Source organism: Diadema antillarum, unplaced genomic scaffold (assembly GCF_040938485.1).
Source record: "Diadema antillarum isolate AM-2024a unplaced genomic scaffold, OU_Dant_1.0 seq00000432_RagTag, whole genome shotgun sequence".
Lineage (NCBI taxonomy): Eukaryota > Metazoa > Echinodermata > Echinoidea > Diadematoida > Diadematidae > Diadema > Diadema antillarum.
In genome coordinates, this window is record NW_027271412.1 from 81,229 (window position 1) to 206,410 (window position 125,182).

General features: G+C 38.8%; 4 protein-coding genes and 1 pseudogene across 4 annotated transcripts; 2 read left to right on the top strand and 3 right to left on the bottom strand.

Moving 5' to 3' along the window:
- Positions 1 to 12,250: 12,250 nt before the first annotated feature.
- LOC139732548 (haloacid dehalogenase-like hydrolase domain-containing 5) lies at positions 12,251 to 31,307 on the bottom strand. The gene is made up of 8 exons (XM_071643403.1): positions 31,195 to 31,307; positions 29,801 to 30,086; positions 24,430 to 24,542; positions 19,699 to 19,795; positions 18,619 to 18,827; positions 15,808 to 15,853; positions 14,120 to 14,262; positions 12,251 to 12,686 (listed from the first exon to the last, which is right to left on the bottom strand). The coding sequence occupies exons 1-8, from the start codon at positions 31,305 to 31,307 to the stop codon at positions 12,251 to 12,253; spliced, it is 1,443 nt and encodes a 480-aa protein (XP_071499504.1).
- Positions 31,308 to 40,625: 9,318 nt separating this feature from the next.
- Positions 40,626 to 59,320, bottom strand: LOC139732543 (pre-mRNA-splicing factor ISY1 homolog). Its single transcript, XM_071643397.1, has 9 exons — positions 59,229 to 59,320; positions 53,607 to 53,629; positions 52,698 to 52,858; positions 51,808 to 51,920; positions 49,751 to 49,868; positions 48,736 to 48,858; positions 46,634 to 46,752; positions 45,404 to 45,496; positions 40,626 to 41,030 (listed from the first exon to the last, which is right to left on the bottom strand). The coding sequence occupies exons 1-9, from the start codon at positions 59,229 to 59,231 to the stop codon at positions 40,923 to 40,925; spliced, it is 861 nt and encodes a 286-aa protein (XP_071499498.1). The 5' UTR covers positions 59,232 to 59,320; the 3' UTR covers positions 40,626 to 40,922.
- Positions 59,321 to 59,525: 205 nt separating this feature from the next.
- LOC139732549 (U3 small nucleolar ribonucleoprotein protein IMP4-like) lies at positions 59,526 to 70,303 on the top strand (annotated as a pseudogene).
- Positions 70,304 to 76,065: 5,762 nt separating this feature from the next.
- On the bottom strand, positions 76,066 to 85,186 carry LOC139732544 (uncharacterized). The gene is made up of 3 exons (XM_071643398.1): positions 84,753 to 85,186; positions 77,324 to 78,446; positions 76,066 to 76,726 (listed from the first exon to the last, which is right to left on the bottom strand). The coding sequence occupies exons 2-3, from the start codon at positions 78,431 to 78,433 to the stop codon at positions 76,397 to 76,399; spliced, it is 1,440 nt and encodes a 479-aa protein (XP_071499499.1). The 5' UTR covers positions 78,434 to 78,446; positions 84,753 to 85,186; the 3' UTR covers positions 76,066 to 76,396.
- A 7,155-nt stretch (positions 85,187 to 92,341) lies between these two features.
- LOC139732558 (uncharacterized) lies at positions 92,342 to 111,588 on the top strand. Its single transcript, XM_071643412.1, has 6 exons — positions 92,342 to 92,458; positions 96,175 to 96,318; positions 102,661 to 102,726; positions 104,393 to 104,461; positions 107,796 to 108,018; positions 109,921 to 111,588. The coding sequence occupies exons 2-6, from the start codon at positions 96,204 to 96,206 to the stop codon at positions 110,060 to 110,062; spliced, it is 615 nt and encodes a 204-aa protein (XP_071499513.1). The 5' UTR covers positions 92,342 to 92,458; positions 96,175 to 96,203; the 3' UTR covers positions 110,063 to 111,588.
- The last annotated feature ends 13,594 nt before the right edge of the window (positions 111,589 to 125,182 follow it).

Here is a 125,182-nt window from a genome sequence, read left to right on the forward strand (position 1 = left end):
GTGGAGCAACACTTGAAATGCGTACCTTGAACTGATACTGTACATTCTCAGCCTGTTGCCTTCTCATTCTTATCATATTTTGTTTCTAACCATTGAATGTGCTCAGGTTACATTGCAACATCATTTCATGTAATTCCATGTTATTTGACAGTAAAAATATTAGTAAAAGATAGCAAAGTTATTTTTCCTAAGAAAAAAAAAAGAATCAGTAGCCTTGGAAATAGGACTTACAGGGGTGTTGGTGCTGTGTAGTTATTGAAGTTATGGAGCATTGTTGTTATTGATTATGTCAATACACTATGAGCTTACGTCATTCCAGCGCCACCCTGGTAGACAAATGTATATCTTGTATATCTCCTTGTGTGCACTTGGTGCGATCGCACGATGATAACTGGCTTTGAGAAGTGAAAACAATATCAGCACCATCTGGCAGTACAATGAAACTTGACACAGAAAAGACAAGCAAAACCAAGCAGTACCAACCAACTTGTGCCGTTTAGAGACACCATATCATTTCCTTTAGCTTGTATTTGATGCCCTAGCGAAGTCATGTGACATATAGTGAAAGTAGAGAGGGATTGTGAGTGATAGGTGGAAATGAGGAGAGGTAACTTTCAGTGCCACATCCCCACATGCCACACACACAGGCTCATTTCCTGCCATGACGGCATTCCCACAATGAAGTCATTTCTTGGTACAGATGATGTAACTGCTCGGGACTTCCCCCCGCATGCCCACGAAGGAGAGACAATTCATTTCCAGGCTGAGGGAATGTAACATTGTGAAACTTTCTCACAGGCGAATTGAAGGAATTGCCTACTCCAAGGAGAGCACACCATGATGTAAACTCTGAATTTCCATTAATTGTCATTTTAATTTCTTGATTTTAATACTCTCCCTAATCACTTATAAGATTTGTAAGTTAAGGGACACTTTGTGAAATCTGCCAACATCAACAAAAAGAATATGAAAAATGAATGAATGTGCACATGTTTAATGTTGATTCTTTTAACTTTTCACAAAAAAAAGGAAGACTTGGCAATGATCAGTCATCCTAGTGCCACAGCTAAGGTAATTGCAAATTCTGCACATATTTTCATTTCTAGTGCCTCGGGAAATAGATCATGGGATCACCGATAAAGAGAATCACCTTTAGTCATCGGATGTTCCGATGTCTGATGAGAAGTAGAAGGCTGAAAACGCCGAATATTTCGTGAGGTTTTTATTTTCGCAAATCTTGTGAGTCGGGTGCTATTCGCAAATTTTAAGACATACAAAAATATTAACTCTGGTCCCATTGTGAATGTGCCATGCATGTATACATTTCTTCATACAGTATAGTACTCCATTATCGCAAATTTAACCACTTGTGAAATCGTTAGGAAGTCCCGATTCACGAAATATCAGACTCGCTAAATATATGGTGTATACTGTCTGAATGATTACTTGAGGGTTCCAAACAACTTAACTTGCAGCTTTACCCAGTGGTTTGCCTAGTATAGTTTGCAAATTGTGATGCAAGTGATTGTAATACAATGTTGTTCTTTCATGAACTTTTCAGTGCAGAGTATGGAAACAGTGGTGCGTGGGAAGCATTTCTCGAATTAGAGTTGCAGTTAGCTGGGGCTTAGATATGGCCTGATAGCACTCAAACTCACCATTTTGTATCCCTGCCTGAACGGGGAGGTGAAAGACAGATTGTAGCCTCCCTGTCGCCACCAGCTGTCTGCACTATGCCAAATATGAATGGTAACAACTTTCATCCAATTCAAGAGAAACATCTATGTAACAGAAGAGACCTAGCCAGTATAATTTATTCGAACGACAAGTTAATCCATTGGGTGGTGCAATTTCTTGTCACATACTGAGGCTATACACAACATCATGTGTAATGTGGAGTACATGAAACAAATGATGCACAGGTCTGAGTGCAGTAGTAGAAATTGTTTGCAGATTGTAACTATGGAATGCTGAACCCACTCATCTTCCCATCTTGGGTTTAGGCTTTATTCCATACTTACCTCATGCACACTTTTCCTACTGATTCATGAAAAGACATATGCGTCATTTGTTTTATAGAGTGGGGGACATTTTTTATTTATTTATTTCTCTTCTTTTTTTTTGCCAGAAATCCATTTTATGATCATGAAACCTGGTTTGCTAGACAATAGGCGTCTCTTAACCCGTTGAGGACGAGTCCCGAGTATACTCGGCAGGTGTCTATGAGAAACGTGTGTTGTAGCAAAATCGGTCTGTCCCCAATGGGTTAATGAGTGCGCAAACGCTTGCTGAGTGCACAAACTCTTTGCTACAAGTGCACAAACTCTTGCTACAAGTGCGCAAACTCTTGCGACAAATGCTCGATAACACGTTGAATGTGCAACCATAAAAAAATCAACACCCAGCTCCTGACCAGTGAGATTACAGGATTTTTGCTACACATTCTGTAAGATGTGTTTGACCATATGGCCAAACCTTTGCTCTGCATTCTGTTAGCCCAGCAGCTGCCACACACCGACTAGATGTGTGTGGTACTTTGTACTTGCATACTGGCTAACCAGTAACTTCCCTATTGTACACTCTGCCAATTTTTTCCGCCGCACCACACACTTACAGTCTTCCTACCAGGAAGTTTTACAACCTGCACACAAGATTCCATGTGACGGAAGGCGAGTTCTTTGGGCAGTGCAGTGTAGTACACTGCAGGTGGCGAGAGAATCACAATTTTCTGGTTTTTTTTTTTCCTTTTTTCTTTTTTTTAAGGGGGGGGGGGGCAGACAGATGAAAAAAATTCCCATGGATCTGTGGTCTGTGCTATTTGATCCAACAAATTCTGAGTCATTTTTGTTATGTAGTAAATTGTTTATGTTGCACCAGGGATGCCAAGTTCAAAAATTTTTGATGAGTGAAATTTTCATGATTCGGCATCTGGGCGAGCGATATGCGCACGAGCGAGGGTGTGGGAGGGGTTTTCCCCCTGTGGCCTCCCACAGTAGGGAGCTTTTTCAATTTTTAGCTCTTATTATGGTGTGATCAGGTGCATACTTACGTGACTGTTTTTTACTTATTTTGAAAGACAAAAGGAAATATACCTTCAATTGCAACTATCACTTTAATCTTTTGAGCTATGCTCCTTATTGTATGCCCAAGTTGCAGACTTTGCCCGATGCGTGAGAAAAATGGGTGTCATGCGTGAGATCGTGAGACAGACCATAAATGCTTGAGTCTCACTCAGAATGCGTGAGACTTGGTAGCTCTGGTTGCACACCTATAGATCACATAATTGTTAATGAATATAAATTATGAACCCTTCTTGCTGAAAATTTTACACATCCTTGTCAGTTTTTATTGGTGATGGAGGCTGGTTTTGCTCCGAGATAATGCTGATAAACAGTGGACTAACCATTGACAATTATTGCTTTCCTGCTATCAAGAAGACGATGCAGTAGGTAATGATGACCTTGTTCTGCTTTGACAGTAGGCAGTCAGTGTGATTCAGAGTTGCACAGAAGACATTGCCCAGATCAGATTTTTTTTTCCCAACCTATGCTTAGTCACATACCTTTCACTTCAGTGAGCCAAGAATAATGTCTCAAAAGCCAATCTGAGTTGTACATAGGTGTCTCTCATGTGTGAAGGATTGAGGCTGTCTTAAAGGGGAATGTGCTCACTATAACTTAGCATGTCTATTTATTCATCCATTCTTTAAGGGTTTAGTGCATAATTCAGACTAAACCTGTTGTTTTGCTCGCGACTGTAAATTTAGGAAATTTGAAGAATTGCTTAGCGACTTGTCTTCCAGTTTTGTATAGGCTCTGTAACAGTTATATAATGACTTGTGCTCATTTACTCATTTTGAAGAAAAATGTATCTAAATTACTATCCTTATCTAGCTTGAACTAATCTAATCCTTTTGAATGCACATTGAAACATGATTTCCATTCGGTGCAATACTTAAACACCAAATTCTCGTTCATGTAAACTCTGTAATATTCAAGTGTTGCATCAAATGTTTTTGACACTTCATGTGACTGAATGGTAGTCATTGTCTTCAGTTCAATCAATTAGAAGGTGAATTTGCATTACTCACAGTCGTACCTGAAGTGTGACATAATAGCTTAACACAACAGTTGTGCATGTTGATATTAAGCATGAGCAGAATACATACAATAACCTCTCCGTCACTGTAGCGCTCATTTCTTAACAAGTCAAGGATACATGTGGCTGACCTAGCAATTACCTAGTTGTAGGGTTTTTCCATGAGCTATTGTGTTTTATTTTGTGATCAGAATTGCAAGATGTGGTGGAAAACGAAGTGTTTACGCATCACACGGATAAAAGAGGAATATTGGAAGGGATGTACTTTGTTTGATCTGGTCAGCTTTGTCTAAACACAGGTTTAGCTTGGACAGTACACCAACGTACCGGTACCTAAAAAACATACATGATCTCAATAAAGGAAGATGGTCAGGTTGGATGATCCACACACTTCCATGCCATTTTTCATTGGTTGTGATAACGAGACCAGAGAACAGTACTCTTGATATTGCGTAGAATTACCGAAATGTCATTCAAATGCATTCTTCTCTGTTACCGAATGTACGTTTGCGTTGTGAAATCTCAAATAAATTGCTCATCAATGGCACTCCGACTCGCTTTGTACTGTACTGCGGAGGATGTTGATTCTGGAATTGTGGATTTTGTATGCAAATGTATATGTATGTATGTACATGTATGTATGTATATATGTGTGTGTGTGTATACATTTGTGTGTGTCGAACGAATCGAACCCGGGTCATTGGCATGGAACGCCAACGCCTTAAACCGCTCGGCCACGGAGATGTCATGGCGGTGCAGGCAGACCCAAGCTTGAATACCCGATGGACCCATATATTATATGTATGTATATATATAGTGTGTGTGTGTGCGTGTGTGCGTGTGTGTGTGTGTACATTCACATACAGTTGAACCTCTCGTATCCGGACAAGTCGGGACCAGGGCTCATCCGGATAAGGGATTTCGCCGGATACGGGAGACTCAATGCTTTATACATGGCGATATACATACACAAGTACTGATGTAGCCCATTGTAGTACCACATGTAGTAATGTGTATACTGCAACCTTTTCATTGTTACATTTGGGGATGTTTGGGGATGTTAAAATGTCTGAAGAGTGAAGGTAAGCAACTTGGAAGGAAATTTGATGTAATGTATGTTAATCATGTTGGAAGTAATATGTAATTCATGTGTGTTTGTGTAGGAGTTCTCAAGGAGTTGGGAATCCCCCTTTCCTCCCGTAATTATAAAAAAAAAAAAAAAAAAAAAATCACGGCGAGATTGCGTCTGTATAATAGAGAGATCCGGATAAAGGGAGGCCGGATAAGAGAGGTTCAACTGTACAAATTTTCTCTCTCACAATGACTTGATGATGGATGGGCAGAGGTTAATGTACTTTTTTCACTCGTACCACAAAGATGGTATGTATACAATATGTACATAGAGAACAGAACAACACCTCAGACACTTTTTGTACTTGTTGTAACAAGAGACTTACAAAGCATTTATTGGCAGAAGCAACTCCAATATTAGGACTAGATCACACTGGCTATCCTTGCACAAAAGTATAATTTCAGCCACTCCTAGCTTTTTTCCCCCCAAGCAAACCCTCTTGTACGCATACACACACACACAAACTCTCTCTCTCTTTTTATCTGTGTGAGCTATGACCTGAGGCACATTGTTGGTGTAGGAGTCAAGCATAGAGTATCATTGCTTACAGAGATAATGCACAAGTGTTGGTGTATCCCGGGTGATGCAATGCACGCGTGAAGGTTATTCTACATTGTGAGATTACAAAGTGTATATGGTAGGCAGCCGAATAGCACGTATGCTACATGGCTTCTCTACCATGAAGTGTGCATTATTTGATTTATAAGATGGGTCTACTATTTTAACAGCTTTAACTCTGCTTGACAATACCTGTATATCTAGCGTCAGCAAACATAGTGGTACATTGCTACTGAGCTCAAAATAAAATTCTTTCTTAGAGGGTCTTACCAAGGAGGTACTAGGCGAGCTCGCCTAGTACCTCCTTGGTCTTACGTAATCGGCACAATGCAGCATTGCTCACAAGAAGTAAATGCAACACACTGCTGCTGATTTTGCAATGGAAAAGTTCCCACAGACCTGCAACGTGCAGTCCAGTATGCCTTATACAACGTGACACATGAATTTGTATCTACAGCCACTGCGCAGAGTGCACGTTATGCTAAATCAATGCGCACACACACGTGACCCAAAAATGTGTTTTTGCCATTAGTTTCATTCCTGAGCCTGTTTAATGTGACAACTGACCTCTAAAACACTACATGGCTGAAGATTTGCAAACCCCTCAACGCTGGAAGATAGCGAGGGACAGACATGTAAAAAACAAAACAAGCAAAATGTAGGCCAAAATGCCTCTGACATCACAGAACACTGTACTGTAATGGTTTCTTCTCATTACATGAGAAGACATCCACAATATCGACATTTCATACACACTAACAGTCAGTGTACAAGTTAACACACAGATACACAAACATGCACACAAAATTGAACACCATCTGCAAGTCATGTAAAACATGATTAAAAATCCTTCCATTTTGCGTGCAATTACGCATGGACTAAACCTCAAGATATTCTCTGTCTTAAAAAGAGAGTAAGATTAACCCTGCATCCTTGCCAAGGCATGATAACTTCATGTAAGATACTCTTATCCAAGAATCTAATTTGCTCTAGGATCCACAAATTTCCAGATTAATGTATTGGGGTACTAGTATTCTTCTTCTTTTCTTTTTTTTGAACCAGATGAGAAGATGATCTTGTGAATGACAAATGCACAGATGTACACACAAATGCCAAGTTTCATTCTTTTATAAAATACATTCCTTGGCATACTATAAGTGCCAAACTGACAGACTTTAATTACAGTCCGCATGAAAAACTCTTGGAATATGTTGCCGATCAGGGTGTCGACATGTCACTCACTTAGTCTGTTAATCCCTTTCTTCTGACTCTAGTTACTAGCTGAAAACAACTATGTAATCTAACAGTATATTCACCATTTAAAAAAAGAAATCACAACTTGGACAACATTATAAATGACATGCTTATACACGTACTTGAATTGCAAGCCATATTCCTGTCACATGTGAAAGGTAACACATGTGCAGTTACTTTGTACTTGTTATTTGGCTGTCTTCCTTGATTTGTTACAAGCATTGTAGTTACTGCTACAATAATTCTTAGACTAGCTCTGAATATTTTCTGTGGGGGCAAAAAAATCATAATTCTTCAAATCTAATTTGAGATTGCTTGATTTGGTTAGGATTTCCATCTGAATTCTGACAAATCAACTGCAAGACATTCTGTGTTCATGCCTTTCATTTTCCTTTTTTTTGGGGGGGGGGGGGTTGAATACAGGAAAACAAGATTGAAAATATGGTACAGATCTTTGCATATTTAAAATTACATCAACTAATTTTAAATGGTGTAGACTTGAGAATCAACCAAGGAGTTCAAACTTTCAAAAGCACACAGGATAAATTCACACAAGTGAATGGATTGTTCAGATACTTGTAATCAAAAGAGGACCCTGCAAGTGTCTACAAAAGTTGTTCTACATAAAAAAGTATATATAATTATATATATAATTATATATATCATGTCTGAAAATCAAATTGGTATTTGATGTGCTATAACATTTCAAAAAAAAAGACATGAACAATAGGGGTATATATGGTTTTAAAATATATTTTTAATACTAGTGTGTGCTAATGATCTCATAGCAATACCACATGAGGCACATATCCAATGTCAAGCCAACAGAAAGCAACTTAAATAAGTGTGCAATTTATGCACAGTTCCTATGAAAGCCAGGAGACAAAAAACACAGGTAAATAAATCGATTTTACTGCAATCTATACCCTGCATGATTATGGCTGGCATTGGGTGAAGGACTGGGTAGACTGTTGAAACACCATAGAAACAAAAACTTTGAATTTGGAGAGCTTTTTATTGTCATTCTCTCCTTCATCACAATCAAAGAATTTTGTTGTAGAATAACAACAATTGTCTCAATATACCATCATCCATGCGACGGTATTTCTTCTGTGAAATTTCACAGATCCACATAAGCTTTCATACCCTCTCTCGTACAACAGAAATTACGCAATTCGTGTTTTTTTTTTTCTCTCTCTGTCAGTGTTGAATAGGATTCACAAACAGATGCATGATCTATTTTATCTCCAGTCACTGCTGAATGGATAAATACATTAAATACGTTCCGATGGACCTAATCATAAAACTTCATGATTCAAACAAATAGATAAGAACGCTAGTGATATCTGTACAAGCATGATAACAAATATAAATTGTTATGTCTTATATACAGTTTTTACAGCTACAATAAATAGGCTTGTGTTCCCCAATGCACATTCATTCTTTTTTTTTAAAGCAAATAGAGAGCATGGCAGCATTTCCATGTGCTGCAAGTTTGCATGCATAATTTACATCCCTTAAAAATCCTTGCTACATGCAGGCTCACGATAACCACTGCTTTCCCATTGTCCATCATGCAAGACCCACCCACATATTCAAAGCCCAAACTAAAAGGACAGTATTAGAAGCTTGCACTCCAACAAAGAGAAGAACATCGAACACATGATACACAAACCCATATTAAAGCATTGATAAACTACATGTCATCTGAGCATGATGGGGGAAAAACTGGCTCTGGCATCTCTCCCCATACATTGTACCTTCCTTTGCTCTACAAACACAACAGACTTTGCGCTATTGCATTATTTAATAAGCCTGAGAGATTCCCCCCTCGGTGGGAGACCCTGTTTGCTGAAACACTGGCAACGGTTTCAAGAATGGTTGCAATGATGGCTTCAGTTATTGTACGTTAGTAATAGTTGAACTGGTGTTGTGCTTTGTGAAATGTCCCTTGCAATGCCCATAATTACGGGAAACAAACGTATGTCTACTCCATACGGGGCTACATCCGACATTTACCTGAAAAGTGAATACCCTGCCAAGAGCAAAATTTTCTTCCCAAATTTCTGATGGTAGTTGTCATGGTGGCTAGAATTGTGGCAAGTTGCTGCTCACAACAAATGAACTCCTTTATCTGTATGGGTAACTGCTTTTACGTCAGCAGTGACGCAGTCTTAACAGGTAAAAGATGTTCACTGGTAAGCAACAGAAAGCTTGTGTCTGATGCAGAAATGAGACTGCATGACGAGATTGAATGCCAAAAAAAAAAAGCCTCGTGAAGTACCAGGTATGCCACCCCCTGTAGCTCTAAATAGAATCATGACTTCACCAGGCTGTCTAGAGTGCTTGAAAGGTCAGGCAAACCACTTTTCCAAAGAAAAAATAAAAGGGGGGGACGGGGGGTAAGAAGCAAAACAACGAAAGAGAAGCCTCTGTTTTTACATAAATATAACAATGACTCACCAAGGGATGTCTTCACCATTTAATACTTGAGGCTTACTTTTATGAGAGTTTGCATTCTTAAAGAAAGCTCCACCCACGACAAAAGCTTGAGCGGCACATGATCAATTCAAAGCACGGCTTCTACCTGATGGTTACTACAAAAAGAAAATCACATGCCACATCATTTGTCTCTACTCAATTACCATGAAAACAAAGGGTGGTAAGATGCTGTATCAGCAATTCTATGGTGTAATCTCAGGCTTGCTGCTTTCCTTTTCAATAATGTTGCAATAGAAATGATGGCAAAACTACGCACCCTGCATCTTTGACAACCCATCTAGCTCCTGTAATGAGATTGCTACGTCAGGCAGATAGCTTTAATATATCGTACTATTAGTGAATGCTTACACTTTCATCGCCAACATCATAGTTTCAATGACGCATTCACACTGGGCATAATGTTCTCAGTATAAGAGAAAATATCCTCTCCAGTGTGAACAGAGATGCATCTCTGATTTTCGTTTACAGCCAATCTCTACAAAATATCTTTGGCTGAGTGAATTTAAAACTCCCAATATGCAGTCTAGAACAGGTGGGATCTTGTGGGCACAGTCTGTCTTTAAAGGGATGGTATAGTAAGTGGTGGAGATGAGGATTGGGATTTTAACATTTTTTTTTTTTTTTGGTGAGATATCAAGAAACCACTTATGAAATAGTACAGGGCATACCATTATAAAGAAGAATTGAAAGTTAATTTGATGAAAATCGGTTTTGGAATGGCTGAGACATCCAAAAACAAAGTGAAACAAAGCGATTGCTCTATCTTTGGATATCTCAGCCAGTTTAAAACCAATTTTCATCAAATAAATGCTTGATTCCTCTTGGAATTACTTGCTCTTTCATATTTCATAAGAGGTTTCTTATCATTTCACCAAAAATTGTTAGAAACCTGAAGTTAGGTCTCAACCAAAACTATACGATCCCTTTAACACAAATGTCTACTGCACTCCGAACAGAGCAGGGGCAATGAGTCATCTACTACCCAAAGTACAGTGCACTCCCATTTTAACGAACACGGTTATACAAAATTCCGATTACAACAAAATAAAAATCCAGGCCGCTAAATTATCGGCTTTATGTTTTTTATTGTTTATTTGTTCAGTTATAACAAAATTTCGATATTACGAAAGAAAACTGCCAGTCCCGAGGACTTCGATATAATGGGAGTCCACTGTAGCAATGGAACCCACTGTCTTAGCAGCGAACAAGAATGGCAATGCCACTAATGAGAGAAATATGTGTGAAGGCGATGTAAACCACAAAGCATGGCCTACTTTTATGTTTACGAATACTGAATTTCTGTGATGGTTTGTGCTGTGGTATAAAAAACTGGCCACACATGGTATGGCAAGAAATTCCACTTTCTCCCTAAATTCCTTCTTTGATATTCCAGGCACTACCAGTTCAACAACACTGTATCAGAAAAAAAAAAAAAAAAAAAAAAAAAACAGGACTTTTTAAATGAATACATTTCCTAATTTGAAAAAAAAAAAAATCATGGACATGATAACTGGGAAAATAAACAAATTCCCATTTACTTTTACAAGGGGGTGTAGAAAACAGTAATAAGTAGTTCAAATTGGGTGCATCTAAGATTGATGTCTAACCAATGATAATGGATCTAGTCTCTCATCAACAGACATCAAAAACTTATGTACTCACATCAAATAATATCCAACCTGTCTAAATCTAATTACAGACTTGAATACTTGTCTAGACCATCAACAACATGAAATATGCATGTTACGCTGAAGAGGATGGGTAATGCAGACACCCTAGTAAGTCCAGTTATGGTAATGATATCTGGAAAGGCTTATCTGCAATACATTGTAAGTCCATATTTTCTTGCATGCACATTTTGTTTGGTTGTTGTTTTTTATTTTTCCCCAAAAGAGTAACATGCTCTCCGCATGCTTCATGCACACTCTATTCGCTACATGGGGATACGAGGAGCACCCATGGAATTAACGTCACCGTCATCAGTGACTGTTGTTACAAGCTATGGATGCGAGGCTGAACAACTGGCAAGTGTGCACCCCCACCCGGTCATCACACACTGCAAGGCATTGCACAGGGAGAGGAATCATGAATAATTCATGAACACCTACCTTCCTTCAGCAGCTTACGTAAACGTGTGGCCAGCAGGCAGTGTACTCTACATTGTGTGTTTGGACAATTGCACGAACGAGCACAATAAGATCTCTACTTCGGCATATAAGGGAGAAAATAGATAGACTGAAAAGAAGAGAAGAAAAGAAGATGTGACTGTAAAAGATGATTAACATCCACAGACACACAAACAAACAAACAAACAAACAGAAACCCAATTGAGTGGCAAGAGAGAGAGAGGGAGGGAGGTAGGAGAAAGAGTGAAACAAAAGGGCGTTGAGAGTAAATATACAGAAAGAGGCACACACATGAGAAGGGGTGTCAGAAATGAGCAACTAAGTAGTAAAAGAAAAACAACAAAAAGTAATAAAAGAATGAAAATGGAAAAAAAAACAATCTGCCATTTACAGCTCTCCAATCTCAAAAACACACCACAATTGAAAGCCCACAAGTGCTTAAGCAAAAACCATACATTTGGACAAGCATTGGTGTACATGACATCTATAGGGACCATCCCCAACCCCAACCCCTCCCCTCCAAAAAGATAAGAGAGAAAAAATAAGGAAAATAAATTACGGAAACTAAGAAGGGGTGGTGTCACGAGAATTTCTCGAGCTCAAAGATGCGCTTGATCGCCTCGAGGACGTCGTTGACCTCGATGGTGGGGCGGCACAAGTCCTCGTTGAACTTAAAGTCCCTGTGACCGTGATCGAGTGCCACCTCCGACTCCCGCTCGATCTGCTCCACGTTCACGGCCTTGGAGTGGACACCGGTGCAGACCAGCACCGACTCGATACTCTCGGCCCCCTCTTCGGCGATGATGTCATTCCAGTCGGAGTTGAGGTCCACCGCGGCCGCTGCCTCCTCGTCCCCCTGGTGCTGGACTGTGCCGCAGAGGGACGGCCGGTACTTGTCTCCGGGGTCCGTGGTGGAGCTGCCCAGGCTTACACTCTTCTTGACCCTGCTCATATTCATGTAGGTGAGGTAGTGGTTGTACAGGTTAGCACCGTAGATGTCCGTCATGGGGTTATCCCTGCAAGGAAAAACACAGAAGGTAGTCCAGATTATGGTAAAACGCCACGTCGCTACAGGTGTCTGTTTGTTTGTTTGCTTTGTGTTTTATTCATTTCAAAAAGCATCAAACATTTCTGCATGACTAAAACTCCACTCCACATTTAATGTGATTGACTTACACAAACCGAACAGCAACATGTTCAATAAAACTGGACAGAAATTAATACATAGAATGTGTAAGTTATTTTCGCCATGTCAGGAATAATTGGTGACAAATACATCTATAAGTAAATCTGTTGAGATGAGGATGTCATGCCCTAAGAAGCCTCCCACTGGCTTGCATACAACTCTTTACTTCAAATTTGTCCTTCTGAAATAATTTCAGGAAAAAAAAAGAAACTACATCCTCTGAAGTAAATCATCTTAAAGTCACATTGATTTGGAAGTAATACTTCTTTTCACAGAAGGAATAACATTTTCTTATTCATGGACTGACCAACGTTTTCACGCACACAACATTGGAAGAGTCATGAGGCAATGACATACCACACTAAGCTCACCTTAGTCGCATATGTATGACTGTGCCCAAGCTCACTGTTTTGTGAAATGTTGTGAAACTTTTAAAATTTCACAACTTGTCTGATATTAATTAAATTTTCACAGTAACATTTTTTTTACTTCTCTGGTTTTAATTAAATTTCTCAGTTTTTTGTTGTTTTTTTTTCAAAGTCAATTTTGAAACTGGAGAGGAGTGTCCCTTTCACTTGGCAACTCAATATAGCAGTCAGAACATTCCTGAAAGCCGTTCAAAATTCATCCAGGTACGTTGTAGATTGATCCTATCAATTCCCCTGCGGACGAAACAATAATGCACCACCACAGCTGTTCCTCACGGCCCAACAAATATTATTCTTGCACATTTGCCAAGTACCTATCTGGAAAACAAGGTCAGTTTGAATAGTGTGGGTAGGACACTTCCAGGTATCATTGACAAAAGCGTTCTTTCATTAAATTTTCTCATATAACATGACAGGACTGTTGCAAGGCAATTGCCTCTCCATTGCCTCTTTTCATTTGGCAAATATGTGATTGAAACTTATGGCACTGCTTGAACATTTCTCTTTTTTAGTCTAATTTAACCAAGAGTTCTTCCTGTTTTATTTACTTGACTTCACTCTTCTTATCATGTCAATTTAAAAACATAAGAGAAGAGTTCCCTTTTAAAAATTCCTGAGCACTCGCTCTTCAATCTTAGGGACCAGTGCTATGAGGAGGGAATTGAATGGTCACTCATTCATTTCTTTCACCCTTTACATGTCCAAGCACTTAGTCTAACTGGCTAATTTTTTCCAATTTGGTGGAGAAAGCGCTCTAGTATGTGTCAATTGGCAAACAAAACATACTAAGGGTCGAACAACCATGATTTCATGACTGCTGTACTGCTGCCCTCACCCGATGGCGTAGAGCGTCCTAACCGGCCGCTGGATACCCATGGTCCGGGCCTGCTGCTTGAGGACGTGCTCGGCGTAGTGGTAGGTGATCTGACTTGGCTTGCCTGTTAGTACTGTGTAGCGCAGGTCCTGGCCTGTGATTTTCTGCATTTGTGGGAAAGGCAGATGGTAAGAAGCTATGGTAAGTTAAGGATCATCTTCCTGCAGGAGATCTTCCCGCAGGTGATCTCCCACTGAAAGCACAAGAGTTGGAGTGCCTGCCCTATACACATAGAAATTATGGTATGTTGGAATAGTTGAAAGATGAGGCAACCAATTTCTCATCCTTGATATGGTACTTTTAATCACTTACATCCTCTGGTCACTTTACCACCAAACAAGAGCTATCAAAGAATATAAACAAAGAAACAAAAAGATCACACATACATATAAAAACACAAACACACACACAATCTACTTCTGCGACAAAGATATCATGGTGAACTAGAGAAGCACTCGGAGAGTGCAGACCTCCACCAAGAAGTTCATTTCAACCATACACATATGCTGGAAATTGGCTAATATCTTGATACAGAAGCCTTTTATCTACGTAATCAGCTTCCTGCTATGCGGCGCTTTGCCACAGCGCGCATGCAAACCTCAAATACACGCAGCTTGAACTCCCAAGTTCATTGACCCTGGTCTGAAAAAAGATCAAAAGTTCTTCAACAATTTATAGAAATTCCCGGATCACTACCTAAATTTAATCATCTGTTGCTTGTGTCATTATCAATTTTTTCCTGTATGTTTCATTAAAATCCATTCACAACTTTTTGAGTTATTCTGCACACAGACAAACCAACGCTGATGAAAACATAACCTCCTTCCTTGGCAGAGGTAATGAATGGGGATAGCATAATCATTAATGTATAATCCAGTGAGGACCTAAACTCCTCTGACAGCTGCACATTGGGGTAGAGGTGAATAGGACATAGCTACTACACTGACATTACGGATCTTATATCACACTCAAAGTCACATCAAATGACCTTTACTGGATAAAGGAGGTCAATCGTCTTGTTTAAAAAGAGGGGGTGTTACAGGGGAGGCAACCTCACATGTTTACTTAGGAGCAAAGTCTACAGGGCTACACTGATGTATCAACAGTACCTTCAAAGAACAAACAAACACACACACACACACACACACACACACACACACACACACAAACACACACACACACATACCAATATTATGTACACAGTTCAACACTAAATTTTTGTCTATGATGGCCCACTTGGGCCACTGAAATCTTTGAATTTGAAATTTCAGTGGCCCAATTAATTGGAAATACAAAAATGAACTTTGAATTACATCTGCCTGAACGGGCCACCAAAAAATAACAGTTTTGAAAATTTGGTGGCCCGACATCAATTTTTAGTGGCCCCGGGCAATAATGTTGTACATTGTTCTTGTCTGGAGTAGGCGTGACCTACAATGTACAGGGTATGATGTGCCTAGTTGGTACTGTTGAAGGTAGGCTATGACAGGTCATTAACCCGTTGAAGCCTAGTCCCAAGTATACTTGGGCAGGTTGTCTATGGGATATTCGTGTTGTAGCAAAATCAGCTTGTCCTCAGTGGGTTAATGGACAACTTGCAGATACAGAATAATACAGAATAACATTTACAAGTGTAGATGTGCACATACCTTGTAAAGTGCTTCCAGACACAACAAGAAGGATCCATGGCCCAACCTGAAAGCAGAGATTGAGACAGTCATCAATATTTGTTCATGGTTGCATAATGAACCTCAATGTCCTTCACTACTCATTCCATGACTAAAAAAAGAAAAACACTGACAAAATTTAACCCAGGCATGGGCTGTAAATGTGAAAAAGTTTATTTTTCACACTGCAGCAATTTCAATGAACTTATCATTGATTTCAGGGTTGAGAATACTTTTGCATGTATACCTGAATGTCTCAAAAAAAAAAAAAAAAAACCAAGCATAGGCTCAAAATTGCTAAAATATTTCCCATTTACAGCATTCCAACAAAAAAGGACAGAAACAAAATAAAACCAATATCTTTGGCTGCTTGCTGACTATTAACTGAAGATGACTTTAAAAAAAAGAAAGGAAAAAAACCTGTGCGGAAGCTATGCAATGGTAGAAATTCATACAAAGAGTGAAGAATCAGGATAAACGCAATTACAAGGAGCACAGTGCATTAACCCGTTGTCCCCCCCCCCCCTCGACAAGTGTATATCACATGAAATTGACAGAAGCAACAAGGTGGTACTTGTAGAGGGAATATATATAAAAAAGAGCAGAAGTACAGTTGTGTGTACATCAATACTAAACTGACTGGTCCTTTAATAGCCGTATTTTAAGCTCCACAATATCTTCTGCATTTCGATAAATGAATAAGTAAAGGAACAAATGTATAAATAGATATATACTTAAAATAAATATGCATGTATTCATGCACACGAAATGCATTCATAAATGCATGTATATACAGAGCATACACTAACAACTATCAAATAAATGAAAAATACTTAAATAGACAAACATCTCCCACCAAACTTGAAATGTATATGGGTAATTCCATGAAGTTGGGGCAGTGTCCATGTAGCATCGTGATATTTGAAAAATACATTTCAGCATAACTCAATATTAATGATGCTATACATTTATTGTTTGTAGGCTTTACATTTGCATTGAGGCCACACATTTTCCTGGAAATTTTGTGCCATTCAGACTCAATTATGATGAAGTTATTAAACAATATGTAACGGTGTCCTGTAGCATCGGGACGTGTCCATGTAGCATCGTGATATTTTAAAATTTGGTCCTAAGAGACAAATTATGGCAATTAGCTTGACCAAAATTTGATGCAATATGCATATTTACTAGATTAGTCAGATAGCAAAATATCTCAAATTTCCTGTACACAGTTTAATTTTAAAAGAAAATTACAAAATGTATCACGATGCTACGCGGTGTCCTTTTTTGTTACATTTGGTGGACACCGCGTAGCATAGTGACAAATTGTGTAATTTTCTTGTAAAAGTAAAACTGTGGATATGAAAGTTAAGATATTTAGCTATCTGACTAATCTAGTAATTATGCATATTATATCAAATTTTGGTCAAGCTAATTGCATTAATTTGTCTTTTAGGACCAGAGTTGAACTATCACGATGCTACATGGACACGTCACGATGCTACAGGACACCGCTACATTTTTTAAAGATAACTTCATCAAAATTGAGTCTGAATGGCACAAAATTTCCAGGAAAATGTACGGTCTCAATACAAATGTAAAGCCTATAAACAATAAATGTATAGCATAATTAGTATTGAGTTATGCTAAAATGTAACACTTTGTGCCCCAACTTCACGGAATTACCCATATATATGCTTTCATTGAGGCGTGTCCGACATGGGTGAAATGTTCTTGACACCGACAATATTTACACTAGCTGCATATAAAAAACATCTCCAATTTTGACATATTTGATAGGATGGTTACAATGCTACCAGCTTCATGGAATCCATTTGTCGGCAGGATAGCAAACAAAAAAGATTAAATACTGTTGGGACTCCTTTGTCATAATAGGGTGTGTCTGCTCTGCCATGACAGAAACGGCATGGTTGACTGACCACTGTCTCTTCCTATCTCTTTAGAATCTATGGTTCTATTTAACAAAACAATTTAGATGTATTCTATTGGTGCTGTCAAAAGGCTGGATTCCCGCCTCCACCCATTGATTCAATGCTCTATGAAGGCAGAATTCCTTACAAGCAAACGAGTGTGACCATTCTACAGAGTGACAGAAAAAATTGTCACCATGCAATCCAAAGTATTTTAGCCCTGATCTCTGTCAAGGTCAGATCCATCTAGAGTAGGTCCAATACATTTTATCTCAAGATGGCCATTGGCACCGGAAAAGAAATTGCATCCCCATCGCCCCCCCCCCCCCCCCCCCCCCCCGATCATTAATTGCGAAAGCTATGACTGTATGAATCTAGGCTAATTTGTGTAACCTGTCTCAGGGGCATACAAAAACAGTTTGCTCTGGACACCTTCATGATGGTTTAAATGGAATTCATTATTTCTTTTGTAGATCCTATACAATTTTGCTTCTCTTTTGTTCGTTTGTTTGTTGGCTTTTTTTTTAATCAAGACATGGAAGAATCAACTATGTCCAAAACTAAACTAACATCACGAAAAAGTTCCTTCCAGAAAAGCTTAAATACCTGGAATTTAGTACAGGAAGAAACAGACAAATAAGCAAACATAAGGCTATCAAAGATGTACTAGTCATATGTATGTGTTGCAGAGTCATGATTCAATGGTCAACCTGGCTATTCCAAGTTGTCCATACACTGCAATGTTAACTGGTATCTCTGTAGCATTCCAATGGGCACAACTGCCATCATTTTGGAAATGATACTGCATGAATATGTAAATGAGTGAAAAATCAAATGTACAAAACAAGGAAGAGGTCGTAACCTTGGCAAGTGAGCCTCAGCCATCCAAAGCAGGTCCATGTTACAGCCGAGGATTGGAATGTGGGGGCGAGGTACGGCCATAGGCTTTTTCTCCAGCTGACCATCGGTCATCAGGACGTCCAGAATGAGCTGCAGGTTGGTCTCCCACCTGACTGGCTCGCCAAACAGCACCACTGCCTCGATCCGTGGTAGCAGCTTCTCTGCCGACAGCTGGAAGGGTTGGTAAAAGTGTCAACAATTTATAACACTGGTGAAAGGAAACAGTAATTAGCACTACTGAAAATGGATAGGGTATAGGCCAGTTTGTAATTCTGCTTTGCATACATGTGTATGAGCAGAAATAGGTCAATTTGTACCAACTGCCATGTGGATTGTAACTTCACTTCTATAAGTATCTGTGGTATAATGATTGTATATATAATCCTTATAAATCATACTTGCCAGACGATCCATCCAACAGTTGGTATTTGACAATATATCAGTACAAAAAGTTTATTTATACATTCAATGCAAAACAATGAATTATATGCTTCCCCACATGTTAACTGGCAGACCAATCTTGTCACCTGCTCTGCGCAAGTTAATTCTTTGACTGAACTCAAAGCCCATAAATTCTTATATTGCACGTCAAGCAAGCTTATAAATGCACACTGTCGCTTTGAAAGTGAGTAAAGTGCCTAACCAACTGAGAAAAAAGAAAGACTGTCATTTGTACCTATGTGCACATGAGCTAATTACGAACTCGCTTATTCAAGTCAACTGCCTGCACAATGGCTCTTATATACGTACATGTACTATGTACATTATCTGATATTTAATACATGAGAAGACACTTTTAGATGATAGTCAATAACAACCATAGGTGTGATCTACCACTTGGAAAGAACACTCCTCGACGAAATCCATTTCTTGTGTTAGAAAGTTTAATACCATGGAGGAGAAAAAGATATTCAAGAAGATTACGAAGACAGAGGGAAAGGAGAAGAGGAAGAACAAGTAGGAGGAGGAGGAGGAGGAGGAGGAGGGGAAGAAGGAAGGAGGAAACATTTTACAAATTTACATAACTGAGGAGGCAACTTACACTAGATGATGGTCTCCTGCGCTTGTGGCTGACGCAGTCAAGGTGGGGGTAAAGGTCCCGCACCTCCTCTATTGTTGTCACCTTTGTAAAGCCAAGCCTGTTAATGGGGTGGGGGAAATCCCTTAGGTTAAGGAAGCAGACCCAAATGGCCAATATTCCGCATGCACTTTGTGTAGTTTCATCATATATCAATATTCATAGATGGGTGCATTCTCTTGTTACACAGCAGCATGATAACATCACGTCAGAAGAAAAATGGGAAAAGAAATTGCCAGGGAAGGCTAGAGGTGGAGGGAAGACATATTGCATTTTAGTGCCTCACAATTTTAGGAGGAAGGATCACACACATGAAGAGAAACCCATGAAAACTTAACAAGGGCAACATCATATCTTTCACTAGCTAGCCCTGATTTTTGTCATTTTTGCCCATTTGTTTTCTCTATTCTTCATAGAAATTTCGCAGGGAAAACAATAAGAGAAGTCTTGAACAAGAGCAAATCATGAGCTTGTTGAGTATCATGAACTGACACAGGTAAATTGTACATGGTCTGTGACATAGCTGCCTCAACCTACTAAGAGAATTGAAGTTGAATGTTCAGCTGGGAGCACAATCCTGGGGTCATTGCATCATGACATATATACTTTGCAAACTTGGACTTGTAAGACAGATTTTGCAACCACGAACCAACCATAGTGAAGGAATGAGAAATAGTTATCACCCCCTTTCAGAGGAAGATCTTGGGGATTTCCCACCCTAGAGCCAACATCCAGTGTGTTTGTGTTACTGGAGGCACTACTTTTGCAAAGTTGTTAATTTTACAAACATCAATTGACTTGCAAAATTCATGAAAATAAATTCAGCATCACACATAATGTACATATATACGATTTATGCCACGTATGCAGCATTTTACATGTTAATGATATAGATGTGGCAATTATGGCATCATTGGCAAATTTCATGAGTGGTTTCTGAGACAGTAACCCTCATTATTACTTAAGCACACAGTTCTCCCCCCCCCCCCCCCCCCCCCACAAAAAAAAAAAAAGTTCTTGACAAGAGTTTTTGATATCGCTACACAAATGATGTCATTACAATATTGTCATAATTACTGCTTATATACATGTATTTCTTATATAATTGGCAGCATTTGTTTCTCTTTCTCTATATAAACAGCATATATGACATGAACTCCCCGATTAAGCCAAGTGAAGTAGAAGTGACAAATTATGCCTTTAATGACAACCTTTGATTGGCCAGCCAGACTGCAAAAGTGGGGATTATATGTGAGGGGCTGCGCCAGCAAGGCATGTCAGTTATAACAGGTGATATCCTGTGCCCCTGAATCAATGAGGGCACCAGCACAACTTACAATAAAGAAATAAAATCTTTCTTATCATTCTCTCCTTCTTTCTCTACCTACTTTTTTGTTCTTTGTAGATCCCCTCCCCCCCCCCCCCCCCTCACCTAATTCCCCAACCCCAAGGATTTGACAGGGTGGGTTATTATGGCAAGGAAAAAAGCAACTTTTAACCTTTAGTCAGAAACTGATGTTCATGAGAAAAGAGGTGTGATGTCAGAAGCAAAATGTTGTAGGAACACGTTTTCAAAGAATTCTACAACATGCCATTCCTTGAGAAAAGTACCAATATCCTCTACTCACTCACTGGTAAAAATAATGATTACAGTTTAAGGGAAAATATCATTTCTCTAGAATTCTGAAGGAGATAAGTCAATGCACTGCTCTTTCATTATGCCCGAAAAAATGGAATATTCTCTCTACATTCTCTTTTTGTCCTACTACTAGGGCATCTCAAAATCTCAAAGTCTTTTTGTCCAGGAGTGATGACAAATGGATTTAACAAAGACTTCAGGAACTTTCAATACAATTGAACGTGCTGTTTGATTTTTTCCCCTAAAATGCACTAATGCCTTCTACTAATATTTCTGCATTCATTGAATCTATATGAAATTAATTTTTCTTTTTAAAAATGGAATTGGGACAAAGCAGGATTTGAAGAAACATTGTTCTTGTACTTTCTATATTCTCTTCATATTGTCTTTGGGGCATCTCAAAATGTCAGTCTTTTTATCAAGTGATGACGCTACATGGATTTAACAAAAACTTCATGAATGTTCAATGTAATTGAACATGTTGTTTGATTTTTCCCTAAAATGCACTGATGCCTTCTACTAATATTTCCGCATTCCTTGAATCTATACCCTGGAATGAATTTTTCTTTAAATTGGATTGGGGCAAAGTAGAATTTGAAGAAACATTGTTCTTGTACTTTCTATATTCTCTTCATATTGTCTTACTATTGGGGCATCTCAAAATGTGAGTCTTTTTTATCCAGCGATGACGATACATGGATTTAACAAAAACTTTGATTACAATTGAACATACGGTACTGTTTGATTTTTAATGACAGTGTATCAACACTGCTTCCAACTGAAACATCTCACAAAGCATTTGACAGAACTGGTAATGGTTGACATACTACATGTATAAACAGAACCATTGTGTTTGCTTTTTTATGTCAGGGTATCCACTGGGAGTATGGAAAAAAAGCGAGTGAATACTTTCCATCCTTAATGTTCATATTCTTATTTCACTTTCTAATCTAGTCTTTGTTTTGTTTGAATCACAGATTGTAGTAGAAGAGGTCATTCAAATTGAATGTTGCACAAATGAAGTACACAATACATCATACACTTGTACTGTAAAAACTTAAAGGCCATGGCCGTTTAAACAAATACACACACACATACACACCTCAATAATCTAATAATACTAACTTAATAATAATAGCACCACAACAGCACCTCTTATGCACTGGAACACTGAGTATGTTCACCAGAGCTTGCATATGAAATGATTTCATTCTCCAATAACATGTACTAAAATCGATTAGCGGCAATATAAAGAAAAAATTTTCCAAGTATACAGTGCGCCATCTTTTCTAATGAGTTTGCTTGAATCTTATGACTTTGTTATAAAATTACACTAATCCCATTTACATCTAATGGACTGTGAGAGAGGGGAGCCACTTGCTTGGTCTAGCCAAGTGACACCATCACAATTTTTGCTATCTAATACCACCAAAACTACCCACTTAGCAGTCAAAGTGCTGGCAGATTTGCATAAATTTCATCTCTTTTTGTGAAAGGAACAAGAATACGTTTGTGATGTATCCACATTCTAACAATCAATGATTTCTACAAAATGTAGCCAATACATTTTCCAACTGCATCATTTACATACAGAGTACTTGCTGACTGTATTCTAGTTCCTAATCAACAAAGTGTATAGAATGAGGAAATATGCATAAGGTCCACCACTTAAAAAAAAAAAAAAATGAAAATAATAAAACTCTCATGGGGTCCTGCTAGCCACAAGATGCAAAACTTTTGACCTTTTTAAACATCAGTCCTGACAACGTGGATCAGTTTGCAGCCTTTCTACATGACATGGCCTTCAACCATGTTCTCGTCATTCTGGCACTTTGGATTTGGGTTATAAAGCTACATGTATGTATTTGCCTGTCTGCTGCTTTGTTCAGACAGGAAGTCTGAAGTTTGGTGTTGCATTGTGGGAGAGCCCAGCTGACAGTGATGCTGTGGAGTCATGACAGTTCAGTAATGATTTTTTGATACATGAGAGTCAAGTGACATGGCCATCACATATAACCACCACATCCTGTGTTGCACACCCATGAAAATGTCTATAATGTGTCAGCATCTCCAAATGTAGTTCTGAAGGTGAGAATCATAATTATGAAAGTGCTTCGGCATATATGCCTTTAATAAGTAGCTGTTATAGTGTATGTGTCATTAATTATGCAAGATTGAAAGCTTACGCGTTGAGATTGATTTATTTTCTTGAAATCATATCACACACACCTGAAAAGACGTCCATATTTTACACTGTACAAACTTGTATGTCTTATACGTTGCATCAATGATGAATGCGCAAGGTCTCCTTGCATTCATGTTTAATTGTAAAAGTGTTACTGTAAAACGAGAAATGTTCGCGTGCATTCGCGAAAATTTCATGCCACGACAAAGGCTGTCGGCTCCAATTTGCGAAAATTTCATGCCGCGAATATATCATGTTCTACAGTATACAGGTAAAGTATATGCACTGATTGTGATTGGTTAGGCTACATCACATGATCCCGTGAAAATTTCGGCATAGGGCATGGTTGTGCCCTTTACTGGTGATTTTGGCATGAGGGAATCCCCTGTTAATAAATAGTACATGAGTCATTTGTTTATAATTGCTATTGTTTGGGAATCATCAAGAAAACTTCTTTAATGCTATCAATTACAGAGAGAACAAAGTTGTATGGTTTTATCAACAGGAAGAAGCTTTTGCATCTTAGATCTAAATGAAATCAGTAGAAGATCTGGTGTGGCCTAGACCTACGGTAAATGCATCTAGTAGATCAAGGGGTCTATCATAAATTTGCTGCATTTTGCTGTTCTATTTCTGCACCAGTACAAGTACTGGACTATAGAACTCGGAATACTAAATTGTCCCTCATGCACTTCTATTTTACCTCAGTGTGTGGCCTCATTGAAACACAGTAGCACTCGTATAGTTGTCGCTTTATAATCACATACAGTGCATAACAGAGCATGCACGGATTGCATAATATTGCACAGATTTGCCATTTCACTCTAATATCACAAGAATGTTTCAAAGTGACAGGAAACAGCAAGGATACATGTTTGCAATTTCCACCACAGGTCCCTGGCCAGAAACCAAAACATGCTTCTCGTGGAACTGCGGTAAAATTCTCAGGGGACTGTGTGACATCACCACCTGGTCTGGCACAATCTGAAAGTGAAAGGAAGATAAGAGAGCAAGCGGTCAACAGATATGATGTCATCAATGGTTATAACTGGTCAACTTACGATATAGGCAATTTTGTCTCAAGTGACGAGATCAAAATCACAGTTTAGATCTTAGGGAGTGGGGAATGACAACATGGTAGTGAATTCACAGTCTGATACTGCAAATGCACACATTTTCGCAGTGCATTACCGGTAATCTTTGCATATTTCGCACTTCTTCTGGCTACAATTGCACAAATCCTAAAACCTGCAATAATATCTTCACAAGTTTCACTGCACATTTTTAATGGGTTGACAATTGTGCATAGTAAATTCAAGAACCCACGAATGTTTTTCAGCAGCTCAGCGTGAAAAAATAAATAATGCAAAAATATTGATGTTTACGGGAGGCATACATCGTAATATGGACAGAGTTACAGCGTATTTACATACATTTTCCTCAGACACTTGGAAGGGTTCCTTGACTCTTGAGTATGCTATTGCTAACCGACAATTTTTTTTTTCAAATACAGAAAGTGTTACAGTTGTATGCTGTACTCTGTGTAAGGGCCATCTATACGTACATCAAATGATTTTGTGTGAAGGAATGTTACATGTCTAATTAATAAATTGTAACATGAGCACACAGAATTACAGTGTTTAACCTATAGCAATGATATTACAATACATTATCAGGTTGTCACTATCATTAAAAAAAAAATCAATTCATAGACAAATCAGCTTTCCATATATTGATACAACTCAGACTACACATTAAAATTTCTCTTGTGATTGTGTTTTCATACACATACATTTTCATACACGAGCCCTGCCATAAGTATCTAGGGTAACATTACTACAAGGTAACACTAACTGGGCTACACGTGTACTTCTTCATAAGACGCCCAATAAAACTGAATATGTATAATATTGTACTGCACAGGTGTACTATTCATAAGCCCTATCAGAGAGAGATCTTTCAGGCCCTGCCCTCCCCCACCCCCTCCATTTCAGACAAGGGAATATAAAGAAGTTGATTCCCCCTCATCTTTGTAGCAGACTCAATTAAACCAGACAGACAAGTGACACAAAACTGCTCACCTCACACACTGAACAAATACTCAATTCAATCATGCCTCATATTGTGAACACCTAGCGAACTCCAGTCTTGCTGGCCTGCAGAACTTTTTATAGCAACTGAGGACATCCACTGATGTGTGTACATGTAAATTCTTTGAAATGGCCTTTTAATTAGGGGAGTTCACAAGGACAAGACAGGGAGGTACAATGTACCTCTGTACAAAGGCACACACATACATACACTGTCACACATACAAATTTATAAACACCATACATCACCCACACAATCATCATTTAGTATTCTAAAATTTGATACAATCTACAAATTTTTCTTTTGCTATGTACAACATGTACATCTAGTAAAACTAAACACACTATACAGTTTGTATAGACACCCTAATCACATAGGCAACCACTTTATAATTCCTTGGGAAAGCACTAAGTTTATGTGTGAAGGAGCTTGGTTATGACAACATACAGTATATCCTACAATAATTCTTCCTGTTTGTGAAAAAAGCAGTTCGTTTATGAAAACATCATCCCCCCCCCCCCCCCCCCCCCGATCTGACAATCAAATGCTGTTTGACACAGGTTGTGAAAGAAATGGTTAAAGTGAAAATAAATCACAGACAATGTTAGCAATGCGGGGACATGTTACAATGGTTTCTCTCTCATCAGAAAAGACAAAGATCCATGACTGTAACATCGGTTTGCTGAAATTTTGACAAGAACATGAGAGTTGGTATGTACAGTCGTGTACAAAATATCTATCATTTACCACAAACTATTGACTTGCAAATTACAATGAAAGAACTTCAATAATGCTATGTAACCCACAAAAAAGGACAAAAATGTATTTCTATAATGCATGTCTTACATTATTCCATCACTGGTACCACAAAGTACATGTATACGCAATACATATGGTGAGTCTAATTTTCTGTGAATCAGGACTCCTCAACAATTTTGCTACTGGTTAAATTCATGATTGTGGAGTACAGTTACTGAACAGAGAAATGCGTTTGTGCACGTCACATTCATGTTGGAATCAGAGTTAATATTTTTGTGTCTTTTCAAATTAACAAATAGCACAGATTCTTGCTCTTTGTAAATTTTGCAAAAATAAAAACCTCACAAAATAATTGGTGTACACAGTACATGTATGGTTTTGTTAATTGCATGGGGTATGTTTGTATCTGAGCCACTGTTGCACACTAACCCATTTTTTCTACCAGTCCGACCTGTCTGTCAGATCAGTTACAGTAGCTACTAGTACCCATTTTTTTTTTTATCAATTATTTTTTACTGGTCTATTGCTGAAAAAGTTACTGGTCCCACAGTGATTTTTACTGGTCCTGGACCGTCGGACCAGTGTGCAGTGTGCAGCGTTGCCTTAAGAGCAATTTTTGTCAACATTGACACTCGAAGCTGAGTTGATCTCTTGAGGTGAACAATCATATGTGAGGGTAAGACAACTCGCACAATATGAAATTCTTCTCTTTCTCTCTCATAAAAGAATATTCTCTTTCTCTCCTTCTCGCTCATGAAAGAACATTGTTGTTTGTGGACTGTGGTATACAGTACATAAATGCATTATCAGTGCTTTAGAATCCAATATCAATTATCATATGAAAGCTTGTTTATCAAAAATGTATCCTGGAGCTCTAAAATCAACCTCTCCTTCACAGAATTTCCCGAACTGCATCTTCCTCTCTCATATTCGTCATCATTTTTATAGGCAGACTACATCGGTACAAATAGTGCCGTATGTAAATCATATATTATGCCTAATCACTTCATATGGTGAATATAAAAAAAAAGAAATATCACAGGAATTACTCGGCCATTACAATTCTGCTTCAAGCGAGCAATATTTCAAAAGTGATGAATTTGACATTCATGGGTATTGAGATATGAAAATGGAAAGAAAAGAAAAATCCCTGTGCTTTCTATGTAGGCCCTACATGTACCTTAAAACTGGGAAAATCATATCTATTGATAAACCTGAGAACAATTTTAATAGCTCTACGGGGTGTAAATGCTTTGCTATAGACTGGAAGCCACAACAGCTGTGAACTGGCCCGCATCTTTTCTTCAAAAACCATACAGAATATGAAAGGAAACAATAAATGGGGCATTTGTCATTCCCCACCCCCCATCCCCCAACCCCCTCCCCCCTGTTAACTCTAACACCCCGCTGCCTGTCATTTGACTCACATGGCAGCAGGCACATGTCTGCCCACATGCACAGTATGATGGGGGGGGGGGGGGGGGGGGGTAGAGATTCCGTGTAGACGTTCAGTGTCTGCCTTCCTACAGATGAGGACATGCGGGTTACAGTGACCTCACACATTGTATCCATACTGCTCCATATTCTCTCTTGTCTGTCACTCTATCTGTCTGTCTGTCTATATACTGCAAAAACTGTTATTACCTCCGCCAAGGACAGGAAGTTATGATTTCATCGATCAGCATTGGTTTATTTGCTTGTCTGGGACATGCAAAATACAACTCAAAAAGTTGTGACACAATTGAATGAAACTTACAAGAAAATTTGATAATGACACAAAGAACAGCCGAGAATTTTTACGGATTTTTGGAGGATTTGGATTTTGTTCTTGTTTGCAGACAGGGTCAATGAACTTGGGAGTTCAAGCTGCGCGTATATGAAGTATACGTACAATGTACACTGAAGTGCATATTTGAAGTACACTGTATAAACGTGCATACGCACACTAAAGTATGTGATCTATTCGGGAGAGGTGCCGCTCAGCTACAAGCTGATGATGTATCAACAGGCTTTGGGAAACTGGACATGTATGGGTGGAAATGAGCTGCTTGGCAGAGATCTGAGCTCTCTACGTGCTTTTCTAGTTTTCCCGATGGTTCAATTTTTGTGAATTTCGGGAATCGCAAATTTGACATCACATGAAAATATCGCAGAGGCATTAATACACTTAGCCTCAAAGTAAAAATCAGGAAAACATCTCTTATCCTACGTGTATATATGGGGGAAGGGGGAGTTGTCCTGATACGCGAGGGTGAAGCGCTGTTCGCACATCAGATATCTATAGTACTGATGGCAATATCCCAATTGTGTGCCTTGGGAAGTTGATGTGAAGTGGTCACACTGACACAATGTACCAGCAGTAGGCCACAGTTTGTCATTAGTGTTAACTGTTATCATTCCAAACATACTGTTACTACTTGTGGTCTAGCATGTCAACTGCTTGTGGCACTTGTATTTGCATCATATAAACTACATGAATGCACATGTCGCGTGAATATTGGTTACAAATTTACATATTCCAATGCAATCTAAATTTGACCATCACCTGCACAGTATATTTTGTATATGTACAATTGTACAATGCATGTTGAAAGACTGTTCACGAAAAAAATGCATGTACCATATGTACTGATATTTTTCTTTTTTTTTTTTTTTTTACAAATAGCTGTACCATCAAAACCACTTAATTCCATCTGTAGCCAAAAAATTTGATAAGACCCAGGGAATAATTTTCCTGGTATCGCATCGCAATGAGCTATGCATTTTTATACCACTGCTACACAAACTAACTTTTGTGTAGCAGTTTCTTACAAAGGAGTGTACAGGATATCATAGAAGATATTTTTCATCAGCTGAAATTGTTAATCAAATTTGAGTTTTGATATCACACAAATTTTTTTTTTCAATAATCTTTTTTTGATTTCTATAATTTCGCATAACGAACTATACACACACACACTCACAAGATGGTGCACACTTTGATTTAATACTGCTAGATATTCACACGTATACCCCCCCCCCCCAATACTTAAATACGTTACTTTGCCTACAAATTCCATATCTGGCATAACCTCATTGAGGGCAATACTGTAAAAGTGGAAATTTTCGCGGTGTTGAAATTTTCGCGCATTTTGAGCAACGAGAAGCAAGCGCGAAAATAAAAGCACGCGAATATTTTTGCATGCCACATGTTCCAGTACTTAATGTCTTGATTCCGCAGAATTAAAAACACGCGAAAGTCTTCTGACAAGGCCAACCGTGAAGTTAGTCGCGCGAAAATATCCACTTTTACAGTATGTTTGGGTTACTTTGATACAAACTTACTACATTATACTGACCTCTTGGGCAATGGAATGTTTAGTACATGTATGCTCCCTACAGTCAATACCTACCTTCACATTGAGTATGTCCGTCAACTGCTTCGCTTTCTGCTCCCGCAACGAGTTCCCAGCATTGGTGACGAAGACCGTTGGCACTCTGACCGCTCCTTTGCTATCGCAGAGGAGCTGGAAAGCCTCAAGGGCCTCTGGGAGAACATTCTTGCCCCTCACCAGGACTCCGTCGATGTCAAACAGGAGGCCAAAGTTTGGCAAAGGTTGCTGACAAAAGGAATAAATATAATGTAAAAAATGAATACAAATTGTCACCAAAAAATAAAATAAAATAAAATAACACACGCTTTTAACAGGGAAAGATTAGAATAGCAGCAAGTCAGACATGTGTCTGAAAGATTCATGCTATTGTTCAAAATCAAAGAATACACAGAACCAACATACCATTCATAACATCTACAAATATTAGCATAAATGAATACCAGTAATACAAGTACACAACTTGTCTTGCCACTTTCAAGAGATTACCAGAATGAGATCCTGAATTATCATATGTACACATTTATTAAAAGTATGTGTACCTAGGAGAAGAATTAGCCAAGGATTAATGAAACTGGACGAATGTTACATATATCTTGTAGTTACATGATCCCATCATAAACTGGATGCACCATATTGCAAACATTGGAAACCATGTTGTTTCGCTGTGATGCTGTCTCTTCATGATCTACAAAATCTCTCATCTTATGCACATCCTTAAATTCCAGAAACTTTTGCATAATTTTTCAAGGAGTGCATATTATCTTGAGAATCATTTTTTATCAATCAATTTGATGTTTTGCTTGTTTTTTTTTTGTTGGCAAAAGTGATCATTTCTAAATTCTTTTTGATCGTTGTCAGCATTGGATAATAGGACTACTTGTAATCATGTCAAGTACTAGTAGATAGAGGGCATTTAGTTGTACAATATGTACTTATAAATGCGTCATTGGCAGTGCAGTGTTCAAAATCTTGACTACCGGTATTACATAAACTTGTATAAGCTGAGCTGAACTGAGCCTTTAGTAGATGGCACCATACTTTCAGAATGTACCGTACAAGTGTATTTCCAAACATGTATCAGATCATTTCAGAACATTTGAGCCAAACTGGATATTGGAAAAGCTCCACATCGGCTTTGACTGCTGATATCATCATTCAAAACAGCACAGTTCATCATGAAGGTGAAATTATATCATCTGAGTTGTATAGTCAACATAGTCATACAACAGTGTACATTGTAGCTCAGTAAGAGTAAGAGCTAGGATAAACCCAGACTCATCACATTAAAGACCGAGTTTACAGTGGGCAGTTTGTGCTTGTGTCTTGGAGCATTTCTACTGGTTTGAAAAGCAAGCTAACTTTTCTTGTCAAAAGATAAAGTATTTTCTATTTGAAGTATTTAGATAACTGGCTCGCCTCTTGAATCTGGGCCAAGGTTGCCAGCTTCCACCAGCCGCAGCTGGGATTCATGCTGGTAAGATCTTGGCTGGCCATCAACTGTAGCACCTCTGACACTGTCATTCATGCTCCTGTCACTTTCTCTAACATATTCTATGATTGCTCCATCTTCATTGCTGTTCACACTATTAGAATAATATAAATCCCCAATCTCAATGTTCATGTTGAAAGTTACATCAACCTTGTGAAATTCACCTGACATTTTCTATTCTCAGCCTATAGGTTTAGTAGTTGTAAGTTAAAAACAATACAACAATCTGCACTGAAATGCCATGCTTGCATGCATAATAATTACAGTAAGTAAGGAGGTGCTTGCTTTGCCTAGTACCTCCTTGCAGTAAGTAAACAGGCAGTGGAGGTTTTTATCTGTACCTTCAAATGAGTCTTACTGCTTACATTAGAAGTGTCCTGGATACATGCAAAATAGCATTGTCAAGTGGGCCAGTTTGATATAGCGAACTGCTCTTTTTCAAACTATTAAAATCATTGCATTTGTGAGAGCTTCTTCTCTGTGTAAAGACCAAATTTAGTGAAATCTGAAGCATTTCAAAACCTCATAGAGCCTACAACTGTACAATAGGTACTTTTTAAACAACACATGGATCAGTGGAAATGAGAAAATGAGGAAATTAGAAAAGATAGCTGCTTTCTATAACGGTTATCAAAATGGATGGTATGTTGCACATGTATTGTGACTGATTATTTTTCATTAGAGAGTTTGCATGTCAGTAGAGGGTAGGAAAAAAACAAGTCTCTGCAGTTTCATTATTTATAACCCTACCTGAACAAAGTCACCCCAAATATATCATAAACTGTAGATTTGCACTGTAATGTACAGTAGTTTGTAGGTAGCAGATGTTTGTCTGGACGCTAGCATGACATTTGACACAATACAGGAATAGCTATTGCTGCTAATAAAGTGCTATGAGTGTGCCATATGGATGATCTTACAACCTTGCCACAAGATGCCCCTGTGCCAAATTAGACTGCAGCTTGATTTGTACTTGATTTTACACGTATACACCATTACATGGTGACTTGTAGAGATCTGTTTTTGCTGTGATGTCTGCTGAGCAGCCCTCTGATAAACTACTGAATGAGATCCTGTGTACTGTTTTTTCTTTTTTTTTTGGCAAATATTTACTGCTTTTTCCTTAAATGTACCCACAGCAAAAGACCATAGCCAGTAATATGATCAATATGCAATGTTTGTACTATATAAAAAGTGTTGGAAAATGTAAAAGAAAAGCAACATTTACATCTAGACTCATTGCACATGGTCGGATTTTGGTCTGAAATATGAACTACTTTTTTTCCCCCAATCTTGAAACTTTATTTATGGACTGTTACGAGGTAGAGGTCTATACAGCTTCTACATTGTAGGTACACAATATTTTTCAAAAATAAAAGAAATACATTTGTACAAGCAATACTGAGAAAAGTCTGATTAGAGAATATAAAGGAAAAATTTACCTTCATACATGCGGACTGAGTGAATGTAGCTGCAATAATATCAGCAGGACACATCAGTGAACGTTTGAGGAAAAAAGGAAAATCTGTTCAAAAGGTAGGTGTAGAAGTCCCAATGGAATACATGCACTAACACTCGATCGAACCAAGTTTACTCCAACATACTTAAAGCGTGCGAACCAATGTGTGCTTTATCAAGCTCTTGACTATCTTTGCATGTGATTTTATAATTCTATAGAGTCTATCATTTTTTGTATCTTTGGACTTTATATTCAGGCAAGTCGTGTTCGGACAAGTGTTCTGCGAAAATTTGAAAATCTGCTTGCCCGACTGGGCAAGTGGTGAAAAAAAAATGTTAAAAAAAAAAAAAAAAAAAAAAATTTAGTAGCACATACAATGACCCAATGTAGGGCATACTGAAAGATAGAGTAACAGATTGTCCAATTTTCCTCACACTTTTATTGATGTGTTCTTACTATTGCTGCATTCTCTCAATCCTTAAAGTCAGTTTTTGTTTTACTTCTAGAGCATAGAGGGCCAAATCGTGATACCGGTCCCCTCTTGTTCTTCATGTGCGTCTTCACTATGTGCAAAGTCTATGGGGGTTGAGAGCAGTCACCGGCTTTGACCGAAAGATCGGTCTGTATCTGTCCGTCGGGGAATGTTCCGCAGAGACTGCGTCCGGCTTCACGGATCCCCTCCGTATACGGAGGACAGCGTTAATGGCAAAATATAAAAGAGTCCTCCGGACAGACAGATCTTTCTGTCTATCACCGGCTATGACGAAATGAATGGTGGTGAATGGAGTGGTGCCCTGGTGGACTATTTCATGATAATGCTGCATAGAGTACCGGTACACTTTTTTCTGTAGATGATCCTAGATGATAGATCTACCTCTACGTACTGACCGCAGTGCTCTACAGCACAGGTACAATATTTGTATCTACGTTTAACCACGTTACAGTAGCGTTAGGCCTACACTGACTAGCTTGTGGTAGAATCATTATGTTGCGAGTCCAGTACTGTACTGGCAGTAGAATGTCTCAGTGAGTCAGACTCAGAGTACAGACGTCTATGGATGGAAAAATTATTCGGAGTACGGCACGCGGTAAAGTTTATCAGTGTTTACATGGACTTATGGTAAATCTCAACGATCTGATGATGGTAAATTCTCAATACTCATGTCAAGACGTCAAATATGCATGACTAAAAATTGTAAAATGGAGTCTTACAATCGTGACATATTATTAATAATATGACTAGCCAAAGATTGTTAGACACAAATATCACTCACTTCATCAACTTGTGATTGATGATGAGAAATTGCCCTCCTTGCAATCCTGTGACGGCTCTTGATTTCTTTCAAAGTTCCACGTATTTGGGCCGAAAACAGTGTCCGTGTAGTCAAACGGCCCAATGAACCCATCCTCAAAAAATCAGTTCGAGGACAAAGTTAGCAATTCCTCGATATTTCGAATGTAATCAACGACAACGTGAGATTAAGTGGAAGTGAAGGTGTCGTCAGATGTTCATAATGCGAAGAAACTGGAGGAACGAAAAGAAACCGGCGATTGTCTGCTCATCATCAGTTGGGGAACCGGACAATCGATGTGTTTCCAATGGCGAGTGAACATTCATGGGGCGCGAGGAATCTGTCGTGTAGACTGTGTTGTGTGTGTGGAAGACAAGCACGCACACTGCATGGGCATAAGCGTTGAGCAAAGGAACCGGCGGAGCGTTTCTGTGTATTGTACCGCGTACCGGGTATTGCTATTGCATCACGACACTGATGTTGTTAGTCTACACATTCATCCTTTGGAGCGTTCGTAAGAAGAGCTTCGACAGCTCCAGCGCACCGGCGCGCCGCGGCGGATGTACGACCAGTTCGACTATCAGACTCTATGAGGGCTCATCACAAGACTAGCCAATCGTTTCGTAGCATGTGGCGACTCGTGACCTCGCAAGCGAGAGTCAGGCCATAATTATCATAAAAGATGTGGGTGTGACCAATCAGGCAACGTCTTTTCAATCACATGATAGTCGAGCCTCCGTATTATTTGCATGTCATGGTGACGTCACGTGGCGTTTATTTTTATTGCCCTTCATAAAGTGTACCCGACGTTTTCTCGATTGTTTTTTTTTCCTTCCAAAAAAACGGAAAATGACGTGATTTCATGACTGTCAATGTACACTTTTTTTTCTTGCGCTAAACTACTTCTTTTTCTTGAACAACAAGAGCAGGTATCACTGGAAAGAGGTACTCGATTGTTTGTATTGTTACACAGGAAGGATGCTATTAATAGCATAATCAACCTTAGATTTAATGCATCCTACTGTGATACCAAATACCACTTTCTACAGTTATTTGAGGAGACTTACACATGCAACGTCAATAAAGGTCAACTTCCTTCTTTTGGCAGGTGACTGGCATCACAGACCTGCCCCCCCCCCCCCCCCAAATTGGCCCACAGCCCCCCCCCCCCCCCCCCAAAAAAAAAAATATATATATATAAAAATTAAAAACTAAAGAAACTCCACGACCCCTGCAATAAATGAAATTGAAACCCAGACATAAATGTGGATTGAGTGAAAGCAGCAATATTAGTAGAATATAAATGTGACTGTTTGCGGAAAATGGGACTAGCAATTCAAAGCTATGAATTTCTAAATTTTCAGTACTATCATTATTGGATAAGGAGACTGATATACAGTTCATGATGTCATTATGGACAACAATTAAAAAGAAATAGAAATAGAATTAAACATATTTTCACTCTTCTAGTAATATGAACTTTACTTACTCTTTGAGAAAACAGGAGGAAAGACATTACTGTTAAATTGGCATGTATGTCAGAAACAATAAAGCCGATGGAACATTTACTTTCCATGGAAAATAACATTCATGGAATACTCCTTACATTTTCTGTTAATTGTTGTCCATAATGAAGTCATGTACTGCGCTGGTCTCATTATCCAGCAGTGGTACTGAAACTTTAAAAATTTTTAACTTTTGATTGATCATCCTATTTTCCTTAAACTTTCACAGAATTGTTCTACTAATATTGCTGCTCTCACTCAATCCACTTTTATTATTTAGTTTTTGGTTTCTTTAAATTGTAGGAACCTCAAGTCATATTACAGCTATGTGTTAACACTGCAGGGCTACCAGCCTGAGTGAAAGTTTGGAGAGAGACACTGTGACGAAAAGCAAAAATAATGGATGTTTTAAGACATCTTTGTTTCAAATATATAACCTTTTGCTTCAACTCAGGATGGCTATTTGCCCTCTAGTTTATAGTTTCAAACCCATACTGCAAAGGGTGTAACACAAAACTTCTTCTTACAAAGAATCCATTTCCCCTGTGGTGATTAAATTCATCTGAGAACTGAGGGATGGTAAATGTATATATATATTTCCTCTTCTCTTTCACTCACACACTCTCTCTCTCTTTGTTCTTCTTCTTTTTTTGCTTTTTCTTTTCATTCTTCTGCTTTACATTGTTTTTAAATACTCATTTTGGCACTCTCCTGGGCTAAAGCTATTTACTGCATCTCTTTCTGTAATTCAGCAGAAATCTGATGATTGCATGCACACATTTCCACTATCACATTGTTTGCATAATCTGTAAAGACTAATAGCAATCAAAGTTTGTTATATCATACAGAGGCTTTCCAACAAAGGAAACACCAGTGCATATCTATGTGCTGGTCTGCATATACAATTTGAAAGGGATACTCATGCAGACACACACACACACACACACACACACACACACACACACACACACACACATACACACACACACACGCACACACACACTTGTGCACACATACACACACAAAACCAAGTTACAGTAAGCGTGAAAGAGACTCAAATACTGACATCCATTTTTGTACAGAAATATCTATTTACAATCACTGCTGTCAAAGAAAACATAAATCATTCATATTTTTTATTACAAACATCATCATTGTAATTCCCTGGTGATATTCCATCCTGTTTAATCAAACAGGCTTCTCGTAACCACTGCACAATACAAGTAGTAACTCTCCACACTTGACAAGCAATCCTGAGCACTATGCTGAAGAACCATTACTGTATACTGTAAAACGAGGAATGTTCGCCTGCACTTTAATTTTGTGCGAGTTCAGATTCGCGAAATTAAAATGCACATGAAAGTTCTTGTCTGAACTATATGTTGAATGCCAGTGGCAATTCATGAAAATTTCATGCTGAAAAGAGGCTGTCAGCTCCAATTCGTGAAAATTTCATGCCATAAATATATCATGTTTTCAGTTTGCACTCCACCATGTGCACTTTTGAAAAGAGCCTCTTTTTCATAAAGATGACAGGTTTCAAAAGAAGAACAAGTCCATAAAATGCTGGATTCTGATCACATGACAGTTAAACTGTTGTAATTTGATAATACCAAAACAAACAAACAAACAAACAAACAAATAAACAAACAAACAAACAAACCTCCTCACAGAACTAAAAGACGTAGGTTTGGTACAAATACTCTGAGAAGGAACTCATTACAACAAAGTCATGCGCAGAACAAAGCAATTTCCAAAAGTCTGTTACTGTCCCTGTCGATCAAATTTGGGAACTAATTGTCAGAAAAAAAAAATGAAATGTGATCTTGTTCTATAGTATTATGATGTCATAATTAACTTCACTGGATAAACTGAGAGTTTCACATGTCTATGTCGATATTTCATATAGTAAACACAAACAGATGGGTAGACATGTGAAGTGGGAAGTAGATAATGCAAAGCACATATTATTACAACTTGATAATATTGAGGGCAAGGTCATTGACTTTGCTAATGCAGATATGGAAACGTGTAACTGATAACTGCACAAATAAAGCCATCTGAATGGAACAGAGGGACAGTGAAACCAATCCTAGGGTGTCAAATGGGAGCAGTGTAGTTGCATACATGCCAGCATGCGTGCCCCATTAGTGGGAGTTGTGTCAACCTGAACTTTGCCCGCAACTGTTGGCATATCTCTGCTAGACAGATCTACCTTCACATCTCTAATTCCCCCCCCCCCCAGTCTGCAGCGCAACGACCTGCCACGAATGCACGTCCTCACGGTACATACCTTCAAGTATGTGATGTGTACCTTTGCTTCATTTCTATCTCATCAAGGAGTGTGCATGTTATCTAAATTACATCACACACCTTTGATGTACCCCCACTGAACAAACATTCGGCAGTTTCATTATTGCCAAACAGGAACTATTGTCATCCCATTAATGTGTTTTCAGACACTTGGAAACCAAACGATGTAAAACACACCTGTACTTTGTTCCCAGGAGCAGTGTCCTGTAGGATAGAGAACCTTACTTCTCAGTCTAATTACAGTGTGCAGTGAAAACGGATTCTAAGGGATTACAAAATTGTGGCTTGGGTATTTCTGTCGTTTGCTTTTTGACCCACCTCAACATCCACTAGCATACATATCCTTGAAGGAAAAAAAAATGAATGTTTGATACCGATATATGATCGCTTATCAAGACAAAGTCATAAATAACAGCGTTCATCCTCTTTTAAGGCTCAAGTTGATTAGAAAAAAAAATGCCCTTTAAAACACTGGAGGGGTAAATTGTTACAAATCTTGGGTATCCTAGCACTTGTCAGCAAAAATCATACCTAATAGGGCCTCAGCATACCATATTTTGTTCAATTCAAACACTTGTAAGTTTACACCACTCAATGCCTCCAGCATCCTAAGTGTTGATGTTTTGAGTTGGAGAAAAAAAAGTGACAGATTAACAAAGATATATATATCTCACCTTCCATCAACAATAAAATGCACAAGCTTTCAAACCAATCTGCATTTATTTTGATGACCATGAATGTAATGGCAGGAAGTCAACTGATTACAAACATGTGCCAATGCTGTAACATCTCCTAAGCCGAATGCCCACTGTGCGATCTGAGCCTGCGAGCTGGTGCCAGCTGATGCGAGCTGTATGGGGCACCGAGTGTCAATGAAATGTAACGAAATGACAAAATTTTGTTACAAAATGACTGATTTCGTAACGAAATAGGCCATGCCACAATTGGCACCCCATACAGCTCGCACCAGCTTGCAGGCTCAGGTCGCACAGTGGGCATTCAGCTTTAGATCATTTCATATTTTTTTTCAAGAAAACAGATATTTCAGCTGGAGCCTTTGTTGCAAAGAGATACAACCAAGTGTCACTGTTATCAATCAAAACATGTTTAATTACGTATTGAACAACCTGGCATCACACTATCAAAGTATAAAAGAACAACGTGCTACCTAGTAATACTGTGACAATCTGGATTTTTTCATGGTCATAGTCAATGTGCACTACTCATCATCCAAGTGCACGGCTTCACTGTCAAGTTGATGATTCCCTTTAAGAGTGGCTCAATTCAGTGATCCCAGGGTTTAAAAAATTGATATTAAACCTTTCCAGAGAGTCAGATACAACATTGTCTATATGCCATATATTCAGCACATCTAATTTTTCACAATAGGGACTTCCCAACAATTTCACGCATGTTTAAATTTGTGAGCATAGAGTACAGTTACAGTATGAAGAGACACATTTATGTGTGCACTTTGCCTTCATGTCAAGGTCAGAGTGAATAATTTTTTGTGTTGCTAAATTTGTTGCTAGCACCCGACTCGCAAAATTTGCGAAAAGAAACATCTCACTAGAAAAGCTGCTAAGTGACTGGTATGCCTCTGGTATGCCGCCATATTGCATGGTTCTCCCACTAGGTCTAGAGTATGTCTTGACAATGTGAGACGACAGTTTCACATAACTGGCAAAAAATGAAATGACATGATTGTCACAAATGTGTTGAGTGTTTACTTTCCTTGAACTAGTTTTCATTTCGATGGATAGCTAAATTGTTGAAAGAAAGCGAGTATCTGGGAATTTAAACATTTTCACTCCACCTTTGACCCTTGCCCTTTCACGCCATGGCCCACAATTCTTCAAATCAACACTAACTGGGAACGTCCATTTCATTGACAATACTTTATTTTCAAAACATTGTGACATTTTAAAATTTTCACTTGACCTTTGACTCCACCGCTAAAATCTTTCCCTACAGGATCATGGTGCAGTACTGCATGTGATACCTTGTTTGATTAAGTTTATGCATTGAGTAATCTCTAAGGTATAAAGAAAAGGTGTAATTTCAGCATTAAACAGTAGAATTTTAGCATTTTCATCCTCACCTTTGACCCTGAAACTTTGACCTCATGAGCCCAAATTCCCAAGAGAAAAATTATCAAACAACTTTTCTCAGAGAACCTTTATCTGGTAATACATGTATGCACTAAGTTTCGAGAAAATACCTTTAGGCATTGCATAGATATGGGAGAAATAGTGACATTTTAAGAATTTGAACGTGACCACTGCCCTCTGACCTGAGCATGTGCATCCAGAGGTTGATGGGCACAACTTCGTCCACTCTTACATACATACATACATACATATGAAATGCAAAGTTTCAATAGGATACCTCAAATTATGCTGTCCACAAAATTGATTACGGACAGAAGGACAGATAACCCGAAAACATAATGCTCTGATGACACTTCGTGGCCGAGACATAAAAATCTAAATATACAGCATACAGTACCTCAGATGAAACCTAAAAAAACCAACACAAAAAACGTCATATGGTGAAACCAATGAGCTATTCTGTGTAAACTTTCAGACATGAGGTGGCTGCATGCAGTATGGGAGCCAAAAGGTTGTAGGTAGGCAAGGCACTTATGACTTTTCATCAGTACGTAGATCTTATTTGGTATTGGTTAGTGTGAGCTTCTGTTTGTTTGTTTGTTTTTGGCAGGAAGATGACGGGTTTCTCTGCTCTTCAACGTCATAGTCCAGTAAAGGCAATGAAAGATCCATCTGTGCAGCAATCATCCGCTTCCTTCTCACGGAGATGCAGAGAAACATGGAATGTCACTCCTCGTCCAGATTCAAGGTCATGCCGAATCCGGTCTGCTTGTGAGCAGCGGAAACTTTGGCATAAGTCTCACACCTATCAAGCATGCTGATGCAGCGAAGAGGATGCAAAATTTCACACCGATCACATGCCGAGGTTGGCACGAAACCTTATCATACCACCGCCGTTCATCTTTGTTTCAATAAAGTTCATGGGCCTGTGGGTGCCCAGTCTGCGGATCCATGGGCCCCATCCACACGTCTCAGAGTCCCATTAGTGTCTTTGCCTCGTTACCCTGCTGCTGCAATGTCTCACTGGCATACTTCTCCAGAAGCTCCATCTTTTTCCGCCTCAAGAGGGCCTCCTCCACCTAGAAGTAATGTAAAAGAAAGAAGAGGAGAAAGGAAATTAATGATAAGTCAGTTTATGGTTCTACTTCCTGCATGAGCAGAAAAAGGTCACTTGCCATAGCAGGCTCGCTGGATTTTAAATTCACCGAGATAAGCATTTGTGATGTAATGATCATTCAGGTAATCTTTGTAAATGATGCTTGCCAGCATACCCACCTGACAGCAACATATTAACTTGGTAATGATAATAGAAAAACAGGGTTAATGTATTCAATGCATATCATTAAATGAAATGGATGTTTCCCTCCCCAGGTGTTGACTGATGGGCCGTTTTGGTCACGTGGTTCATTCTTTGTTTGAACATGAATCCCATGCATTGTTACATCGCACAAGCTTACACAGTATGTTGCTCTGAAAATGAATGAAGTGCCTAACCAACTAAGGGAAAAAAAACAAGGTTATTTTCAGAAATGTGCACATGAGCTATGCCATGTTCAGACGTATTTCTAGTCGGAGTAAAATTTTCTATGGCGCAGCTATTAAAATTCAAATTTATGCTTATCTTACCACGACCCTGTGTCCACACAACGGTCGTGGGAAGAAACTCCGATCAATTTACCACAGCCTTCGCAGGGATCACCGTGGAGGGTCGGTGTAACTTCCGGAAATGGTAGCGCCGCGCACGTCGACCATACGATTGTTTTTTACCAGCGGCATTTGTCTTCTCCATTCTTGTTGATGGAAATTTCTGAGCGCTTCGTCGCGATCGACTAGGTTAGAATTGCACTACATGCGCACGTGTACTCGCAAAATGTCAACATTGCGATTTGACCCCGGAAGTTTTACCTAGGTCGTAAGGCATGTAAGTTCAGAGATACTCTGAGGGCTTGTCCACACGGGCAATTTACTCTGACCGCTAGTTGTGGTAGCGAGATACTCCTGAGTTTTCTCAGGAGTATCTTGGTCAGAGGAAGAGGTCATGGTAAGTTCCTCCGACCGGAGGAAGTTACCATGACATTGTTCAGACGGGCACTACTTCGACCTTTCTCCACAGTTACTGCGACCAAGCTTCCTCCGACCCTTCCTCCGAAGTTACTCCGACCAAAACTGCCCTCGTCTGAACATAGCTGTTATGACGAACTGGTTTATAGCTGCCTTTCAAAGACTACTCATGTTTAAAACATCACATGCCTTCATGAAAGGGCTGATTGATATAAAATTTTAACTATCCATTAATGTGTCCTCAATTCAGAGATGATTTTAAGGTGTACAGCACCTTTCAACCAGAAAAGAAACAAAAAGACACACATCTTAATACAGAAGTAAAAGCCTCTCTGAAAGAGCCATTCCATTTTTCCTAGAAATGCCACTAGAGATTGTTCATGTATTAGCTGTCAGAAAAGCAATATGTGAAACAGTTTGGTCGAAACTGACTTTTGGTTTGGTCAAAGTAAAAAGGAACTTCAGACTTTGGGATGGCAGGTTCAACAATTGGACAAAACAGTTGGGAAGATCTCTGTGTGAAAGACTTTTGATGTTATGGCTAAGGTTAAGGGGCAATCTTCAGGTAACCCAGTGGTGTCTGAAGCCACATATCTTTGCAGAGGCTGTGTTTTGGCAATGCTCTGTTTATTCCAGAACATCATAAGCCTTTGTAACCTCTGAATTAGCGAATCAACAGTCCTTCCATTACTTGACATTATATACCAGAAGCATACCTAAGCTGAAGTAATTTTATAATGATAGTGAAAAATCATCCCATCTAATATAACTCAATATCTGGAAAGAAGAAACACACACAAAAGAAAATCATAATCACATGGTTTGTCACTTTTGTCAAGATTGGAGTAAAAAAGGGCCTGAGCTTTCAATCCTAGCGGAATATTCGTCAGAGGCAAAACGACAAATAGGCAGGGAAAGCAATCACATATAAGGACTACACACAACAAGAACAGTCAGAGGGGGGCTCGGGACACAGAACAAAGAAAACAAAAGGGGAGGGTTGGAGGTCATGAGCAAGGAGCCCAACAGGTAAAGGGAAGGGGATTAAAGGAGGTTTTTGTTAAGATTAAGACACATTTTACCACAGTCCCCTGGCTTAGCAAAGGAGAATTAGCAGTTCTGGATAAGCTAGGAGAATGAGGACCTTGCCTTGCATGAAACCAAACAATACTCGATCTCGTTGATTAACAGAGTGTGTTTCTGCCAAAAATAGCTACCAATATGTTAATGAGACCAATCTTGTGTGCAAGGATTGTCATGGCAGCTTATTGCTCTGTCCTTTGGGCTACACCATTCTATTGTGATTTTTGTCTTCCATTGTTGTGAAAGCAATATAGTTGTTTAAAAAAACTAGAAATGTCGCTACAGCGACTGGTTATACCCCCGCCAAACAACATTTCATAAGCTTTGGTCAAAACAACATTTCATAAGCTTTGGTCAAAAAACTGAGGAAGTAGTTAAATCCGCAAGATCTTTCCTTGATCTTCTGCCATTAATATGCCATTACCATGGCAACGTACTTTCGGGTACTGTCGAAAAATGCGTCTTGCACATCTACAACCAAAGGCACACATCTGTACCAAGTTTCATGGAAATTGGGCAAAAACTGAGGAAGTAGTTTGCAACACAAAATTTTCCATCATTTTGGCTCATAATATGTGAGCTGTTACCATGGCAACATACTTTTTGTCACTGTCAAGAAATGTGTCATGCTGACCTATATCCTAAGACAAACATTCAATATGAATTCCATGAGAATTGGAAGAACACTGATGAAGCAGTTTTGCCATGAAGCATTTTGCCCTATATTTTACCAATAACATGCCGTTACCATGGCAACGCACTTTTTGCCACTGCGTAAATTTGTGTCTTGCACATTAACATATTCAGATGAACATCTGTACCTAATTTCATAAAAATTAATCAAAAACTGTGGGAGGAGTTCGCGACGCAAGATTTGTACCCATTTTTGCCCATAATATGCCGTTACCATGGCAACGTACTTTTGGGTACTGTCAAAAAATACGTCTTGCACATCTACAACCCAAGGCACACATCTGTGCCAAGTTTTATGGGAATCGGTTGAAAACTGAGGAAGTAGTTCGCGACGCAAGATTTGCAACGGACCGACCGCCCGCCCGACCGCCCGCCCGACCAACCGCCCGCCCGACCGCCCGCCCTACCGACTGCCCGACCGTCCGCTGATTCCTATATACCCCCTTCAAACTTCGTTTGGTGGGGGTATAAAAACCAATATTCTCTAAATGGCCTTCTTACGCTACAAAAGAAGAATAATTTCACCTTTAAGCCCCTGCTTAATCTAAAAATAGCAAAATGCAAAAAACAGGAAGAAAGAATAGTATATAGAAAGTATAGTACATTTGTATTTACATGGTAAGCATTTTCGAAATTTCTTTGTAAAAGAATAATGCCTTCTTCGACAGCATGTGAAGCATGATCTAATTGATACCAGGTGGTATCCTTTTCTCCACAGTCTTATACCTTCCATGAAATATGGTATCCTATTATGAATATAGAGACATTACACAGACATCTGAGTCAAAGGGTGCATTTATCGAAAAATTTTCTGAGGCAGAATCAAGATCCTAAACGTGTTTGAGACATTTAACCATGTTTTCAAACGCACTTAGAAAAGTTGATTTGAAATGGCATTCAAAAGGCAATTTGAAATGCATTTGAGACCACGATTGCCTTTCTACCAGTAGACAAATGAATTGCTGTTTTGAAATGCATTTCTCTAAGCTGCTAAGGTCAACTTCCAGTACACTGTATATGCTGTCAGTGCAAAAAAGCGTGCCTCAGTTTGACCTCTACTTCCCTGGTTGAACGGCGCAAAGCAGCTCCCAAATGACAACACTTGAATCACCACAAACTATGTGATGTTACATAAATGCTTGACCTCTACTTCCCTGGTTGAACGGCGCAAAGCAGCTCCCAAGCGACAACGCTCGCATCACCACTATATGATGTTAGATAAATGCAGCACACCAAGAATCCCATTTCAAACCACGCTTGTAAATGCCACTCAAAACGCGTTCTGAAATGTGATTCTCTCTCTCTCTTGAGTAAAATAAATGCAGCTGAAATTTAAATTTCAACATGCCAAGTGGTCTGGCATAAGGGAATGTAAATGTTGCGGAGGAAAAGAGCTGATGACAACTACTGTATAAGCTGTCATTTTCGCGTACAGATATTTTCGCGAATAAGGAGGTCTCGGACATTTTCGCGAGATGTTGTTTTCGCGAGTGAAAACCTTGGCTATCGTAAGTGTACTACACGTGTATTAACCTGGCGCATATAGCAGCATTTTCGCGTGTTGTTAAATTCGCAGTCCAAGAGTGATTTCTTTCCATTCTCAAACCCTTCTCACCTCTTTCTGTGAAGGCACTGGGACGTGTGCAACGTATCTTGGCTGGCCGTCTATTGTCTCCATTGCCATCTCTTCATCTTCCTCGTCTTCTGACTATTTATAAAACACAAAAGCAAAACAAAAAACAAAGCATACGAAAGAGTTCAGGTCAGTGCAGATATCTGCCATACTGTAAAACTAGGGATGTTTGCATGCATTCTTTCTTTCAAAAATTGTGTGAGAGCCAAGATTGGCAAAATTAAAATGCACGCGAAAGTTCTTGTCTACGCTATATGCATTGAATGCCAGTGCCAATTTGCGAAAATTTTATGCAGCGAAAACAGTCGTCAGCTGCAATTTGCAAAAATTCCACGGCGCGAAAATATCTTGCTTAACAGTCATCAATTCCTCTTGGACCTAACCTCTGCCAACGGCCCTCTCACTGTAGTAACTGGAAGAGATGCAAGCTGACGGTTGTCATGGGAGACAGAATCAAGCCACTAGCAAGAGGCAAGCCCTAATGAGAGGGCCTGTGGAGATTAAGTCTGAATATCTCTAAAATAACTCATCTTGCTACCCGAGTTTGGTAGAGTCAGTAAAAACCAATCATTGATTCCTGCACAGGGAAGCAGTATCACGAAAACACTTTACACTTACTGTGACAAATGGTTCATTCTTTGTTACGCACCACTTTTAATCCCAATGCATGATTAGGCCTCCAGTAATTCCTTTTCAATTCGACCTTAAGCTTCTATGCTTAAAGGCAAAACAGAGTTTCCAAAAAACTGCAGAAAATGTTGATTTTTGGAGACACAACTAAAAGAAATGAGTGACATAACTTTGTGATTACGAAAGTCAGGTACATCAACTTTTATCATTTCACACTCTTTACCTCTTAATACTCTTAAAAAAAAAAAAAAAAAACTCATTATCCTGGCAAATTGCATCAGAGAGACAAGTTTCTAAGTAGAACATTTTGACATATTGTACAAAAGTAAATTCCAAATGGTGGAAGCAGGTATGAATTTTGAGCTCTCCATAGAACTATATTTCAGCTTTACATGAATCTGCATTGGGACAAACTGTGCATATGTCATGCACACAATGTGGTATGTTGCATTCAGTACCAAGCACCGTTTATGAAACAGTATCTACTGCATGAGAAAAGACGATATACATCCCGAAGAATGGCACATCCTTTAGAATGTAAATGTTTCACCCCAGCTGGCTGGAAGTGAGGACACAGCTTACCCCTGAGTCTGCCTTCACAGCATATATGTTCTCCTCCTCCTTCTCATTCTCCTCAGACACACCCTCCAGTAGACCTGCCTCCTTCTTGCTAGTCCACTCACTCACGGCTGCTGCAATCACTATGAAAGAACAAGAGTCCAGGTAAAAGCTTTTGTCCCTATTACACATATAGTTAAAGGGGATGGCTAGTAACTGATCAGTGGGAATCAGTGGGAATGCTGGAGGATGATGGTTCCAATCCTTGTGGGATTCATTTAAGAGTACATTATATATCTATTGTTGTGTGAAAATTATTTGCTTCAGAATGGTCTCATATTCAAGTAATGTGCAGTTTAATGCTTCCAGGTAAGCGTCCCTGGTCAGTGACGGGGCATTAATCTGCACATTACTTGAATATGAGACCGTTCTGAAGCAAAAAATTTTCACACAACAGTAGATATATAATGTACTCTTAAATGAATCCCACAAGGATTGGAACAATCATCCCTCAGCATTCCCACTGATTCCCACTGATCGGTTACTAGCCATCCCCTTTAACCCAGATCTCCATATCATTTTATATTATTATTATTGCTATTATTATTATTATTATTATTATTATTATTATTATTATTATTATTATCATCATTATTATTATTATTATTATTATTATTATTATTATTATTATTATCATTATTATTATTATTACTATTATTTTCATTCTCATCATCATCACCATCATCATTATCATTATCATTATTATTATTACTATTATTAATTTTTGCCACTGCTATCATAACCTTTATTATCCCCCTTTTTTTACTATTCATCATTAGTATTCCATAAGGTAGACTAAGACATTATCTTTCATTTTAGCTTTTTATTGCTTAAATATTTCGTTTTGTTTCTGTTTTATTAGTAGAAGAATTGAAAAAAAAAAGCCTCTTAAATGCTAAATAATTATGAAACTCATTTCCAATGTGGCAATGCACGTCAGATAATTAAACTACATATTTCTCTCTCAAATAGGCAAATTTTGTGCAGATGTAATGAATGTTACAATTTTTATTTAATCTCTCTCCAATCTAACAGGGGCAGGAAGATGAAGAGGTGCCAATTTTGGTGATGATATATCCGTAATTTATGCAGCAAAGTTCCCCCCTGGATTTAATGTTTAAAAGTAATAAACCAGAATAATTTGAAATCTGGATCTGAAGTTCCTGTAAATGAATATGTTATCAGTCAGTAGCGTGGAGGCCATCCATATTAATCCTTTCATATCATTACTTTGAGACTATGCACTCACAACAAATATCTATTGGTATATCGCAACAAGGCAAATGAAAAGCAGAAGCTTAAAATGAACTATATCATTGTCTTTTTCAAAGCTGGCTAAATGTTTCTCTGAACAAAACCACATTATTTTTCCTTACTGGCACACCTGATAAGTCTAACCAATTTATATAGTCAAGAGTGATGAACAGTTTCTTCAAATGAGTAAAGCATCTGTTTATGCGGACACTGCAACTCACACTGCAACTTGAGTTTTACCAAAGTGCATTTCTTGGATTTGTATTATCATCTAACCAGCTTAAATCAATTCTAAATTTTACAGTAATAACAATAACAAGATTATTCACATGCAATTGTGCTTTAACTCTTTCTTCTCAAAACCATATATCACAACATAACAAACGGCCGCACACATAGACACAAACTGTATCTTTTCCCATGACAAATGTTAATACAATAATTTAAATATTTGTTGGTTCTTTTTTGAAAAAGAGGTTGCAAGTAAGTTACGTTCATTACATATTCAACTTAACTTAAAAAATCCAGATACTTTCACGCTAGATCATATCTTAATTTAAACAATCTATTTCCAGTATATTTGTACCTTGGCTTTAATTTTCATTTCTCTTGCAATATCTTCTCATTTTGAAATCACTTTCTCATGATTGTTAACAAGTTTGGTGCACAATTTCTTCAGCCAAAAACCCACAAAAACAAACAAACAAACATACAAAGAAATATTGTCAAAACATTCTTTGCAAAGAGGTGGCAGGACTGGGGGAGCCTTCCAAAACGTCTAATGATAAATTGACACATGTAGGTATACTAACATTCTTTTTCATGTTCCATCTCCAGTGGCACGAGCACTCCATCATCTTCATCCCTGTAACCATAGTAATCTGCATCTATCAGCTTCATCATCTCCGCCCTCGTCTTCCTCGGTGGAGGAGGGGCTGTGGGCCAGAACAAGACACAGCATTATCATCAAAGTACTGTAAAAGTGGATATTTTTGCGCAACCAATTTATCATGCTCTGCCGGGTAAGAAGAGTTTTGCGTGTTTTTAATTCTGCGGGATCAAGACATCAACTGGAACATATAGAAAGCAAAGATATTCTCATGCTTTTATTTTCGTGCTAGTTTCTGGTTGCGCGAAATATGCAAAAATTGCAACACTGCGAAAATTTCCACTTTTACAGTAGTCCAAACAATTCATGTCATTTGACCACCATAATTTATCAAAATTCACAGTAACAATTAGGACACCACAGATACTAATGCTTCATTATCAAAAGCCCGTTGAGTGCACTCTTAAAAAAAAAAGATTCAGAATAACAGAAATCCAGACTGTTTCAAATAACCTTTTCAGTGATTTGGTGAACAACTAATTGAGTGATGAACAGGATTTGGAAGTGGATGTTCATTTTCCAGTGCTTTTGTGTTTGGAGTTTATCACTGCATTATCACGCTAGTCATGTAGCAACTGACTGGCAAAGACAGATTTCTGACAGATTATTGCAGTAGTAATGCAAAAGGGATTTTTCATCAATCAAGCAAAGTCCTGCTCACATCAAACGATAATCAATTGAAAATGTTCCACACTTCTTAGGGGAGTGAGGAAAAATTGAAATATCTCTGCAGTATAAGGCTTTATAAATACAAAACAATACTCTATGTCTACTTATAGATGCAGTTGTAATCACATTATTTCAAAGCCATCAATACATCCTTTCACAGAGCATCCCTATCAAAACTTAATTGCAGTATGAAAAAGAAAAAATAAACCACCAAAAACATAGAACATGACATAACATAAACCTGCTAGCAGCAGACAAAGGATCCTTACGCTCTTGTTCAAATAGTTCTCTCACTCCGGGCAGATCTTTGGCTGCACCAAAGTACTTGTAGCCTCTGTTTCCAGGCACTTCTTTGCCTTCTTGGTCAAGCATTTTTGGGCCCACTTTCTGCAAACACAAATACACAATGACAAGCAATATGTACGGTGAGCATCAAATTCATCTGCCAAGCAACAACACAGATTCTTACCACAATATGTCATGAAACTTAATTATCAATTTTATCATGAAAATGTTTCTGTCATTGCGTGTGGTACATTTGCATTATACACGAACAAAAACATGTTATTCAAATTCATGAACCTCTTCCATCGAGATGTTTTCATTGCAACTGATTGACAAAAATGCGTTACTCAGTAGTTGTGTACTGTGATCCAGTAACAGTATTTATCATGTCGAAAGCAATTATCATACATGAGTACAAGTAGCAAAACACAGATTTTTTCAATGCAACATGCTATGTAGTGATATATTTTCCCCCCAATACAGTATGTGGTCCACATGTTTAATTAATGTTACATCATGACATATTTGTATCTGAAGCCTTTTCACTTTCTTGTGGCTATGAATTAATTCACAAATTTTCTTCATGTCAGTCATTGATAGTCATTATGCAAAGACAATACATTGCTGAAACATTTTCTAAACGGGATCAATAACAGATTTATCTACCAGGGTACAAGCAAAAAATGCAGGTTATGACAAATAAAAGGTATCGTACACTGTGCATTCATATCAACAATGCTTTACCTGGTACATTCACTTTGTTTGATTTCAGACTCAATCCTTACCAACCTTTGATAACAATGATTCATCATTTCTATTGCCTCATATTGATATGCTGGGGCATCCATAATACTAACCTGGGGTGGTATTCTGAAAATCTTCCTAAGTTTCTTCCTAAGTCAGAAAGTTAGAAAGTGCCTAGGAAAGACAGAATTGGTATTCTGAAATTTCTTCCTAGGAATTTCTTAATGCAAATTACTGTATACGCTATATATTTCGCGTGGGTTTTATTTTCGCGAATTTCGCGAGTCGGGAGCTATTCGCGAAATTAACAACACGCGAAAATATTACCTTCCAAAATGAATCCCTTGCCTTGATGATACGAACATTTCAGTACTAGTATACCATGTCACGGCTTACCGAACAGACCATACTGGCTAAGCTTGTTTACGCACATCCACGTCTACTTACGCATACTGTAGAGAGCCAATCCATTATCGCAAGGGGACCACTCGTCAGAAATCTAGCGCGATGGACTTAACCACTTCAAAAATGTTGAATTCTAACTTACTAGTTCGCAGAGTTTGGTAAGTTTTTTTCATGCAGTGTATAACTAGTATCATTCTTAATTGCTAGTAAGTTGAAAATTCACACTTTCTTTGCCACTTCATATTTTCTCTGGTCCCCCAATCGCGAATTTAACCACTCGCGAAAATGTGTGACAGCGGCAATTCGCGAAAATTTATGTACGCCAAAATTATAGCGTATACAGTAGGCCATCCTTATTCCTGCCTACGTCCTTTCTTAAGCCAATACGAAATGCCGTATCATAAGGAACCAACCAATGACAATCACATATCATTACGACGTAGGGCTAAATACACGTGTGCGTGGCATGTCCCCTTTCTCATGCCCATTTCGCGCATCAAAGTACAATATTGCACACAATGAATGACAAGCACCTATCAAAGTTTGCAGTTTGCTATATCTTAACAACTTACTTAGGAAAGGGGCGGGGCTTTCCTAGATATCTTCCTAAAATTCTTTCCTAAGTGCATTCTAGAATACCAACTTCTTCCTAAGTCAGAAATTTGCATATCTTCCTAAGTTTCTTCCAAGTTTAGGAAAAAAGTTAGGAGGACACTTAGGAAGAATTTAGGAAGATTTTCAGAATACCACTTAGGAAAAAATCCTGACTTAAGAGGAACTTTCTTCCTAGGAAGGATTCAGAATACCATCCCTGGTGAAAATCTGACAAAGTTATATCAAAGTTGCATATTGATGAGAAATGCATGGTCACAAGCTAACATAGCACACATACCCTGTAGTCTGGTCCCCCAAGCTCCACTATCCTTGCCTCCCAATGACTCTTTTCTCTCAGTAGCTTGTTGATTTCGTCGTTCAAGTCACGGATTTTGAACTCTCCAAGACCGGCTGAAAATTGAAAATGAGAGTCACATGTCATGAAACATGAGCACATTAGATGGTATGCCAGGCTTTCTGTGTGCACAACAGTATGCATGTAATACTCATGATTGCACAGTGTATTTCTTTTTTCATAGCATTCACTTCTGACCATATAATGTGTACAGTTTGCATACATTTGTCACACAGGATGCCAAGTCAGTCTCTGTCCCTTTCACTCCCCCCCCCCCTCCCCCCTCCCACCTCTCTCTGTGTTCAAACTTCATCCTTTTTTTAACATTACTACTGCACAAAAAAGTGATTGACATAGCTAACATGCAGGATGGTCCACATCTTCAAATTTTAGCAAGTGGCATGGAAAACATGGATGGCACTGTACACATTGCTAGCACAAAGTACCTCATGGCCAGGGTCCACTCAAGGGTCCCAGAAGCTTTATGGTTGTAGACCTACTACGCTGGACATATCTTGGCCTATCTTCGAACATATGAATAAAGCAAGAGAGTTGAAATCTTTTAATCAAAATCTAGCCAAATTCCGTCTGCACATTCTCAAGCCCACATAAAGCATCTAGCATGTCATCGTAACATGCTAGAACCCCTAATGGACAATTCTGGACATTGTATGCCACAAATATCACTGGAATGGGAATTAGGATCTCAATCTGCTTACGTTGAATACTTGGTGACTGTAAAATCGCTATAAATGAACCATATAATATGCTTGTCATGCAATCCTCATCACATACAACCATCAGCAACTGAAAAAGAAATAAGTATTTCGCACCATTCTGAATCTGAGCCACCTTGCGTGATATCTCAGAAATGACTTGGCGTCTCCACTTCTCTGCCTTGTGCAGGTCTTCACACTCACTGGCGAGGTATGGCCTTCGCTCTTTCATCTTCCCATCACCCATCTGGGCAGCTCGGAAGCGAGCAAGGGCCGTCCTGAGGAAAAATCAGAAAACTTGTTTTTTCACTTTGCTTCTGTTTCATAACTACAATACAGTTACAACAACAACAACACCAACAACAACCAACAAAAACAATGGTAATAAGCCACTGGCACCCTGCCGGGCAGAGGCATTAGAATCTAGGTCACAGAGTTCATTGTTGGTATAAAGACATGTCTATCCAGCAAGATAGTTTCACATATTTTTTTCATGACCAACTTGGAGAAGGATCATGGATAGGAAATGTGAAGGGGGGGGGGGGGGGGAGACATTCACAATAAAAACAGAGTATGTAACATAACACTGGCTTTAGCATGATGACACTCTACTCTCATGACTGATTTTCAGTGATCATTGAAAACAATCTCATGAAGGATCCAATACCCACTTAATTAAATTGAGACAAATAAGAATGGTTAGGTGATCAATCTCATTCTAATGCCATAACTCAACAGTGCCAGTGAACCACATATGACAAATTTTGCTGAAAATTTTTTGAAGTTCTCATAGTAATTGTGGTTCTATCTGTAACCTTAACAGCAGTCATGGAAAGTGGTGCCTACTATATTCTCCACGATGGCAGAATGTTAGTCCCAACAATAACACTAAATTAATCTTGATGAAAAAAACAAAAAAACAAAACAAACACACACACACAGCTTGTGTTTTTGAGGAATTCAGTCTTCACAATGACTTCATATCAACTAGATATGGAATTCACATGAGTGAAAACGTATACTTACATTGCTTTTTCTGAGTTCCGTGCCTGAATATGAAAAGAGAAAGAGGTAATATGGCTTGAGGTTATAACACATGAACATGTTCAAACAAATCTCAAAGGTCTTGACAAGGGCTCAGACCTTAGAGGGGCATTCCAGACAATTTACATAAATTTACATTATATATAGTTATATAAATTGATAGTGTCATGTACAGAATTGTAGAATTCATTGTGGTCCTTAAGCAAATAAACCAATATTAGCAAAATGCTATGTACAGAAAGCTCCTCCCGTGCATGCACAAGCTCACTCAGAAAAATCCCACAGCTTGCATGGTTTGCGTGCTGTCTGCGCTGGATGCAGCGGGACGCTTGCACAAAAGGCACCCAAAGGCTGGTAGATGGCGGGATTCACAAAAAAAAGAAGAAAGTGAACCCATAATATTACCTAGAAAGTGATTAGTTTGCTGACAAATTTGAGTACCCACCTACTCTATCAGTGTGGAATAGCAATTTGGAATATACGATTGTATGCACAAGATCAGATTAGTTCTAATTTCATTTTTCTCTTTAATGAATATTTGTAAAATGATGTGAGATTTCATTTTCACAGGGCTGATTTGTGCGTTGAGAGGCGAGAGCCTCAAAAAAAAAAACACAAAGAATTTTTAGTCAGATTAGGCCAATAGGTGCGGCAGCCCTGCATAGACCAAACCCACTGGCACTCGTGTGTTGGTGGGTTGCCGCACATCAGTTGATTAAGACTCAATTTTTGTCAAAAAGTACAGGCAGAATTTTTTTCTTCTTTTCATCATGGAGAGTGGACATGTGTAAATTAGTGTGTGAAACAAAAAAAATCACCATATGAACTTGCGACAATTTTTCAATATATAATTACAATATATGTCAGGTGAGGTGGATGACAAGTGAACAGGGAGTCTCATGAGGAGGACGGATAAACCTACTATGACTAATGTTAGTAATGAGCAGGAGCCCCCCTCGCTCGCTCGTGAGCGGGTTTCCCGGGCTCAAGTGAAATAAATTCAAGTTAATTTAGATCTAGACCTCTAATAGGTTCACGCAAAGGCACTAGATGGCGCTGTCGCGGATGTGTCCCAAAAGTCAATGCGTAAATCGTTCCCGATTCCGTGCGATCGTTTTGCTATCGGCGGGTTGCTCTGTGATGGTTGGTCGTATGAATATTCTTTTCACTTTGTGTGATTCGGTTTCACACTCATGTACGCTGTGATCTGCTACTGTATCAGTACTGCTGCTCTCTAAAGACAGCCATCCTGTGAGGGAATGTGACCGATATGTCATAGAATCAACAGCGAAATCCAAGGCTAATTTTTAAATTTGAATCGATCACATGCGAGTTTTCCATGAAAAATTGCAATTAATCAATGAGAGTGTCTAACAAATTGAAGTTCTAGTGTTTTTTAACAATCTTGAATGCTTGTATGAGCTTTCTTTTACCAAGGCACGGTAGCGTAGAGTAGCGCATAGATGCAATGAGTACACAAAGTAGGGCTTGCAGAAACGATTTTCACACGATATCAGTCAGTGAGCAGTCTTCATTCGCGCTTGCGGGAAGAAACCCTTGCGCGCGTCTATGCAGCTATATTGTATGATACGATAACGTGTTACGTGAATGGAGGTATGATGGTTGTACTTTTGGAGGCAGAATTTGTTGTGTGTCCAAAGCAGTTTCATATTGTCGTTTCCTTACGATAAATTATTCTCCAGTTCGGGTAAAATGGAAAAACGCGACATTTAAAATGCACATGACTGCGTTATTCTGGTCCATTCACTAGTACTGTTAGTATGCGCTAGTATAGTGGCACGGCAAACTGGCGATGGACAAAGAATTCGCCGGCTCACGCAACTCACGGCCCTGTGGCCCCCGGAGTTGAGCACAGCGAAAGCAGTGGCGACATGAACGAGACACATCCTGCGGCTGCTCGGATTCTCGCAGGGCTGCGCTAGTGAACGAGCTGGTAGCAGAAGATTTGTATTTCAGAGTGTGTAACGGACGCCTAGTAGCCTTGGCTTAGCAATAGCAAGCCATTATCACGATTATCGCGATATCGAATTCCCATGCGACAGAATTAGTATATGATAGAATCTAGATCTACATATATTTAGACATATTCAAGAACAGTTTAGTTTTCTCTCTTTTTCTTCTGGATTCCAAACAATATCCTAAAAAGCAAACATCACGCATGACATTTGATATGAATTCATATCTAAATTCAGTGACAGTCCCCTCGACAATTTTAAGTGCAGATTTATTTTCCAATGAGATGAGACTGAGAGTGCCTAGAGTAAAAGCCCCAATTTTCGGACACTTAAGCTTTTTTGCAATATTTATTCAACTCAAATAATACTCTACAAAATCATATCTATAACAATGTATTTTAAATGTATCAACCTAATTTTTCCCAATATTTATTTTGTTAAACAGATCATAAAATTTCCCAAACACCCCAAATATTATCACCGTGTCAATTCCCCCAAAATTTGGACAGCGTCTCCAATATTCGGACACGCGCGCAATGTCAATACGCATACAAGGCCGCTGAAAAATCCGCGAGCGCCATACATTGTTAGCGCAGGGTCGCATCGAGGATGTTGCGGTGCCCGTTCGTGTCCAAATTTTGGGGACTCTGCACTTGCATTCAGCCCCTGTACATTTATTCATTGCATCGGCACATACAGAGATTTTGTTTTTCTTTTGTGTTTTTGAGGATACCATCACACTCTGAACTTGCGATAAGCGAAAAATCTCGCAACAGAACGGCGTAATTTTTTAATTTTTAGCGCTTTTTCAGCAACCCTAATTCTTCACACGGGACCTAATTCGCGCGCACTTTGGAAAAATTGCAGCGATTTTGCGTTTTTAACGTCAAAATTTGGGATTTTATTTAGATGGATTTTTGGAGGTGACTCGGGCACTTTCCTGTGGTGAACGAACGAGTGTGCTAGTATGTGAAACGATGTGATATGCTTGTGTTGTGACAGTCGACTTTGCTGCCTTGTGATAAGTGGTGAGTGTCCGGATATTGGAGGCTGGCCGAAAATTGGGGTTCTTACTCTACCTCTAATTAATACATTTTAAGTGTCATTGACATTGTAAGATCATACACAGTCCTTACTGCGACCAGCCCTATATGCATAGCGTAATGGGGCTGCGGACTGTAGCATCCAGGATGGTGACTAGGTAGTATCGCGCCCAAATATCAACTTTAAATCGAAAAATTTATTCAATTTGAAGACTCACCAGTGAAGTTGAAGTATTGACAACAGGGTTCGTGCAACGTTTGGTTCTGTCAATAGTCCCTTTCTGTTCGAATTGATGACTCAAAGGGGTGGTACAGTATTGGAGGAGATGAGAATTGGGCTCTTAACTTTTTGCGAGCTACCAAGAAAACACTTATGATATAGTACAGAGTATACCATTTTAAGAGAAGTTAAAAGTTTATTTGATGAAAATCGGGTTTGAAATGACTGAAACATCCAAAAACAAAGTAAAACAAAGCAATCGTTCCACACTTTATTAGAATCGCTCTTTTTGGATATCTCAGCCATTTCAAAACCAATTTTCATCAAATAAATGTTGAATTCCTCATAGAATTACATGCTCTTTCATATTTCATAAGAGGTTTCTCATTATCTCACCAAAAAATGTTAGAAACCTGAAATTAGGTCTCAACTAAAACTATATGATCCCTTTAATGTGGCTCAGTCTAGAGAAACCTGGCGGAGCCACACTGAATTGACGGCCAACGCATGCGCACAAATTTCTAATCCATTGACTGGATAAGAATTACTCGTAATGCACTTGTCAATGTAATGACGCACCCCACTACCCCCGGACATGGGTGCGTCATGGTCATTTTTCGACTGACCACACGGGGTTTTTGACGGACACCACAGTCACTTTTTTGACGGACATAACGCTGCAAGTGACGAACACCACAGTCACTTTTTTGACGGACAACACGTTGAAAGTGACGCACACCTCGGTCACTTTTTTGACGGACATCCTCGGTACATTTGACGCACCCCCGTAAATACTGAAACAATTTTTGCATACGTTTTATTCAAGCAATTTCATTTTCTTTTGGTTCGTACACATAATTTGTAAAAGTTTCGGCAAGTTTCCCTTACCATGTAAGCACCGTATTGTCATTCACCGTACATCACGCTGCTGCTACGATATTCCGTATAGTAGTATGTATTCTGTGCATGCAATCCATACATGACAATCACATGTGTGCAGAATGCGCTGTGTGTGCGCGGCCATTGCTAGTGCGGTGGATGCATACTGCTGCAGCGCAGGTAGGTACACACCACGCCACGGCATTCATATTCCCGCTCGAGTACTGCGTAACTACAGCCTAGTCGCTGTACGTAGAGATTCGCACAGCTAGCTAACAGCGTCGCGCGCGCGTCTGGCAACCAGCTGGTCGGGCTATCCCGCGAGCAGAAAATGGCATGCGGCAGGCAGTTCTTCTGCTGCCGTTTCGACAGGAAAGATTGAACTAAGTTGTTACATCGCTGAACAGTCCCTGGTTTGAGATTGAGTATGCATGATTTCATGGGTTTGTTGGAGGGAAAATGTAAGGAGAAAGGGTGGCTTTTAAATTCTTTGCTTGCCAGATTCTGGCAAGCATTTTTTCCTCTTATTCCAAAACGCTTCCCGACTTTGATTTTCACTTGCCGCGGGAAAGCGCTCACTGTAATTTCACTCGCGGTACGTGCATCCGGGACGCGGGGACCGGTAGCGTGCAAAAATGCGTGCAGTTTTCCATAGCCAAGTAACGTACCATGACGCACCCCTCGGTTCAAAATAATGCGTGTTATTTTCCATAACCAAGTGACGTACCATGACGCACCCCTCGGTCAAAATTTTGACTGACAATGATGAGATTTTGACGCACCCCTCGGTCAAAAATTTGACGGACAAAGCTGGTAAAATGACGAACACCTGGGTCACAAATTTGACGGACCAAACGAGGAAATGACACACCCATGTCCGGGGGTAGTGGGGTGAGTCATTACATTGACAAGTGCATAAGTCATCAATTCGAGCAGAAAGGGACTATTGACAGAACCAAACGTTGCACGAACCCTGTTGTCAATACTTCAACTTCACTTGTAAGTCTTCAAATTGAATAAATTTTTCGATTTAAAGTTGATATTTGGGCGCGATACTACCTAGTCACGATCCTGAATGCTACAGTCCCGCAGCCCCATTACGCTATGCGTATGTGGCTGCTGGTCGCAGTTAACACAGTCCATGGCATGGCACCTAAGCTAAACTCCTGTGAATTTACTGTAAGTCCTGGATTACCAATAATGTGAGTTAGACAATAACGGAAACGTTAACTAGAACTGTAGACTCTAACGTTAGAGTTAAAGTTAAAGTGAGTGCTCGTGATCGAAGTCGTAAATTTAAATCTATTTTGCAATCGGTAAAGTACAATACATCCATCCTAATAGGTGGGACTACAGTACGTTGACCGTACGCTAAAATTACACTCGCTTCGAGTTTCGAGCATGTCATATTCTACAGGCTTTACCGCATTTTATACCAATGCACTACTATCTTTTTTGAGTAAAAGGAATGAAAAGAACGACTTACCATTTTGTTGATGAAGCCAGCCCAGACCAGAGCAGGTCAGCACAGAAAAGATGTAAAAAATACTAGTTTTCAGCAGTGTGAATCGTCTGTCGCTCGATTCTCTATCTCAAAGTGAGAACACTATCAAATAGAAGACGTTATATGATTGGCTAGAATGATAGTTTTGTCGGGAAACTGACCAATTGTAAAGCCTAGCTAAAACTTGCCTACGTAAAAAAGTGGTCCATGTGCGGAAAGTAGCCAAGTCGTGCTGTTTTTTAGAGTTTGCACATTCCCCATTCTGTGCTTATAACCTGTCATCACTTACATACTTCAGGACAATTTTACGGAGATGGTGAGAATTACAACATGATTAATGCTGAATTATATGCATGTTAATGTTAGTTGAGGCTGGAGCTGCGCTGATGCTGCAGTATGAGTGTCTCCTAGTCCTATCCCTCCCTATCACCATGCATGTTAATCTATGCTGGTAGTTAGGAGAACGAGAGCAAGAGTGAGTGTGTTTGTGTGCGAGGTAATTATGTGCACGTGACATACACACATGCTTCCACTACCATGACTACAAGATGTATCCTCTATGACTCTAATCTTTTTAAGATTTCGTTTTCTGGAAGTCAACTCAGTGGAATTTCTCAGAATGTTAGATGTTAACTTGTACGACATGTGTGCGCTGCGCTGCTGGGAACGAACAGGCGCAGGGCAGGGACTTTTGCTGTTTGTGGCACCAGACCAGCATGACCAGGGCAGGGGCACAATTCACATTGCCTTTCATCATGTTTGTACTCTTAGTCTTAGTCTTGTCAACTTTTGCCACAAAATCCCTCCAACAACAAGCTTAATCCTTAGACTCAGGAGTCGAGTGCATGCGTGCAGGACAATGTCATGAGATAATTTACTTATGGTAAGTAAAGCAAAAGTGCCAAGGTTAGACCTCCTGTGCCAAAATTCAACCACATGCAAACGCATAGGTTTTACATGTAGCAGGCGGTCGAAGTTTGGATGCCGTTACAGTCGAATCATGGGCGGCTTGCTTTATAGGGCAGGGAGTATGAAACTGCATTTGTGTTGAGATTCTGTTGTCGATGATTGTGGTAAGTAGTAAAATTTATTTCTATGGCAGGATGAGTGGTGATTTGTGTGAAGGACAGACTTTGCTGAACTGGTTATTTAGGTCAAAATCAGAGCAAAATATATGTTTTCTTCTACATACTTGCCAACATTTTCATTTGAGAAAGCGGTAGAATACCGGCTGCCTACGTGAGCAGCGCTAGCTTGAAATCTATCAAAAGCAGTAGTCTACTGCCAAAAGCGGTAGAGTTGGTAAATATGCTTCTATATTATTACATCAGTCAGTGTTTTCCTTTGATTATGGCTTAGCAAATCTGTGTGTGCTTAACTGTCTAGAGACAACATAACATCCATCCTAGTGCTATGTGTCAAAAATGTAAGGAGGTAATGATATCTTACAGGTATCTCAAGGTGTATAAACCATGTATCTCTCTCGGTAATGTTGGCAACTGGTATTACGAATTATTGCAAATAAGAGAATTGTCAAATTTGATGGAAAGAAATGCATGTTAAATGATGTAATGCCTATGGCATTTTTTTTCCTCCCCTGATCAGTTGAGGAGACAAGCTCGGCAGAGGAGAGAGTACCTGTACAGGAAATCTCTGGAAGAGCAGGAACGTATCATCAGGGAGCGAAAGAGAAAACTGAAAGAGGCTCTTGATGGTAGGCTACCAGTAGGAGGGATGATAGTCTTCTTGAATGCTCTGCATATTGAAATAGATTGAAAATGCATTTTCCTCCTTTTTTTTTTGATTTTCCAAATCAGATCTCAGATAATATTTGTAAAATGGGGGAAAAAGTTACCTTCAGAGTTCCAGATTTATACTTTGATTACACCAAAGAAGATGTAACATACTCCTAAGGTCAATGATGACAACAAAGCTATATATATGTCTAATACCCAAATTAGGCCATTGCAAAACTGAAAGAAAAAATAATGATTTGTGAAAGGTAACTATGCCTGTGATGGTAATCTTGTAATGAAGTAGGGTCTCCATCACATTTATATCATTTTTGCTTTCAGTCTGATATGAAAATGTCTGTAGCTGAAGCAGTGTGTATATCTTAATCCACTAAAAGACTAGCAACTGGTTAATTATTTTGATTCATTCTATGTGCTTGAAACATATATGTATATGTTCTCTTTTGCCTATCACAGAAAACAAGAGAATCCCAACAGAGCTACAAAAAGATGCCCTCACTCTGCAGAAGACGCTAGCCTTTGATGATGAGGGAGGCGAAGGTAAATCAGTGTGCACTATTTGACAGCAAAGTAAGGGTAGTTACTACGCTGAACTGTGTAGAGGAATAGTCTTATGCTGACACATTTTGGAAGAAACGTATTCCTCCAATAGTGTGAGTATCTAGTCATTTGGAGCTGTCATTTTGTCCTCAAAAGCAAATCACACAGGGATGTACTTGGGTTGAAAGTTATATACAATAAGACATTTTAAAAAATGATTCTACTCAAAGGCCATTCAAACCTTGTAGAAAGTGAAGTCAGATTGATCTGGGCTCCTAATAATTACTTGTGAAATTGATGTTGTTTATCATCTTGATTAGCTATCTTCTGAGGCTCAGTATTATTTTCATGTAACTCACTAAAAGAGTGACTACCAGGTACATTCTTTGAGTCCTCTTCCAGTTTTGTTTGTTTGTTTGTTTGTTTGTTTGTTTGTTTGTCTGTATAAGAAATGCATGTTGGTGGTTTTGCATGGTCAGTATTTTCCTTTTGCATGAAGACTTGGGGAATAAATCTTACACTCCCAAATCCAGTACTCTGTGTAAAGAAGTGAAAGGTGCCCTATCCATAGGTGATATAGTTATTGATGAATCATATTAGATCATTGTTAATGTTATGTGCTGTAATGATGAGGGCCATTCATGTAGCTCTTTGCCGACAGAGATTACCACCACAGGCCTCTTTGGTAGTGTTAAAATGGTCCAAATATCTGAAGGTTTTAGTAGTAATTTCTCCATTTTTTAAAATGTGTTTATCATGTGAATGTTTTCATTTCCAGAACTGAACCATATCGATGATGAGTACAGATGGGCGGGTGTGCAGGATCCAAAGATTATGCTGACGACATCCAGAGATCCAAGCTCAAAGCTCAAGCAGTTTGCCAAGGTAAAAGAAGCAATAAAATCTTGGTATTAGCAGAGGTTGAAGTTAGTGTAGAGGTATCGTGGCTGAGTGGACAAGAGCACTCGTCTCTGAATGACATGGGCATGGTACGGTTCATGGGTTCGAGCCCATGCCAAGCCCAACACGTTTGCCCTTCAGTAAGGCACTTTGTCCACATTGCTGCTCTCCACCCAGGAGTATAAATGGGTACCCAGTAGGATGAGAAAGCTTATGTTGGCTGATCAGCATGTGCGTGCCTGTAAAATGGCTGCGACTGAGTGGAATGCTCCCCAGGGAGTGGAGAGTGAGCACTGTTAGTGCTGGTAGGAAATAATGTATCCAGTGACTGGGGTAACAATAGTCTGTAAAGTGCATTGAGATACTTTAACAAGTGTGAAATGCGCTATAATAAAACTGGCTATCATCATTATTATTAACAATTATTTTATATGCAGGCAGCATAGATTGCACTTCCTCTACATGAATGTTATCCTCTTCTTCTCTCTCTCTCTCTCTCTCTCTCTCTCTCTCTCTCTCTCTACCTCTCTCTCTACCTCAATTGTTGTCATGCCTTTGTTTCATATTCACACATTTTCATGTTGACACACTTATGCAGGCTCTACATCATACTATTTGTCTCATGTATTAATCTTTATTGCAAAGACAATGTAACTGAAGCAAAATTGCACATAAAATATTTTTGTCATAATCTTATGACATTGCAGGTTTGTATTTTTTTACGTATAAGGTATGACAAGTGTAATTCAGCTGTGTATCCAATAATGCTGCATTTTTGAGAGCAGTATATTACAAGATGTTAGTATGTTTTGTCCATCCTGTTATACCTCATGCCCAAAAGCTTGTACTTGTCATTGAGGTTATCCCTATGTCTATTATATCATAGTTCTGTACTTTTTGTAATATTACGGTTCAGAAGAAATAGTGGTTCTTTTTTTTTACCACATTTTGTTCTGTATTCTATGATTTTATTTTGTTTTGTTTGTTTGTTTGTTTGTTTGTTTAAAGCACTGATTCACTTGCTGCATGATAAAAAAGTTTTTCTTTCTGTTTTCTTTACACTCATCAGGAACTGAAGCTGATCTTTCCCAATGCTCAGAGATTGAATCGTGGCAACTACGAGATCTCGCAGCTGGTGCAAGCCTGCAGAGCCAACGAAGTGACAGACCTCATCATGGTACATGAACACAGAGGAGTGCCAGGTACAGGATCTGTTCTCACTGCCACATTATTCATCTTGCTTCTTTTTTTTTCAGAATTTGGCATTAGCAACACAGTCCAAGTGTGAAGAAAACAACTTTTTATTCTTTTTTATTTTGCCAAAGCTACAAATTGATACGAGAAATGAAATAGTGACATTGATTTTTCAGAAATGACATACAAACTGTACAAACTAAGTGTCATCACATACAAGTCCAAACTTTCTTTTTTGAATGCGAGATACATCTTTGAGAGACTCACAGAGAGTTGTTTGCTACACAAGTATGCAAAATATTTTATTGTGATTCAAACACACACAAATACATACAAAATACTTGTGGGCCATAAATGTATTTTCTCAAAATTTCAGGAAAATTTCGTTGAAAATCTGTATTAAACTAGGTTTCACCTTTTCAAAGTATATGTTGGACTCAACATGTGACTAACCTTATTTCCTGTTCCAATGGAGAGAGGGATTTATGTCATAGACAAGGATTGAATAATCAATAGAGTGTGAACAGTGTATCTCCACAGCTAATGCAGTTCTAGAGATGATTTGAAAGATAATATATTTGTCACTGTGCTGGCTATGTTGCACATTCCTGTAATGATGTCAGAACTTTGAAACATCAGTCAGTGCATGTACATAAATTCTCTGCCAAGAGAAAAAGTGTGTCATGCGCACTGATTATGATGTAATCACATATCACATAAACAGGAAAGACTCCACTCTGTCATGACCATTTTTTTTGTTTAATTGGGTTATGGCAATCATCTTTTCAGTGAGACATCTATTCAAGCATTTCTGTTCATTTCATCTCTGTAATCACAACCATATAAACATGTATATCTTTCTACAATTCTTTTTAATTATATAACAATGTGTTCTTCGTATTTTTGCTTGTTCTGTATTTCATTATTCATGTATTTATGTTATCGATTATCTGAGCCGTATTCAACTCTCTTTATTTTCAGATGCATTACAAATATGCCATCTTCCCTATGGACCCACCGCCTACTTCACCCTCTTCAACCCAGTCCTCCGGCATGACATTCCCAAGATAGGAACGATGTCCGAAGCCTACCCTCATCTGATCTTCCACAATTTCAAGTCCAGATTAGGTGAAAGGGTGAGTCTCTCCTCTTGGAATTTCATCTAAAGAAAAAAAAAAAGATCTTTTAAAGGACTGTTGTTTGGAGAAAGGAAACCCGAGAAAGTCGATGGGGAAGAAGGGAAGCCGTATATGGAGTGTGCGAGGAAGACAGATGATGAGAGTCGAAGGGCAGCTCTGAGCTGGAAAATGCGATTGCACCGAGGGAGACGGGAGAATAGGAGACAGGGACAGTTGTAAGGTTACTACTGTCACTCTCAATGCTTTTAAAGCCACTGTTTGCCATTTTGCGCAGTGATTTAAAAAATGTTCAAGTTACCACATTTGATCCATATATGTAGGTCAGTTGTATCACAAAACATCTTAACATGTAAAGATTTTGCAATAAAGCCTAAGTATAAGAAGATGTCTCTATTTTTCTCAATAAACCATCACTGTAGACTGTTTATTCTAGAAACAATTTTGATAAAACTATTGTTCACATTTTGTATATTTAGCAATACTGAACATTGACTGTACTGATCAACATTTATACATTGGTTGTTTCTATCCCTAACTCACATCTGATAACTATTTTGAAGCACTAAAGATGGGTTTTTGTTGTATGTGCAAATGGTAAATAGTGCCGTTAAGGACTGCATGTGCATGGTAGTACCGCAAACTGCTCTTCCTCATTTACAAATTATGTCACCATGTGATTTTTCAAACATCATAATATGTTTGTTTTTTTCTTTTCTTGAAAGGTGCAAAACATTCTGAAGTATCTATTCCCAGTTCCCAAGGAGGACAGCAAGAGGGTCATCACATTTGCCAACGAGGATGATGTCATATCCTTCAGGTATGTCTTTGGGGAGCCTACTCCATTTGTTAACTGCCTGTTGCTGGTTTGTTTTCGAATATTTCTGTAAGAAATAGCTGAAGTTGAGATGTTTTCATCGTCATTCTAATAGTTTCTGTGTGTTTTCCAAAAGTGCCTCAGATGTTTGAGATGATACATTATCTGTCCATCTTTTAGTCAAGGACCTTCAGAAAAAAATCTGCCCGGATATATTAAGTCCTGTATAATAATTTCTTTCCCCCATCCAACTCATGCTGTATTGATCATGAGAAGTTGGTGTTTAGGAGATGTAGGATGAGTAGTAATTAGTCCTGGAGGGGAAAACAAATGTCTGGGTTGTTATTTTTCTTGTGTAACATCTGTCTCGGTAAAAATTTATTTCATTTGGGGCTAATTACCCCAGGCAGAAAATGTTTGATAATACTCGTCTGTTCACACTTAATCATGCCAAGTCATCATGTATTTTACCACAAGTTTATATCATTTACCCATCTTGCACTAAGTACAGTTGAACCTCTCTTATCCGGCCTCCCTTTATCCGGATCTCTCTATTATACGGACGCAATCTCGCCGTGATTTTTTTTTAATAATTACGGGAGGAAAGGGGGATTCTCAACTCCTTGAGTACTCCAACACAAACACACATGAATTACATATTACTTCCAACATGATTAACATACATTACATCAAATTTCCTTCCAAATTGCTTACCTTCAGACATTTTAACATCCCCAAACATCCCCAAATCATCGCAAGAACATGGACAGATTATGCGCTCGAGTCCTCTCATATCACATTGCCACATATAGGTCCATACACAGCCGTCGATATGACTAGATAGACATGCATTGTTTCCAGTCATTGGCTGAGCAACGAATGATATTGAACACTCAAAAATTGTTCACACACAGTACACACACAAAGAGAGAGAGGGAGACCATCTAACAATGGCGACCTACAGTCGACTTTGCCGAGCCGTGATGATCGAATTTTGAAGCGTAGATTCATCGACTCGTACTGTTTATTTTCAAGATCTACTTGATACATTTCTTAATAACTATTTAGGTAAATCATCCCAAGAATCTATAAAAGAAAATGATTTCATTCTTGCAAACACGAACCTCTATTTTGGGGTCTGTTACTGAGTGTAACAATGAAAAGGTTGCAGTATACACATTACTACATGTGGTATTACAATGGGCTACATCAGTACATGTGTATGTATATACATGTACATGTATAAAGCATTGAGTCTCCCGTATCCGGCCAAATCCCTTATCCGGATGAGCCCCGGTCCCGACTTGTCCGGATACGAGAGGTTCAACTGTATTTGCATTATATTACATTTGATTTCTTTTCTTTAAGTGTTCTTTGCAGAGATGGGGAGGAGAAAGCAGTTCATATATACATGTATTACAGTCCAGAGCCTAGAGAGAAAGAGAGGAAAAGAAAAAAAAAAGAGTTGACAATTTGGATGCATTTGATGAAAATACCATGACAACAGCCAAACTGCATTTCAAGTAGTCTGTGTCTACCATAGTTGCAGTTACGGTCAGTTTCACGTCTCTATGAAATTTACCCCATATCATTTTTCCCCAGTAATTGAGATGCAAAACTTTTCATGTGTGACCACGGTGAAGAAAGTGCAAGCAGTATTTGATTCTGCCAACTATTCACAATGCTCAAATGTAAGACATCAGTGGTGCTTGGCTACAATGATGTCAAGTTATTGTTGTTTTTGTTTTCTTTTTATTCATGTTTTGCAGGCACCACACGTACAAAAAGGTGGACCACAAGAACGTTGACCTCACAGAAGTGGGCCCACGATTTGAGATGAAACGTAAGTAGCCCCGTATTTATTGGTGTGGGAGTCCTGTTATCTTTTCCTAGCACCACGTAGAGTCCTTTGTCCCTAGTAACCAAATCTCCAGACCCATTGTCATGGTTGCTAGGTGATGTTTGCTGTTTGTGTTACCCGATAGCTACTGGTGATGCAGTGCCCAACTTGACATCTTGGCTTCAATTTGCTCCATGTTTGTCTGCTGGTGTGGTGAGATTATTTATCATCCACGACAATGTTTGTCGTGCTAAGTTAATTTGAGAGCAATCTAAGATGCACACTCTTCTTATGTTCACATTACAAAACGTGTTTGAAAAACAGCAGCAAACATGATAACTGTCATAAAGTCTGTTTGTTACATATGAAAATAGTCCAACCTTGATTAAATAGAATGCAGTCACAATCTGTTTGTTTTATTGTTACATCATCTGTAGAGGATTTTCTGCTCAGTAGCTTAGTGTTTTGTTGTTCCTCATGACGACAGTCTCTAGTAATGACTGGCATGTCAGCCAGCATGGGCTTCGTGATGCTGAAAGATTAACTTCAGCTCTATTTTATCACATGATAGCAAGAAGCTGATGCTTCTAGAAGATATTCTGAAAGTAGGGGGAAATTATGACAGTTAATCATACAATGAAGAAAAAAAAGCCTAAAATAACAAATGGTTAGAAATATTCTTGTGGGCTTTCTTTTATTATATTGAAAGTTTGCCATAACCAAGGGGAATTTTGCACCATAGTCTTTACTGACAACAATTTTGGGACCTGAATTTTTACTTTGATGTAGCAAAATCTCCTGTTAACTGTGTTTCAGGGATGTGAGAGTTCAGCTTTTTGTTTGGTTTTGATTTTTAGCTTATTTTTAGCTTTTTGTGCACTTCCTCTGTACAGAAACATAGCAACTTTTGTGATTTCAGTTTTTTTTTTTTTTTTTTCAGCTCTATTTGTGGGCACTCACACCCCTGGTGTTCGTTGTAACAGGATCAGCCTGTGAAATTACATCATTCATCTAATATGGGAACAGGAAACGATCTTTCATGATCACATGACCTTGATGTCATTCTTGGAGAAATTCCTTTGATGTTTGGAATGTCTGTCAAAATGCACATTTTTGTTATGATTCAGCTCAACGCAGAAAAGTCTATTTCACATCTAAAGCAAAACAGAAAACAAGACAGAGGATGTCATAATGTTTTGAAATAAGAGTGTCAACCTTTTTTTTGGGGGGGGGGAGGAGGGAGGGCGAGGGGGAGGAGAGTAGGTTTTTTTGTGTACAAAGCAAGTGAGAAGTACATAATGTCACATGAGCAGTGCAGCAATTGTTTACAGATTTCCATCGACAGCCGTGTTACTTAAAATGAAAGTGTCTTTGTGTTCTCTAAATTTGCTTTGAGATTCCTGCACAAATATTCCGCTCACTTTCTGTCATCAGTCACTCTTCTGTCACTGCCTGTGTTTGAATAAATATACTCTTTTGCTATTAATCATGGAAAAACAGACTTTAAAATATGGGGGGAAAAAAAGGTTCTCCACTCGTGCATTCCAGAAGATGGGAACAGTAGTAAGGGGTGGGGGAGGAATTATGTTCATCATTTGTCTTGCGGTTGTTATTTGCCCAGTATGGAAGTATCAGCAGTTGCAGTATTTCAAAGTAGCCAATACAAGTCTTTGGAGGGAACTGTAACCCATAGCAACAGGCCAGCTAATGAGCTTGTGTCATCCTGATGGGTTGTCATTAGGAGGTGCTGTGTCTATTTATATAGCTGATTGATTATCCACTGGGTTTAATGATTAGCCAGCATTTGGCCCTTGGGGATGTAGCAACATAAACAAGTAGGTGTTCTGAGCCCTCTTGGAAGAATAATTAATTTTTGGCTTCATTGCTTATGACAGGGTGGCAAAATTGATCTGTGTGAATTTATGGTCTAGTTCAAGAGCATAGAGCAAAATAATGGCTTTGTAAATCATTTGGTTCATGTTTTTAAACTTGACCTTTTGTTGGTTGAATTGGTTGTAATTTTAGCCTGTAAATGTGCATGGGGTATGATGTAAAAAAGGAGTATATTTTACAGCCTTTAAAAATCTTGCAATTTCATTTGGTGTTATTCATATATTTTCACTAGAATTTCTATTATTATCATGATTATGAATTATAAAAATTGTTAATGTGGATATCATCATTTGTTCATTATCATTAATATAATCACTCCTACAACTACTTGTCCTACTATTACTATCATTATTGTGTTAACATCTGTACAAAACCAAGTTTAATTATTGTTCCAATTTACATATCTAAAAAACTTTCTGTATATCTAACTTCGAATGACATTTGGAGACAAAGTTGTAATATTTTGACTGGTACTTAAGTTATGAATCCATCAATCATGCATCATGTCCAATTATGTGGGAAACCCTGGGCAGTGCAGCTTTCAACTGTCATTATCGTCCAGTGTGCATATTGTGAGATACAATTAAATTAGCCATAATCTGTTCGTCTGTGTTGTGTCATATACTGTATAATGGCAATGGAAAGTGTGCTTTATTTGTTAATTAGATGTCATCGTCCATCATCTTTTCCTTTTGTTATCAGCATCTAGTATTCATAAGAGAGCTCTGATGGTCCTGTGCAAACAATGGCTTCCATCAGTTCTGCAGTTCATCTCATGACAACTAAAATGACCGTTCTAGTTGAATGCACACTCTTGATGATGACTAACCAATCATCTCCCTTCGATCATTGTACCTACCTACACAGTGTATGAAATTCGACTCGGCACGATAGACCAGGCCGACACGGCTGAAGTGGAGTGGGTGTCACGGCCGTACATGAACACCGCCAAGAAGCGTAAGCATCTCAGCAACAATGACTGATCGGTTTGCCGTGCTCTTGTTTTGGTACGAGAGTTACACAAGTCATCTTTCAAGGCCCGTCACCATAGCAACTCAGGGCAGCATCCTGTTTCAGGGGGCAGCAGTGAGAGGGAATGTCAAACGAATGCTTAGCGATCCAGAGGAACAGGTCATCTCTGCTTCTGTTAGCGTTGCCATGGTATCACTCAGCTCAACACCAAGTGAGATGGTCCTTTCTTTAAAAGAAAATGTGGAAATCCCTCGAGACAAAATGAAGACTTTATGTCTCAGGACCAATAGTTTATTTTTTACTGCAGCAACAGCAATTGAACCTATCAGATTCAAATGTCAACTTGATGATATATATATATATTTTTTTTTTTTTTTTGGGGGGGGGGGGAGGGGGAATTTTCTTGAAGTTTTACATGGTAAAGACTTTGGTACCTTTTGTCACATGTGTTTGAGGATTTCAAAAGGTGCATAATTTCAGGCAAAATCAGCCTTCACGATCATTGAAAATACATGATAAATGGTGATAAACTCGATGATGAGAAAATGTATGCAGTAATTATTGTTTCTGTGTTAAGGTGCACAATGCTGTCCAGGTCCTTTTCAGTTATTGGTACCACGGTAATCAAATCGTTGTGATTCAAAGTTAACTGACACAACTTAACAACTCATTTTGCTAAATTTGTGTTCAGGATGGCATATTTTTCGGCGGAATCATGTTATCTTGAGTTTCAATCCTAGATTGGTGGGGGTGAGCAACTATTTCTAGTGAAACTATTTCTATTGGCTCGACTTTACCTTTTCTCAATTCCAAATCCAAACTGCACAACTGAAGGGAATGAATATTTTGCATTAAGATTTTCTTGGTCACAATTTCTTGCAATTGAAGGTCATGCTGTGTAAATATTCCTGGCTCTTTTTTTTTTTTTGGGGGGGGGGGGGGGGGGTTTAAAATGTTGCTGACATGCTCCCCTTTAGTAATTGCACAAGTGGCATACTACGACAGTCAAGAGCACTATCATTCAGCCAAAGAAGGTTCATCATGTAGCGTGATGATGTGCAGACGATATAACACAAAGAAGTTATTCTTGTGGGAAGACCATACATGGTATAACGCAAACAAATTATTCCTTTGTTTCCTTGTTTCATTGTGCTTCTCTTTGCTTAGTCCCATTCATGTTAGCTGAGGTGTAGCTGTGGAATTTTAACATTGCTCTTTTTCACATCCTAAACATCCCATTATGATATTTTGTGAAATTCTCCTCAAGTGTGTTGCTTTCAGATTATAAGCAAAACAAAACAGTACATATCGAGTATCCATGGCTTATACTGTATAAGCTGCTCTTTTCACGAATGAGGAGTTCACAGACATTTTCGCGAGATGTTGTTTTCGGGAATTGACAGTACATGCATATGGACCTACCTTGTGAAAATCTTGAATTTCAAATTCAAGGACCTTCCCACACCCCACTTATATATTTACAGTGATGATATAGTTCTTGTTGAGACCTGGCTTCAGGTTTCTAACTTTGTGAGTGATATAATGAGACACCTCTAATGAAATATGGAAGAGCATGTAATTCCAAGAGGAATTCAATGTTTATTTGATGAAAATTGGTTTTGAAATGGCTGAAATATTCAAACAAAGTGATGCTAGTTAAACTAGAGAGGCCCACCATTTATTAGGATCACTGTTGTACTATGTTTTTGGATATCTCAGCCATTTAAATACTGATTTTCATCAAATAAACTTTGAATTCCTCTTAGAATGATATGCTCTATGACATTTCATAAGTGGTTTCTTAGTTCCTCGCAAAAAGTTAAAACCTGAATTTCCCTCTCAACCAATACTCCACCATCCCTTTAAATGAAACTCAATTTTTTCACTTGTTACTTTTTTCCTCTTTTTTTAAACTCAATGTGAACATATGGAGTTTCTCGTTTAAAAAAAAAAAAAAAGTGATCGCCATGACAAGGAGAGGGCAAATGAAGAGACAGAGACTGAGCGGAGGAGATTGTATTTTGTACAGTGATAGGGTATTTAATATGAAATAAACTCTATGGAAGATCATGTACATAATGTGCATAGAACTAACAGGTATGCGCTTCTCTCCCATGCATTACTTTGTATCCAAGGCAGTGAACTTGTGTATAGTTGTGTCTGTGTGTTTGTGTGTGTGTGTGTGTGTGTGTGTGTGTGTGTGTGTGTGTGTGTGTGTGTGCATATGTGTGTGTGTGTGTGTGTGTGTGTGTGTGTGCGTGTGTGTGCGTGTGTGTGTGTGTGTGTGTGTGTGTGTGTGTGTGCCTGTATTCAGATGTCATCTGTTGTGGAAACACAGGTGTAATAATGTGTATTTGCTCAGCCACTGGTGTACATTCATACTATTTCTGATCACAAAACATAAAACATCTGTAATCAGATACATGTACACACATTGTGAGAGGTATTCAGAGCTAATAGTAACAGAATAACAAATACAGTGCATATGTAGAAGGATTCCTATCCTTTTTTGTGATTCTTCTTAAATGCAGCCTGCCATTTCTTGAACATGTATGTGTAGTCAAATTTTGTCCATCAAAAGTATGTATCCAGACACATTAATTTACCAGAATCAGTGTTTACATAATCACTAAATTTCATTTCATGTGTGCTGTGTATACATCAATTAAAGCCATACTGTATGCACAAAGTTGTGAATGTCATCAACTCCTTGGATATTTTGCTTTCAAACATATACTGGTATGGAGAAAAGAAGGCATACTGATAAAGATTGAAACGATTGCCATCACATTCTCTCTAAGACGTGCAATCACAAGGAATAAAAGAGAATACAATATAAAAATTACAAAAGCCACAACTTAATAGACTTCATCAAATTTACCCCCCAAAAAAAATACCACACATAACTGCGATACAAATACTTCTAAAAGATCACTGGAGTAGATATTAATTATTGGAATGTTCAGATTTAAAGGACATAAGAAGAACATGATACATGATGCAATGAAATTGAAATTAATGTTGATTGGAATCGCCTAGTCTGTTAGTCATGGGCATGACAGTGTGCTTCTCTCATTCCCCATGTTTTAGAGGACAAAATAAAGTAGATAAGATGAGAAAATAATCTACACATGTAAATAAATTTGCATGTGACTAGCAACCTCGTGGCCACATGCAATTGCAAAGGACAAGACATAATTGATTCCTGATTTTACAGAGCCCCTGATAAAGAAAAATAAAAATAAAAATATTAATTAATAAACCAAAGCATGCTTTCTTGTACACTTTATCAATGCCATGATGTACCAGAGAAAGTTGGCTGCTAGGACAGTTCATGTGTAATTACAAATCCGGATTAAAGATGATCAGAGAATAAATAGTTCTATGGTATTTGGGGAAAAGCTGTACTAGTATCTGTATTTACAGATCTTTCATAACATACGGCTAGTCTCACTTCTTCTCAGATGATTTTTTTTTTTTCTGGTGAATTTTTATGACTATAAATTGTCTACATAGAATTCACTGTCCATGAGTTTGTGTGCAGCATGATACAGTTGTATGCCAAAAAGAAAATCCACTGAGCAAAACTGTTTGCATTTCGGAAACTTGTGGCAGATAATTGAACATACTGTAATACATTAAGACTGACACACGCGATGAATCACTAGAAAATTGATTACATGCAAATTGCCAACACAGAGTGCGTACCAGACAGTTACGTAAACAAGTACAAATATCGTGTGTGTTCTCTTTGACTATGGACGATTATACAATCTGAGTTTTCATACGTTGTACAGTACAGTGTAATCCATATTACACTGGAAACTCAAGATTCCTTGTTATTTATTAATTTATCTATTTTATTATCCAATCTATTACAGTACTAGTTACATCAGATCAGAATTACTCCCTTTGTTCGAACAGAAATATATTTTTGGCAAGTCAGTAGTCATTTGCGATAGAATCAAGGAAAAAAGAAAACTAGCTGCGTCAACAAAAGTAACGTAACATTGTTCGGAGGCATCTTATTAAAACACGTGCATGTTTCATGAAACAGTCGCATTCATGTGATGTATCGTGACGTTTGGTTCTGAAATAATTATTTGAGTGGTACATGTATTTGAAGCAAAGTGGAAGGGGCGGAAGAGAGAAAGATGGAAAACCCAAGGGATACAAATGGAAAGAGAGGAAAGCGTCGGAGAATGTCAGAAAGGGTAGCATATCAAGGACGGACAATCGACAAAGAAGTGGTTGTACAATCATAAAACTTGTTAAATCGCTAAGGGGGATTGTTACCCACTGTACTTTCAGGTATCAAAAGAAAACTCATAACAAAACTGAGATGCGTCAGTGCACTTACAAAAAGTATAATGCCCCTCGATATAACTTGAAAACAGAACAAGTATTAGCTGCATCTGCGTGATCACATTGCTTCACCATTCCCTTGCAAAGTCAGTCACTCTTTATACACCTGTATTTGAGTAAATGGAAAATAATTTCGCGTTGAAACGGGTCACAGAACATTTAAGTTGATGAATGCAACATGTACTTGTATATACTTCCTGTTGCACACTGCTAAATCTGCCCGAAGTTTGAGCTGTAATTTGAGGGCAGTAATGACTCTGAATCCCTTGTTTCAGCATATATGTAAGTATTTAGATGGCTTGTCCGCTAAAAATCACAGTGTGGATGCAATAGATACCGTTCTCATTTTAACGGACCGAAGTTTTTCATTCCTCAGTAGCTTTTCGCTACCCGGTAACGACTTGCAGTACCCACTTAAAAAAGAAACAAGATAAAATCTTAATTACCCCTCATGATCAACATGTATGATGGGCAAAACTATCGTAAACACATGGTGATATGGAGCTTTACATCCGGCTCTGTGTGTGTGGACCAGGGATTTTTCAGTCTGCAAACTCTGTATTGACATTAGTCTTAATATATCTGTGATATTTACTCGCACTACAGTGTTTCATAGAATAAACACGTGCTTATCTATTCTCTTGTGTAAATTGCATTACATGTATTTCTAACGTCATAATTTCAACAGAACAAAGTCTATCTCATCTCGCTCGTGACGGGCGTGCTAGATAAACGTTTTACAGGATCGACGTGCAGAAAATTACAACGTCCCAGAAACGCAGGAGACCACTTTATCATTTTGAATATAAAGAACGTCGTATCTCCACTGAGGAAGGTGCAACCTTATTCCACTCTGCATCTCTATTGAATTTAATGATGTTTTTATACATCATCTTCCTCCTAAAGCGATTGATCACACTTACGACAGTGGTCATGTTTCACTGAAATCGTGATAATTATGTTATATTGATTCTCTCGTCCTTGTGTTCGTAATTTATCATAGAGTAATTGAGACATACAAGATCACATATCTTGTCGATCTGCACATATCCTTACCAATGTCATACCTGACGACGCCAGAAATGTCTTGGCATATTATAATACATGTATTGATAGGCACACGATCACGTGACATAAGTCGTGTACTAAAGTATACACAATAATGTGGAAGAATACGTTAATACATCACGGGCACACGTTGGCTGGACGGGTTCATGACGTCATGATTACATGACTAGACAACGACAACAATAAAACACCAATGTCATCTATCAAAATAATGAGTTAACTTAGCAACATTGTCAATGTACAGAATAACATTTACAAGTGTCATAGTTGAGTACTCTATGACAACTAAAAACATCGTCAGCAAAATTTGCCACAAGATTTACAGCACTGGACACTCATTAAGTGAGAAAAAAGTGTCTTGTTTCAATAATGCACTTTTAAGATGTGAATGTGTTCCTTAAAATACATCATGTATCGCCACAAAATTTTGCACTTTCCACTTCTGATTCCGTCTTGTACAAAGCCCTCTCGGAAAACATGTCGTGTCCATTTCTAAATCAGGCTGTGCATGTTTCCACTATAAAATGTCACATCTTGAATAATAATCATCGATAAGTTCCAGTCATCGGGACCTTAACTCGATGTTAATGCGTGTTTTGTTTTGTTATGTTTTGTTTTTTGTTCTCCTTTTGAGTAGCATATCCGATGCACAGTCGAGCTCAAACACCATCTCACAAAATGACGCATGTCTTGGACTGAGGCGGTGGTGGTTGACTCCTCGCGGTTTTGTCGTTACCGCGCTGCGCGCCGGAAGCTGGTTGCGCGCCGCCGTATTCGGTGGTCGGCCCGTTTTTCCCGCTCGCTCGTTGCTCGTGCAGCCTGGCCAGTGTCTCCTCGTCGAGCATGTTTTCAAGGATCTGCACATCGCCGGTGATGTCACGGAGCTCCTTCTCCATCCTCGCCATGCGGGCGTCCTTGGACTGGTCGTCTTTGGCAAAGCGCTTCAGGCGCAGCTGAAGGTCCTTGACGCGCCGCTCACTCTCCTCCTTCTCCTGGAGTACCTGGAAAGATGATGATTAGAAACGGCTGATTACAATTCCGCTGTAATCATAAACATACCAATAAAATGAACATACAATGTATACTTGGACTTAGTTACCAGCGTAACCTCATCTCATGAGCACAGGTCTTCTAAGAGTGCTCTTCTTTCACTCTCAATCTATATCTTTATTTGTTTTGTGTTTTGAGGGAAAAAAACATGTTCAAACCGATACAGAATCGAAGCACGGATCTCCTTGGAAAAACACTCCCTAAATTACCACAGTTTCCACTCCAGTATTACATTACCAATGAGATACTGCAAAAGTGCTTACTTAAAACAATAATTACTTCAACTCATGAATTAAGACATTTTCGGTTCAGTGCTAGACAGAGTGTTAGCTGGAGAAACGCCACAACGCGTTATCGGGGACTACGTCTATACCACGACGAGAGGAAGAAAGGGCCGTACCACATCTCACTGCCTCAACAAGGATTTGCTTCTTTTTCATCTGACGAAAACGGATCACCAGTCTCTGAAATCAATTGGTAAAATATCAGTAGATTACTTTAGAAAAAAAAAAATCTGAATGAGTGGCATTATAAGTTGAAAATGTTACCTCTGCTAGTTTTTCCCTGAGATATTTTTCGGTGTCCTGCTGCTGACTCAGTTCCCTGGCCAAGTACTCTGCTTGCACCTTCATCCCTTCCTTGCGTCCTTCCTTCATCCGGTCGAGCTCATCCTCCACTTCCTTCAGCTTACCTCGGAGCTCCTCGTTCTCCCCTTTCAACTTGTCCATCTCAGACACAACCGCCTCCTCCTGCTCCTTCGCCGCTCCTGGATCAGCAGCGTCCGCTATGTGTGAGGCATCTGCGTTGTCCGCGGCTCTTGCAGCCTCCTCGGTGTTGTCAGCAGCAGCGGGTGCGTCCTCAAAGGCGTCGCGCATGTATTCAGCTTCCATGTCTTCCGTCGTAGCTTCCGCCGCGGCCTCTTTCTGCTCTACCGTCGTGGCGGGGGCATCTGCGGGTTCCTCCGCACTTTTAGCGTTCGTTTCTTCGGCGTCGTCATCTCTTTTCTCTGCTGCTGCCTCGGGAGCAGCATCCTCACTGGATGCTGCCTTCACTTCTTCAGCGGCACTTTCCTCGGCGGCTGGCGCATTTTCGTTTGATTCTTCCTTTTTCTCGTCCGTTTCCTTCGCGGTTTCTGCCTCACCATCGTCCTTCTCTTCGGCTCTTTTGTTTCCTTGTTCCCCTTCTGTTTTTTCATTCGCCTCAGCGTTCTCTTGTTTTGAGCTCTCTTCCTTGGGATCAGCACTATCGTCCCCCTTCCCCGCTTCGCTCGATTCCGCAGGCTCACTTTCAGTTACTTCTGTCTTGATCTCCTCGCTCTTGTCACCAGCGTCAGGAGTATCTGCGACTTTGGGAGCATCCGCATCATCTGCCTTCGCTCCACTATCCTCCTCTCCCTTCTTCTCGTCGCCTCCATCACCGCCGTCGGTCTTTGCCGCATCCTCGGTGGTTGCACTTTCCGCCTGGACATCATCATCCTTGGCAGTCTCCGACTCGTCCTTCTCACCACCTTCTGGCTTGCTCGCCTCTTCCCGTGACGGGGTGATGGGCGTGCCCGGCTTCGTGGCCGTGACCGTCACTTGCGGTTGTCCCTCCCCGCCCTCGGGAGACTGAGGGGTGCTAGTCGAAGGCACGGACTCGTCATCCGCGGCGCCAGACATGACTGCAGTTATTCTGTGATTAAAGAGGAAATGGTAGAGGATCAGTCTCGTGTAATACACAAAATGATAACGAAATAGCTGCATGAAGATCGCCAATGAACATGTCTAAAATGGAATGATGAGAATTTCCAACACTGGCAACAGCTTGTTTGATTCTCGCACTATACTAAGCAGACAAGAAAACCATTTGGGACCTAAAAATGTGATTGCAACTTGTCTTAAAAAAAAAAGCGAGAAAAAAAATTGCTTCATAAAATAGTTGTTTGCGAGTTGGGTGTATGAATAGGTGGATGAATCCATATTTTCTGACGATGAAAATCGTCAGAAAAATATGGTTTCATCGTGAAGGAATATGGATTCATCCCCTTATACACACCCAACCCACACAATAACTATGCAGCAAAGAAAAAAAGTCTTTTTTTTTCTTTATACAAGTTGCAATCCCGTGTGTTTCAAGCGTAAACAAGTTTCGTCGTTTTGATTTTTGATTTGGTGTATGTCGTGTTTTATTTTGCCCTTTATGCTCCTTCTAATTTCCCCTTGTAATGCTTTGATGAATTTTCGTTTTCCCCTCTTTTTGTTATATAACATTATATTGTTATGCAGATGCTGTTTAAAAGCGATAACATCATTTGAATAGAGTTTCGTTCATACAACTATTTCATTTTTTTTTGCTTCATAAAATAATTGTTTGTGTGTGAGCTGAGGTGTAAGATTTGCATAGATGGATGAATACATACTTTTTGACGATGAAAATCATCAGAAAATATGGATTCATCCATACATCTGCATCGTGATAGGGATGTTGCAATCCCATTAAGCCTCGGACGTCAACAAGTTTCGAAGGTTTTACTTTGTTTCGTCCATACAGCTTCCTTTATTTGGTCTTGCTTTGCCATTAGTTTTCTTCAGTAAACAGTATTTCACTCGGATGCAGGATCGTGTCATCCTATGAGAAGACTTCATGCTGAATATTCACACTTATTCCGCATAATTACAATGAAAATTCCCGTTTTTTCCTGATATCCAATACATCAATCTTGATCATCCTTCGCCCGTCTTTCTCGAAACGCACACTAACAGATATAGGATAGGCACATCATCATAAGTGACGTCTTTTTTTTTTATTCGAAAGCCCAAGAACAGACTGAGATGAGATCGACTTTGAATCAGGTTTACAAACAACGAAACAGCATCGCATTTGATTTCAGCACAAAAGAGAAGATTTACTCCGCCTGTGCAGAGTATTTCGAGAGTGTGTCTCATCTCTTTAAGACATCTCTTCACAGCTGTTTTATCAGGACGGTCCAAGTAAACAGCCTCCAGGAGAAGAACAAATATCATCGAGTGACTGTCATGAATGGTTTCATTATTTCCCAGAGCTCTCTGAAGGGGTTGTGTGGAGACGCGCAGAGATTTCCATTATACATGATGTACATTCAGCTCCCCAAGTCAAAAGAGGTTTCTATGGTTCTGCGCCCGTCAAAGCCAGATCTCGCATACAAACACGGGGGTCACACATACAAACATATAAACAAACGCCTACGTCTCAATCAGAGTTCTGCATCTTAAACCTGGATTTTGATGGCTTTGGTGCATCAACATTGCTGGCGTATTTGCAATTAAATAACCTAAGAATATCTTTAAAAATAGGCCTCTGCATACCAATAGTTTGACCCATCGTCTCTTTAGCGTGGCTGGACCATCATCATGGTAGTGATACAAAATTGTTTCACAAATCTCATATTGTACTACAAAGTAAACTCGACAGATTCGTTTCAAGACACTTGAAGCCAGCCAAATGTCAACAGACGCGTCCGTAGATATTAAATGACGGACCATGTTTATGTGTATTTTCATTTGAGCTGGGGCTATACCTGATAGTTAGACGGTCCCACACGACATGATGATCTCAGTCTATGATACGTCTACACCGTCTTAACAACAACAACGACAGCGAACAATGATAATGGCAATAATTTACAGTTCACATTCATGGCCTTGACTTTTTAAGACTTTAAAACAGTCCACTTCTGTTAAAAACAAAAGTGAATTGGAGAAATGAGGATGAAAAAACACATCGAAAGTGGGACAATGATAATAAATCCGCTTATTACATTATACGCCTGTTTAGATTAATCAACTACGTGCGTGATTCAGACGGGTGAATGCATTTTAGTTGTTTATGTGCAATGCATTATATTCATTTAGTTTTAGATGTTCCTAGACACGAGGGACACGTGCTTTAATCCCCTGATTCTCACTGTTCTCTCAAAAACTGCTCCTTCCGAACAAACAGCTGCGTGTGGTGGGTGAAATACGAAACTGTTTTGTTTATTAACTCCATGACAACCAAATAACAGACGACCGATAAAAAAAATATGTCACAGAGGAGGACTTGGCTTGCCAAAACGCTCCGGAGATGGACTACCAAAGAACAGGCTGCAAACAAAGGCTTGATAATTCAGAAGCTATGGAGCGAGACCTTGTTGTGGTACGGGCTACAAGTACGAATATACTTTAGTTGCATTGTTCCATGTGAACTTCTCAGTGTGCGAATGCAATTGGACCACAATGGAGAAATTTATGAGGTCTTTGTTTGAAATGCGTTTACATGAATACCGCGAGGGTGAATTCATATCGATTGGCACAATGCTCCTTTTGTTCAGCAAGCCTAGTCTTCGATGCAAGTAGATTGGGCACGACAATTCGCGAAATAGACCCGTTTGCTAATGTATACTACTGTGACTGCACTTCCTGACCCATAGTCGTTGCTATGGTGACAGATCTTACGTCTCATCACTCTCGAGTATTATTTAACCTGTATATTATGACAGCGAGTCATGATATGTGAAGCGCCAATCGGTGATTTCTATTGCAATAAAGATCGTTCTGAATCAGTCTATACACACCTACCTCAGTATGATATATTGAATAAAACAATATAACAACACAAAGAATCCGTATTGTTTTCAATACACACGCACACGAACACATTTCATCCTGCGTGTAGTGCTCTTTTGACGACGGGCATGTTAATCGGTACTCATTGCAGACAATGAAGATAAATCGTCACCTTTGTGAGGCTATTACTATACTCGACACCGTGGGTCGAAATATCATGGGAAACAAACGCTCATTCAGGATCATTGTTTGGAGAGAAATGTGCAAGGTCGCATCGGTATTTGTCGAGTTACTCGGCATCAAGCCCAAACGAAAAGACTGCTAGGCAACTTATTAATTTGCCAATTTCCAGCAGCCGATTAATATGAGAGCTGGAGCTCTCGGTGCGGCTCGTTTGATTGAGCATCACAATACACATTGATTCCGCAATTATCTGAAGCCATGGAACTACCGCATGGAATATCATTCTTTTGCGTCATCATAAGTTCATGCTTTTATTAGGGCCTATTATTATACTTTACTTGCTGGGTTGGTGGTGTTAAATGCTGGTTTTTTGTTTTGTTTTTTTTTTTGGTTTTTTTTTTTTTGGTGTGTTGTGTGTTTTTCGTTACGTAATGAACAAAGTTCTGTCGATACCGAAGTCATCATCTTTCGCGGTACGATACGATGCGATGTAGCATGTACGATGTATGCTATGACAAAGCGGGCATTTTGATATTAAAACAATGTATTTCGATATACAGAACAATGGTGATAACGTAATTACGATGTTACATGACTCGATCGACATATATTTCGTATGTAAACGCTGAAGTATAATGCCAAGCCACAGAAATCGAATGTACAGTATATCCATGAATAATCCACGAAACTTAAAATGTAACTCGGAATAGGGAAATGAAAGACAACAAATACCAAAGAGGCTCATCAGTAATATTGGATATAGGAAGAGACATATGAGGAAGAGATGACAACGAAAAAAAAGCACGAGAAAAAGATGACGACGACAAACGGGATAACGATGATAACATAGGCCAGTCGATGTATTTGGTGCATTTAAGCGTTTAGCAATGTATAGGTCCTATTATGCATGTCATTGCAAATTTAAGCATCTTTCAATTCGACATAATGCTTTCTGTCCTATTTGGCAATGAAAGTCAAAATATCTGAATGTTTAAAGAGGACGAAGAGAAAGAGGGGATGATATACCATTTGCATTATCCTACAGCAATACACTGGCAGCCCTGTTGCCGTGCTCTGTCTGCACGGCGTCTGGTCGAGCTCGGGATAATAGGGATGCAACAGAGGATAGATGAGGGTGTGTATTTTGGATAAAAGGGACTGCAAAGAGAAAATACAGTAGTTCGATTGCTGCGATCTCTCGCATATCAACGCCGCAACCACTGCGCGGCAGAGTTTCGTTCTTTCTCCTTGACAGGCCATTTACTGACATTTAATTGTCTAGAGATATCGTCATCCCGCGGCCAGTACTGTTTGCTTTCGTAATCAAACGCAAGCGATGGATACCTTACAAGTTATACCGTGGCACTCAAGTCATGACTATTAATTAGAACAATAACAGCAGTATACACAACGACGGCCCATTGTGCTACCGATACGTCATTATCGATCTGTGTTGCCCACAGAACTCTGCAGTGTTGCCACGTGAGGAGCACAAGGGAACCCTTTGTAGTACCGAATGACCTACACACTTTCCACAGCATAATAGTGTCTAAACTAGCCAATTGGAATGTTCACGGTCAAGAGTGCGGTTCAACACTTAGATCGTTGCGCTAACCCATCTTCATACAAACATAATTAATGTTCTCCGTATAAGTATTGACAGAAGTGTGGTTCGGACACGTCGGGGAAACGGCTCTTCCGGACAATTCGACGTTTTATTTCTCCCTAGTTATCCATGATACACTGTATCCATACTAACAACTTGCAAGCCTTCCTTTTCAAAAGCATTTTGAAGATTTGTACATATGTGTACAGTACAGTGATTATACCAAGCAACAGCGTAATATGGTACTAGAACTATGAGCATATAGACAGTTCATTTTACGCAATACAAAACTTATAAAAAGTGGCTTAATCATGCGCAATGCACTCTGGACTACTGAAGGGAAATCCTACGAACGAAACCTACGAAACCACTTATGAAATAGTGCAGAGCATGCCATTCTATAAAAGGAATTCAAAGTTTACTTGATGAAAACAGGTTTTGGAATGGCTGAGACATCCAAAAAACGAAGTAAAACAAGGCTATCGTAACAAGGCGAGTCCCAGCACCTTTTAAATTTAATAGGATCGCTCTGTTTTGGAGTTTTCATCATTATAAACATTGAACTCCTGTTCGATTGTTATATGCTCATGCAGTTTCACAATAACATTTCATGAGAGATTTCTCATTATCTCACCAAAAAAAGTAATAATAATATCAGAAACCTGAAGTTAGGTCTCAAACAAAACTATACAATCTCAATCACTGGGAAAGATGTTAATCGATCTGATGGATGGTGCCCAGCGGAGGAAACGCATTTAAAGTACAGAAGTTTGGAGCGGTTAGCAACCTTGGGTTATCAATGGTTATACATATTGTACATGTTACTATTGTAAGAGATCACTAGCTGGGTTGAGGAATGTTGGATCAACATCAGTTTGAGGAGATTAATATCATCTTCTCGCATATGAGCATGTTTGTCTGTGTTATGTTTTGTTAAGTTTGTGTAAGAACGGATGATTCCAAACATGACTGACATATTCAGACATCAATAACATCAGCTATCCGAATCTATCAGGTGGTTTCTTCCCCATATACTCTGGCGCTACAGGGTAAAACATTTTTTAAAAATCCATAAATAAGAGGTATTCTAGCCAAGCCTGGATTAAGTACGTTGTCAAGAGCAATAACTTCAAACGGTCATCCAAGTAAGTCAATGAGATAAAAAATCTGAAAAGATTGTCAAAAAACTGCTCATGCACTACGCAATATACATGACTGTACGATGTATATTTGCCGTATTTGCTCTCTATATACAAATCTTGGTTATGATCATTCGATCGTTTATGAAGAATACCGACTTTTATTTTTAGGAGAAATATATACCAATGAGGTGTCGTCTCCCTATCATTGTAATAAACCCGTATAAAAACAGGCGGAACATTTTACCAATACAGCCTATATATGGCCACATAATCATAGACGGATTTTAAGAAGTTAAAACACTGTACATTTTGTTGGCGTTTCTACTCATTTTTTTTTTCAGGTAAAAAGTTCAAATCTACCACTATACCAGGGGAGCTTCAAGATTCGAAATACGTGTAAGTAAAGTATACAGCTCTCCTATACTGAGAGCACGGATCCTCAAGAGCATTCCATGTATTTCTTCCGGAATTCCGACCAACTTACCAATTCGTTAGTTTTCCCGCGATGCCAATCAGTTGATAACGATGACATATACAGTCTCTGCTACGAATTCATGACTCCTTCGCGCAACATTAAGTATATTGACTTGACAGATATCCCAGTTGATCGCTGTGATATATTCCAATTGCAATTGCAGAGGTTATACAGGACACGGTAAACAGTACATGTGTGTTCTTATAGCACCGTTTGCCACTCCAAACCTATACACATCATGGCAGTTATGATAGCATATTTCTTCCTTTTAGTGCCAAATTATGCCGATGACTTTCTCTGTGGTCACTGATTATGATATAGTACAAGTTATTTGGCCAGTGCTGCGTGTCGAAGGGTGAACACAACTCGCTGGAGAAAAAACAGAAGAGAGAAAATACGCTCTCCGCAAAACTTCAAAAGTGTGTGTATGCGGGCTTGCTTTTCTCACGTAGCGACCGCTGTGTACCGCAGGTGATTAGGGGAGCGTTGCGGTGCGATACCAACAAGGTTCCCGTTATAGACGTCCCCGTGCCATGGACCAATGACCTTTTCCTATATATTCCTTAGCTCCCCGCGGGGTGCTGTGCATGCATGGGGTCATAGTCTGGGGTTTCATTGTTTGGGCCGTTGCCAAGGCGACAACTATTCATCCGCATTCTCCCGTATCGGATTACAAGCCGAGTACCATTCGGGATCCTTGTATACCATTTCGGATACCAAAGGGACCAACGCAAGCCCACTGGCCAGTTACATCCGGCAATTATGAACATTAAAACGGCCAATAATGTTGAAGCGAGGAGATCGCTCTCGCAGACTGGAGCTCAGGTCGGGTTGGTTTCGGTATTTCTGAAGAGCTATATACAGACATTATATTACACCGGCAGAAGCCGGCATTTCGAGAGCTTTTGCTCGACGAAGAAGTATGATAACACATGCAGCATACTGTACGTGGTACATACATGAAAGGGTCATTTGGTTTGAAAGAAAAAAAGAAGAAAGGAAGACGGAAAATAACACAGGAAAGAGAAGAGGAAAAGGGGAAATGACGACAGTCAGGAAAAGTTGGAGAAAAGGAGAGGGCTAAGCTGAGAAATTAAAACAGCAACGACAATAAAAACATGTTGGAACTGTCAAAACTGGATTTGTGGTGATTGGATGGCAGCGAACTTCAAAGGATTAAAGGCATTATTTACCATTTGCAGATGAAACAAAAACCCAGCTTTAGTGCTTCAAAATAGTTTTAAAAGAGTTAGGGATAGAAAAAGCCTATGCATAAAATGTCAATCAGTATATAGCGTTAGGTATCGTTAAATGTACAAAATGTGGACAATATATTATAAATAATTGTTTCTACAATAATATCATATATACCGTTTACAGTAAAATGTGTATTGAGAGAAATAGTGATATCTCCTTATATTTTAGGATTTATTGCGAAATTGTATATTATGTGTTAGGATGTTTTATGATACAACTGACCTACACATATGCATCAAATGTGATAACTCGAACATTTTTTTTTTAAATCACTGCTCCCAATGGAAAAACAACACCATTAATAATGCTGTTTAAATACTAAAATGTCTAACAAAGTTGAAGCACATGTGGAACAAAGGAAGTCTTACTGTGTTAAAGTAATTTGATTTATACCACTACATTCTCGCGATTATAGTTTTCTGTAACTGCATGTGAGCGGCATATAGGGCAGAAAGAAGACTTTAAATGTCCTCATTCCACTGCTATTGACCAGAATATGACCAGAATACCAAAGTGATGACACCTTATGTATTCCTTTGTATGGTGCACAAAAAGTGTGGGAGCCCGAGCCCCCACGGCCCCCACGGTTCCGCCGGCCATGAATCATTTTCAAGAAATGTTTCTTATAATTCCATCCGTCTTTAAACTTATTTTTCTTCCTTTTTCTGTCTTCATCATTCCTTCTTCTTCTTCTTCGTCTTCTACTACTCAGTGGCGGATCCAGAGGGGGGCGCAACCGGCGCACGCCCCCCTTTATTTTTCGTTCAAAACAAAAGAAGTAAAAAGAATAAAAATGAAATGAAACCCGGAAGTGGCACCAGAAATATTAGTCACGCCCCCCCCCCCCCTTTACAGAATTCCTGGATCCGCCCCTGCTACTACTACTACTCCTACTACTACTACTACTACTACTACTACTTCTACTACTACCACTACTACTATACTACCACAACTACTATACTACTCCTACTACTACTACTACTACTACTACTACTATACTACTACTACTAAGTACTACTACTATTACTACTACTACTACTACTACTAACTACTACTACTACTACTACTACTACTACTGCTATCGAAGTACACATCCTTCATAGTTGAAGATCAACACACTTCTATGACAGTGATCATGATCATAATCAGTGACTTAGAACAAAATACTCCATAAATTACATCACTCGATGATCATGGAAATTTCAGCTTATACATTGTCATACTATTTCTTTTCTTCCAAATCAAGATAACTAATATGATCGAAATAAAGGAAGGTATTGTTTTCCCACTCCACACCCACTATAGGCTTGCTAAGGGCGAAAAAAGGGGTGATCGCTGCATTTTATAGTACAAATGTCCTATTCTGCATACATGTTCCTCGGTACAATTGGAATTTTTTCATCTAAAGAGACAATCTTTATCTATGCAAATAAGCCTTAATTTGCATAATTTATGCAAAAATACATATAAAAATTATCAAAAAATATATGTGCATCCACCAGAAATACCTAATTTGGTAGAAGTATTCTATAGAGTATATATATGGAAACAATTCCTGCAAAAACTGATTTCATACCTATGTAAATAAACATAAAATTTGCATAATTATGCAAGTTATGCAAATTGATTTGTAAACAATTAAAACCCCTCTAAATTTCATCCTATATAACCCGTTAGAAACACTCTATGAAACAAAATGAGAAAAGAATTGGAATTGAACCATCATTACCAGCTAATGTACATAAGTACTAAAGAAAGTAAAGTAAAAACATGATTTTTAAAGTTTTTCTCCTAGTCTAAAAACTGCATTTTATGATAAAATCTACCAAAGTAGTATGTATATCCTTTAGTCAAAAGGAAATGGTTTGTAATATCAAAACACTATTTCTCCATGCAAATACCACCTAATTAGCGTATTGTGCGTATCAATACCCGAATGTACCAGAAGTCAATGGTCAAGGTCGACTTAAGAAATTGTATCAGTTTACGCGATAACGCAAGACTGGATTAAGCAAATTTCGCCAAACTTGGTCCAAGGATGACGTTTGATGGGGCAATTAATTAAGCAGTTTTTAAGTAAAATCCGCAAGAGGTCAAAGGTCAAAAAGTTCAAGGTCAATGCTCAAAATTTCATTATTTAACCCATATCTATGCAATGCCTGACGGTAATTTCTTGAAACTTGGTGACTGCATACATGTACTACCAAAATAAGATTCTCCAGAGAGTGTTAGGTCAAGAGGTCGAAGGTCAAAGGTCAGGTGAAAACGTTAGAATTTCACTTTTTTTTCTCCCTATCTCGCAAATGGTTCAAGGTATCTTCATGGAACTTGGTACTGGCAGGAATTTTCTAGGGAATTTAGGGGTCATTTGTCAAAGGTCAGGGGGTTAAAGATCAAGGTCAATTTGGCCCTCAAAATTTCACTATTTCCCTCATATTCATGCAATGCTTGTAGGATTTTTCATGAAACTCAATACAATACATGTATTACCTAATGGAGATTCTCAGGGAAATTTCCTGCCAAAAGGTCAAAGCTCTGATGACAGTGCTATATTTCACTTTTTCTTGTGAAGCAAGGTATCATGAAACTTAGTACATATTTGTGCATGTTCTACCTGACAGTGATTCCCTTGTTGATTATCGAAAAAGTGTTAAGCCCTCCCCTCTCAAGTGTTTTTGTTTCCTCTTGATCAAGTAGGAAAGGACATGGAATTCAGTGACATAGGCCTAGTATATAAATAGTCATCACTGTCATTGCGTTTGATATATGGGTCGCATGAAAGTTAATCTTGATGCACACATGTTTAACCTGTGACATTCTTACCTTTTACATTTTTACCTGTGTATTCTTTTTAATTTTAACCTGTGACAGCTTTACAGAAAACCAGTTAACATAATTATTTTTGGAAAAAGCTTCAAGATCATAGTAGGTCATGATCATCTATACAGGTATTAGCTGGTATGTGGTGGAATATAACATTCTTTGGACCGCCAAAGAGTTACATTATCCCAAGGGAAAACAATCACCACCAGGGAGAATAATGACATTTACGATCCTCGCAAACAGTAGCATGTGACGATCTGTTGACAAATCACATCCTAATAATTGTAGAGGCCATCTAATATACTTTTTTATGGCTATTAACATTATTTCTGCTTTGATTTATTGTTGGAATTGACTGATTCTAAGTCAGACACTAAGATTATCTCCTACACTCTAAAAATATCCGAGTCAGAACTGACCCGGAACTGGGTCCGTTGGGGTCACACACCGTTCCGGGTCAAAAATGACTTGGAATTGGTCATGAAGACCCCGAATGGGGTCACCCTGACCCAATTCATGACTCTGAATGGGTCATATCTGACCCCATTCCTTGTCATTTCTGACCCGGAACTGTGTGTGACCCCAACGGACCCAGTTCCGGGTCAGTTCTGACTCGGATGTTTTAAGAGTATATTGTTCACATGACAATATTTGCATACATTATTGCCTTATCACAATGTTAATTTCCTAGCACAGTTTCCATGCCATAGCAGCTCGTAGTATACTGAGGGAACTTTTTTCAGAAACAGACTTTGTTTCTAACTCAAGCTTGTAAGTTCTTAATGTGTGCAGATACCATTGCATCCACATAGTTTGCACAAGTTTATGATCAGTTTCATGTAAAAAAAAAAAAAAAAAAAAAAAACTTTTATTCGTTTGGTTGCCTGCAAAATACAATGAAAATCAGAATTCACACTTTCACTATGGTAGTGTTTTTTTTTCTTTTGTTATGATTTTCTAAGCATGACCTCAGTTGTGTACTGTTTGCAAGAAAAAAAAAATCCTTTTGTAAGCAATATCGTTCCGATTTGCATATATCAGTGCTGTTCCTATGTAGGCCCTACTGTTATATTTGCATAATCATATTATATAAAGAGTGTCACTATCGATTGCTATTTTTCCCACCCGCAAAGCAGTTATGCAATAATTGAAAATTGATAGTAAAACAAATGATTTTAAAGATCAATATGTTTCGAAATTTCACGTCTTGTATACTTACTTACATAATTCATGCATAAAACGCCTGGGTTAATTAAATAATATGGAAACAATTCAAGCAACTGAAGAGTGTTGTTGCGAGAATATTTTCTTATTCTATTAGCTTTTTGGATATTAAGTTCAAAGCGATTTAAGACATTGTCACATGATTGCTTTTTGTTTGTTCTGATTATCTATGTATAGGTATTGATATGCGTATTATGCAAATAACAGGTTGTTTGCATAGAGACAGTTTGTCTCTTTGGATGAATCATTTGCTTGCACGACCCAAGGAACATCCATCCCAGGTTCAAACTTTGTACTACAAAATCGAGTGCTTAATAAATTAGAAATTCTTTCTAAAATGCAGATTTTTGCACAATAACTTCCATGATTATGCAAATTTTATGTTTATTTACATAGGTATGAAATCAATTTTTGCAGGAATTGTTTCCACATATACTCTATAGAATACTTTTACCAAATTAGGTATTTCTGCTGGATGCACATATATTTTTTGATAATTTTTATATGTACTTTTGCATAAATTATGCAAATTGAGGCTTATTTGCATAGATACAGAGTGTCTCTTTAGATCAAAATTTTTCAATTGCCCTAGCGAACATCTGTACCAACTGCAAAGTAGGACATTTGTACTAAAAAATGCAGCGTACCATGTTCTACTGAAGGGACTCTCACACCTCCCTCACTTCACCATTCATGAACTTGCCCGAGTGTGGAATACGCACAACAGCAGTGCCGTAGGCTCAGAGCGGGTTGATATCAACCCGCTGTGCACAGGCTTGGAGAGCGCCATCTGTTGGTTATGTACTTATACTCGCAGCTGCTGAGAGGAATTTTTTTTTCCTTCTTCTTCAGACGATCTTTGTAGAACAATGCATGTACAATTAATCTATCATTCTATACAATATGTAGGCGAGTTTACCCAATGTCTACATTTCCACATTCAATAAGGCAGGTAAACGTAGAAAATACAATTTTGTATGTGAATATAATGAATAAATGGATAAATAATTATATTTAAAACGTGATACGAGTAACGAGTGTGTGTATAGTTGTGTGTGTGTGCGTCTGTGTGTGCATTTATGAGCGTCATTTCATAGCTCTTCTGCTATGTCAGGAAATGTTTCCGCACACACATGCCCTTTCAAATGCATGCTGCCACACTCACCTTTGTTCTTGTGTTCGCACAGGCGTGACGCTATTGTTCGAACCCTAAGCAATTGCTTGCTGAATGCAAGCAAAAGGTATGTGCACAAGCAAAAGATTATGCATATGTATTTAAGCAATTACTTGAGCTACACCTTTTACTAGACGAGCTTGTGCTTTTGCTTGAAGCAATTGCTTACAAGCAATTGCTTGTTTTATGCATTCGGCCCAATGTCATTACAGGCTCTGAAAAGCACTCTGCTACAATTTATTGACCGGAAGTACCTGTGTATGACTTTTGTAAGGCTAAAATAAAAAAGCGGGGCGTATATGCATCACTTTGGATTTTTGTGAATATTCTTTTTTTTCAGTCTGCCGATATCAAATGAGTTCCTCAGCTCAATTCATTCGATCATTCATTTGGCAGTCCTCGCTGAAAAAGTTGAGCTGTACATGACAGAAACATTAGTGATCTCCTCTTTACATAAAGGTGATACTATGACCGTGATTATTTGTTTCATCTTGACATTTTTGTCCGACTCGTACTTGCATGGTTCATATTATGTGAATCGTCCCGAAGTTTGTCATGTGATAAAATGACTAATCACTAGAGTCGATGAACGGAGAATGTGAATGGACTACTAGATACTGAACAGGGTTGACTTCCCAGTTAGAGTTTTTATCACCTCCCTGTTGTTTGGACAGCATCGTTCCGGAAAAGTTAAGTAAGTAAAGTATATTTATGAAGGCGAATCGAATCTGGGGAAGTGTGAAATGTTCGATTTTTCTGAGTTGAAAAGCGAGTCACGTTTGCCTTATCATGCTTGATTTCATATCCAACAGATAAGGATTATGTCACTGGCCCCCGCGTCACTCAGCGTGGAGTTCTGTTGCTGTTTGTAAAATGTATCATGAACACATTTTCCAAAACAAAGTAGTCTGACGTTTGTGCGTGTATGTGTAGCATGTGTACAGATGTCACGCTCCTTTCTTTTAGTCAATGAAAAACTAGAGAATTCATTGATAACTTGTATTGAATATTCATCAGCGTGTGGAGGGGTGCTAAATGTGAGTATGACGTGAATATGGGATTCGAACGATGCGATTGGCTGATATTTTGTAGCCGGCACCAAAATATTTTCCGCGCGAGACTATAGCGTACCTGAGAGAGGGTCGTGTGCAACTCACGTGCTTAATAATTATACGCTATTTTTCCTTCTCGAACGAGTTCAGCGTGGAACTGCAACGAAATTTTGCTTAGTATTTTGGTAAGTTACTTATCTGAATCTTAATTCGAGTTTATAATCATTGTAAGCTACCTGTGTTTGTACACAGAACCATTCCATATCATTCCGCATTTGACGTGAGAATGTAAACAAAACAACGTGCACATGTTCACGTGTCAGACTCAGACTCTGGTTTTGTAGTCGAAGGCAACACTCGCCGTCAGCGTCAGTCGCTGACGACGACACAATGCGGAGCAACACAACAGGGACTGGCGATGTACGTCTAGAGTTCTACACGAGCGTGGACGATTTACGGTGTTAGCCGTGTACGACAAGACATTTATTCCCACTCAGGAACTGAGCCAGTAATTGCGACAAACATCGCTATGACGCTATGAATTTACCAGAGTTGTACTGTTCAGTATGATATTGCATGTGCATCCGTGCATCCTACCATTCATTACGAGTCGGACGAGTTTCAACTCATTTGGATTTCTGTGTCCATTGCATTGTCCCAGGCCTGTGTAACTTACGTTGCTGCAGTGTAACACGTAACAGTAGGCCTATTGCCATTAATTGGGCGGCATTCGGCATTCGGCATTGGTGTCTTTATTTGGTGAAGATGAGAATTGGGCTTTTAACTTTTCAAAACCAATTTTCATCACATAAATGTCAATTCCTCATGGAATTACATGCTCTTTCATATTTCATAAGAGGTTTCTCAATATCTCCCCCCAAAATGTTAGAAACCTGAAATTTGGTTTCAACCAAAACCATACCATCCCCTTTTAACCCCGTTGCGGGGCACTGTAACCCTAGGCCTACTCGGTTCGTGTTGGGGTCGCTGCTGCGGTTAGGTAGGCCTAAGACATTATCGATAGCCAACCAAGGTAACTGTTAGTGTTGAGAGTCTTGTGACACGGTTGTGTGTATTCTGTGACACGACCATCCATGACGACTGTGGCTGTATAATTTACCATACAATGGTTTGGAGCGCCCTGGCCCTGGCCGCGATGTGGGGTTAGTGAGTCTAAATGAGTGCTTTAAGTGGTCTAATATTAACACAAATTGCAATCGTACTGCTCGATCTCGGGCTCATAACAAATAATATTAAGTTTAACTGTTAGTGTTAGTGTTACCAGTGTCGGCAGTGACAGTGTTAAAGTAGACTGGTTAATATTTCTTGCTTCCAAGCGGCGTTCGTTTAAAAATTTCTTTCAAATTTAAGATCAATCTCACTTTTGCTTACCCGGTATTTAATTTTTATCTCTGATTCTGCCTGAGTGAAGCTAATTTAATTAAAGTTAAATGAAAGTTACAAATGTAATTTAGATTCCAAATTTTAATTGGAGTAACAACCCAGTTTGCGGCAGGGTACCAATTTCTGGCAGGGGCACTTTTGTTGGCATGTCATGTGCTTAGTTCAGAGTCTACAGTAGTCTCTCTTTGGAACACAAGCAGGAGTTATAGAATTCTACTCCCAAGCGTTATGGGAAGTGACGCCTGATTGGGCCTTTTCATCAATGAATGAAATAGCCCCTGCGAGTATGCCGCAAATAGGCACCTTGTACAAAGCTTGCCGCAAACAGATTATTCTACTCTAGTCTAGAGCCCTAGGGCCTAGTTGAGCGCATGTAGGCCCTGCCTGATGAAGGTCTAGATCCTACTATTTAAAGTCCTATCTAGGAGTAGATATCTAAATAAGCAAAAATTTTAAGTTAAATTCAGATCTATCCAGGGGGTTTAGGGGCCACACACTGTCAGTGCCTTGGGGCAATATGCATGTGATTTGAAGTTTCATTAAATTTCTAGCAAAAGTTAACTATGCAAAGCCCTATCACAGCACAGCTGCGCAAAGCGTGTGGTTGGTCGCGATCAGGCTAGCAACAGGGTTCAGTAAGCATAGCAGAAGCCAGCATTTACCCTAACATTTAGTAACAATTTTGCTAGCTAATTTCAGCAGATTGGTGCTCTGCCAGGCATACATACGTCTATAAAGGCATGCAATGAGTAGCAAGTCAATCTTGAACTGGTATTTGATATTGCTGTATGCATGAACTTGGCAATGTTTTTCGCAAGAATTTCATTATTTATGGCCCAAGTTGCATTGCAATGACGTGATAGAGAAGCTAAAGCGTGAGAATATAATTCTGTAGCCCAAAATATCAGAATCACATTGAGGTCAAAAACTGTGTGGCCCATAGGCCCCTGGATGGCCTAATTTTACATTTTAACTCAAACCTAAATATAAATGTAATTTTGATTAGTTTTGCTTTATTTTGGCAATATCAATTTTATTCTTACACAATTTACAACTGAAAAGATTTATTGCTTCATCTGCTTACTTTAGATTACCAATACTTCTCTCCTCCCAATTATTCACTTGGTAAAGGCAGAAGTTACTTGGATGGTCTTTGCTGCACTTTATTAGGTCATGCTGTCTTGGCGGCCTCGCGGCAGTACACTCAAGCAGCGCGCACATGGAAATGATTGCTGCTGCAGACGATCAACGGTAACGCACATGCTGCGCTCGCTACGAAGCACTGTGAATTGCTTTGAATTAGTGCAGCGATGGACAGGTTTTGCAGTCAGAAGCGCAGCTTTTGCCCATGGACGTTTCTTGATGGCTGGATATGGATTGTAATACCAAATTTGGTATTACATTCCATTTGGACTCCCAGCAATCAAGTTTGTGTAAGTAAAATTCAAAGTTTGGGGTTGAATGTAGAATTTTTTAAATGTTTTGTGACTGTTTCCCAGGATGTTCCCATGAAAGTGTATGACTAATGGGTCCTTGGTCTCTGGTCGGGCTAGTCTCTTGCATGTGATATGGTCTCTAAGTGAATAACATTAATGTAATGTTAAGCACTTGATTTCAAAAAAGCTGTATCATGAAGGTGTAACTTTGTAGATTTGGGGGGATGAGTGGACACTCCAAATATCTTTCTTTTTGAGATATTTTCTAAATAGCATGCTTTACATAGGAACCCAATGAGATTGTATTCTACTCAGAAAAGTGTACGATAAAAACAAGAAAATGAAATAAAATTGAGAGGGAACTTGCTAATAGTAAGATTGTATACTCCTAGCTGATTTCCATCGGTAAATGTTCCTTTATTTACTATTTGCAAACCTCATCATCATGTCTCTGTCCCGGTCCTGTCAAGTGTATAAAATGACTGGAACCCAAGCATGGTTGGAACTTATGGGGCACAGATGGTCTTGCATCAGGATGCTATAAGTCTGATATCCCACAACTGTAAACAAATAGCAAATTATGGCCAAATGTGCCCACATATATTTTTTCATATAACTCTGAATTGTTTCTCATCATACATAAGAGTTCTTTACGTACCCCCACTGATTTTGCCATGCCATTCTACGCTACCCTGCCCTTGTTACCTAAACCTTACGCGCAGATGTGTGCCATGCCCACCACTTGCCAAATGTGCGTGCGTACATCCGTGCGTTGAAAAAAAAAGTTTGATGGTTTGAGTGTTTCTGGATTTACAGTAAGCAGTTTGACTTAGAGATATTGTCAAAGAAGTAGTGAACAAGAGGGTATTGGTATTGGCAACTGCATGGTACTTTTTTTTTTCTGCTGCTTAGACAACTCTGTTTTATGAATCTGACTGCATTTGACTCCAGCTCCTCAAAATCTGTGATTTCTGCACTTGAAAAATCCAATTGATTGATTTGGCATAAATTTGCTGTTCACTTGAGAACGGGTTGTATCCTGCATTTCGATTCTCCCCCAGACTGAAGTCAGCCGGCTAAACAACCCAAGATGAACAACTGCTACAACTGCGGAAAGCCTGGGCACATCGCCAAAAACTGCAATGACGACTATCGTGGTGGGCGGGATGAGTACCGCGGCAGTGGGCGCAAATCGGCTGGAGGAAGTAAGTTAACCTATTTTTAGCACTTAAGTATCACTTTCTCTCTTTTCTGTGCAAGTATAGCCATAGAATATACATATTTGATTTTTATTTTATACTTCTTTTCTGGTGGGGGGGGGGGGGGGGGTTAGGGTGGATGGTAGCTTATAGCTTGTTCATGTTATCAGGTCCAAGTGAATGGGACCTTTTGAATACTGAATTTGTGTCATCTGTTTTGAATATGTAGTCAAGAAATAAATGTGTATCCTTTTGAAGGTGCAGTGATGATGTGACAAAGCCCCTTATGTCGATAAATCAAAGCAACATTTAGTGATATTGCTATGCACCTCCAGAAAATCTTTCTTGAGAGATGCTTCCAGATGAGCCAACTGTGATACTGAAAGCTACCATAGCACTGGGCAGCTGTCTCGCAAAACTGCTCTAGAGAGCACTATTGGTACTTGTTCCATTTAGTATAACCAGGGCTGCACATAATTTACATGGCCAAGAATGAAGAGAATTCACTCAAAGGATTTTTTTTTTCCTTGATCATGAGATCAAAATCTCTTATGAGGAGGTTGTTATTGTTTTTTTTCCCCATGCCGTAAACTGGGGGGACTTTGGACAGGTGGGTGACTTTGGACAGGAATTGTTTCACTGGCATTTTTATTTTGCTGTTGGTTTTTCTGAAAATATTTTTGTAGGTTATGAATGACTGCACTTCTCGTGTATATTGCAAGCAGCAAAATAATGTACCTGGGTAAGTGAATCTGTCTGAACTGTCCAAAGTAACACCCCGCCTGTCCAAGGTCCCCCCAGTTTAAGGTGCTGTGTATACAGGCTTATGGGTGGGTATTTTTGCCATTGTTTTGGGATTTTTCTTCCCCGAACATCTTTTCCCCCACTTGACTAGCTGGGGCAAGGCAATGCATTGATGATAATTTATACCCGTAGCGTAGGCTCAGGCCTCTGAAACTGATGCGTTTCTATCCGGCTCTGTTACCAAACTCCACTTGCAGGTCGCTCCTCGACCAACAAAGGTAGGCTTTTGCAGACCAGCTTATGTCAGTTTGTGAAAGTTGCACTGTCTTTCTGTGGTAGTCCATGATTGGTTGCCTGGCCCCCCTGGATGCCTGCGCACTCCAAGCACAGTTTGCAGTGTGTATTGGTGAAAATTGTGCCTATATTGACTGCAATACTGGTTTATATCCTCGTAGTTTTGCTGTTAAAGGGTGTGTACAGTTCTGGTTGAGGTGAGGATTTAGCTTTGAACGTTTTGCGAGATATTCAGAAATCACTCTATAATATGTCAGAGAGCATGCAATTCTAAGGGGTATCAGAAAGTTTATTTGATGAAAATCAGTTTTGAAGTGGCTGAGATATCAAAAAATAAGGTGAAACAAAGAGATCCCACTAAAAGGCGTGGCCTGTTGCCTTTTATTATTATCACTTTTTATGCCTCCGCAACGAAGTGGCCGGAGGCATTATGTTTTCGGGTCGTCCGTCCGTCCGTACGTACGTACGTCCGTCCGTACGTCCGTCTGTCCCGTTTTGTTTTTGTCGATATCTCAAGAACCGTGTGGTGGTTTTACATCAAACTTGGTATGAGGGTATATCCTTGGGGGATAATACTTTGTGTGGATTTTAGGGTCACAGGGTCAAAGGTCAAAGGTCACAGGTTATTTTGTGGAAAAAAAAATTGAAATTTCATGTTTTTCTCCATATCTTGCAAATGGTTCAAGGTATCTTCATGGAACTTAGTATATATGCTTGTACCGATGGGCAGTGATTATCTAGGGAAGTTGGGGGTCATGGGTCAAAGGTCAGGGGGTCAAAGGTCAAGGTCAACTCCTCAAAATATCACTACTTTCCTTATATTTATGCAATGAATGAAGGTTTTTTTTTTAAAAAACTTGATGTATACATGTATTACCCAATATATATTCTGTGGGAAGTTTCTTGCCAAAAGGTCAAAGGTCAAGAGGTCAAGTGAAAGTGCTGAATTGCACTTTTTCCTCCATATCTCAAAAGTAACTCAAGGTATCATCATGAAACTTACATATTTATGCATGTTCAACCTAACAGTGATTCTCTTTGGAACTGTGAGGTCAAAGGTCAAAGGCCAGGTTTAGATAATGCTATTTTCCCATTTGATACTGAAATTATACTTTTTCTCAATACCTTGAAAAATTACTCAACGCATAAACTTATAAAAGGGTCAAAAGTCAAGTAAAAATCATCAGTTCCCCAAATACCTGCATTCTGGCATTTTAATCATTCATCCAATTGAATGTAGTTCTAGGAAAGTGAACATTCAGCACATTTGTGTCAAACCTGTCATTTTAATATTTTGCCAATTGTTTGAAACTGTCATCACACATTGTCAAGACATTGTACTATAGACCTATTAGGAGAACCATGCATTATGGCGGAGGCATATCAGTCGCCGTAGCGATATATCTAGTTTGGATATGTCAGCCATCTGAAAACCAATTTTCATCAAATAAATGTTTGAATCCTTCTTAGAATTGCATGCTCTTTCATGTCAGAAGAGGTGTCTCATTATCTCACTTAGGAATGTTTAAAACATGCATCCCCACCTCAACCAGTACTGTACAGTCCCTTTAAGGTTGATACTGGAATGCCTGAACTCAGCAACTACTTCCAAACTGACAAGTCAGTCTCATATGTCGATGTGATGTTGTTATTTTATTAATGGTTTACAAAGAGCACATACAGTGCTTTCCTGTTTTAATGAACACAGTTAAAATGAAATTCTCGATAACTGAAATTCTTGTACAACAAAGTTGACATTAGGTCCCCAAATTATCATTTACTCTAACATGGATCCATTTCACATAAAGAACTAGACTGTAGAAGATGACAGAATTGCAGGTACAGTGAAAGCAGCATAAAGTAGTTTGATGGATGCTCAGTTGCTGCAGGTGGACTCAACAATTGCTCTGTAATTGTTTTATGTTGCCTCATAAAACGGGCTCAGGACTCCAGACTCTGTAAATGCACTGTTAAACCAGATGTATTAAAAATAGAAATTTAAGCAAAAACAACAAAAACTTGTATTGGAAAGAATACAGATAAAATTGAAAGTTTATGTACAATGAAGTGACTGTAAAATACACCAAATTGTTAGTTTGAATACACATATGACCAGTTGTCAAGGCTAATATGCAAATTCAAATTAACACCAGTCAAGTTCATAAAATATTACTCTACTCTCTTAAAGGAGACCTCCGGATGATTTTCAGATTTTTACATTTGAACAACTATAAATTAGTTATGCTGAGGACAGAGCTTTAGAATATTGTGATAATTGGGATGAAGAATAATATTTTTAAAATTTAGAACAAATTGCAATGAACAAGGATGATGACATGGCAGAGTCACCATAAGAATGCATGAGTTGGGGCTCAAGGAACCAGAACAAAAGAAGAAGGCATGCATAGATTATACACAGGTGAACTCGCAAGCAAACAGTTTTGTAATGGAATTACACTGCTACATTTCTAAAATATGTGAACCTCCTACTGTATGTCATCATCCTTGTTCAGTGTAATTTGTTCAGTGTTTTTACAAAGTATTGTTTCTCTGCTCAAGAACCACAATAAATTCCACAAATCTAATTTATATACTACATGATGTGAAATTATGAAAATCATCTGGAATGTCCCTTTAATTTGCTGTGCGAAGGGCAGAGGATATGTTTTACCGTGCTGTTGATTTTATGTACATGCTTAATATTTTGCGAGGTTTTCATTTTTTTTTTTTCTGCGAGTAGAGTGCTGTTCCTGAATTCAAAAACACACAGAAATATTAACTCTGATCATGACGGGAATGTGATGTGCACGCTGCTGCATACAGTGTACATTTCCCCATTCAGTACTGTACGTCGTAATAGAAAATTTAATCACTTGCAAAATATGTTGCGAAGTTCTGATTTGCAAATTAAGTTAGACTCGCTAACTGTGAATGGCGTAAACAGTAGTCCAGCAAAATAGACGCACCCTGTTGATCGAGGGCTTTGCATATCTGTGGGAACAATTAAAGTGAAAGATGACTTGTAGCTGGATGTGATGTTGTCCTAGTTAGATTTCTGTATTTGCATGCTTCGTCTTGAGTAGTACAAGTGTGTGTGATAATTCCAGTGGCAACCTGCTTTGCCGTGATGCCCAGTGGATGTGTGCGTTTGTAGATCAAAGTCTAAGTACTCGTTCAGTCAACACATCTATGTAGATATGTAATTTGCCATTCACTTTGAGCTCCTTTGTAAGGACCAGGTTGGTCTTGTAACCATTCTCATCACAATAATTCTCCAACCCCTTCCCTTTACCCACCCCACCCTCTCCTCCGCCCCCCCCCCCCCAAAAAAAAAAAAAATGAAAAGGGATGTATTAGTACATATAAGCATGACCTTTACAATTTGCTTTCCACATCAGTGTAGGTCCAAATTTCAAGTGTGTCTGCACAGTAAGAGGTTCCTGTCAACTTTGGAAAAGTGCTTAAAAAAGTGCTTAAAAAAGTGCTTGCCCTTTTTTACAGTAGAGTGTTGAAGTTCATGCCCATGATATACCCACTAGCTTGAGTAGAAATTTCGCTGGCCCTTCTACAATCTTTGAACATTGTGATAAGGCAGTGTGTCAATTGCCAATGCTTCATTGTCCTCAGAGCGAGGAATTTTTGGAGGTCAGGTCGTATATCATATTACTAATCGGATGGCATTTGTGTGTCCCTGCTGTGCATTAATGCCAGCAGCCTATGTTGTCTTAGCAGCCTATGTTGTCTTAGCATTCATCCATCTGTTCAAAGCGTAATTGTCTCTCCTTGCTGTGATAACTTGGGAATGGCATGAGGCATCGTACCAAGATCAGACTAGACTTTTTCATGTGAACACATGACTATTTGCAGTTCACTGATCTGACCATTTTCAGAGATCACATGACCAAAGTTTGGGACAATGTTTGTATATATCTTGAATAAATGATACAAGTCTAAACTTGTTATTAACAATAACTATTACCACACTCATGCTGCATGGAAGGTTTAGATGTGACAAAGCACTTTACATACCTGGGAAACACTTTCCTTCGTTGCATTTATTTTTTTTTCCCATGGCAGGGAAAGGGTAAGGTCTGCTTCTGAAGTTAGCACTCAATGATCTGATTCAAGAAATAAGTTACAAAATGTAATGAAACAAGTTAAGATGCAAACTGTGGTACCCTTATGTGTGATTTGGTCAATTTCTCTGTTTATGATGTATCTCATATCTAGATTTACAAGGTTTTGTACTTAAAGGACAAGTTCACCTTCATAAACATAAGGATTGAGAAAATGCAACAATATTAGTAGAACACATCAGTGAAAGTTTGAGGAAAATTGGACAATCGATGCAAAAGTTATGAATTTTTAAAATTTTTGTGTTGGAACCGCTGGATGAGGAGACTACTACAGCTTGTGAGTCCTATGCGTACAACAGTATAAAGAAAATGTAAAAGAAAATTCAACATATTTTCACTTTTTTCGCATAATAAAAGAGCACTTGACTTGCCTCTTTCTAAAGGCAGGGGGAATAATATTACCCATAACATTTGTCGGTAACAAGTCAGGGGAATGTGTACTTTTTTCAAAAGATGGAATTTTGTGAAATTCTCTTTATATTTTCCTTATATTGTTGTACGCATGTGACATCTAAGTTATTCATACACTGCAGTAGTCTTCTCATCCAGCGGGTACTGCACAAAAACTTCAAAAATTCATAACTTTTGAACGGATTGTCTGATTTTCCTCAAACTTTCAATGATGTGTTCTACTAATATTGCTACATTCTCTCAATCCTTATCTTTATGAAGGTGAATTTGTCCTTGAAGGAAAGGCCATTAACAGGGCTGTGGATATGGTTTGTGGTAGAACTTGACATGCCATTGTATCTGAGTCAACCTTGTATAATTGAAATATGTCACAAGATACAATGTACAGTACTAGTGGTATAGTACATTTTTCAGGACACCTCTGACAGTGAAGTGTCACAACTCTATCCCATGTTAGACTGGAAATGTGTTTCTTTGTGTTTGTGTGGTGTGCTATCGTAAACTACACTTGTATAGGATCAGGTTTTTCTCTTACTTTTCAAATCTGTGGTCGCCTTCCTCACATTGAAAAGCAGCTCTATAACATATCAAGTCAGAGTGTTACTATGTCAGCTTTGTCAGCATCATTGTAATGTGTAAGATTTTGCAAGTTACGTGTTGTATCTTGTCATGATGTGCAGTTTCAAGTAGTAGCCTATATTTTATGGAAATGAATCTTTACTTTAATCGTGTACCATCCCTGTGTATTTTCTTTGTTTTCTAGTCCGCTGCTACAGATGCAACAAGTATGGGCACTTTGCCAAGGATTGCCAGGCAGCTGGAAACGAAAGTGAGTAAACGCCTTGCTAATCAGAAAGGGGGGGGGGGGGGGGGTGACAAGTGCAGGATAATATCCTTCTTCATGACTGTCTGTATTGCATATCACAAGGACATCATGATTTGATCATCAAGTTGTAAGTAGAACTTATATTGTGAATGTTTTCAGTTTCATTCGCCTATTTTCTCTCCAAAAACTGAATGGTCAGCCAAAACAGTGTCATGTTTGTTTTGTCTTCAGAGCATTTACAACACGATACAAATGTATGCTATACGCCCTAAAAAAATAAAAATAAAAAGATAGAATGAAAAGCCCAAGTATATGTTGTATAACTCATTGTGTCTTGGCTTGGACTTCACGTTGATCACAGAACATTACAATGACAAATAAATGGGAGGCAGCATGTTTGGCATTCTTCTGTTAGTGTAAATGGTTGATAAGAATTATATCCTAGTAGCCTTAGACCCCGTTTACAGTGCGGGGCTGGGCTGCGGCTCGGCCGCGGTCGAGCCCACCTTCATTTCAGTGTAAACGCGCAAAAGGCCAAATGCGGGGCCAAATTGGCCGCGCATTTGGCCATGCTCTGGAGGTGGTCTTGGCTCGGCTGCGGCCGAGCCCAGCCTTTTCTCATTGTAAACGCAAACTGGGCCAAATGCGCGGCCAATTTTAGTCTGGCTTCCAGACCCTCTGCGGGGACTATTTTGCTATTCAGGATATAAACCCCCTCAACGTCGAAAACTAGTATAGTTTAAGGTGGTTTTGTCCTGCAAAGGATTTTTCCTTCGGCAAAAGCTGTTGCCTGAACGGTGACTTCGTCGCCACGGAATCCAGTTGGCAAAGGGTCTGAAAACCAGACTATACCAAATTGTGTTTGTTTATAAGCAGAGCTCCACTACGACAAAATATTGGAAGGTTTGAATTAAAAGCGCGGCCGAGCCCGGCAGTGTAAACGGACAAAATTACGGGGCTCGGCTGAGCCCCGCACTGTAAACGGGGTCTTACAGGTGGTAACAGAAAGCCATTTCATTTTTACCTCATGAGGCATTGCAGAAGACTTAGCTCCATGAATTACAGCAAGAGATTATTTAAGAATTTTGCAATATGTTGGTTGTTCAAAATATAGATCAGCTAATTGTAATCTTGCAAATACATCTGCACAGAGGGGGAGACAACTGATAAAAATCTTTCATAGCACATATCTCCTTCTTGCTGAGACCTAGGACCCATAAATCGTCGGGTGCCCGTGCATTGGCCGCTAACGCAATACAATTTGTATTGCGTTAGCGGCCAATGCACGGGCACCCGACGAAATGATATCTGCTTGTTACAAGCGAGTCATACATAAATGTAATACTGAAGGCAAGTATGGTTAGGCACATGGGGGTGAAAGCACCTTGTAACTTATGTGAAGTACAGTATAAATTTGTTATGAAGAGGTCGTATGAAGCAACAAAAAAAACAAAACAAAACAAAAAAAACCCGGTAAACCCTCTTGTAACAAGGTGGTTTTGTAGGTCCCAACTCTTGAAATTGTTTGTTTTTGTACTCTGGTATAGTGAGAAAGCTGATATAACAAGGTACAATTATTGTGGTTTTTAGGTTCTTGGTGGATCGCAGTTCCACTGTAATTGCTCTTGTCAGTTATAAAAAAATATTTTTCTTGATGTCTTCTGTCTAGATCTGTGCTACCGCTGCGGGGAATCTGGGCACATCTCCAACACTTGCCCGAACCAGGACCCAGGAATGGGTATGTCTGTGATTTAGCCCTTCTTTCTGAGTAATCCATCCTTGTCCTTGTTTTGCCATGTTTGGTCTTGTCTTCTCTCAGCTTATCTTCTGTCATCTTGTTCTCCTCTATGTGGCCAGTGCCTTTCAGACATTTTTTTTATGCCTCTGCCAGGAAGTGGTGCGGAGGCATTACTGTATACGCTATAATTTTCGCGTACATAAATTTTCGCGAATTGCAGCTGTCACACATTTTCGCGAGTGGTTAAATTCGCGATTGGGGGACCAGAGAAAATATGAAGTGGCAAAGAAAGTGTGAATTTTCAACTTACTAGCATATAAGAATGATACTAGTTATACACTGCATGAAAAAGACTTGCCAAACTCTGCGAACTAGTAAGTTAGAATTCAACATTTTTGAAGTGGTTAAGTCCATCGCGCTAAATTTCTGACGATTGGTCCCCTTGCGATAATGGATTGGCTCTCTACAGTATTCGTAAGTAGACGTGGACGTGCGTAAACAAGCTTAGCCAGTATGGTCTGTTCGGTAAGCCGTGACATGGTATTCTAGTGCTGAAATGTTCGTATCATCAAGGCAAGGGATTCATTTTGGAAGGTAATATTTTCGCGTGTTGTTAATTTCGCGAATAGCTCCCGACTCGCGAAATTCGCGAAAATAAAACCCCCGCGAAATATATAGCGTATACAGTATGTTTTCGGGTTGTCCGTCTGTCCGTAATGAATTTTGTGGACAGCGTAACTAAAAAACCTTTTGAGATTTCCTAATTAAACTTGGCATGTATGTGTATTAGGGGGTGAAGTTGTGCCTATCAACGTTTGGGTGCACATGCTCAAGGTCAAAGGTCAAAAAGTCAAGGTCAAATACTTAAAATTTCACTATTTCCCCCATATCTATGCAATGCCTGAAGATATTTTCTTGAAACTTAGTGTATGCATGTATTACCCAATTGAGACTCTGTGGTGAAAGTTTGGGGTCATGAGGTCAAAGATCAAAAGGTCAAGTAAAATGTTAAATTTCACTTTTTTCTCCATATCTTGGAAATTGTTAAAGGTATCTTCATGGAACATAGTATATATGCATGTACTGACTGGCAGTGGTTATCTAGGGAATTTGGGGTCCATGGGGTCAAAGGTCAAGGAAAATACTTCAAAATTTTACTATTTCCCTTATATTTATGCAATGCCAGCAGGATTATTTTTTTTTAAAAACTTGATGTATGCGTGTATAATCCAATTGAGATTCTCTTAGATTTTTTTTTTTTTGCCAAGAAGGTCAAATGGTCAAAGATCAAGTGAAAGTGCTGAACTTACTTCTTTCTCCATATCTCAGAAGTGGCTCAAGTTATCTTGAAACTTTATATTAGTACATATTTATGTATGTTCTGCCTGACAGTGATTCTCTTATGAATCCTAGGGTCAAAGGCCTGATGAAAATGATGACAATTTACGGTTCAATACAGAAATTGCACTTTTTCTCCATACCTTGAAAATTACTCAATGCATAAACTTATGAAAGGGTTAAAGTCAAGTTAAAGTTCTTAAATCCCCAAATACATGCTCTCCTATTCATCCAATTAAACATAGGTCAAGGAAGATGAACATTCAACACATTTGTGACAAACATGCCATTTTAATATTTTGCCAGTTTTGTGAAAATGTAATCGCACATTGTCGACATATACTATAGACCTAATAGGAGAATCATGCATTATGGCAGAGGCATACCAGTCGCCATAGCGACATTTCTAGTTTTTAATAATCTCTAGTATGTTTAAAGATGAGCTGGGCCCTTTGATCTGTGGTAATGTACACAATGTAAGTGTTTGTCTGTTATTTGATACTTTGCTTATTGGTTGATATATAAACTTGAAGTTCAGGAAAAAACAAAATTTACTTGTGGGCCTTGTGAAAGGAATTCAGGCATTGGATGTGGTAGACTTGTGAAGATATCTACACAGTTACATTTGAAATTTAAGGTGCTCTTTTTACTAAGATGAAAGTTGATTTAATCAACTGTAATACTAGTAATGTAAAAGTGGATATCTTCATGTGAGTAATTTTTCACACTTGGCCGCATAAGATGAATTTTTCATGCTTTTAGTTTTGAGGAATGAAGACACGAGACGTAACACAGTGGTAGATAAAACAAGCAAATATAAGCACATGCTTTTATTTTCATGCTATTTTCTGGTCGCACGAAATGCACAAAATCTTCAACACAACAAAAATATCCACGTTTACAGTATTTTTTTTTTAATTGTCAGCAAAAGCATTTTTTTCTGGTGTTAGTAGAGAAGCAAATTTTAATTGGCATTGATTGCCAAGGACAATCAAATAAGGTTTTTGTCACTGTTTTCTTTATCTTTTGTACTGAAATTAAGTTATCAATGCATAGAGAAGTAAACAGTGCTTGTAAAGACATCCAGCATTGTGAGGTTTACTCTCTTTTTAAAACAACATTGAAGAGCTTATGATATCAAAGTAGAGTTGCCAGACTATTATGACTTTTAGTAGCAAGATCATGGTCAGGTATGCATGTATGAAGCTCATGGAACTGCACAGTCATTCATTTTCAATGGCATACGGATTCATGGGTTTACTTGTTGACGTACAGGGAATAATTTTCCTGGTGTCGCATCGCAATTGCTATGCATTTTTACAACGCTGCTACACAAACTAACTTTTGTGTAGCAGGTAGCAGTTTTCTTCCATAGAAGTGTACAGGATAACATCTAAAATATTGTTCACAGGGAATAATTCGTCGCTTGCCCGGAAGAAGGGAACGAGCGCGCGAATACGCGTAAAAATAGATTTCGAGAAAATCGCAATTTAAAGTTTCAATTGACTATATCTTTGATATTTGAATATCAATACTGCTGAAAATTCACAAGTGAACAGATAATATTCCAATTTGGTACTAGCTAAAGTGGCTATAATGAATAATCTACAAATTTTATGATATTGCTTATGATCTTACCTCATGCAGGTCTTTTCTCGAAATCTATTTTTACGCGTATTCGCGCGCTCGTTCCCTTCTTCCGGGCAAGCGACGAATTTTCCTTCTCGAAATTGAATAGCATTTTTAGTTGGTAGTGATACACTTTGAACAAAATGTTGTACCAGCCTATGCATTGAAATTGCTATGCAAATGATATTTTGCATAGCAGTCATACGAAAATGCATAGCAAACTGCTACGCGATACCAGGAAAATGATTTCCTGGTTCATCAGCTGAAATTGCTAATCAAATTTGAGTTGGAAAATAATTCCCTTACGTATACTCTTCTCTCACTGTCTCACCCTGCCTCCCCCTCTCTCCTTCTCCAAACGATTCAGTGAAGTGTTACAACTGCTCCAAGCAGGGGCACATGCGTCGTGATTGCCCCGAGGGAAAGAGCTGCTACACCTGCCACAAGGTTGGGCACATCTCGGCCGAGTGCCCCAACGGGGGCATCCAGGAACGCAACGGGGAACGAGGGGGCAGCAGGGGGGGAGTGTGTTACAGCTGTCAGGAGGAGGGCCACCAGGCTCACAAGTGCCCCAACACCACCTGCTACAAGTAAGCCGATGATAACTGTGTACTCCCGTTTTAACAAACACGATTATAACAAAATTTGGGTTACAACGAAGTAAAAATTCAGGGCACAACATTATCCACTCTGTGTGATTTTATTGTCGAGCCCACCGGAGGTGCGGGGAGGCTAAGGGATCGCCTGCGGCGTCCGTCCGCCCGTCCGTCGTCCGTCCGTCCGACGTCAATAACTCTTTACTGTGGGCTTCAATTGCAATCAAACTTCGATGGAAGAGGGGTCATACCACGTTTCACATTTTACCATACTGTAAACGTGGAAATTTTCGCGGTACATTAATTTTCGCGGATTTCGCGCTACGTTCGGCTAGCGCGAATTCAAAAACGCACGAATATATCTTCGCAATTTTCTATGCACATTTTGAACGGCCTGGTGCGCTTCGTCGATGATACTGCTACGTAGTACAGACATGTTTACGCATATAGCAGTATCATCGCACGCACCGCACGCACCGAGCCCACGGCCGATTGGTGTGCTACATCCCCCCGACTACAGTACTAGTCCTACAGAACATGTATCGAGTAAAATACATGTACTACATAGTTGAGCGCTTGTACTCGCACTCGCGCCACTCGCTACGTCGCTTATCGTACGCTGGCATCGCTGGATGAAGACAGCGACTGTGTATTAACCCGCTGCCGAGCGCGAATTTAAGAACCCGTGAATATGTTTTCGAGCCGCTCAGCGCGAAAAATTAATCGCGCGAAAATATTGACGTTTACAGTATATGAAGGTCACCTCTAGGTCAAAGCTCACAGGCAGGGGTCAATGAACTTTAGGGCACAATGTTACGTTTTTACGGCGCGTTTCTATTATGGGTCGTAACATTTGATCCATAGGTCCGTTTATGACTAAACTTGGATGGTAGATGTCCCTTGGGGAGTGGATGATCACCACAAGGTCAAAGATCACAAGCAGGGGTCAACAAACTTTTAGAGCCCAATGTTAAGGTTTTATGTCGAGTTTCTATTATGAGTCATAACTTTTGATCCATAACTCCATTTGTGACTAAACTTGGATGGTAGATGTCCCTTGGGGAGTGGATGGTTACCACATGGTCAATGGTCACAAGCATGGGTCAACAAACTTTTAGAGCCCAATGTTAAGTTTTTATGGCGCATTTCTATTATGGGTCATAACGTTTCTTTTTTGCCATAAATTTTTACCCTCTTATATCTCTTTTTTTTAAAATCTGCTATATCCCATTCGCGTACAATTTCTTGTACGCGAATGGGCGAGACACATCATGGCACTTGCCTTGTTGTTTATGTTTTTGGTTCTAACAAAATTTCAATATAACGAAAGAAAACTGCCGATCCCAAGGACTTCGTTATAACAGGAGTCTACTGTACTGTAAAACCAGAAACTTGTACATTTATGAAACTTTGGTGAATGTTTGCGAGGAGCTAAGATTTGCGAAGGTAAAATGCACACGAAGGGTTTTGTGTACATAGTTGCATTGAATGCCACTGTCAGTTCACAAAAGTTTCATGCTGCGAATAAGGTCGCTGGCTCCAATCAGTGAAAGTTTCATGTCACGAATGTTTCTGGTCTTCAGTATGGTGATGAATATGATGATTATGATGATGATTGAAATGATACAAAATTGTGTAATGATGATCGTGATGGTTTCATAGTAGTGATTAGAAAAAGGCATTAATAACTGCTAATGATGGTACTTTCAAATAGGGTGCATAAACTCAATTCAGTGCTTTGAATCCACTTGTGTGCATTTTACCATTCAGGGCCAGTCTAAAGAAAGCTTTCTCATTATTATCAACCTTTGAAATGGATGTGTGTGCTAAATTTGAATTTGTATAAGTGATCTGTGGTATTGTGTAAACATTTTCTCCTTGTGCTCAATTCTCTAGCTGTGAGGAGAAAGGTCACATGGCCCGAGACTGCCCCCACCAGGAGTACAGCCGCCGCCGAGGAGGTGGCATGGCCGACACTAAGTGCTACAGCTGTGGCGAACTGGGCCACATGGCCAAGCACTGCACTGTCTCGGCGTGAACCATCAAACCCCACTCCGGCTATCTCCACTAAGATTCTGGTTTCCAGTCAGTTGATGGGGGAAGGGAGAGACAAAGAAACCATTATTTGAGAAAACCAAAATATGAATTTACCCTGAAAAACAAAAGAGACCGCCTCGAAAAAACACTAATCAACTGAGGTAATTCAGCTGAGGCCAACATCAGTGCCGAATTGTTACTGTGGGTGTCGTCGAAAAAAGTTTGGCAGGAGATTTCGACACCGCAAGCAAGAACCAACCATGAATCATTCAAAGAAAGAAAGAAAGAAAGAAAAAAGGCAAATCAACCCTGGTGCCGGTGAAACGATGGCAGTCAGGTGGTACGTTTGTAGGTGCCGTGTGCCGCTGTGTCTGCGGCCAAGATATGCGCAGGTAGATTATGGCAGACCAGCGCGGGGCTCTCGGCATGGCCTGCTCTGTGTGGACATGATGAGCAGGTAGGGGGAGGGTGAAAAGGAGAAAAAAAAATGCCAAGTTTGAGGCAATCCTGTGTAGGGCCTGGTCTGGTCAACTGATTTTGATGCTGGTTGACGCTGTAGGAGTTATGTAGTGGAGTGGAGTTTGGTGTATCAGCCTTCCCTTAATGGACACCGTGGGATTGGCACCAATTTTAAACCTGTTCAATTCGCAAGTTCTCGTGAAACATAAGTCAAAGGTAGTTTCAAAGTGAATTTGTGTGCTACAGTTTTGTGTAGAGAGTTGTGATTTTGATCATTTTTTTTTCGATAATATATGATTTCATGTAAAAAGTGACACCCATGAAGTGTTTGCAAATAAGCAAGTAATTGTGTATTGTTTTTCACCAGAGAAGTGAGAAAGTAGTCTGCACTGTCAAGACTAAAAATTGTTTGATTTATGACAATCTTAGGATCACATTTTTTCTGTTCTTTTTTTAAGTGGATGGGGTGGGGGTAGTTTACACACTTTTGATAGCATCCACAATACAAAAACTGTATATTTAACAATAGTGGTATATTAAGTTCTGGCTGTGTAATTTGTCTGGTATTTTGATATGTACTAGAAAGAACACCTTTTTTTTTCAGAGTTTGCTAACTAGGGAGTCTGTCTTGACAAATTTGTAGTGGGTACATTGCAAGCATGAGAATGTTAGTTGTGTGCCTTGCAGAGCACTTTATCCATGGACTGTTTATGACGATGTGCACCCAGAGGTGTTGAATCACCTCCTCTTTTGTAATTCAAGATCTAATATGCCATTGAAGTTGAACAGGTAACACTTGGCTCAGTTGGAAAAAAGGAAATGATTCTAAATTTTCAAATTCAGGCAGTGAGATGAGACATATATGTCTTCACAAGATATGTTGGAAAGTGTTATCTATTTATTATTATTATTTGTAACAAGCATTTGCTACTTAGGTGAACATCTATTCTAGTTCTTCTGAGAGCGCAATGCTATTCAGTCATGTAATAAAGATTACTAGAAAGCACTGTCAGTTGAACTCTATGAGATTATTAAAATTTATGTTTTTTCCATGGCTTCTGGGGAGGGGGGGGGGGGGGGGGGAAGGAACCCCCGTGACAATATTTACACTTTGCTGCATTCAACTGTAAGATGCAACCCCTGAGGAAAAAAAATACAATAATACTCTTGTTCCAGTGGGCATCCAATTATAAGTCTCAAAAATAAATCACAGCATCCTATTTGTTTATAGTGTGCAAGAAAATAATTGTATAAGGAAAAGAAATTGGACCCAGGTGAATCCGTTCTTCACTGTGTTCTGCATTTGGTCCATTTTTATAGTTCATTATCAGTCTGATATATGGGGGTGGGATGGGGGATGTTGCCTGATATTCATTGTGTACATACCACATTTGGGTCTTTGCTAAAGTGCAGTGTATTTGTTCAGCAATGGTGGCAAAGTCTTGCATGGTGTGTATAGATGATTGTATTGGTGTTTTGTAGATTCCCATCATGCAATGCAGTAGGCTTGTCCATAAAAATCTGTTTTTGTTTTTTTTATGGTGTAATCTTGTCTGTACAAACTTTTTTTTTTTGCAGGCCAGTTTATTATTATTACTTTTTTTTTAAAATATAAAGTTGGATGAAGGATTGGACATTTTTAGGAACCTGTGAAGGGCAAAGAAACTCCTGTGGCTAATGCATTGTATTGCATTATATTAATGGTGTTGCAATTCTGAGGTATATTGCTTTTCCATAAAATGACCCCATGAAATGATGAGTATGTGGGCAGAGGTTGCATGAAATATTTCACAATTTAACAATAGTCCTCCCTTCCCAGCATCCCATAGTGTTTCTATGCAATGAACCTGATTTAAAAAAAAAAAAATTAATTGAATGTCCTCATAAAAACAGAGGTATGAGGTGAAAGTTTCAGAGTTTGAGAATGCAATACACAAGTTGTATAAAAATAATTAATGTGCTGAGAAATTGAGGATATCTTTCAAAAATCATAATCACACATATTTTAGATGACATTTGTTAGCGAGAGCATTGGTTAGGTTCCGAGTTTCTCTTCTGGAAGTGTTTGAAAATAATTATGCATAACATTGACCAGTTGATATGGATATGCTCAATATTTGGACGTCAGCTCCCATTTTGCAAACTGTATTTTTTTATATGAATGGTCCCTCCTTGCATTTCTTTTTAAAAAGATGTCCGCCACGATTTAAGATGTGTGGACAACCTTAAGAGACCAAAGAAAGAGATCGCGGTATACAAATGCAAGTTAAGTTATAAAGTTAAAATTGTAAAATTTGGTGTTCATCCACAATGAATCCAACTGGATGGAAGACATAGTTCAATTGCGTGTGGAGGACATAAGGACCTAAATGGTTGAACTTTGTAATGTTTATGTCCAAGATTTCAGTGTTTATTATTAAAAAGCATGATTCCGTTCACAAATGGTTATGTTGGCCCGTGTCTGCTTTTATGTTTTGCCAAGAAGCCACTTTGTCTTTCAGATGAAACTAGCCTTGTACAATGTAGTTCACATCTATAGCATTTGAAAACGTTCATGTATTGTGCGAATTTACTTACCTTGTGTGTCAGCTTCAACAAATTACACCTCCCCAAAACAAAAGTGCACAATCTCTTGAATTTAAATGTGAAAGATGCAAAAAAATGGGGGAAATTTTCAGATTGCCTCGTTATCTAATTGGTAGTGTTACTTTGTAGTCCTTTCAAACTCGCTTTTCACAAAGCAACCAGAGTTAAACCGGGAGACCATGAAATTGCTTATGGTCTCCCTTTTTGATGTGGAAACAAACTTTGCTCTGCTTCCCTGAAAGGGATTGTATACATGTAGTTTTGGTTGAGATGAGGCTTCTGGTTTCCCACGTTTTTGTGAGATAAGGAGAAACCTCTTATGAATAATATGAAAGAGCATATACTGTAATTCTAAGAGGAATTCAAAGTTTAATTGATGAAAATCGGTTTTGAAATGGCCGAGATACCCAAAACAAAGTGATCCTAATAAAAGTTGGGACCCACCTATTGCGTGCATTTGAATAGGATCGGTTTACTTTGGTTTTGGATATCTGCCATTTCAAATCCAATTTCATCAAACAAACTTTTAATACCACCAGTTTGTATTTTGTTGTCGTTTGGTTTTTTTGACATATTCTGGGATAGCGCCATCACACTGCTTGTCTTGTGTGATGCGAATCACACTTTGGCAACAGGGAAAAATACATGTACAGTGTACTCCTCATTATAACAAACATGGTCTTGTAACAACAAAATCAAAATTCAGGTCCAAAAATAATCATCTACAATATATCTTTATACACTATACTGTTCAGCTGTAACGAAAGAAACTGCCAGTCTGGAGGACTTCGTTGTAACAGGAGTGCACAGTATTATAAAACAGTCCAGCATTGGCACTAATGTTATGACAAAATTCAGGTTACAACAAAGTAAAAATTCAGTCTGCAACATTACTGGTATCTGCTCTGCTTTTTTATTGTTACCTCCGCCAAGGAAGAAGGAGGTACTGTAAAAGTGGAAATTTTCGCGCATTTTGCGCAACGAGAAACTAGCGCGAAAATAAAAGCACGCGAATATTTTTGCTTGCCATATGTTCCCGTACTTAATGTCTTGATTCCGCGAAATTAAAAACACGCGAAACTTTTCTTACCGGGCCGAGCGCGAAAAATTGATAGCGCGAAAATATCCACTTTTACAGTAAGCGATCATCGGCATTGGTTTGTCTATTTGCAAAATAATTCAAAAAGTTGTGAATGGATTTGAATGAAACTTGCAGGAAAAGTTTCTAATGACACAAGGAGCAGATTATTAAATTTTGGTTGTGACCAGGGAAGTTTTACGGATTTTTGAAGGATTTTTGATATTTTGGCATGTAAGGTCAATGAACTTTGGAATTCTAGCTATGCATACTGGAGGTTTACATACGTGCACTAAAGTGCATACTCTGCTGAGGCAAGGTGCCACGCAGCTGGATGCTGATGACGTAACAAAAGGCTTCTAAATTGGGAAATTTCATGCCTGTTTAGTGAATAGGTTGTTGGCTTGGCAGAGGTCTGCGCTCTCCGAGTGCTTTCTGAGTTTGTTTGTTCGGTTATAACGACAAGAAAACTGCTGGTCCTGAGGACTCTTTTTAACAGGAGTAGCTCCTAGAACACGGCTTTTCATCATACATTGTCCTTCCTTGTCATTCATTAAAAGGAGGAACAACAAGCACACAAGTATTAGGAATGGCATTTGCCACAGTTTCTTTATTCAATTCTCCATAACTTTTTTAAGATATCTCCATTTGATACACACAGTACAAATATCAAATACAAAGTCAAGTCTACAACACTGCAGACCCAGCCTGACTTTGTACATCACACAATTTACCTTGACACTACGAAAACCTTTTTTTTTCCCTCTCTCCTCTCTTTTCATCTTTAATCCAGCACCTGTCCTGCACTGCCAGTACTGGTTTCACTGTATTCATTAGCGTACTGCATATTTTGCATAATGATACTGCGCTGGAGCGAAAACATTTCTTGCAAACTAACAACAAATATGCCACAGAGTATGGCATTTGTCAAATGCCACTGCCAAACAACATCACATATTTCTGTGGGAAAACCTAGTGCAATGGAATCGGCACACCTATCATCACAGAGCTATGATGCACTCATTTTTTTTTTCCAGTTTAGATTTGAAAAAAAAATTAGAAATGTTTATTTTATGTATGACTTCCACTTACGAATGCTACCAAACAATAGGTTGTAGTCAATGCGGGCTATGTAATGCACTGAATTAAAATGTCTCAATAAAACGGGAAGGGTTAATAAAGAAATAAGAATTGTATTTTAGAACCTTCTGTGCAAAAGTGGATAAAATAAATCTTATACACTGTATTGCTTGATGCTGTAAAATGTCTCTGAATTCCAGCATTCTTGCAGTGAATATACAATAGTACAAACTCACTGTTCTGTATTTACTCCAAATGGGACAGTCATCACAGCTTAATCTAAACACACATACAATATTATTTTTCTCTACCATAGAACATCCTTCTAATTGAGTGATCCACCCAATCCAAAGTTCTTATCCGCCATATTTCAGTCTGTTGAATTTCAAACTCTGCCGACAAGTCTTTGATTTCAAGAATAGAGGAACATATACATCTTGGGATACCACTGAAATATACATTGGGTTCCAGTTATTTCACAATTTTCCTTCAAAAACAGACACTGCTAATCCATGCATTAAGGTAATGACTAAATTTGACAATATCATCACTTCACTGAAATAACATTTTACTTGAACATTTCCATTTTTAAATTTAATACAAGGGCATTTTTCAGTGTAATCTCACATTTGTCATTCCATTCAGCTGATTTAAAAATAATAAATCATAACTCATTTCATATTAAATTACATGAATGATTACTCATACATTGCTCTAAAGAGAAGCAATTTTGGCATTTGCTTACAGCATTTATATGTATTCATGTGAAATCCTACAACACATTCAACCTGGAAGTGGATCAAACAAACAAAATGGTTTGGGTTTCATCAAATTTGCCCTGAAGAAAAAAAAAAGTTTGGGAATCACAAGTTATGCATGTTTTCAGAAAACAATGGTATCAGAAGTCACTGCATATGCAAATTAGATGAGATGGTGATGTCGTGGCCATACGAGACTCCCATTGACCAATATAACACATCTTCACGGAATTCCCTTTGTTGACAAGAAATTACACAGAAAATAGTTGAATCCTTCTGATCAAACTTTGTGTTTTTGTTGCAACAACGTAGCAATGATGACCTTCAAGGAGAAGAGTTGTATTTACTAAATCATTGACCAAATGAGCATTTTTTTATGGTACAGTGTGTATTTATGTGCATGAACCCATTGGACCAATTGTGAGTTGATGACATCACCCCCCCCCCCCCCCCCCCCGCTCATTTGCATAATTATATGTGGGAGACAAATCGCACTATTCTGCACATTATGTAAAATTTTGAAATTTCCTTTATTAAATATTCCATGTCAGATTTTGATGAAATGTCTACCACTTCCTAAGTCTGATCTCACTGTAATTATAAAAGTCAACATGATCATGATGTTAAATTGCACTTCCAGGATTTTCAAGGAAATAGTAGTCATCCCATTGAAACACTAGCCACATACCAGAGTTCAACGCATACAATTAGTAACTTGCTTGCTAAACTAAAAATTCGTCTTCAAAAGAAACCTTTGTTTTTTTCAACTGAGTTGAAAAAATCATCAACTCATACTAGGCAGCTTTTATTGCAGAGTAATGCACAAAACAAGGCAAAAATATGTGGAGACTGTACAAAACATGTTACAAGAAAATACTGTCGCAGTCTACGTTTGTGCTTTGTTGGTATTGCTAATAGAGCAAATGAAATAAATATGCCAAATGAAATAAAATGCTGTAGATACCATACATGAAACAAAACAAAAAAAATCATTTGTTGTTCCATACTGTTTGTTACAGAAATGATATATCAAGAACATATTTATATGAATATAAAAACCAACATCTGAACTTGTTCAACATACAGGAAAACCAATATCAACCAAGGAGTACAGGTATAAACACTTTGTACCATACATTCCAAGGACCTAGCACAAGATGGGATTTTATTGACCGACTTTCACTGAAGTTGTCAAGCATGAACATTAGGATAGATATATTGGACTCCTACAAATATGAAACACATGGACTGGAACAGTAGAAGGGTATTGGATATCCTCAGTCTTTGCAATGAAGAATGTGATGATCTTTTCTTTTTCTTCATTTTTTGACACTGGAAGAAGCAAATATATGAACCATCTCTTGAAATGATCATCCTGTATTTGTCACCTGTGTGGGGATATCTCCACATGCTGTCAGTAGCATCATGAATGGAGACACAAAACTTAAAAGAGAAAAGCAAATAGTTAAATCAAATGGAGAATCTACATTGTGCTGCACAGGCAAAAAAATAAATGAATGAATAAATAAAAGAATAATACAATACTACAAAATAAAATTAGATGTTGGGTTCACAGAGCCTGTCATAAGATTTTTGAAAAAAGATCAAGATTTGGGATTTTAGCTTTCTACTCATAAAATGGGGGCAAGGATCCTGATCAAATGAAACTCAGTAGGCTAACAGTGGACGTGTCACTGAATGCTCACTCTTCTCAGTACATTGTACCTAGAAACTCACTGATTATCATACACCGAGTTTACACTGTCCAGTTCTTGTTTCGCTAACAAGACATAGATGTTACCAAGATGCATTAAAAACAAACAGGCCAGATAATTACCCCCCCCCCCCACCCCAACCCCCACACGCACAAATCTCAAATCATATGACAAAGAGTACTACAGTGCATCTTCAAATGAGAGGGAACCATACTGCCATTTATGGGGACTGTGCAGTACAAATGCATGCGGACTTGTATTAATTCATAGTACAGTGTACGATAATCATCACTTATGTGGCCAAAGATTATCTGAATATGTGTCACATACAGTCAACCTTGCTTAAGTCAACCTCGCATTAGTCAAATAATCACGCCCCTACGTCGAAGGTCTTTTCCAGTCCTCTTCTATTCTACTGAGTTTAATCCCTCATGAGTCAAATTTCCTCAAAGTCAAAGCTATTTCTTCAGTACAAATAGATACAACTAAGGCAAGTTTGACTGTAATTTAAAATGTTTTCCTATTTTTCTTAACCCTAAAAGGGCCGGGGGGGGGGGGGGGGGGGGCGGAATCCGCCCCCCCCTCGACGTTTCGCACTGTAAATCTGTAAGGCGAGAAGGCCTCGTCGCGAGGCTTCTTGACTTTCTTCGTTCAAGTCTCGCGCAACTTTTGAGACCAAATTTGCAACGTCCGCGCATACTTTTGCGAAGCCACGCCCATTTTTGTAACGGAATGTCGCCCCAAAACGGGCACAATTTTGTGATTTTGTGTACATTTCCTATGGAAAACAGTGTTCTGTTTCAACAAAAGTTGAAAAACAAGGAAATACATAAGAAATTCTGAAAACAATAAAATACATAAGAATTGAAATGAGTTTTGGAAGTTTTTGTGATGTACAATTGTTGAATATGCTAAAACAGATTCACAGATCAAAGATTAGACTCTCAATGCTTTTAATTAGGCTAAAATATCATCTTGAGCTTAATTTGCATAATTAATTAATCAAAATTAGAAATTGATTGTTTCAAAAAATCTTATGACACAATCTTGTAGATTATGACGTGGGTCTCACGCACGCAAAATTTCATCGCGATCGTACCCGCGATGGCCGAGATCTCTCGGGGGTGGGGCGGAATCCATTCCCCCCCCCCCCCCTTTAAACCAAACCAAGTGAGACAAAATGCACTATGCACTAATCTACCTCGGTAGGAAGTAGACCTACAGCAGTCTAAACACAGGAGGCAGCACTTTGGACTATTCCAGAAGTACCTCACTGGGATTAATTGCACACAAAGACACGCTCTGATAATCTTCATCACACTCAGCTCGCAGATACGGGGTCAACACTACATGTCTGTAATCACAAAACATGTCAACTAAACTGTGGAGATATGATCTTCGACAAAACATTATCGCGCTATGAATGATTATGATGATGGATATATCAATATATATAATACCAGAGTATAATATGCTTGACAATCATATGATACAGTCTTTCACAGACATGCATATAAAATGAGTCTCAGGAATCTATGGAGCATCTCCTGCACACGGTACAATTATCTGCATCATGGGCCAAATTGTAATTGACCAAAAACACACAAATAAACATATGTTCACATGAGCAACCATGCATGTCAAAGTCAAATTTTTTTTGTCGGTACACTGTATAACAATGTAAATGTATGATTAGTGCGGGATGAATAGGAATAGCAAAATGTATGCATGAGTATCACAACAAATCCAATTATTAGTTTGCTTGAGATGTAAAAAAGATCAAGGCACAGGAAATGATTAACATGCACCCTGCTTGATTTGTGTGTTGTTGTTTTTTTTACCACAAAAGTAGGAAACAGGAACTGACGAAATGAAAATATATCAACATCCAATGGCTAACATACTGACTCCCTGACAGTGAATTAACATTCGTTTCTCTCACTAGCATCAACTAGCACGCTGTGAAACAAAAGCTGAATGCCATTACAGTAAAAACAACACAATATAAACCAAAAAAGTTGCTGTCCATTCATGACAGCAATAAGTTGCTCATCATGTAATACAGAAGATGAATATACAACCCCTATTACTGGCAACGAGCTTTACAAATTCAATTCAAGTAAAGACTTAAATAACGCTGACTAGATTCTCGACAACAAAAGCATTTCAATCTCTTTTCCTGAAAAAGAGAACCATTTCACCTGTTTCACTCTGGTGTTCCATTTCTGACTTGAAGATCAAAATTTGTACAAGAGCTCTTGTATTTCTGGCAAAAAAATAGAAAGGAGATCTTAAATCTCTGACATTGGTGAATTTTATCCAACTGCAGCAGGTTGCATCACAGTCATTGCTGTATCGAAGAAGAAAAGCATTTAACCGGAGAGCTTGCAAAAGCACAAGACAAATATGCCAGTAATGAAACAAGCAGCATGAACTTGCAAGTTACTCCTCATTACAATACAATACAAAGCAAAATGAAACAAAACAAAACAAAACAAAACAAAACAAAAACAAATCACAACAAATCATAGCTTAAGAGGACTTATAAAGATGCTTCTAAATCTTTTTGTTGCTGAAAAGTTTTCCTATCCAGGAAGCATCGAGGTGACAGATAAATTAGGTCCCCACAATTGATGATGTTTGGTATTATTTGTTGATGATCATTTTGTAACGATCCAAAACTTGAATAATCTCCATTTGTTTTCTCAAACAAAAAAGTAAAAAAAAAAATTGTGTTATGCCAAAGCTCTCAAAATCAGCATCCTGGGACAGCTGAGAGCAAGCAAATAGTGGCCAAGTGACGAACACTGATCCATTGAAAGTCGGGGAAATTAATGTTTCGCCAAAGAAAGAACAACTTCAGAATTGAATAAATATCTGTTCTAAGTAACTGTCTGAAAACCAAACTCGACACTGTCATAATAATGTGCATTTTCGTATTGCACATGGTTTCATACCGTAACTTGAAAGTGTGCAGCAGAAAATTAGGAAAAGCTTACCTTAAAATCTATTCAAATTAGAGTGAGACAACTCAAGTGAGCAGTTACTCTGGTCAGATGCCTACTAACAATTCATCATGAAAGGATGCCACGAGGAACAATCATTGATGTATTACCCTTACAAGTTGTACACAGCAAGATCCAAAACCAGGGCTATCTCGTTTTCAAGACCAACAGACAACTAGAAAGTAATACTGAAATGATGATACAAGTGAACATAAGCAAAATTAAGAAAAAAAAGAATAAAAAATACAGTAAAGAAAAGGAAAAATGGAAGAATAAAGAAGGAGGAAGAAAGAAGGAGGAGAAAAAGAAGAAGAAGAAGATGAAGAAGAAGGAGAAAGAGAGAAAGAAATCGTAGAAGAAGAAGAAGATTCAGCCCAAATTATCGCTGAGTTGTTCAATCAATGAATTTCAATATGTTCATTGAAAATACCATTCTCTTTATAAGGAGGATTTTTTCTTCCTGAAACATTATAAGACGAATGTCCTAAGCCACAGGCACAACAATAGACACAGAGATTATAATTTTCACTTCCCCTATAATACTTTTAGACTTTAAAAAATTGAATTTATATAAAATAAATACAGGTAAGGGTGGTCCATGCAGTCAAACACGTCAATACGTCAATACGCAACAAAAATAATACTGATCTTTCCTGAATATATTTTTGCAACAATTCAGGAAAGTGGTCAAATGAAATATATCCTTTACACACATAAAATGTATTAAAAAAAATGATAATCATGCATAGATTGGAAGAACAGAAAAATGCATGCAGCCAATGAATTGAAATCAATGTTAATATTGCAAGAATTACTAGCGATTCTATCCTACACATATCGTGAAATTCTACAGCATCAATGATCTCAATCAACTTAAATACACATTTACAACACAAATTCCTCGGTGTCATATTTCAGCATGCAATGTGACTCATTCAAAATCTGCGATATCATTAGGACATGTATTGCACAGGAAAGCAAAGCTGAGCGGATGGAGGGTTGCAGAATCTACCAGTGAGTGTTGACAGTGTGAGAATGCAGTGCATTTTGGGTATCGTGCATGACAATGAGAGGTAAAAATGTCTGCGACAGATATTGTCAATTTTCAAATATCAGCAATCACAAAGAGGAGAAAAAGACAAATTCATGGGTAATAATTCTCAAAACTAGCCCTTTCCAACATTCATTCATCAATCTGTTTCTTCCTCAAGTTACAGTACACAGGTATAGTGACAAAGGGACTGATTGTACAATATTTTTCATTCATAAATACTTATAAATACTATTGTCCTATTGTAGTCAAATCAAGGGCGCAGCTTTCTTTTAACGCATCGTTTGAGCTATCATGTTAGTTTCAAATGTTTCAGCCCCATGTGCTTAACTCATCCAATGTTAACATCTTTGTAAGGAAGAGAATATCAAACAAAAATATTAAACATGGATTATAAACACTACAGTAGCCGTCTTTCAGTCCTCAAAAGAATACCACCCAAAGTGTTAGTAATTTCAGCTATCTACGTCAGAAACTTCACGCGATGAGAGCCTTCCATCGATCAACCGGCTTACTGGTTCAAATACCTCATTATCAACATCACAGAACTTATAGTAGGCCCCTATGGATTATTTATGTGTCTAAAGTTGCTTTCCAAAACTGGCGACTTCTTACGAGCTTTTATATCATTGTCTCAGTTGATGAAGATAATAATGCCTCTGGCACCACTTCGTGGCGAAGGCATAAAAAAAGGTAGGCTACTGCCTGTTTCAATGCTTATCACTGTAAATAGAATATAACTACGTGATGACCTGCTTAATGAATCATGAAGTATACCCCAATCCCAATATACTTGTGAGATAATCCAACAGGAACAGTAACCAGTACTTTTGGATGAATAGATTTGCAGTTTTGGTGCAAAGTCCTAAGGTACTACTTCATGTCACACTTGTCACATGCCCTTTCTTATTGGAAGAGATCCCATCATTCAGGGGTACTGTGCGGAATATGACTGATAAAATGGCCATCGGTTAAAGAGTACACAGTAATGTGTTCAACACACTACCCATGCAGTGCACTGTATATGCTGTTATTTTCATGTACATATATTTTCACAAATGAGGAGGTCACGGACATTTTCGTCAGATGTTGCTTATGCGAATTGACACAGAGGTCTTCATAAGCGCACTACTACCTTAGCGTATGGTGACATTTTCGTGTGTTGTTAAATTTGTGGTCTGACTGTGATTCGAGAAATTCGCAAAAATTAAACCCTAACGAAAATAACAGCTTATACAATATTCAGAATCACCAGCCCTGACATCTTTTATGACAATGACACTAAAAACCAGAATTTATGCTGTCCAGTGCTTGCTCCACCTGGTAAGATGGCAGAGAGATGCAGCCCGTTTCTCTTCACGATTGAGTTTCTCATCAGCAGCAAACAACGCACCAATGTTTCTTATAGACCCGTCCCTGAACATTTGACCGGCCAGAGTGACCTGTCAGAGTGACCTCTGGTATTGTCTAAACTTAGCATCCTGTTACCATTCTATCAGCGAGACTGTGGCAGTAGAAGTTCAGAATTGATTTCCATTCAACAACACACATATACTCTAGCAAGACATGTGATATGACATTCTTTGTTTGTTGGTAGGCAGATACAATGTGCAGGGTCTTGAACACGTGGACTTTGTTATAGTAAGATAGTGGGACCGCAAGAATGTTCTTGTTACAATGAAATTTTGTTAAAACACACAAAGTAAATAAGGGAAATAATGCATTTTACCAGTTAAATCCTCGAGATCCAATGAAACCTTGTTGTATCCATATTCCTTATATAACGGGTTTGCATGTAGTATGTGTCCTATTTAAACCTAAATGTTGCACATCCCCAAATCCTTGACCTATGACCCTGTTAGCATAATAAGCAAGCATCACATCCTACCCAGCAACACTGCTAAACATTACACATAGCAGAGAAAAAAAAAAATAATAGGTGACTTTTGGCAGAATTTCTCATGGATGTATCGACTGGTGATTGCTAACATGCAAACCCTGAGCATAAATCATTCTAACTCAATTCGCAGCATGAGTGTATCATATATAGCACATTCTACATGAACAAATCCTTGAATCAATCGAGATGAGAACCAGCACAGTTTTTACAAAGGTGGGTAAGGAATTAAAAAAGTCAATTTTTCCTACCGTCATCTACAGCAAAAATGAAGAGTCAGCACTGTTTTTTTTATGAGTGACAGTTACCAAGAGTTGCCAATGTTCATATTAACATCAAGATTCTATCCAGCGTCACGAAAAACTGATACCCTCACACTGGATGCACTACTGGTTGATCACATAAAATCAAACATGAAGGTTTTACTGCCATCATATTCCTCATCAGGAAATGATGATGGCTTGTTGTGACTAAATTGCAATCACTCGTTTGCCATGAGGAGCAACCAGAAATGCCATTGCACTGTTTAGTTTGTGCAAATGTAATGCTGGTGTGTAAAATGCCAGAGGATAACTGCACATGCTTCAAACTTGCTTTTGCAGCAATAAAACACTAGAACACATACACACATACACACATACGTACGCAGCACCTGCATACCATTCAATCAAAAGTCAGACCACAAGAGCAGACAAAACACAATCAAGTGTCAACAGAAATAGGACACCTGGATGATGTTTAGCGCGGATATCAACATTACACAGAAAAACTCTACATACGTGAGGTTTGCTGACATACCCACAATAAATGAACAATATTTTCTGCTCTCTGTGACCATGGATAACAGCGGCATATTCTCAAAACTAAAATGTGGCAGACCCATGGATTTCAACAAAGCATTCAAGTTAACCTTGTTTTGTGCAATCTTGCCAAAGCTGGCAAATGACTCTGACGTTCAACAACATGGTACATTTCACAAATTTCAACCACTGCCTAAATTCACACTACAATTCAGCCCAATGTCTATAGTCCTCTCGTTCTTGAGAAATAAAGTAATATTGGACCACCATAGTCATAAAAGAACCAAAAAAAAAAAATTTCGAAATGATATCCCGAGTCCAAACGCTCAATGTTGTGGCCTTCACAGAGGATTTCACGCTCTTTCATGTTGCCTTCTGACCTAACACAAAATGTACTGATTACCACGAGCAATAGATCAAGTATACAACATATGCCAGACATGTGCCAAACTGAGCCACCATGCGCTAGTCAGGAACAAAGACAGACCGGGCTCCAGTATGGGAATTTACCTCAGTACAATGGCAACTTCTGGCTTTTTGTTTTTTGTTTTTTTAAAGCAGAAAAAGGAAGAAGAAGAAGAAAAAAAAACCAATCATGCGATTCCTTAGAATTGAATCCGGATTGATTTCACAAAGGCTGATTTGCATTTCCTCTCAATGTTCCAAGCTGTGGTGTCAGAGACCAACTCATT

Excerpts from the sequence above, each read along its gene's own strand:
- LOC139732543 (XM_071643397.1), bottom strand. Across the intron at positions 49,869-51,807 it reads TTGGGGGACCAGACTACAGG|AAAGTGGGCCCAAAAATGCT; the intron begins GTATGTGTGCTA and ends TTGTGTTTGCAG. Across the intron at positions 46,753-48,735 it reads GATGGAACATGAAAAAGAAT|TGATTGCAGCAGCCGTGAGT; the intron begins GTTAGTATACCT and ends GTTCTTTCATAG.
- LOC139732548 (XM_071643403.1), bottom strand. The coding sequence starts at position 31,307 with ATGAATGACAGTGTCAGAGGTGCTACAGTTGATGGCCAGCCAAGATCT. Across the intron at positions 19,796-24,429 it reads GTGGTGGAAATTGCAAACAT|GCTTGGCTTTACAAAGGTGA; the intron begins GTATCCTTGCTG and ends CCCCATTAACAG. Across the intron at positions 18,828-19,698 it reads GCAGGAGACCATCATCTAGT|CTGTCGGCAGAGAAGCTGCT; the intron begins GTAAGTTGCCTC and ends CAACCCTTCCAG.
- LOC139732544 (XM_071643398.1), bottom strand. The coding sequence starts at position 78,433 with ATGTCTGGCGCCGCGGATGACGAGTCCGTGCCTTCGACTAGCACCCCT. Across the intron at positions 76,727-77,323 it reads TCAGGGAAAAACTAGCAGAG|GTACTCCAGGAGAAGGAGGA; the intron begins GTAACATTTTCA and ends TCATCTTTCCAG.
- LOC139732558 (XM_071643412.1), top strand. The coding sequence starts at position 96,204 with ATGAACAACTGCTACAACTGCGGAAAGCCTGGGCACATCGCCAAAAAC. Across the intron at positions 96,319-102,660 it reads GCGCAAATCGGCTGGAGGAA|TCCGCTGCTACAGATGCAAC; the intron begins GTAAGTTAACCT and ends TTTGTTTTCTAG. Across the intron at positions 104,462-107,795 it reads GAACCAGGACCCAGGAATGG|TGAAGTGTTACAACTGCTCC; the intron begins GTATGTCTGTGA and ends CAAACGATTCAG.